Source organism: Wyeomyia smithii, chromosome 3 (genome assembly GCF_029784165.1).
Source record: "Wyeomyia smithii strain HCP4-BCI-WySm-NY-G18 chromosome 3, ASM2978416v1, whole genome shotgun sequence".
In the NCBI taxonomy this organism is placed as follows: Eukaryota; Metazoa; Arthropoda; class Insecta; order Diptera; family Culicidae; genus Wyeomyia; species Wyeomyia smithii.
In genome coordinates, this window is record NC_073696.1 from 115,130,808 (window position 1) to 115,250,645 (window position 119,838).

The 119,838-nt window shown below is 39.4% G+C and overlaps 11 protein-coding genes and 1 pseudogene across 12 annotated transcripts; 8 read left to right on the forward strand and 4 right to left on the reverse strand.

Annotated features, from left to right (window-relative positions):
* The first annotated feature begins 1,731 nt into the window (after positions 1-1,731).
* On the forward strand, positions 1,732-2,176 carry LOC129728494 (cuticle protein 8-like). Its single transcript, XM_055686941.1, has 2 exons — positions 1,732-1,743; positions 1,814-2,176. The coding sequence occupies exons 1-2, from the start codon at positions 1,732-1,734 to the stop codon at positions 2,174-2,176; spliced, it is 375 nt and encodes a 124-aa protein (XP_055542916.1).
* Positions 2,177-3,177: 1,001 nt separating this feature from the next.
* LOC129733034 (probable serine/threonine-protein kinase fhkB) lies at positions 3,178-4,184 on the forward strand. Its single transcript, XM_055694579.1, has 2 exons — positions 3,178-3,304; positions 3,358-4,184. Exons 1-2 carry the CDS (start codon positions 3,293-3,295, stop codon positions 4,063-4,065), a joined length of 720 nt encoding a protein of 239 aa, XP_055550554.1. The 5' UTR covers positions 3,178-3,292; the 3' UTR covers positions 4,066-4,184.
* A 1,474-nt stretch (positions 4,185-5,658) lies between these two features.
* LOC129733040 (cuticle protein 7-like) lies at positions 5,659-6,473 on the forward strand. The gene is made up of 2 exons (XM_055694585.1): positions 5,659-5,763; positions 5,831-6,473. Exons 1-2 carry the CDS (start codon positions 5,752-5,754, stop codon positions 6,383-6,385), a joined length of 567 nt encoding a protein of 188 aa, XP_055550560.1. The 5' UTR covers positions 5,659-5,751; the 3' UTR covers positions 6,386-6,473.
* A 2,809-nt stretch (positions 6,474-9,282) lies between these two features.
* Positions 9,283-51,231, reverse strand: LOC129733030 (uncharacterized). Of its 2 annotated transcripts, XM_055694575.1 has the most exons (8): positions 50,690-51,231; positions 38,936-39,485; positions 37,807-38,141; positions 37,185-37,356; positions 36,003-37,120; positions 35,696-35,944; positions 28,394-28,503; positions 28,166-28,328 (listed from the first exon to the last, which is right to left on the reverse strand). In XM_055694575.1, exons 2-8 carry the CDS (start codon positions 39,089-39,091, stop codon positions 28,252-28,254), a joined length of 2,217 nt encoding a protein of 738 aa, XP_055550550.1. In that variant the 5' UTR covers positions 39,092-39,485; positions 50,690-51,231; the 3' UTR covers positions 28,166-28,251. The 2 variants fall into 2 exon arrangements, with proteins under 2 accessions (XP_055550551.1, XP_055550550.1); XM_055694576.1 differs by lacking the exons at positions 28,166-28,328; positions 28,394-28,503 and adding an exon at positions 9,283-9,357.
* Positions 9,542-10,306, forward strand: LOC129733041 (cuticle protein 7-like). The gene is made up of 2 exons (XM_055694586.1): positions 9,542-9,635; positions 9,687-10,306. The coding sequence occupies exons 1-2, from the start codon at positions 9,624-9,626 to the stop codon at positions 10,197-10,199; spliced, it is 525 nt and encodes a 174-aa protein (XP_055550561.1). The 5' UTR covers positions 9,542-9,623; the 3' UTR covers positions 10,200-10,306.
* LOC129733039 (larval cuticle protein A2B-like) lies at positions 25,637-26,473 on the reverse strand. Its single transcript, XM_055694584.1, has 2 exons — positions 26,360-26,473; positions 25,637-26,304 (listed from the first exon to the last, which is right to left on the reverse strand). Exons 1-2 carry the CDS (start codon positions 26,369-26,371, stop codon positions 25,732-25,734), a joined length of 585 nt encoding a protein of 194 aa, XP_055550559.1. The 5' UTR covers positions 26,372-26,473; the 3' UTR covers positions 25,637-25,731.
* A 1,775-nt stretch (positions 51,232-53,006) lies between the features above and the next one.
* Positions 53,007-55,649, forward strand: LOC129733031 (dynein regulatory complex subunit 3-like). Its single transcript, XM_055694577.1, has 7 exons — positions 53,007-53,286; positions 53,342-53,804; positions 53,866-54,075; positions 54,132-54,272; positions 54,339-54,765; positions 54,825-54,964; positions 55,028-55,649. Exons 1-7 carry the CDS (start codon positions 53,016-53,018, stop codon positions 55,203-55,205), a joined length of 1,830 nt encoding a protein of 609 aa, XP_055550552.1. The 5' UTR covers positions 53,007-53,015; the 3' UTR covers positions 55,206-55,649.
* A 21,975-nt stretch (positions 55,650-77,624) lies between these two features.
* Positions 77,625-78,572, reverse strand: LOC129728495 (uncharacterized). Its single transcript, XM_055686942.1, has one exon. The coding sequence runs from the start codon at positions 78,570-78,572 to the stop codon at positions 77,625-77,627; it is 948 nt and encodes a 315-aa protein (XP_055542917.1).
* Positions 78,573-79,282: 710 nt separating this feature from the next.
* On the forward strand, positions 79,283-90,217 carry LOC129728496 (cuticle protein 8-like). Its single transcript, XM_055686943.1, has 3 exons — positions 79,283-79,290; positions 89,313-89,351; positions 89,459-90,217. Exons 1-3 carry the CDS (start codon positions 79,283-79,285, stop codon positions 90,096-90,098), a joined length of 687 nt encoding a protein of 228 aa, XP_055542918.1. The 3' UTR covers positions 90,099-90,217.
* Positions 90,218-90,710: 493 nt separating this feature from the next.
* On the reverse strand, positions 90,711-92,310 carry LOC129733032 (enoyl-CoA delta isomerase 1, mitochondrial-like; annotated as a pseudogene).
* On the forward strand, positions 91,985-97,626 carry LOC129728497 (cuticle protein 8-like). The gene is made up of 3 exons (XM_055686944.1): positions 91,985-92,034; positions 96,722-96,760; positions 96,868-97,626. The coding sequence occupies exons 1-3, from the start codon at positions 91,985-91,987 to the stop codon at positions 97,505-97,507; spliced, it is 729 nt and encodes a 242-aa protein (XP_055542919.1). The 3' UTR covers positions 97,508-97,626.
* Positions 97,627-104,645: 7,019 nt separating this feature from the next.
* Positions 104,646-105,609, forward strand: LOC129733038 (cuticle protein 8-like). Its single transcript, XM_055694582.1, has 2 exons — positions 104,646-104,807; positions 104,866-105,609. The coding sequence occupies exons 1-2, from the start codon at positions 104,796-104,798 to the stop codon at positions 105,493-105,495; spliced, it is 642 nt and encodes a 213-aa protein (XP_055550557.1). The 5' UTR covers positions 104,646-104,795; the 3' UTR covers positions 105,496-105,609.
* Positions 105,610-119,838: the final 14,229 nt, after the last annotated feature.

A 119,838-nucleotide genomic window follows, 5' to 3' on the forward strand; every position in this document is an offset into this window, starting at 1 on the left:
TGCTTCTCGTGACACTGCCTCCTGTGCTTCTGCTTTTCGTCCTTCACTTGAATCTGCTATTTGCCTTCCATAATTCTGCCTTATGATATATTCAGCCTTTCGCGATTCTGCCGTTTTGATTTCCGTCTTTCGAAGGAGGTTAATTTCCAGAAAGTTATTTTATTATGGTTGGATTAAAGGCTATATGGCTTGTAACTAATGTTTAATATATATTGTTATTTCTTCAGTTATCACCGTGAAGTTTGATCGGGAATAGACCCCTTTAATTATTTTTGAAGATACGATGCAAGCTAATTCAAAAGAAACTGAACATCTGCAAATGCTGATGCGGATGCGTATGATTAACTTCTAATACGTATGTTAATTGTTATGCGGATACTCCCGATGCGAGTATGGACATCCGTAACATCTCTGGTGTTTAATTTCGCTTATTTCGCCTGACATGTCACACCCCAGTACAAAATGCAATTGAAGCGAGCAGCAAATACAACAAGGAAACATTTATATACCCTGCAATAAACAAGTTTTTTACATTTAAATATTTTCATTCATTTTCTTTATATATACATTTTGCTATCTAAATTTGGCTAGTCCAGTACAGGTGGAGAAGAATAGCACTAATGGTGATAAGCGTGTAGTACCGGTACAGCTTACACCTTATGAACCGGTTTCGGAGCTGGCTGGTGTCCCTTGATTGGTTCTCGATGCACCTGAGCGATGAATCCGCTCTTGCCATCAACCTGGTAGGTGACCGTTCGCTTGTAACCATCAGCATCAATCAGGTAGTACTCTCCCTGGGTATGGTCATCCTTACGAGCCTCCTTGCGGCCATGTACATCGCCGGTATGGTCATCATGAAACTCGTAGTACACAGGACCATGTTTCTCCTCTGCATGTTAATAAGCTAGTGGTTGATAGTAACTTTGAGCTGCTATGGCACTGACGAAAGCCAATAGTAGAATGCAGATCTGAGATGAAGATCAAAATTTAAAAAAGGGATAGAGTTGAGAACTGACATATTATTAGACCTACTTTGGAATACATTTTGTTGAATCTGTTCTGGTTGAACTTATGGTTGATGTTCGACTGATAACTTTTTCACGATCTGTGTCGTTTATATAACAAAACCTTCTACTGGCCATGTTGACTTGGTAGAATAATTTTCGATTTTTGTAGTTGTCGAGAGAATGGTATAGTAATAGGCGGGGTTGATTTTCAATTCGACTTGGCTTGAACTACGAATCGATTATAATTCAAATGCATACCAGAATAAAAGTATATGTGTATGACATAGTAAAGAAAACCTTCAAAATCAATGCGATTTTCCTAATACACGTAAAATCTATTATGTCCTCGTTCTAGTTTATCACTGTAAATGTACATGACAAAGTTGTTCATTTTGCACTACTAATCTGGAGCAACTTTTGGCGGTCAATGCCTTTCTATTTTGTTGTTCCTTTGCATTATCTTTGCTATGAATATTATCGTCACCAAATATAAGTTTGCTGGCATGTAAAACACGCTGCAGAGCAAATTAATACCGGTTTCTTTTCTTTTCGTTAACTATTACTTACTAAGGGAAATCAACTCAATGTGTTACTATACATTTCTTTCGACAACTGCAAAAAACGAAAATGCTTCTACAAACCAAAACATGGCCAGAAAAAGGTTCCATTATAAAAACGACACAGATTCGTGAAAGAGATATCAGTCAAACAACAGCCGCACAAAATGTTTTCCAAAGTAAGTGTGTCTGGAAGTCTTGTTCAGTTTTTAAAGCTATTCCTTTCTTAAATTTGGATTTCCATCCCAGATCTGCATTCTTCTATTGGCTTTTGTCAGTGCCATAGCTGCTCAAAGTTATTACCAACCACTAGCTTATCAACATGCAGAGGAGAAACATGCCCCTATAAGCTATGAGTTTCACTACGATATCCATGATGACCATACCGGTGATGTGCATGGCCGCAAGGAGGCTCGTAAGGATGACCATACCCAGGGAGAGTACTACCTGATTGATGCTGATGGTTACAAACGAACGGTCACCTACCAGGTTGATGGCAAGAGCGGATTCATCGCTCTGGTGCATCGAGAACCAATCAAGGGACACCAGCCAGCCCCGAAACCAGTTCATAAGGTGTTAGCTGTTCCGGTATTGCACGCTTACCATCATTAATACCAGCCTTCTGTACCTGTATTGGACTAGCCAAATTTAGATAGAAAAATGTATACTAAATAAAACTAAATGAAATTATTCAAGTGCCAAGAATCTTATTTTTACTCGGTATAAAAAAATTTTGAGTCTTAAGCTAGGTCATCACAATCGAAAGTCTATGGTTTAACACGAAAAACTCGACTTCGATCATATTTTTATGTTTGAATTATGGCATTATCAATCCACAGCACTGGTACCTACCATAGACTCACGTCAGTTTCGGAAAAATATTTCTGCAAGTTTTGGTATTTTATCTAGACCATTGTCTCAAATTTATCTAGCTATTTAAAATAGAAATGCATTTCATAGACGTTCTTTTACAAAATAATTCAGATAATACTATGTAAATAAAATTGCATGCATTTACGAGTGCCAAGCTAAACTTCATTGTGACAAAAAATTCGTTGCAATATATGCATCAACAGTTCAAGAACTTGACAATTTGTAGTTAATGTTAGAGTTCGGTAATAGAATATTGTATTGGGTGGTATCAAAACACCTGATTTAAGTTTTTGCATCTTGTTGTTGCATTCTGCTGGTTCAGATGAATTGAATATAAGTTAATAATTTTTCAATTATAGAAAATAATTTCTATTTGCCAATTATAGAATAACATTTTTGTATTAAACCAAAACTAAATGCAATTAACTTTCAAATTTCTCCGTTACGTTCGCTACATTCTAATGTGCCTACGATCGTTGAAATGTCAATGTCCACACTGTAATCGATAGGATACCTCCGTGGGAAGGAGAAATATTCTAGCAGCATTGAACTTCAATTAGCAGGTGTCAGATACTACCGCAATTGTATCAAATGTAATACGCTATGTTTCCCCGTAGAGCACACCAGCTAACAGAGCGGATGGCAACTCTGCGTCCTCCATGGTTCAGGTGATACACACTAGACCTGTACGATCGTCGGTGTCATCTTTCTTCCGTCGAGGCGACAAACAGGAAAATACCTCTTTAAACACATTACTATAAAAGACGAATGATCTTTCTATTACAGCATCATTACGGAACAGTCTTAACTTAGTCAAAGTTCTGCACTTTGAACAAAAGGACTGTTGACAGCGTTATGGCGATTAAGGTGAGTATCACAGCATTAAACACGAACATAAATTAATTAACGTTTTTTGACAGTTTTTGTTGTTATTAGTGGTCACCGTTGGCGCCGCCAACATTTCGGATTTACCTCAGCAAACACAACAGCAGAGTCAACCGGAAAACTCACAAAATCGAGACCAGTCACAATTGCAACAACCGAGCGACCGACAGCAGCAACAGCAACAAACGCAAACGAGATATGCTTCCGATAGTGATGACCAAAGAAACGAGGAACTGGTTGGTTATGATTTCTCCTACTCCGTTCAGGACCCAATCACCGGCGATTACAAAAGTCAGGAAGAATCACGACGAAATGGAAATGTGAGAGGACAATACTCCTGGATTGATGCCAATGGGATTAGACAAATCGTGGAATACCGAGCGGACGACCGAAATGGATTCAACTCGGAACATCGGCGTGAGCCGGCTGCCCGACCTAAATTGAGCCGAGTACTGAAGGTCATTCCAGCACCTCTATATACTGTAGATACTGTAATAGCACCCGTTTACACGTCTGCTTCTCGCACGGATCATTTACGGACCCGCAGTCAGGATAGCCGTGATAACCGCGTGGAGGAACGTGATCATGATGGGCATGATAATCGAGACAATCGAGATGAACGCGATCGTTCGGATCGACGTGATGAACGGCTCGATGGGCTCGATCGGAGCCATGACAGCCGACGGGCGCAATCAGAAGTGAGATTTCAAGATCCAACCGTCACTTACCAGTACACGTACTGAACAAAAAAAACAGATAGACTGCCCTTGGAATGGAAACTCATAGCCAATTGCTCTGTTCAACACTTTAGTCAATGTATTTGCAAAATGAAATAAAAGTCCACTGAACACGAAACCAAAAACCTTGCTCATTTTAGTTGCAATTGTGAAAACCGAATTTTTTTTCAGCCTTATGCATGAGACCTAAAACGAAGCCAAAAAATGAAAGTCCCCACACCTACTAGAAAGCAATGCAAGCGCACTGGTACTTTTGCCTTGGATGTTCCATCAGCACAACGCAGCGCTGGTAATAACACTAATGGGTAGCATGAGTAGTCTTATCGTTTCTTCAATATTGACATTAACCCACACGATGCATTTAAGTTAGACTCATGTTACCAGTCGATCGCATACCTGTTATAGCATTACTTTACAACCCTGTGCAATGGTAAGAAATTTATGTCTTGACTCGTAAGAAGGACATATTTTATTTTTAGCCAGTGTTAGGAATAATTTAACATGCTTTTCAGTGTTTTCGAAAGATTTTGGAGCTACATTTGGATAAGTTCTTCGCCTTGCACAAACACAATAGTGTCGCAAGGCCGTTAGGTATCACATCGTGAATCGTGTTCTGAAACTGAAACTCTGAAGAAACACCAGCTTTAAGTAGGGTATTGAACTACTTCTTCGACAGGTTTTCTACAGTGAAAAAACCCATACAAAATGATTCAAAAATACGCAATCCACCTTTTTTTAATGGAACTTTCCACACGAATTTGGCTTAGTAAAATGAGTTTCTTAACGGGTATGTTGTATAAAAAAGTTAGGATTGATGCCTTACAAAAAATAAACACGGAATTTTGCATTAAAAAAGAGTTGAATTGTTTTTGCAGTTTGTTTTAAATTTTTATAAAAAAAGTATTTATAACAAAACTTATGGTAAGAAGTCCCTAATGTAAACCACATAATTTTCTAAGGCTAAATTTCGAATAGCAAAGTTTGCAGCAGCAAAATCTCTTTCTAATAAACAGAAGGTCATGTTACGACTGTAGAATGTAGCATCTAGTCTTTACTGTGCTTCACAATGGTACGACAAATATGCATCATACAAATTTTGCAACCTGAAAAAATTTCTCATGAAACGATTTTTAAACTTAGAAATGACTTCTGTCAGACTCCAAAACTGTAGAATCGGTTTTTCAAGTATTTTCTAGAAACAAAAAAAAACTCTTATGCTCTGAACGGCAGTACCCCGCTCAAAAACCGGTATGGGGTAGAAAATCAACGTCAAGCAATGCCTCCGGGCGAATTATGCTGCGCGCGACATTGCGTCACATCTGAACTTGTATCTTGAAATGCGGCTGTCGCCGCGGTCGTATAACAATACCTACAAACTAGGCGCGAAAGTATATCCAAGTGAAACCGGTAAACCTGTTTTACACAAGCCGGCTTGTTAGTGACCCTTGCTGGTCCCACTGTGGTTGGTAGCGTTGAAAAAACGAATAAAAGAAAAAGAACCATTTTTTCTGTGTGCAAAATAAAGGCAGCGCAAAAATTGCTTTCCATTTTGAGGATATTCATCAATAATGATGCTACCTAGTGCTCTACGACTCCCATCCGGAGGTTTTGCTGTACATATATAAACCAGCTGGATGCTCCGAAAACCATCAGTGACTTTCAACCAAGGGATCGTGAACGGAGGCTTCAAACATGACTTACAGAGTAAGTGACGTGTCCTAAAACTCGAACCAGAATTTTTGTGATTTATTAACAATAGTGCCGTTTGTAGTTTCTCGCCCTATTCGCAGTTTTGAGCATTGCCACCGCTGGGATTGTTCCGGTGCAGGAGGTGCACACTTCATACCATGAACCGCTTACTTCTTACCACCATCCCCAACCGGCAATAGTTAAAACCATCGCCCATCAGCCTACACTCGTAAAAACCATCGCCCAACCAACATTAGTTAAACAAGTCGAATATCACGATGACCACAATGTACAGTACGACTTTTCCTACGGGGTTCACGATGAGCACACCGGCGACATCAAGGAACAACATGAGTCTCGCCAAGGAGATCAAGTCCATGGCCAATACAGTCTGATCGATTCCGACGGTCACAAGCGAACCGTTCAGTATACAGCCGATGACCATAACGGTTTCAACGCCGTGGTGCACCGTGAGCCATCCGATATTCGGATCCCACAACCGGTGCATAAGGTAGCCATTGCTCAGCCAATTACTAAAGTGATTGCCGCCCAACCGACATACATTGCCTCAGCTGGTTCCTACCATGCCGCTGCTCCCTCTACTGTGATTAAAACTACTGGACTGTCGCACTACTGAGTGGGGTAATATTTGCCTCCATGTTAAGTTAATATTACGAACTTGATCATCGTTAGTAATAAGTTAATTAATAAACCTTCAAATGACACATTTTTTCTTTAGTTTTATTATGCATAATGAGTTCTCAACTGAGATCTCAACCTGAACAATTAAAATAGGAGATACGATTGTATAAAAATGTTCAGTTCGTAGGTCTTTTGAAAAACTGAATAACTGTTCAAGTTTAATATCTAATCACAACCAATTTGAACTAACGTCGTTTTGCTGAAAAAAATCTATTGAAGTTTTATTTTACTCGTATGGAAAACAACAAACTAGAGTGTTGGAGTTCAATTCAAGCTTTACCCTACAAACGGGTATTTTTTCATTCAAAAAATGCTTATTGCGTATTTTCGTGTAAAAATCAATTACATTTTTATGTTTCGAACGCACTTAAAATGAACACAGTCATACCTCAATATAAGGCAACTTTATATTTATTTTCGTTACGTTATATCGAGTTACATTATATCGAAGCTAAAAAAAAATTTTTTTTTTTTCAATTTATGCAAGAATGTTAATGGTTACACAAAGATGCGCGAAAACCAATTTTCCATCACCTATCAGTATTTTCAAACCTTTCTTATGCCCATTAAGATCGCATTGGTTTCATTGGTTTCAAAACTTACTACAGACATTTTTTGAAGCAATTTATAGCCCAAAAACAGTTGCTGTATCATTTATTTTCAATTTCAATACATTTTAAAAAATGACGTTATATCGAGGTTGCCTTATATCGAGGTATGACTGTATGATGAGAGCCAAGCACCTAAATCGTTATTACTTATTACCATTAGCACCTACTCAGGTGATATGCTACTCATTAAAACAAATGAACATTTGTACGTTGAATTTTCGCATACGAGGAATTTTATTTTATTAAAAATTTTGTAAAACCATATTCAATCCTAGTGGCATGTTTACCACCAGGTTTTTCACGAGCAGAATCTGGACTAGCATTTCACGCTGCCTGTACGACGTCCCATAAGTCTGTTTTATTCTTTGGATGATGCTTTGCAACCTAGACTTTCCCAATTTTCCATAGAATTTCTAAAGAATTTAAATTAGGAGACTGCACTGGCCAAACTAATAATTTTATATTTTCATTCGAAAATCATCTTCTTGTTTTCAATACTGTATGTTTAGGATCTTTATACTGCTAAAGGTCCAGCAAAGTGGCATGTTTTCTTCGGCTTACGGAAGCAAAATCGACGACCTAGGTGCACAGGAAACCTTACTCTACTTCAAAAGCGACACATTTTGGCAAGAACTGAATTTTCAAAAAAAATGTTAGACTAAGGTGCAACTAAATAGCACATCGTGTTCTGGTCGGATGAGTCGAAATTTAACTTTTTAGGTCCAAACGGTTAGCAGCTGGTGAGAAGACTTCTCGCACAATCAACCAAGAGGTAGTAAAATTTGGGAGTGATCACAAAACGGTGTGGCGCTGTTTTCTGATGCTGGTGTGGAACCCATTCATTTTATAATATAGACTATGAATACTAACGACTATGTAGAAATTTTAGGTAGCGTAATGCTTCCGTATGCCAAAGAAAACATGTTTCTTCGTTGGAGGGTAACGATCCTAAACATACGGCATTGAAAACTTGAAGATGATTTTCAGAGGAAAATATAAAATTGTTGGATTGGCCAGACTATCTCCTAACTTAAGCCGTATCAAAAATCTATGGAAGATTGTTAAGTCATACGTTGCAAAGCATCATCTAAGGAATGAAACAAACTTATGGAACGTCGTACAGGCAGCGTGAAATGCTAGTCCAGCTTCTACTCGTGAAAACCTGGTGGTAAACATACCACGAAGATGAACATGGTTTTACAAAACAAAGGACAAGCCACGAATTACTGAAAATGAGTTTTGTAACGTAAAAGGTCACTTTGCTAACGATATGTAGAGAAATAAAGCTAATTTGGATTGTTTTGTATATATATTTCAATAGTGTATCTATTTTATTCGCCACTCAAAAACACTTACTCACGCAAAAAAGTTTCGGAATCACTGACAAAGAAATTTCTCCAGTTCATTTTCCGTTCCTCTTCCAAAAAGAGCGTCTGCAGATCATAATGACGTAACATAACATCATACAACATATAAAATCACTGCGCAAATACGAAAAATTATCCAACACTGCAAGTGTATTTATTATTTTCTCCATGACTGTATATGTTGTATTTTTATAAATATGCTTCATTAGAGCAAATGTACTTTTCTCATTAGCATAATAATATAGCAACCGTAGCAAAATATTCTCGAAATTTATGATTATATTATTGTTTTAATACAAAATAATAAATTTGTACTAGATGTTTATATTAGTTTACACAACCTTCCCTCATAAAAATAAGAAAAAATAAGACATAAGGTAATAAAGTGGCTTTGTTTGGCAGCTTTCTTGCATGAGAATGCTGCAACACATAAACCGAAGAAAGCCACTTCCGACGTTCGATACCCTATGTAATTTAAAATATTTGTTTCTATTTTTATTACCATAACAGGAAATGATTTTGACTTCCAGTTAGTTGTTTAGAAATAAAACAGAGCTAAACTTAATTAAAAAGGGATTTTTTTTGCACTATTTTACTATTACATTTCATAACTCCACATTACGAGTACCTGTATTGTAAACTGAGTTAACAACAAAAAACTTGGTTCCGCTCCTTTCGGATCCGACACCGGCTGCAAACTGATTTCGTTTTCGTCAGAGCATGCTTCCTTCACACATGATCGTACAGCAGAAAATGTGCCCTACTTCCATGTCCACAAGACAAAAAGAGAGCAAAAACGGGTCAATTCGTTCGTTAACCTTCAATCCTACCTTGCTCGCGGATAGAGTTTCACTTCCGAAATGATTGATCTTGGTACCGAATGCTGCTTTTGAGTAGTTTTTGCTCGGCTGTTTTACTCGATGTCGGAGCTGGAAGTAAAATGAAAAAGGATATTGTGGAAGGGCAGTTGAGCTGGTATAGGTGGTTTTGCCGATTTCGATTCTTGGTACTACATGTATACACTACGATTTTCGACCCAGTGAACTATATTCAATAAACCGTGTAAAATATTCTGTTCTCAAGGAAAACTGATCGGTTTATTTTTTGGTATATAAACTCGGGTGGGATGTCAAGCGATAACATTCGATCAAAGTTCAACTAGTGACACACCTTCTCTACAGGCAAACTATCCAGAATGGCATTCAAAGTAAGTTCTATAATATTTGGCTAGAATTGGTTCTGAATAGAATCTTTCCAGTTTGTTGCTCTATTCGCTCTGGTGGCTGTGGCCAGCGCTGGTCTTCTACCAGCCCAGCCAATTGCTTACCATACTGCCTCACCGATCTACCACCAGCAACCGTTGGTGAAAGCTATTGCTCAGCCTGCCTATGTCAAGACCATTGCCCAGCCAGCCTATGTTCAGCCGACATACGTCAAAGCCATCGCTCAGCCAACCTATGTCAAACAAGTGGAGGAATATGCTCCAGCTAACTACGAGTTCTCCTACTCCGTTCACGATGCTCACACCGGAGATATCAAGAGCCAACACGAAACCCGCCACGGAGATCAAGTTCAAGGCCAGTACAGCCTTTTGGACTCCGACGGCCACCAGCGCATCGTTGATTACACCGCCGACGAGCACAATGGGTTCAACGCCGTTGTCCGCCGGGAACCAGCTGCCGTCAAGATTGCCCAACCCGTTACCAAAGTTATCGCTCAACCCGTCGCCAAGGTTATCGCTCAGCCAGCGTATTATCAACATCATTACTAGAGAAGGGAAAATCGACACTGTGCCATTCATCATCTGATCGTTACATCTTAGACCATAGGTAGTTGAATTTTGAAAAAATAAAAACTGCGATTGTAATGTAAAAAACAGTTCTCGGTTGTGTGTTATTTGACTATGCTAACAAAAAATTGTCTGCACTTTATTTGGTGTTAATTCTCAAATATTTTTATACTCTAAAATTTTTACTTTTTTGCCCATCATTACTTCTGGCGAGGGGTCTTAGAGTCCAATAAGAGTTTGTGTGTCATCAAAACATAAGAATTCCACCTTAACGTTCTGCAAAGCATTACGTGCTACCTTTCGATTTGGAATTTGACCTTCTGTTTGTTCGACACAGACTTTACAGTAGCCTGTCCCAAAAAAAATCGATGTTGAAAAAGTCAAGGTGCTCAGCCCTAAATTGAAAGATAATGTTATTTATAGCATTTTTGTAGAACATTTCGACTTTCTAGAAAATCGATTTCAGGTTTCCCAAACGTGATTTATGAAAAAATGGCTTTTTCAAGCTACAAAACCACTCTTCTGCATTCTTTTCAAATCTGTTCGATTCCTAAGTTTTTCCATATATTTTTTTATTTTTGTGAGATTATTTTTGAATATTTTGCATGGTTTGGTTCAGCATCACAAACATTTTTTTTTTTATTTGTGTTTTGAAGGGTTTTATCTAAAAATTATTAGAAAAAATATATTTTTTATGATGTTTAATGGGCTTTGGGAGTCAAAAAACTGAATGCAATGCTGAACTGAACCATGCAAAATACTCAAAAACAACCCCACAAAAATAAAAAAATATATGGAAAAATTTAGGAATCGAACAGAATTGAAAAAAGTGCAAAAGAGTGAGTTTGTAGCTTAAAAAAGTCATTTTTTCATAAATCACGTTTGGGCAACCTGAAAACAAATTTTTAGAAAGTCGAAATGTTCTACAAAAATGCTATAAATAACATTATCTTTCAATTTAGGGCTGAGCACCTTGACTTTTTCAACATCGATTTTTTTGGGACACCCTACTACAGCCAACAGTTAGGCTACTGACATACTGAGGCGTCAAATGAAGCGAAGCGTTGAGCGTTTGAGAAGCGGAATAAACAGAAGTGTTGGGTGAAGCTTCCTATAACATACTGGATCGAGCGTCGCAAATGCGTTGTGTTGTCATATTCCTAGATTCCAGTAGCGGTTTTGTTTGAAGGAAATATGAATTCGTCGAATGAAAATTTTTTTGCTTCTTAAAGCACGTTAAATTACGGTTTTTGTAAACATAAAGATTTTTTTATGAAATAAAATAATATTACTGAAGTGAGTTGCGCTACAGACGTAGTAAAAAATATAAGAAATGATTCTAAATTTTAAACCCGTTGACCCCGAGCAACGTTCAACTAGTTTATAATATCTGTTAGCATTTGAATAACCCATGTGAGCACAGCTAGTTACTCAGCGGCTTGCGTTTTCGCGACCAAAGAAGTTCAGCATATTAGATTTCTGGCCATTCAAATCAAAACTCAACAATATCAATCAATAATATCAGTGCTATTTTCTCGACGACCTGAAAATTTTCCCCGATAGTATTTTCTATCCTAATTTTTTTCTTTTTTAAGATTTAAGACCAAAATAAAGCAAATATTAAGTACCTGGCGATATCAGGTTTAGTCTGAACATGGATTTACTGCACAACCCTCTTCTAAACATTTTAACATTTTCTAAACGAAAATGTATTTAATTTGCTTTTTTCAATTACCAAACCAAAACAAAGCAAATATAAAGCACCTGGCGATAAAAGATTTAGTCTGAATATGGTATTACCACGTACATATACGCGCGTCAAACCACTTCTCGTTCTGTTTCGCCGCCTCTATCGACGCATCTTTGCCGCTCCAGTATGACCGGTTTGAGCGTTTCATATAGACGTTCGAAGAAGTAGCTCTGACGCTTTTGCGACGCTTTTTGCTTCGCTTCATTTGACGCCTCAGTATGTCATTAGCCTTAGTGTACAGTTCGTTACGACCCCATTGAAACGCCAGAGTCAAATGTTTTGAAGAAAGTTGTCGATAGTAGGTAATTGATTCCTTTCGAAGAAAATATATACCTATCGTAGAAGGAAAAAAAAATTAAACAATATGAGTTAAAAATCTCAAAAGGTACTTTTCAACAAAAATCTTATTATTTCAATAATAACTGCAAAACATTAACTAAAAACTGAAAATTGATGATTAATTTAAAGTTATTTTTACAGCGTATTATATTTTGGATTACTACACTGCCGTGATACAACATTATGACGTGCATCCATTTGATCAATTTTTCAATACGGCCCAAAAACGAACGGGTTACTTGTCAGTTCTGTATCGAAATGGTGCATACGTCATTTTGTTTTCTTGATTTTATGCAAGGAACGAATAAGAAACAACCAAAACAAAGATACCAAAAGATGGATCTTCGAACAACGAACGAATTGGCATAAGAACCCCATATTTGACAAAATGGCGCTTACGTCAGTCTGCGAGATTACGGCAGTACATATCTATAATTTTGCCGAATACAGACATTCCTCGATATAAGGCAACTTTTTTTTAGTTTCATTATCTCGAAGCACGAAAAAAAAATTTTTTTTTCATTGATGCAAAATTCTTGATGATTACTCGAAGGTGCGCTAAAACGAATTTTCCTTCACCTAACAGTATATATATAAACCTGTTTTATTCCCTTTTAAGGCAATTCTCAAACTTACTAAAAACAAAACTTACTAAAAACATCTATTCGGAACATTATACACTCCAACAATAGTTGTTGTAGGTACTTTAATTATAAGTTATTTAAAAAGTTACATTATATCGAGGTAAAAGTTACGTTATATAGAGTGACTTTATATCGAGGTTGCCTTATATCGAGGTATGACAGTATATCGAAACCATGTGGGCTTTATATGTATTTTTTATCATCAATAGATACTCGGCTAGTTCAGCACGAATCATTTACATTATAACTGATCTATAGTTTATGAAAATCGCGAGAACTACCGGGTCATGGGTCAGAAATTGGCATTTCACTTTATTTCATTGTATTTAAGTTGCGATCGGTAAGATTTGTTGAATTAGCTGTTGAAGTGTAAAATGACATATATCGAGTGCAAGCGTTTCAGAAGGACGTAATTGTCGACATGGTGAATTTTTTTCAAAAAACTGTTGAAGAATGTTGAAATGCCAAGCTATTTAAATTATGCTTTGAAAAGTCAAGTTTTTCAAACCCCTTTCTTCCTAGAACAAACAACTGCCTAAATGTACATAATCCTGATGATGAAATGCGATAGATCGTTTCTACTGTGGGTGCACCAACGAAAAAATTGGCAAAATATATTTTACATAAAAAAATATATTGAATAACCGTCAAGGAATTTCAAACAACCCCTGAAATTCTCGGGGGTATTAATAATGATAACTAGATAATGTATTCTTTTAATGTCACAGCATTCTTCCCGAGTGTCCCAGTGAAAGAAGCTATAAATCTTTTGGAAGGTTGGCTCCTCTCTCAACGATATCACAACTCTTGGAAAATAAAAGTAAATAGTTACTTGAAGTTAACTCGGCTTTACGTGGAAGACAATTATTTTTCATTTCATAAGAAATTTTACCAACTAACAAGAGGGGCACCGATGGGGTATCCTCATTCACTTTCCTATATGAACTTTTAATGACACATTTTGAAAATAAACTTAAGGAAAAAACTCATTACCAAATCGTTGGTGGAGGTATTTTTTTTTGCATTTTAAAACAGGGGGTGATTGAGCTCGAAATACTCTACCGGTACGAAGGATTTACTTCTCCGCGATCGCGGCTGGCAGAAGGGCCAGTGAGCCAACTTATTGGAAACTTAAGCAAACAAAACGATTACTTCAGTATAAATTTATTGCGCTCGCCTTGGGTGATCAAACTTAACTGATGAACTAGTTGCATGTTGGCTTAAGTATATTTTCGATTGCCAAGATTTGCTTATTGGTGATCGTGTAATCCTCTCTAATCTCTTGTTTTTTTCTGCTATCTTTTTGTATATATTTTTAGTACAATTTGTATTTGTAGTAATTGGCGTGAGTTTAGATATTTGAAATTAGACTAAGCGAAATTAATTCTAGTAAACTTATAATTAGACTTTAGTTGATTAAGTTATGATGCTTGTTTAAGCATAAATTTATAATTTAAAGGTGAATCATGATTTGATTGTATACGTTCCGGCCCCTTTGAAATATTTAGGATATTTCAACTATCCCTTTCAGGTGGCCTATCTCTTTTTAGTAACTTCTAAACTTTGTTTATTTTATTTTACTAATTTGTAAGCACTTTCTTATTTTTCCTTCGAACTTTGACCGGTCGAGAATATCGTTCCACTGGTGTAGGTGTGCTTTCGGTTGATTCGCCGTGTTGTTATAGTAGCGTGCGGTAGCGTCTCGTAATTGCACAAGCACGCTGATATTACTCCAGTGAAAATAAGTTCAACAACATACTAGTTGCGTGATGATGCGACGATCCTCGTCATTCAGCCGGCAAATAAAAAAGACCAGGTAGATCATACGGGTGGAAGTAATTAATTGGAATGCTAATTACCTGTTTTAAATCCAAATGCGCATCGAGCAAGTATTAGACTGCTCTAAGGGTTTGTTGAGTTTAACGAAACATCTTCATTCGGCATCGGCAGTAAGGCGATTCTGGTTACAGGTCGTACGACGTTATCTGCAGTGGATATTTTCAATGTAACGACTCGGACGATTCCATCCTTCCCAGGATGTACTGCGGTAATTTTCGCAAGCGGCCACTGGGTTGGTGGTAAATTATCCTCTCGAACAACAACGATTCTTCCGGGTTCAATTTTAACAGGTGGACTGCAGCTGTTTGATGCCCTTGACTGGAGTTGTTGAAGGTACTCGGGATACCAGCGAGCCCAGATGCGTTGAAAATGTTGCTGAGTTTGCTGCCAATGGTTAAGCCGATTTTCTGGTACGTTGGTTACAGACGGTTCGATGACAGCTTGTCGATTGGAGCCCACCAGGAAGTGTTCCGGTGTCAAGGCTTCTAGATCTGTTGATTCTGATGGTATTGGTGTGAGTGGTCGGGAATTGAGGCACATTTCCACTTGTGCAAGCAGAGTTAGCAGGTCCTCGTATCTGATAGCGGTGTTTCGCAACTCCTTTAGAAGGTGAAATTTGGCAGATTTCACTGCGGCCTCCCATAGGCCTCCAAAGTGTGGCGCACGTGGCGGAATAAATTTCCACCTTATTTCGTTGTTTGCACACCAACTGAAAATTTCATTGCGGTCGTCTTCTTCTAATTTCAACATTCGATACACTTTATTAAGTGCGTGAACGGCCCCCTTAAACGCAGTGGCATTATCAGAATGATGCTCGGAAATCCTTCCGCGACGAGCAACTAGGCGTTTGAGGGCAGCCAGAAAGGCAGCAGTGGACAAATCACTTACGAGCTCTATATAAACAGCCCGTGTGGAAAAGCATATGAAAATTGCCACATAAACTTTCGTTGGTCCGCGCTTCCGAACAGCTGACTTCACATAAAAAGGCCCACAATAATCGATCCCACACACGGAAAATGGTCGACTAGGGGTGACACGTGAAGCTGGCAAATCAGCTGTTGTTTGTTTGATTAACACTGGTTTGTAACGGAAGCAGGTGTGACATTTGTGGTAAATTTGGCGTACAAGATTTCTTCCTCCTAGAATCCAATATTTCTGGCGAAGAGTGGCCAGCATTAGTTGAGGACCAGCATGAAGAAGAATTTTGTGAATGTGGTTGGCTATGATGACGCTCAAGGGGTGACTCGCTTTCAAAACTATCGGGTGTTTGGATGATTCGGGTAGATCGAGGTTGATCAAGCGACCGCCTACTCGAATGATGCCTGCTGAGTCCATGTAGGGTTTAAGCCATTTCAAGGTGTTGGGCTTGGCCAATTGAAGTCCGTTTACGAGATTATTGTGTTCTTCCCAAAAACTGTCTCGTTGCGCCATACGGCACAGTACCATATCGGCTGAGATTAATTCGTCAGTATTAACTGCATGGGATGGTTTAATTTTTATGCGACGAGGAATGAGCTTAATGTACTTTTGTGGATGGTCGCGACGAATTAAGGTGCGTTTACGTAATTGTTGGAGAAATTTGAGGCAGTAAGCCGTGGTTCTTCGCAATTTAGAATAATCCGAGTACCGTGCAAACAAATAATCGCTGAAGCTGCATTGCGTAGCAGACACAGCGACTAACGGAACGTTTCTGCCCTCGGTTTTGGTTTCCGGTTATTCATCGGCCGGTAGCGCTCCGGTGGGCCAGCATTCTGAAGGTAGGGAGAGCCAAGATGGTCCGGACCACCACCTGGCATAGTTTACGATTTCTGTAGGACTCAATCCTCGAGAGATATCATCTGCCGGGTTTTCTATACCGGCGATGTGTTTCCAGCTGTCAATGGAGGTGTGTTGCTGGATGTAGGTCACGCGGTTGGCTACGAACGTCTTTCAACGGCCTGGTGGTGAACGCAGCCATTGTAAAACCGTGGTGGAGTCTGACCAAAAATGGATTCCAGTGGGTGAGATTTTTATAGCCGCGATAACTTTCTTATAAAACTGGGTGGTTAAGCAGGTGGCACAAAGCTCTAGCTTTGCGATTGTGTGATGGGTTGAAAGCGGCGTTACCTTGCATTGTGACGCCATAAGCTGAACAGAAATTCGGTTTGCTGTTTAAGTGCGGACGTAACAGCACGTTCCGTAAGCCGTTTCGGAAGCATCAGCGAAAAAATGTAATTCAAAGCTGGTTGCGCGAGGCAAAGACACGAATCGAGGAATTTTGATCTGACGCAGAACATCTATTTTGGTATGGTATTCTTTCCACGCATCTTGGAGCTTCAGTGGCAATGGTTGATCCCATTCAAAGCGTTGGCCATCGGCAGATCTTAGCGCCCACAAACGCTGCATGAACAATTTAGCCTTCATGATAGTTGGACCTACCAAACCTAGCGGATCAAAAATTTGAGCGATGTAGGACATCACGTTTCGTTTAGTCAAAACAGCCGCTGGCAAAGGTAATTCCACTTTAAAGCGAAACGTATCAGTTTTGGGTTCCCATATCAATCCAAGGGTGCTGATGGATTGCGCATCCTGAATGTCGAAGAATGGTTGAATGGCCCGGTCATCAGGTGGGATACCTTCCAACACCTCCACTGAGTTCAAAGCCCATTTCTTTAGAGGGAAACCGGCAGTCTTAAGCATTTGGGAAACTTCATGTTGAATTACACGGGCAGTTTGAGCATCCGCGGCATCAGACAGAAAATCGTCGACATAAAAATCTTCGGCTACTGGTTCAGCAGCATTAGGAAACTGATGTTTTTCGTCAATGGATAACTGTTTAAGTGTCTTCGTGGCAAGGTACGATGCAGAAGCTGTACCGTATGTAACGGTCTGTAGTTCATATGTTGCGATATGTTCGTTGGGGTTTGAACGCCATAATATTCTTTGTAGGGGCTGATCGTTAGAATGTACCAGTACCTGTCGGTACATTTTTTCCACATCGGCCACCAACGCAACTGCGTGGGTGCGGAAACGCATAATCAATGAGAGTAAATCTTGTTGTACAACGGGGCCTACTAGCAAACTATCATTCAGCGAGTATCCGGACGCTGTTTTGCATGACGCGTCGAATACCACCCTCGTCTTTGTCGTCGTACTGGAAGATTTAAATACAGGGTGGTGTGGGAGGTAGCAGTGCTCGATAGAATCATCAACAGGATCACTAAGTCGTTTCATGTGTCCCAATGTTTCATACTCGAGCATGAATTTATGATAAGCGGATTTAACGTTGGCGTCACGATCTAACCGTCGTTCGAGACTGCGAAATCTTCGTTCGGCAGTAATTCTAGAATTTCCTAGTACAATTTCCGATTTTCCTACCTTGGGAAGACGAAACACGTATCTACCAGAGGAATCACGGGCTGTGGTAGCAGCATAAATATCCTCACATGCCCTTTCGGGTGGAGAATGAATATTTTGTTCGATGATTGTCTCCATTTCCCAAAAACGCTGCACTGCATCTTCAAGCCTACTATCAGCAGTGGAAACAAAACATTTTGTGGTTGCGGATGAGCAATCTTGTAGTGTTGCCCCTGAAACAGTCCAACCAAAAGGAGTTTCGATGATTTAAGGCTGGTTTGGACCCATGGAAATCTTTTTCCCTGTGTGTAGTTCCCAGTATGTTTCACCACCTATGACAATGTCTATTGGACTGGAAGTGTAAAATTGCGAATCGGCTAGCGTAACATTTGGCAGATTCCAGGAACTTATTTGCACGGATACAGTGGGTAAATCGTTCGTAGGAGTGTCGATGACCAAAAACTCAAGCTTCGTGGAAAATGGACAAGCTTTAGATTTGACGGTCGCGGTGACCGTGCGTTTTAACCTTTCACTGACTGATCAATTCCTGCAACACAAACGTTGGTTTTGGTTTGACGATTGCAAAGCAGGGTTGCTAACTTCTTTGAAATGAAGTTCGACATCGAAGCGGAATCTAGCAGCGCTCTAGCTTCAAAAACGTTTCCATAATCATCGACTATGTGGAGAGCGACTGTTTCCAACAAAACTGTGCTGGGATGGGACTGAACCGGTAAACTAACTTGAACATTAGATGGTCCTGGCTTTACTGGAAGCGCCGACAAAGGCGGATTTTGCTGCTGCCCGGATGTGGACACTGTCACTGCTGGAGTTGACGAGTTTTTGTTGGATGGAGAGGAATCATGCAGTAACGTATGATGACGGTCACGGCATACACGACACGAGAATTTGGATTCACAATTCTTTGCTTGATGACCGGTACGAAAACAATTCCAGCATAACCTTCGCTGGGAAATCAGCTCGCGTCGCTGCGCGACTGACATTTTCTCGAAAGCTGTACACTGAAACAGAAAGTGGCTCTGGGGACAGGCAAGACACGATAGTGGCGACGGCTTACTGTGGGAAGCGACAGCATTAGTAACTGTCCTGTGCAAAAAATTCTTTTTTGGGGGGTGGTTGAGTACCGGACAACCTTACTGAATTAGGTTGGGACCGTTGTAGTAGATCTGACGAAACGGACTTCAGAATACGCACTCGTTGGTACAGAAACTCAATCAGGCCATCGTAACTTACGTCTCCATTTTGGCTGGTTCGTTCCTTCCAGGCGCACAACGTTGCTGGGTCGAGCTTGTAACATAACATATTAACCAGTGGAGTATCCCAATACTGAATTGGTTCTTCCAACTTGGCTAACGCCTTCACATGACGTTGGAATTCATCGATAAGCTCGTGAAATTCCTGAGCAGATTCTCTTTTTATTGGGGGGAGATCGTAAATTGTCCGAAAAAGTTGCTTTTTCAGGAACCGACGATTGTCATAACGTTTCAATAAAGCGTCCCACACTGACGCGTAGCTGTCTGCTTCAACATCAACGCTTTCAAATGGTTTTCTTGCTTCACCTTGAAGGGATTGTAATAAGTACTGCAATTTAGTAACTATCGGTATATCAGCATTTGAGTGCACCATAGAGCTGAAAGTATCGCGAAACGATAGCCACCTCGAAAAATCTCCATTGAATTTCGGGAGATCTATTTTCGGCAATCTCAAATGGAAATTATGTGGGGGAGTGTGTGGCGCGGGCAGAAAGGACGAATTAAACACTGTTTGGTTTGGTTCTGGTGCTCTTCTCGATAGCAAAAAACCCTTTGCTTCACAATAGCCAGTTTCTAGATCCGATCGTTCGGTAAGGTGAGTCTCTAAAACATCGACACCGTCAATTTTCTCGATTTCAGCCTGAATTTCGTGGAATTCTTGATACATTTTATCCAACGATTCCAGGCGAACGAATATTTGGCAAGCATCACGTTCTTCATTGTAATGTGCCACAAATTTTTCTACTGAATCACGAACCACATATAGTGCCTTTCTAAACACTATCAGCTCAACTAATCTTCTCTCGGTTTTTCTGTCTGTGGACATTTTTAGTGTATTAAACAATCGCGAAACGAAATCGGGGTTTTCCTTCCCGACGCGGATGATAACGATCAAATCCTTCCCAACGCGGACGGTAACGTAAATCTCCTTCCCGACGCGGACGAATTCGTATCAATCCTTCCCGACGCGGACGAGAAATGCCAAATGCACCACAAGCAAGTTCGTTGGTAAGCCGTTTGGTTTGTGCCAAAAGCACCTTCAATCACCACAAATCGAGAAACATACAGTCTTTTCAGATCAAAAATCTTCTATAAGCCTTCACTTGGCTTAATCGGCGTACCCAAGCGACGCTATCAGGGTAACGCGGGAAAAAATGCCGCCACTATGGCACAATTGTTTCACACGGCTTGGGTGCTCACTCACACACCACTGTCACTGGCACAATCGGAATTTCATGGATCTATTGTCCAACGATATCGCACTGGCACACGTCTATATGACTCAAGCCGTTTAGAGGCACGTTTATTCGGACTTATCACACTCACGACACCTTCCGCGGGAACGGCCTTCGATCCGGTTCGAAGGACCAATGATTGAGCTCGAAATGCTCTACCGGTACGAAGGATTTACTTCTCCGCGATCGCGGCCGGCAAAAGGGCCAGTGAGCCAACTTATTGGGAACTTAAGCAAACAAAACGATTACTTCAGTATAAATTTATTGCGCTCGCCTTAGGTGATCAAACTTAACTGATGAACTAGTTGCATGTTGGCTTAAATATACTTTCGATTGCCAAGATTTGCTTATTGGTGATAGTGTAATCCTCTCTAATCTCTCGTTTTTTTTTCTGTTATCTTGTGTATATATTTTTAGTACAATTTGTATTTGTAGTAACTGGCGTGAGTTTAGATATTTGAAATTAGACTAAGCGAAATTAATTCTAGTAAACTTATAATTAGACTATAGTTGATTAAGTTATGATGCTTGTTTAAGCATAAATTTATAATTTAAAGGTGAATCAAGATTTGATTGTATACAGGGGGACTTAGAAAGTTTTTTTGAAATGTGGCTTTTTCTACATCCACCATATGGAATCTATACCTCTCAGTGATGAAGTAAAGAAATTGAAATATTCTACACATATAAACATGGAGTTCTGTCTGCCTGTCTGTCTGTCTGTCTGTCTGTCTGTCTGTCTGTCTGTCTGTCTGTCTGTCTGTCTGTCTGTCTGTCTGTCTGTCTGTCTGTCTGTCTGTCTGTCTGTCTGTCTGTCTGTCTGTCTGTCTGTCTGTCTGTCTGTCTGTCTGTCTGTCTGTCTGTCTGTCTGTCTGTCTGTCTGTCTGTCTGTCTGTCTGTCTGTCTGTCTGTCTGTCTGTCTGTCTGTCTGTCTGTCTGTCTGTCTGTCTGTCTGTCTGTCTGTCTGTCTGTCTGTCTGTCTGTCTGTCTGTCTGTCTGTCTGTCTGTCTGTCTGTCTGTCTGTCTGTCTGTCTGTCTGTCTGTCTGTCTGTCTGTCTGTCTGTCTGTCTGTCTGTCTGTCTGTCTGTCTGTCTGTCTGTCTGTCTGTCTGTCTGTCTGTCTGTCTGTCTGTCTGTCTGTCTGTCTGTCTGTCTGTCTGTCTGTCTGTCTGTCTGTCTGTCTGTCTGTCTGTCTGTCTGTCTGTCTGTCTGTCTGTCTGTCTGTCTGTCTGTCTGTCTGTCTGTCTGTCTGTCTGTCTGTCTGTCTGTCTGTCTGTCTGTCTGTCTGTCTGTCTGTCTGTCTGTCTGTCTGTCTGTCTGTCTGTCTGTCTGTCTGTCTGTCTGTCTGTCTGTCTGTCTGTCTGTCTGTCTGTCTGTCTGTCTGTCTGTCTGTCTGTCTGTCTGTCTGTCTGTCTGTCTGTCTGTCTGTCTGTCTGTCTGTCTGTCTGTCTGTCTGTCTGTCTGTCTGTCTGTCTGTCTGTCTGTCTGTCTGTCTGTCTGTCTGTCTGTCTGTCTGTCTGTCTGTCTGTCTGTCTGTCTGTCTGTCTGTCTGTCTGTCTGTCTGTCTGTCTGTCTGTCTGTCTGTCTGTCTGTCTGTCTGTCTGTCTGTCTGTCTGTCTGTCTGTCTGTCTGTCTGTCTGTCTGTCTGTCTGTCTGTCTGTCTGTCTGTCTGTCTGTCTGTCTGTCTGTCTGTCTGTCTGTCTGTCTGTCTGTCTGTCTGTCTGTCTGTCTGTCTGTCTGTCTGTCTGTCTGTCTGTCTGTCTGTCTGTCTGTCTGTCTGTCTGTCTGTCTGTCTGTCTGTCTGTCTGTCTGTCTGTCTGTCTGTCTGTCTGTCTGTCTGTCTGTCTGTCTGTCTGTCTGTCTGTCTGTCTGTCTGTCTGTCTGTCTGTCTGTCTGTCTGTCTGTCTGTCTGTCTGTCTGTCTGTCTGTCTGTCTGTCTGTCTGTCTGTCTGTCTGTCTGTCTGTCTGTCTGTCTGTCTGTCTGTCTGTCTGTCTGTCTGTCTGTCTGTCTGTCTGTCTGTCTGTCTGTCTGTCTGTCTGTCTGTCTGTCTGTCTGTCTGTCTGTCTGTCTGTCTGTCTGTCTGTCTGTCTGTCTGTCTGTCTGTCTGTCTGTCTGTCTGTCTGTCTGTCTGTCTGTCTGTCTGTCTGTCTGTCTGTCTGTCTGTCTGTCTGTCTGTCTGTCTGTCTGTCTGTCTGTCTGTCTGTCTGTCTGTCTGTCTGTCTGTCTGTCTGTCTGTCTGTCTGTCTGTCTGTCTGTCCGCTGTCTGTCTGTCTGTTTGTCTGTCTGTCTGTCTGTCTGTCTGTCTGTCTGTCTGTCTGTCTGTCTGTCTGTCTGTCTGTCTGTCCGCTGTCTGTCTGTCTGTTTGTCTGTCTGTCTGTCTGTCTGTCTGTCTGTCTGTCTGTCTGTCTGTCTGTCTGTCTGTCTGTCTACTAACTACATAACTACTGGCAAAAGGAGAATTCTGAGGGCAAAAAATAATAAGGCCTCCCATACAAATTTAACAGATATTTCAACCAATTTTTCCGGAAAACAATGAAATGCATAGAAGCAATAATAATTCGACCCCAGACACCATTTTGAATTCTAAGATGGCCACTGCCAGTTTCTGGAAAACAGCCAGGGATGACCGAATACCAATCGAAATGTGTATTTTCTAAATCGGAATGTTGTTCAGAGTTCTAGAATCGACCCCTGGCACTATTTTTAATTTTGAGATGGCGGCTTTCGGTGACTGGAAAATAGCTGAAGGTTGTTCAATACCATCCAAAATTCTTATATATTTCCATAATCGGGATGATGCATAGTAACCAAAAATCGACTCTGGACACCATTTCGAAATCCAAGATGACGACTTGCCGTTTCTGGGAAACAGCGGAAAACTACCGATTACGACCCAATATGGGTATTTCCAAAATCGTGGTGATGTATAGTAGCCGAAAGGCGAGGATGTTCTCATTACGATAAAACCTATCATTTGTCTTTTGATTTTGAACGTTTCTAATATCCGATCCGTCATGTATTTGCAGAATATAAACAAATCGCAAGGCAATCTTTGGATGTATGGGGAATGAATTGAATATGTTTGAAACTATTTAAATAAAGGAAATAATGAGCAGGACGAAGTTTACCAAGTCAGCTAGTGGAATATATTGGGAATTGGGATTGATGGATAGATAGATAAACAACCCTCATACCACTAAAAAGAGATCGGGAATAGGTTTGTTGTTAAACACAATGTTAATTTTTTACATCAACTTCGTAAAAAAATAGGAAATTAAGTATGGATACCTACAGAAGTAGGAAAAACCAAACTAAAACAAGAATGGGCTCTACTAAAGATACAATTGACAAATTACATAGAGCAGAGGTTTATAAAGTTGTATGTCCACGTTGTGATAAGATTTATATTGGCCAAACCAAAAAAAAAATAGGCATCCGGTTTAAGAAACATACTTCAGAATTCATAACGGCTAAAAAAGACTCTGAAAAAGGGATAACTTACCATTTCAGATCCAAAATGTCCGAAAATATTTTTCGCGAAGATCACGGTATGACTACCGACAATATTACATAGTCTAGTTCGATCTGTAACATCCCTTGGAAACAATATGTCGCAGAAAGTTTAGAAATTTCCTTAATAGAGATCAAGGTAATCACTCCTCTTCGTTTTTCAATGGCTTCCTAAAATTTTCCGACAATGCATGGATCACCAGGCCGCACGTTTCCCTACCTAACTCAAGTTTTTTTACGTTATCTGACTTAAAAATTTGCCCCATTCGTTCACCTACTTAGATAAAAAAGTGTAGGGGTTTCACTATTTTCACCACAGTCTATGTAGGCACTGATGAAGACGCTAAGTAAGTGTCGAAATACGTGTTTGCATATCTTAGAGTGATAAGTGAATTAAGTAATAGTAATAATAATTACGTAATTTAAAAGTGTAAATGAAAGTTTACAGCGATTCTATCAATAGCTCGAACGGAAGCTAAAAAATTTTTAAAATTTGAAATCAATGCTGAAAAAAAAACAATTCAATTTTTTAAATGCAAAAATTACACATATCGCTTAAAACTTATATTTCTTTTGAATTCCTTGGCTTGTTTGCTTTAAAATTCAATCTTAAGAATGCCCATTGATGTAGAATAACCGAAGATATAATGAACTGGAAAAAGAATATTGCTTATAACTAGAGAAAATTTGCGTTGCATTTGTCGTGTAAAATTTTCTTAGAAACACGATGAAATTTTAATAGACTAATTTGTATACGGGAGAACGCAATTAAATTGTTCAAACAATACAATATCCAGCAACACCGCCAGACAAAGATATTATATTTTTAGATTTCTTGACTATTTTTTTTTTTTTCAGAAATCATGTAGGCATCAATTTATTTCTAGATCTTATGGGTTTGCAGTTTTCAATCTAAAAATGGCCCTTTTCAACAGAGGAGGATGAATAATTCCCCAATAAATATAGCAAATCTAGGGAGGTCGTTTCACCTTTGGTTTATTTTTTGTACACTGAAGATGGAATTACCCACGTGTATTTCTCTTTACTTTTTCTTCAGGTATCATGAGAGATGAGTGATTGTATAGTAATAATTTTTACATCTGAAAAAATGGATTGAATAAAATTTCCAATGATAGGATATATCATCAATGAATGATGAAAATAGTGGTAGGCCAAAAACAGAACAAACGATTGGGCTGCAACCTCATAAATAGGATAAATTACGCCGAATAGAACGCAAATATGAAAATGAGTTCGCTTTTTGTAACACCAAGCATGCTTCCTGTTAGAAATATTAACATATGTTATAGTTTTCTTTGGCCGTGATTGTGTTAAACATGTTTGTTTGGATTTGCATCCCGAATACTTGAGCGTTTATGTCTCTTGGGTCTGATGAATCTCTATTATTCTTCCAAGTTCTATTTTCCACTTTCCTTTCGGCATTTCGACTGTTCAATTTCGTTGCTAATTTACATTTCCGATGAAAACACTATTTTTTGTAAGCGAATTTATTCTTCCAGTACATAGGTAATTCATTCACAGAAACAAAAGTCTTGGCACATCCGACAAATGACTAGGAGACACAACTGTTCAGTAATGATGTATGCTGCTGTAGCTTGTGGCCTGGTGTCCCTGGCTGTGATAAGCAATTGGTGCAATGTTGTGATGGCTGTGAATCAGTGGTGCAGCTGAATAACTTGCATGCGCCAAAGGAGCCACATGAATTGGCTGCGCTATGAGTTTTTGAACTGGTTGGATAACTTTCACTCCGGTAGGCTCCCGGCGAACAACTGCATTGAATCCATTGTGATGATCAGCGTGATAGTCTACAATACGTTTGTGTCCATCGGCATCCAGCAGGCTGTACTGTCCATGAACCTCATCTCCGTGTCGAGACTCGTGCTGGCTCTTTATGTCCCCAGTATGGCCGTCATGCACCGAGTAAGAAAATTCGTAGTTAGCTGGGGCGTGAGTCTCAACCTGTTTCAGAATGGTATGATGAACTGGTGCAGCGTGAATGGCAGAAACGTGTTGGATCGGGGCAATATGATGATAAGCTGGAGCGGTGTGCTGAATGTTGGATATTAGATGCGACGTTGCGTAGCCATGCTGAGGCAAACTTCTAACGCCAACGAATGCCAGGCAGGTTACCGCAAGAAGAAACTGTAAGATTATTTAATTAATACGAGCTTATTGAACTAAAAATTAACAGAACTACTTTAAAGACCATTGCTGTAACCAGAAATTTATTTCTGTAAGCAAAACTAAAGCACCTTCCTTCGTTTGTGTATTTTCTCTCCCTGAAAGCTACAGCTAAACTTAATTCAATTAAAAGAACTCTCAGTTTATATACTAATCTCGTCAATTAAACGTAGATCAACTTTTCCTTCGCCGGACAGACGAATGCAATCCCAAACCTAGTTACCTTTTCGGGGGGCGTGACGAGTTTTCACATTCCATATCGCCGGTTCTTCATGAGCAGCTAGCCTAGCGGTGTAGAAATTTTCGTTCAAAATCTCACGAACAAGTTCTACCACTGGACAATCCATACGCGTAAGTTGTTGCAAGAACAACCTCATTGACACCAATAATCAGTGCAATAAACCGACAAATCAAAAAGACGTTAATATCCTCGCAGCAAACGCATTCGATTCCGTACGCTTTGCGAGCTAGTTTCACGCAATTTCGCAGTCGTAGTAAAAATAACGAGCCTAACTTTGACGCCAGATCATTTAAAGCAAGTGTGCAAGGGAGTGAAAAATAGAGCTGGTTTCGGAATTGGCCACTTTTTCAAATCAAGAACCGACGGAATGCATTCGTGCGGTAGCTTTTTATCTGTTGCCGAACCAGCACCAAGATATTTTGCGAATTTATCGCAATGATACGAACTTGATCAATTAGCCAATACCGTGTTGAATTTTTCGAAAAGGTTATTTGAATTAAAAGCAATTTCAGTTCGCGTTCCTGGGGAACTTGAGAAACAAACCACAGTAAAAAGCAGAATTTTTCAACATCACCTTCATCGTCAATCTCAGAAACTGTACCCAACACTTGGAGTATCGTAAAACAAACCAACAGCAGATGACATTGAAATATCCCCGCAATTCGATACAGATTTTGGGACAGAGAGTGTTGTACTTGCATCTGGCAAAACAGGTTACACCCCAAGGCAACCTTGAGTGATATGGCACCGAGTGAAAAGGATTATTTCATAGTAGGTATAGAGCGTTTCCATGCAAGTGGCATGAGTTTGAATGAAACTTTGTGCCAGTATTTTACAATAGTCAAAATAGTTTATATAAAGTTAGTGCAACAAAAAGTTATGGTATAAAAGTTGTTGCGCTTTTTACCAAGTTAAATAAATATTTGTGAAAAAATAACTCCATAATGCGAATGCTAGATGAAGTATATTTGAGTTCAATTTGTCACATGTCCTAAGTCGAACCTGCGTTCGTACACTTGTGCACAGAACATCCCATTTTTTTTTGATTTAATTACTTTTTTTGTTTTTTTATTGTCTGCATCCTATTTTTTTTAAAACAAAGATTGATTTTCCTTTACACTTTTATTTGCATTATGGTTCCGATAAAAATAAAAACCGCGATAAATCGTTATTCACTTTTGGGATCAATTACTGCAAAACCAACATCTCGTCATAATCCTTCATCAGGTCATCTTCCGCACCAGAATCGGAAGTATGTTTTTAGGCTGTCAATAATGTTCAAAGTTTTTTATTCTGGCATATATTAAATGATTAAGCTTTGCCGATGATGATTGATTCCAGCAAAGCCTTTGTGAACTAACTTCTCGGTTTTGAAAGACCAACACAAATGCATTCTTTCCTTGACATCAAAAACAGTTCAAAATTTATGCTGTGTATTCCCAGGTCATTTCGGCTGGAAACGCTCAATGGTAAATGGAGCAAAATGAAAAACTGGAAAAAACTTGCTGAACACGTTTATTATTCTGCTTGCTCAAACTAACTTAATCAAAAATTAGTCAAGCAATTTTGCTAATCCACATATTCTGAACTACGATTTGCAGAAATGTACGCAACTATATCACAGATTGTTTCTCCTGTCTAATCTAGTGGTGCAAATGCTTAAGCGATCATTTGCCTAAATATTTTGCTGCCCAGTCTGGCCGTCCCTTGCCATCTCCACTAGGTCCAACGTAGGTTAATATTCCTTATATTTGAAAAAGATACCAATCAGAAGAATTGTTATGATTTTTGTTTTGTGTATCTGCTTACCACTATCCGGAATCCATTGTTTCTTTTCCGGAACATTGCGTGGAACATCTTCCCATGGGAAAAGTTTGAACGATGCGTTCACATTACTTAATTCCTTGTTCGGAGCAATACTGAAAATGAAAAATGATTATAACTTTATTAATTTGGTTTTATCTATCTGAACTTATTGGTCTCCATGAAAGTTAGTAGACGGGTAAAAGCCTGTTTGAGGTCATACTCAAAATTCCATCATCTTCTTCGAGAATATGCACTAAATTTTCTATTATTTATCAGGAATAAAACTACAATCATTACAACTAACATTGAATTCAAAAAGTATTACATTGGGTTGACCAAAGTCAGTATATCTTCTTCTATCTTCTATCTACTATCTTCTATCTTCTTCTTCTCTTCTATCTATTAATTTATCTATATAAATAATAAGACGCTGTTAGTATGTTACGATTTATGTTGGTTGGAGACCCCTCCCTCCTCTAAAAGAAAGGGTTCCCGTACAAGTTAAACACATATCTCAGCATAACTCGAGAACTATTCAAGTGAATCGAACCAAATTTGGCATGCGGTGGTTCTTAGGAGCAACAAACACTCCAATGATGGTTTAATAGCCTTCCTTTTCCTGAAAGGGAGAACTCTCGTACAAACACGTACAAACACTTCTGCATACCTCGAGAACTAATCAAGCAAACTGAACCAAATTTGGCACGTGTTACCGAACATTTTCTTTAATTGAAAGGTACCTCATATGAGACGTTCTGGTAAGGGTTGTGTAAAGTTAAATGATGATGTGTAGTTCTAGTTTGTAGGTTAGGTCAAGTAAAATAATTTTCTTGTTTTCCTGGCTCTTTTCTGTTAATTGTTGTTAGTTTATTTTTGTTTGTAAGAAAAGTTACAATTTTATTTATCATAACACAAGTGTACTAACCCGTAAAATTTTCAACCAATAATTAGGCTTCGAAAAATTGCGTAAAATATGTAAATGTAAATGTTACCGTTTGAGGAAGAAAGAGGGCACTGTCAAAATGTAAACTGAGGGATCCTACGAAAGACCTTTGGCGTCCACCCCGGAACATCCAGACCAGGTGTTGGAGCTTAGCATGGAGGCACTAAAAGGCCCAGGCAAGAGACAGCCTCAACCCTTGAACGGGAATAACCCCAAAAACCGCAAAAATGAAAGACGGCAAACAGTTCGCACTAAACTACCCACCCCAAAAAACGTACAGCTGAATCTCTTGTACAACTGCACGAAATATTGGCTTACGGTATGAAGATAGGTGAGTGAGGGAGAGGACAAGAGAGAGAAAGAGAGAGAGAAAGCATGAATGAGAGAGAGATGGTGAGAAAGGAAAGACAGAAAGAGAAAGTGAAAGAGAGAGAGAGAGAGAGAGAGAGGAAGAGAGAGATAGAGAGAGAACGAGAGATACAGAGAGAAAGAGAGAAAGAGAGAGAGAAAGAGAGAAAGAGAATGAAAGAGAGAGAAAGAGAAAGAAAGAGAAAGAAAGAGAGAGAGAAAGAGAGATAGAGAAGAAGAGAGAGATAGAGAGAGAACGAGAGATACAGAGAGAACGAGAGATACAGAGAGAACGAGAGATACAGAGAGAATGAGAGATACAGAGAGAACGAGAGATACAGAGAGAAAGAGACAGAGAACGAGAGATAGAGAGAAAGAGAGAGAGAGAGAAAGAGAGAGAGAAAGAGAGAGAGAAAGAGAGAGAGAGGAAGAGAGAGAGAAAGAGAGAGAAATCAGGAAGATGAACCCATCCGCGCTTAGACCAAAGCGCCGACAAACACGTGGGCGTTTTTGGATGCGATCAACTGGGCCCTGACTCCGCTGCAGCGGATCTTCTGTATAAGCCGTGTGCTACTTCTGGCATCTCGTGTAAGCTGTGTGATACTTCTGAACATTCAACGCCGACCAACACGCGTGTCATCAAGGTACGCCCCTCTCCTCTTCTACTGCACATCGTTTATCAATGGTCCCGAATATTTGTCCAGCGCTGTCGAATGGTTTATAGCTTGTCCACCAAACAAATTGGTACATATAACTCCAACTCTGTTAAGTAAACCCTTATTTGGTATAAAATGATCATATAAGATGCATGAAATACGCCTATGTATACAAATCTGGATGCCATATACATACATCGTAAGCAAACATTGGTTACGATTTTGTATAATTTCGCAGGCTATATTAAATGGCCTCCTTTGAAATTTTAAATTGTATTTTATACGGCTTCGAGGAATGGCGCATTTTACTATTTTATATGACACGTTTAATTGCTTCATATGTAATTTAATTTGCGTTTTATAAAATTTAAATTTTATACGATATAAACAAATTTGATGTTGCAGCTTGTGTAATTTCATCTTGATATGTACATTGGAGCGACTTAGAATTAACATCCTTATACGACTTCTGATTAGCTGGGTGCGTTTCCCTTCTTTTTATAAAGAGCCAGTAACCTTTCACTTATCGTCTCTAAGTCGTTCCGCTCCACTAACGGTGAGTCGTCGAGTTGCCTGAGTCCCCCAAAAGTTGGTTACCAACCCTGAAAAAGCACCGCAAACACAATTTTTGTACAACTCTAGAACTAATCAAACAAATGTAACCAAAGTTGACATAAGGAGATTTTTGGAGACAAGACATGTTTTTATAGTGGTTTGATAACCCTCCCTTATTTCACAGAGAGAGCTCCCATACAAATAAAACACAAATTTTTTCACACATGACATGAGGCAAATTGAACGAAATTTGGAAATGAAGATTTCAAAGTACAAGAAATGTTGTCATGACGGTTTGACACCCCGTCCTATTCTTCATTAAAATTGGAATTTCTCGAGAGTGACCGTTGCGGAGCACGAAAATTCAAAAAAGAAAGGATCCTCGTTGAATAAATTCCACCATTCAATAACTTGGCCACACATACGGCTTGCTGGATTTCACTCGGGATACGGAGGAAATAATGAGACCAAATAAACCACGCGTGTTCCAATAATGGTCTTACAAGTGAACAGTATAAAGCCTTTAAACACTATGGGTCCTTAAATTTACGTACGTCCCAGTTGTCGTGTGGCCTTAGAAATGATGCGGTTAAGATTAGAATTGAGCTTAGCGTTAAGCAAAACACCGAGGTCATATAAATGATCCACTCTTTTGATTACATGGCCATCAATCTTATAGTCGAACAATTTCTGCGGCACCAACTTGTAACAATATCCCGCAATCTCTGTAAATCACGACGATCATCAACGGACAACCAAATACAGTTTCAGGTCATCAGCATACATAAACTTACATCCAGCATCTAATCTGATTGGGCAAAAACAAAAGGGTGTTACCCAGTGTTTTTAGTCTCACTCGTGAACAGCATGCAACACCTCATAGGAGCTTTTCGTTACTGCTTCTATTACACACTGGAGAAATCTCCATTCAAGCTATTTCTCGTTCTTTTTCGGTTTCTTTCTTGCTCGCAGTCGCTCTCGATATCATATGCACACACTCCCGTCAACTCTCCTCATGCGTACTCCTGTGTACCTACTCCCTACTCACGAAAACAACCAGCCGAAGACAATTGTTTCAAGATGCTTTGCGATGGTTGCAGAGGAACAATATTGGTATCGGACTATTCCGGTAGCGGTTTGTTTCGGCTAGTTTTGCATAAGACTGCTGTAAAAATCTTACCAAAGCAGTCCTATGCGCTACACGTGCCAGTATGCGAAACTTCGCCCCACTGTCGGCTGTCGGTGCATGAAGCAAAACCGGGTAGATGAAGAAAGCATTTTCGTTTTCGAGCACAGTTTTTAAAGCACACCTCCTAGTCGAGCAATTTTAGTCGAGTACTCCTACTCGCTAACAGGAACTCGCGTATCTTTTACAGTCGCTGAATAGCAATACAAAAGAGTATTTGCATGTCGGTGCGTTCTGCTACTCAGGGGAATGCGTGAAGTATAAAGAGTATCTCGAAAGCGAGTGTGCAAAAGACTTGAGAAGCGTAGCATATGTCTCGTTCTCAGGCAAAAAGCAGGAAAAAGGTTTTGCTTCTCGCTCGTTTTGTAACGCTGGTGTTAACACCGTGATGATTACTCATCAATAAGTTTTAAACAAAAACTGGCATTTTATATGATTAGAAATTCATGCATCAATTTAACGTAAGAATAAGATTATCTTATAAGTGCTAAATGTATTACGCTGCTCCAAACCACTACACATATAAAGTATCAACTGGTGTTCAGCAAGCTGGTATCGTTGAAGCGGTGCAGCCAGCAACCTTCATGAATCCGGTCAATTGAAAACATTTTACATTTAACCGTGACTCTGGATTGATTCATACGCATTTGGTTCTACGTTACTGGCACCAGCGTCAGTTAATTCTGAGGCAAAAGACATCGCTCATAACTGTTAAGGATGGCCCATCGTTCATATATACCGGCTTACAAAAATGAACCACGGTTTTTTGAACGCCCTAAACTGAATTTCAAACAATCAAGACAACTCGTAAAGACTGGTAATAATTCTTTATGTTTCTCGGGATTGGGTCGGGTCCGGTTTCCACAATTTCAGGTACGGATCGGGTTCGGGGCGGGCTTGATTTGAAATATATCAAACCCGGCCATCTCTACTTTCAAGATTAGACTTAATTATGACTGCAAATACAATGTCTAGCAGGCGTGGTATTCTCGTCAATATATGAGAAGATAAGAATGAATATTTATCGTTTACTTCTTGTTCAGCATGAGCGCTGCCTGTAGCAATTTTTTATACTAAGTACTATCTTTTTCTTTTTTGTGTTATGTTTCTGCTGCTCGGCAGAAAAACTAACACACTAGCTGCGCACACCACAGCTGAGCGAAACAAGAACAACACTGCTAAGATAAATTCGATGGCATGCGAAGAGCATGACGGAAAGCTGGATTTAATTTTTTCAGTGCCGAGATGCAAAGCAAACAATGCAATTTACTTTTCTACCAAGACGATCTCCTTATTTGATATATGCTTAAAAGACACACAGTAAAATCACTGCAGTAAAGTCTGTTGTGTAGTTATTGAACGTAATATCCTTTCGTGTGAGAAACCTCACACCAGTTTACCTATTATCTCTCTGGAGAGATATTTTAGATTCTACCACGGTGTTTTTTTTCATGCTCCTCAGATACACACGTTTCGTTGCTTCAAGGAAGTGTGTCGCTTTGCCCACCAGTGTGAGAGCAGTTGTTTTCGCAATGAAAGATAATCACCTACACGGTAGTGTTTCTCGGAGGAGAAAAGACAAGTGTGAGGCGGGGGCCTAGCGTAGTTGGTAACATCTCCACCAACAACGCTGGTAGCCTTCGAATCTCTACGCCGCCGTGGCGATGGTTATGGGGTGGCGTGATCCATTCACAACCAACCCAACTGGTCTAGATTTAACTCTAGTCGACACCGGGAGATTTTCTGAGACGAAAAATCTCTAGGGTCACGCCTTCCATCGCATGATGCAGTGAAGCCGTTTACGCCGGGCCGTGGAGTCGCCTCCCAGGACGTCGGTGACTGGCACAACAACAGTGACGGAACTAGACCGACGAAAAATAAGCGGAAATCAAAAAAGACAGTCATGATGCCTAGAAATAAACTGATACATTATTTTGATGAAAATTAGTAAAGGAATCCAACAAATATTAACTCTAAACAGCAGGGTTGCCAGATATCAATTTTTGCATTCAAAAAATTAAATTACATTTTCAGTTAATGAGTAATTTTCGATTTTATCGTGTTTCTTGAAACAAAATTACACGAAGAGCATTTATAACCCCAAGGAACTATGAGTACAACTCGAATTACAACATTTTAAAGAAATAAAATCAAATTTTCATTAGTTTTTAGCAATTTTCTTTTCTATGTTTTCTTATATCGTCCCCTTAATGCTAGAACTAGATAACTCGAAAATTAACGTTTCGAGAAAAACGAGTTTGAAAATTTGACCTATTCTGGTAATGATGATTCAAATGCAATTATTAAAGGTTCAGATTTTATGAAACGCATCCATATCGTTTCAGGCCCGTTATAGCAACTAAAAAATCAACAAAAAACCGAGTTATTTAGCTTTATTACAAAATACGCTTGTTTTTCGTTGAGATATCTAGTTTTTTAATTGATGAATAACTTTTTTTCTTGTAATCGTTTTCCAACGAGTTTTGGATATGTTATAGAGCTCGACGCGATAAATATAATGGCATACTTAACTCAAAATCGACAAATTTCGAGTTATCTAGTTCTAGCATTAAGGGTACGATATGTCCAGATATGTTATATCAATGGAGATTCTAGAAATTGCATTTTTATGAAAAATTAGTCAAGAAATCCAAAAAACGATCAATTTTGAGCAGCAGTATTGTCAGATATGTTATTTATGCGTTTGAATTCTATGATTTTATGATTCCAAGTTGGACAATTTCATCGTGTCTCTGAGATAATTCTCAAATGAAAAGCAGTTTTGTGAGCAAAACTCGAATTAATGGTTTTTGAGAAATGAAGTTAAAATTACTCCGATTTGCTTATACTTTGTATTCCTTTTGGGCTATTATCGCTATTTAGATTATGGCTATTCTTGATGACGCAATTTAAGAGAAATTAACAAAAAAAAATCAGAAAATATATATATTTTGACCGGAAGCTTCAAGATTCAAAATAAATAGAAGAAAGAGTTTTTATGGATATTAAAGCAACTGTCAACACTTCCTGTCAAAATTCACCCAAATTTTCCACTCAAATCGCATCATCCGGAATGTCTAATTAAAACAAAAAAAGAAGAGAAAATAATACCTCTGAGTGGTCATTGTTTTTCGTGTAAAATTGTTTTAGAAACATGGTAAAATTTTCAAATTTGAAATCAGAGTACACTCATTTGCCGAAAAATTTTTTTCATCAAAATGCAATTTCTTGAATGTCAATTGATAGATGTAAAACAAACATAAAAAGAAGATTGCCTGAAACCAGAAAAAATTGACTTTATTTCTTTGAAATAATTTAACTCGAGTTTTGCTGGTAATACCTTGGAGCGAGAGGGATTTTACGGGTACAATTTTTCAGGAACACAATGAAATTATCAGAGGTGGTTCAATCGACACCATAGTTGAGATTTTTGTATAGTGATCACATATGAACAATTCCCTGAAGTTTCAACTAAATCCTGAGAAGGTCGTTAACCTAAGGTGTGCACACTTGATATAAAATGATCCATTTGCTTTCTTCTTTACTCAAATAAAATCTTTATATATATTTTCTTATACGTGATAAGTGAATAATCATATATCTGAAAACAGTATTACCTGTGGTTGGAAACGAACACCTGCTGGTTTTTCCTCCTAGGTACGATATTCGCACTAGAATGCATTGGTTTTGTATCGGAATTGTCGAAAATATCGGAAAAGGCATTGCCATTCTTCATGACACCCTTGGCAAATGGTACCGTGTTAGGATACTTGGATGTGGTTGAATCCTTGGCGAACGAAACGGTGCCAAATATATCCTCTACCTTGAATTCCGTGATTGATTTTTTGCTTGATTTGATTTTGCTCCTGGAATTGCAAATCTCAGTTAAAAATAAGAATAAGATTAGGTAATTAAGCAACATACCCCAAGATGTCTTCCAAATCATCTTCGAAGCTACTACCATGAACAGGTTCCCAACTTTTACTGAAATGGCTTTGTAATCCCTTGTTAATTAAGGGATTTCTAGATTTATTCATCTTGATATCATCATCTGTTTTCCTAGTGAGTAGCACCGGTTGTTTTGAGAAAGCATTGTAAACTTTTGAATCATTCAGAAAACTCTCGTTGAAAGCATTATTTGCGTATTCCCTTTTCGGATTCCCGTTCTGTTTGTGCAGAAAAAATCCATTGTTGAAATAGCTAGAATTATCACTATCGAGCACTCGGCTGACGTTGTCTAGGTTTCTTGTAACAAAAATATCGTTCACTTTTTCTTGCTGCTCCACAAATATTGGTTTTTCTTCTGATTTCACCACTACAGGTTTAATGATCGCGTAACTTACTACCGAACTGCCATTGTCGTTAACACCACTGTCACTGTGCTCTGCAATTGATTTCGTAATGCTGTTTTTCCGGTCCAGGCGACCTTTAGGGTTATTACTGTTATTGAGCACTCCGTTCAAGCCTAGATTATAGCTGTTCAACATTTCATTTAAAACACTGTAATTGATACCACTTTGGAATTTCCCGTTGCTTTTAGCACTATCATTTATTTTTTCGTTTTCAATTGAAGTGCGCTTATCCATGGATACATTCTGAGAAAGTCGCGACATACTCAACAGCGAATTTATGTCATTCAAATCACTGTTACTGAGCGATTTATAAACACCACCATTACCTTCTTCACCAGGGTTTCTAGTAAACCTACTATTAACTCCACTATTTTCCAACTGAGACGCATCCACTATGGAAATTCTAGCATTGGGTACACTATTATTGTTTTGTACAAGCTGTGGTAACTGCGGGTTTCCGTTTTGTGTCAGATTAGCGGAATTCTTCTGTTTAACTGTACTAAAATATGAATACTTCAACGATTGCTGGGCAGTAGGTCTCTTGTCTGGATCCCACTGTAGAAAATCCTCCAACAACTGGATAGCCGCCGAACCAGCACGAGTTACCAGAGATTCAAGTGCTATTTTCGGACATTCCGGAAACCGGAATTGGATCGTAGAAGCAAGCTTATGGCCGTCAGGCCAATCGTTCTAAAAAAGATTAGAAAACATACTTAACAATTTGTTCAGCCACACAATCAAAGTTTTTAAATACCTTTTCTGGAGTTCCTAATACGGAACATATCTTGAATAACTGATCTACTTCGCTGGAACCCGGAAATAAGGGTCGGAATGTATATAATTCTGCTGCAATGCAGCCTACGGCCCACAGGTCAATTGCACTTCCGTACCGTGTTGAATGTAGTAAAACTTCTGGTGCACGATACCTAAATGAAAGTAATCATATGAGACACAGCAAATTGATAGCAATGAAATAAGTTGCATCACTGCGCCGAAAGGTTATTAACAGTTGCAGAACAAGGACAAACAGAGGCCAATTACTCGAGCGAATTATAGGATTTTATTTCGTGCAGTTAATCGTTTGTTTACAGTGCAATGATCGTCAATCCGTAGCTTGTCTCGTATGCCTTGTATGAATGTTTACGTTGTATTGAGGGTCGTTCAAATAGAATCTCATAATTATAAATTGTACTAATCTTTTACTACAATTGTTTTATTGACTACTACTGTTTTATATCTACTACTGTAATAAACAAAGGTGTATATAACTATGTAATCAATGGCAAATAAGAAGCACAATCTAAACTTATAAAACATTCTATTACCGTAGCTATCAACTCAATAAGTGCAGCAGAGTAAAAACCAAAATAACTTACCATCTTGTCGAAACGTAATCGGTATAAGGCGGTCGAGATCTTATTTCTCGCGCCAAACCAAAGTCCGCTATTTTCACCAACTCCGGCCCACAGCACAGAACGTTCTCTGGCTTCAAATCCCGATGGAAGAATCCATGGCGGTGCATGAAAGCCAGTCCCGTTAGAATCTGTTGCAATATCAGTCTTATCGTTGCTTCCGGGAAGTGGTTCTCACGATCCTTTATCAGCTGATACAGGTTCTCCTGCATGTACTCGAAAACGAAGTAAAGCACATCATTTTCGCGGATCACTTCCTTCAGCTTGACCACGTTGGCGTGGGAAAGTTTTTTCAATGACTAGAAAAAAAGTAAAAGGTTGTTTCAGAGACACGACCGCGTAATTGACGAAGGACTGCACAATCTTTCGTAAATGGTCAAAAAGCGAACTGTTATGAATTCTAGTTTATTGGTAACATATAAAGCTGAATAAATCAAGATATGAGACAAAGTTCCGCGCTTTGCGGTGTTCGTTGGTCAGGTCTACTTTGCAAACAATATTAGGAAACTGAAAACTTTACCAGTAAAATGAATTGTGTTACATCAACGTTGATCCAGTTTTCGTAAAGTTATGGCCATTTTAAAATTGACAGACTTTTGCCTGTCTCGATAAATTTGTGTATCCCCTGTCCTAGTAAATTAACTTAAAAACTCAGAAAATAGCGCGTACTACTTTGGCGGTCTACTTTGCAAACAATATCAGAAAACTGAAAACTTTTCAAGTAAAATGAATTGTGTTACATCAACATTGATCCAGTTTTCGTAAAGTTATGGCCATTTTAAAATTGACAAACTTTTGCCTGTCTCGATGAATTTGTGTATCCCCTGTCCTAGTAAATTAACTTAAAAACTCAGAAAATAGCGCGTATGAGAAAAGTATTAGAATTCACACGATGAAGGAACACTGCATTGAAAAGTCAAAGGGCTTCGTTTGAATCGACCAAGAGTGCAAAAGGAATCTTACAACTAAAGTATCTCTTTATTTCAATTTCGGGCAAAAAACACCATCGAACCAATCACATTGCACCAAACCTGTACCCACGATAACTATTTCAGTCACGATGCAATCGGAAGAGATTTTGCATACCAATTACCTTAACCTCTCGGAGATTCATTGCTTCCTCCCAGGAGTAGTACTTCCGCTTCATTCGTTTGATAGCGACCTTCTCGCCGGTGTCTTTGCGTTGACCAAGGACGACCGTACCGTAAGTGCCATCACCCAATTGGCTCAATGTTAGATATCGATTCATGACTGCCTAATGCTGTCGGTTCTGCCTTGTCTAGCAACAAATTTAACTTTTACACTGCACTAGCACCGAAGGCGAAGAGTACACACTTTCTTTTCCCATGCCACTCATTCGATGAAAAGTTTTTGTTCAACTTCGAGACAATATTTGCACTGAACAGTTTCGCGAAGCACTTGGTTTCATGTCAACAGGCAATAATGTTTTGCATTGTTTGTCACCGCCTCAGCCCAAGGGCTATCCTGGATGCAATACGCCATCGAGTGTCCTTTGCTTCCGCTTAGCTCAACCGAAAGTTCAATATATAATATCTTCTGCCGTTCTAGAGTGCTCATTAAAATTCATCAGTGTGCGCGGTTGTACCCTATTATGGAGGTTTTGGGATCCACAATCGTCATTACTGTAAAAGAAAGAAAAAAGAGAACGACGGAGAACATTAAAAAAACTATTCCATAATTCACGGGTGCATGCAGTGGACGGGTGACCTCAAATGAGGTTAGACGTTCTGTTTCCGTTTTGCAACTCGCGTTTGTTATGTTTCATTCTTACGAAAAGCTGCCAAACTCGGGAACCAATGACGACAACGAACTAGAAAGGCCAGATGTCAAACAAAAGGAACTTGTATGTAGTTCGTCGCAATATAAAAGTGTTTATTGCGACACAGGCCCAAACTATATGAAACGCATGTTGTGCTAGTTTATACGCACAGTTTATTTGTAATTCACCAAAATGTGACGAAGCACCATCTGTATACCACTCTGTCGAAAACCAATTAGAAAATTCCCTAGTCAAACAAGTTTTTCCGAACATATGGCATGCTCGTATACTCATAATTAGGCATCTATCAAAACTTTGTATAGTAAAGGTTTAACAAAGGAAACTTTATGTAGGTCACGCTTTATGCGAAATAAATAGCGAAAAAAATGACTACAAGCATTCGACCATGAAATCGTATCCGTAGTATTAAGCGGTACCTACGTAAAAGTTAGATCCATCACAAATGTTTTATATCGATTGGTGTTCATCATTAGAAACAGTGTGCCGCGTGTCCTTTTACCATCATTGTCACTAATTTGAAATGTATAATCGAAAACGCTGTAATAGGAAGATATCACGCGATTACGCACACATTAAGCAAACAAACTAGAAGAAACTGATCAATCAATAGAATGTAACACGAGGAAAAATCTAATACAGTAACTGTTCACTAACTGGGCAAAGAGCACTTCCCGGATATCCAAATCGAATCGTTAACTGGGATTTCTTTTCAAACGTTCACAAATGTCAAGGCGATAAATGACGGGTTAACTCTGCTCGTGACAAGTTCGTAAAACATTTCCATTCCCAAGTTAACCACCAGACAGAAATTTCGATTCGTGTTCGTTACTGTTTATTTCTTTTATTTTTAGGTTACCGCGAGGAAGAAAGAATGGTACGTTCAGTTCTGCAATGGTTTTTCCGGCTGGACCATAACAGAAACGGAAAAAAACGTCGCTTTTTTTGACGGAAGAGGTGTGCAAATCATCGAAACATTAAAACGGAGCGCAGAAATCATTGGCGACAGAAAGTGCTGTGTTGAAACGACTTCTGTATCCCCGTTCATACGTGAAGTACACACGGGTCAGAGTAGAAAGCTATGGAGAACAATGTGCAAAAAAACCGCAAAACTATCACGGAGCAGATTTTTCTTTCAATGGTAAAATCTATTTATTCATGGATCCTCCAGCAGCGTGAAAACAACATTATTGTCACATCAGAAATATTCGATTAAAAACTTTAATTGTTTGAGCCTTGTTCACCCAGTTTGAAAGAAGCCCAGCGAAAGCGGGGACGTAATTAGCGATCAGTAACTGTAATAAATATTTATAAGTTTATTGAATTTAAAAACTAATCTAGCTATCGTAAATATTTTGAACAAATCATATTATTATATAATTCGCTGGAGTATCGGCTCTTTCATCGTCAGGTTTATCTAATTATCGTCCGGGGGGTTAATGAGGTCATAGAGAACAAATCTTTTGCACGAAGATGTTCTGCATTATGAAGAATTATTAAGCAAAAAATAACACTCTAGGACATCATTTACATTTAATAAGTAAAACCTGACGATAATAGAGCCGATACCCTATTTGATTTGAAAAGACACAACAAATATTCCAAGATTCCCTCTCTGCGCGAAGGATGCGAGCAGCGTAATAAGGGGGCATATTAAAACGACGTAGCATTTATTTCATGAGTTTTACAAACACTTTTCGAGGTGGCATGCAAGGATTCAACAAATATTTCATCCCAGATTTTCTATTCCAAATTGGAGGTCTTGTAATCAGACCAAACCAAGAATTTTCCATCCAAGTGATGCTTCCGAACAAATGAAATCAGTATTTTCTACAAACACTCTTTCTGGTACATTCCCTAGTTAATGGCCAAACAAAACCTTCGATTCAAACTTGTGCTTGAGCTTGTGCATTACTTTTCGAGGAGTGGTGGATTCGTGTTTCGTTTATAATCAGTCGTTTCCGGGCGTTTGAAACTTCGATAGATTTCACCATCTAGAATGAAAGACTCCCCACCGTACATTCGAGTCATCCACCGGCACTGGGATCTCGCGGTTTGGATTTGATCGTCAGTATGATCTGATTTTTTTTCTACACACTTATTCCTCTTTCTTTCTAGTCTTGCAAATGTACGACTTCGAACAACGGAACTTTCTGGCTTCTTCCAGCTGGCTTACCGAATCCTTGTTGTTGGACACGTTGAGTAGGAAGCGGAGCGTTTTCTTAGTCATTTTCGTTTTCGAACTACCAGGATATTCCGGTATTTTGTTCGAACTACCTGTAACCTGTGCATATGACAAACGATTCTGTAAAGGATTACAAAAGTTGGGCATAACAACTGGTACAATGGAAGAATCAGCAATATGTTTTGATTTGGGAATAGAATTTTGTTCACCTTGCCTTAACAATAGCTAAACGGACTTGGCATTGGTAATAATTTGACATATGGCACAGCGATAATTTCTACTCTCTTTTACAGGACACATGTTCATTTTGTGAGACGAGTTTCCACAAATGAAGCATTTCTGGTCCATATTACAAAATTTGGATTCATGGCCATATCGTTGGCAAATTCGGCATTGAGTGATATACTTTCACCTCAGCTAAACTCCAAGAACTCCAACTTCACCCGCACATTCTAGAAAACATGAGCTTATCAAAAAAAAAATGGTCACCTCGGTGCGGTTAAAATAAATCAATTAGGGGTTATATACCTTTTTTGTTTTCAAAAGTCGATTTTTTTTTTTTCATTGCAGTATCTTTAAATACAACTTCTTGAGAACATTTTCACAAATTTTCATAAACATCTGAGCAACAGGGAGAAAGTAAGAGCCATTTGAAGCGCGCCTCGTCACGGCCGCATAAGCTAAACTTGAAACTTTATACAATTTTATCTCGGAATGGGGTTTCTCAAAAAATTACTTCCGTGTTTACGATTGCGGTTAACCTACTGAACCAATTTTCTTCACCTTTTTTTAAATATTAGATATTAAATTCCGCGGTCGTTTAACGATCGTTTTAGGATACACGAAGTTTGACTTTGCCGAAAAAAAATTTAATGCAATTTTTAGCGCTCAAAACATGTGTTTTTTTTTTGGGGAGAAAAGTTCCCATTTGCGCTTATAACAAAATACTTATGAATATGATCGTTGAAATACCCGGCACATTTCTAAACTAACGAAATAATATGAGTTTATTGATTTCAATTGATCTAACGTTTGCGGTAAAAAAATTGACAAAAATTGCCGATTTTTCATGGGTTTACTTTCAATCGCACTGACGAAACTACTCAATCAATCATAGTAACCCATGATTTAGCAAAAAAAAAATTGACAGCTCTATCAGTCAAACTCTAACTGTGATGGAGAAAAAATTGAAGCTACTCCGTTCAGAAGTGTGCGCGTTCAAAGAACGTTACCCCACCGCGTCAAAAACGGACATCGTGCGGCACTTTGTGGACGCCGGGCATGTTCCGGCATCTACAACATCTTGACACTATTGGACAACGATCAGAGCATCGAAAGAAAACCCGGTTTTGGACGGCCAACGACCCTGAGCGACAAGAAGCTTCAAAGGATGCTGAAGGGGAAGACCGATGAAAAAGTGGCTAAATCGCTGCGTGCACTTGGCCGGGAGGCTAGTGCATGTGGTAAAACAGTGAAAAAGTGTCTGGAGAACATGGACATACATGTCAAGAAGCGGCAGTTGAATAAGATAGTCAAGTTGATTTTCCTGGCAAATCACGACGTGGCGGTGGTGATGGACGACGAGACCTGTCTCACCCTGGATGGCAACGACTAGCAGGGCACTTCGTATTTTACCTCCCCCACGAAGAAAGTGAGCACCGAGGAGAAGTTTATTCCACAAACCAAGTTCCCCAAGAAGGAGCTGCTTTGGCTGACAAATAGCGTGAAGGGGACGTCAAAGCTGCTCTTTTTTCGCTCAGGACTGACCGTGAACGAAGAAATGTATAGTACAAAGTGCCTGCCGGAAGTTGCGTCGCTCATCAAGAAATATCAAAAGGCCGAAGCTTAGATCTATTGTGATATTGCCCAAGTGTTTTATTGGCAGTATCACTATTGAAGTAAGTGATACGCTTATCTGTCATATCCGTGCTTGTGTGTAAATTTTACCTTTCCGTTTCAAGCTTACTGCTCTACTATACCTCTGTCCATCCTAACAATATCGCCTAATTACAATTCCCTGTAGAGAACTTTTCATACGTTACTTACACCAGTTTCATTATAATTATAATATAATACTGTAGAATTCAGATTGAAGGAAGGGTACGTGGTTGGGAGCATGAGAATAAACCCATGCTAAAGTCCTTTGACAACCAAATGGCCTGATTCTACTATGATTCGAACCCACGACCACCTGCTTACCAGACGGACTCTGTAATCTTGCGGCTACGGAGCTCCCTTCCAATACATTGAACATTCGCTAGAGCACCAAATGCGTTATGAACAACACATATTCGTTGTACTGGTTCCGAAACAGTACCAAAGACGCTCTAGAAAGGCGCAATATTGATGTGGTTACGCACAGTCCAACTTTTGCGTGTGGGCCTCAATCGTAAACACCGCAAACCTCTGCAAAAAAACAGCGTTTCGGAGAAACGGCCATCACTCCACAAATAATTGGTATTTATTATAAGCAAACATGTTTTTTTGTTGTTGTTGATTAACAGAACTTTCAGAAAGTTACTAGTTTTATGCAATAAAAAAGGTTCTACACGCCTAAAAACAATTTGAAACTTTGCTCTTTTTTCTCGAGCCCTCAATCAACAACGGAAAGTTTGGTTCTCTGACTGTTTTCGTCTCGTGATTTTTGTTTCATTAGAATTACTTAGGTAAGAGCTATGCCAAGTTGTTCTGTTAAAGTACGTTTGATCTCATCACCGGCTTGATTGTTAGTTGGACCTTGAACGGCTTGGCGTTCTTAGTGCCGTATGTAAAAAATGGATACATCTTTTCAGTTTTAAATCTTTTCAGATTTTAAATGGTTTTTTCTTCAAGCATTTCAATTTCGCTGGCTTCTTGCTCAGGCAGAATATCAAATAGATTCTCACTGCATACACTATAGGTAGTCAAAGACCAATCCACGAGCAATCCAAAAAGGCATCTGACCTGTCGGACAGCTCAAAACGCTCTCTCCGAACATGTTAAGCATTGCTATGCAGTGCTGCGATCCGCCGGTTGGTCCGTGTGGAACGCTGCTATCGAATGAATCACTTGCTCAGCAAAGATGCCAGAATTATTTTGTGTAAATCCGTAGGCTCTACGGAATTGTCTGCCTACTGTCCATCCGTAGAGGCAAAATTAAATCGTAGATCAACGGAGAACTTCGTAAATCTGGCAAACCTGCTGCTCAGCCTTGCTGTGCTAAAATTAGCTGCTGCTCTGCCGGTTCAACAAGCCTCTGCACTTTCAATAGTACAAAAGTTAGCATCACAAAATCTGAACTTTCCACTTTTTATTGGACGCACAGCTAGTTTTCCAATCGGTTGCTGTCAGAGTGAAGGAAATCCGTTGGAAACTGACTGAGTTTCAAGCATTCGAAAGTGAACAATCTTCGTGAGGCTCTCAATGTTCTTCATTTTTTTCCTGTAGGAGCCTATGACCACTGCTACCATTAGTTAGATATATTGTGGTATAAGTTGTTCTTCAATTTGTATCCCATGTATGTTGCCGTAAGACGTAATTCTACATCTAAAAATTTTCAAAAAAATCAGTTTTTGAGACTTTTTTAAGATAACACCAGATCTTGACGTTTCATGCATTTCTAAGAAATCTGACATAAGAAAAAAAAATCGATATCCTTATATGTACTTTGTAATAAGTTCATTGCTTAAATGTTTATATTACAATATAAAGGAACAAAAACGAATGCTTGTATGGCACAACTTCACCCCGGCCGCTGTATTTGAGAGGTGTCAAGAAGCAAAGGAATTATGACATCCAATTCTACGGAAACTAGAAAAACGTTGCCCTGCATTGCTTAACCGTTTAACGACTCTTATTTTTTTATTTTTATATTGAATATACTTAAAGTTAGTTTTTATTTTAATTATTAAAACCAATAATATAAATTCTGGTAAAGTCAGACTTTTAAGCTGGTTTTAATTTCTTTATTATAACAAAGATACCTAAATAAATGGTGCTCTGAGCATTCATCATGGTTATTCCTCCAAACGTAAAAGCACACTACGATACAGCAGCTGGTGACGTACAGCGTACTGTAAACCGCTTGTATCGTAGAGTATGCATTAATTATAACTTGCACCAATTTCCGAGTTCATATACGTTTTCAAGAACAGAATAATAGATTTCAATGTCAAGCTAACCTGCTTAAATAGTTTTCTATGGTTTGAATCTCAATGTACTCGAATAAAATTAGTGTTACGTTAAAATTAAAACATCTATTTACTGTTGAAACTAAAGCGATTTCTATTTCATATATGAAAATGAAATGGTAATACCCTTTAATTGCTGTTTTGAAACTTTTTTGGCGTGCAACAAATTTGTCTGAGTGCACTATTGAATTCAAAACAATGAACCACATTTTGTTGAAATTCAAAACAATGAACCACATTTTTGTTGTTTGCATTCTCGTTATTCTATACTATTGATAGCATAGTATTGTTTTGCAACTTAACTTCAATTGCAGATTTCATTAGGATGTTATTTTTTTTATTACTTTATTAGGGTGGCTTTCAGCCACAGGCTGGTTCGCCACCAATGTCACATAATGTTGCATCGTGTTGTTGAAAAAACAAACAACTTTTGTTATCCCTTAAACTTCTTGATCATTGCGTATCAATTTTATCCTTTCGCCTCACCTTATTCACTAACGATAATTACGAACAAGCTTTCAAGGTGTTGCAGTTTTATGTAAATGCGTTTTTCAATCGTTCTCCAGGTCAACATGCTGAGTCAGAACCACAAAGTTTCCACCCAACGTAAAACACCAGGACAGCAATTTCACCCTCTACTTTCACTCTATTACCTTGCATAAAAATTGACGACGACTGGCACTTTATGTTCCTGCTACCCTTCGATTGTAAATTTCCACTATTTAGCACACATACATACCGACAAGCCGCTAGCAAACAAGAGCACGGCGCACCTGAAAGCAAAACGTTTTGAAGTAGAATACTTCTCTCAGGAAGTTCGGCTACATAGGGATGTGAAATGAAAATCTAAAACCGAAAAAAGTGAAAAATATGTCCAATTTCAAATGCTAATAAATCGGTTAGTATTCGATGGATTTCCTTCGTTTTTACAGCAATAGATTGGAAAATCTTCTAAGATTCTTCCCAAAATAAGATAATTGTAATTTTATTATTCACACTATTGTACTATTGAAAATAGTCAAGCCTTGTCAAAACGAAAAATTCGACCTCTGATTGGTCGTTATATGCTTGCTTCCCAAGCACGGTCGACAGAATCATATACCTTGCAATTGAAAACATGCTATTTGGCCTATATAAGAGCCTGTTTCAGCCGGAGCCGCTCATAATAGTTCTAGACAGCGACAACAACAGTCGTCCTTCCTTAGCAGCAGCACTAGCCCTGTGGTTGGTCACCACGTCTCAGGAGCAGCGCGGTTTTTCTCAGCGTGTGTCGCCAGACAGCCATTATTCCCCCCGTGTTGGGGCAGCATGAAGATTGCCATCAGGAAATCCAATTTTGGAAATCAAAATGCCTTTTTGAAGGCAAATAAACAAGTCATTGAAAGTTAATAATTTTTGTCAAGGCAAGCAAGTATTTTGTGTTGCATCCTAGCAATTTAAATTTGTCGCACCCGTCTAATTTACTGAATGTGAAATAGCTTCCACAGTGCATGTTGTCCGTGTATCTTAATTCCCCCAATGTTAGGGCAGCTCAAAGGTTGTAATTAGCAACCGATTTTGAACAGCAAAATGCTTTTTTTAAGGCAAATAAAAAAATAATTGAAGGTTAATAGTTTTCAGCAATCAACACAAGCAGACATTCTGTGCGGGATGCAATCAAATTCTGTTGTAGTTGTCTAATTTTTACTTTATTTAGTAAACTCCCCACTGTAGGGGCAGCGCAAACGCTGCGATCAGCATAACCGACATTGAATAATAAACTGCCCTGTTAGAACGCATTCACAAAAGCAGTTAGTTCGACTATGCAGAGCTAATATGAAGACGATTCAATCAATCGGCGTAAACAGAATTTCGTCGTCTCCCAGCTGCCAAGTTGTCACATGATGCAACACGCAACAGCGAGCAAACGAAATCGCTTGATGTTACAAACCGCAATAAAATACGGGTTAAAACCGTTGCGTGTGTGAGAGCACCATCGGTGTTTATTCGCTGGATACACTATCTACTGTCTACTGAACGCAATAATCTGCTTACATGCGACACGGGGACGGGAACATTTTCTTCAACGAAGCTGCGCAACACGACACAAAACATGTTATTTTGTTGCTTCAATAAGAGTGCTATCGGTCCGGTTCGACAAGAAATCATTTTTGTGCATCCGTGCTACGAAACTGAGGAAAAACTTTAGAAACTGAAAAAAGAGGTGGAGCTTAGCAAATGATCGCTCTGAACCAGAATGAAGTCACACATATGTTTCAAGTTATATCATTCCACCTCGTACGTAAAATAATTCATTCCTATTTTCATCCCTATATAAGAGCCTGTTTTAGTCGAAGCCGCTCATAGTAGTTCTGAACAGCGACGACAGCAGTCCTCCCTTAGATAGCGGATGGCGGCCACAACTGTGGCATGGCTGTGGATAAGCGTGGCAGTTTCAGCGGATCTCACCATCGATAGCAACAGGGCCAGCAGATTCAGGTACAGCGGATACCAATGGCGGCCACAACTATGGCATGGCTACGGATAGCGTTGCAGTTGCTCAGCAGTTAGGCCAGCGTATAGCGGCCACAACTGTGGCATGGCTATGCATAGCGTAGCTGTTGCAGCGGGTATATCAGCATCGATAGTAGCAGGGTCAGCTGATGCAACGACACTCCCTTCACTAAAATGCTGTTTCAGTGTGGTAGCGGGAAGCATCAGCAGCAGGCTTGCATGAAGTGAATACATCAGCCAGCAACTTTCTCGAAGGCCTCTGCCGTAGTAGACGCGAAAAGCGGCGCGAACCGATTCGCTCGGCCGTAGGTTGATGTACAGCTCTACTGATGGCTGTACATTAACCTACAGCTGAGCGAATCGGTTCGCGTCACTTTTCGCATCTGTTATGGCAGAGGCCTAATGGGAAAGTTGTATCAGTTTGTTCAGAAGAATATTATTTTCGGTAATATTACAGAGATGCGATTGCGTAAATCCGATTTTGAATTGAACAATTGTTATTTTGAGAACAAATAACACACTTATTTGAAGAGTTAGTAGCTTTTAGTACCAATAGCAGTACAGTGACAGCCTCAGCGGTAGATGCAGATGCAGCCGGTACTTCCCTGAGGCCGATGTAAAGGTAAATAGGAGCAGCACGGCGAAACAGTTCGGGTTATGCTTAGACGCGCGTCATTTTTCGTTGTTGATATTCCCCACATGAAACGACGCGCTTTCGTATGATAGCGGTGGTATTAGCGGTAGATGCATTTGCCAACACTTCCTCCAGTAAAGCCGTGTCTAGTTTTCAATGTGAAAACACCTTTCTCATTATGTTGACCGTGCGCCTTAGTCCTCACTATCAATGATAAATTGAACAATTGTCCTTAAGAGGACAACAAATGAATTAATGAAGATTTAATTTTGAATTAGAATACTTCTCTCAGAAAGTTCGGCTACATAGGGATGTAAAATGAAAATCTAAAATTGAAAAAAGTGAGAAAAATTTCAAATGCCAATAAATCGGTTAGTTTTCGATGGATTTCCTTCGTTTTTGCAGCAATCGATTAGAAAATCATGAAATTGCAATTTTATCATTCGAACTATTGTACTATTGAAAACTCTTAAGCCTTGTCAAAACACAAAATTCGACCTCTGATTAGTCGTTATACCGCGCTTTCCCAAGCACGGTCGGCAGAGTTATGTACCTAGTAAATTGGGAATGCATCATTTGGCCTATATAAGAGCTTCATCAGATAATAAACAAACATTTCATCGGATATTAAATTGAACAACTGAAATTTGAAGAACACAAATGATTATTTGAAGAGTTAATATTTTCTCGTTTTGCGCTATAATCCAAAGTTAATTATCTTCATCTACATGCATACTCTGACTATTATTACGTGTTTGCGTCGCTTAGTGTTTGGCTACGGTCATGCAGAACGCAAATAACGGCGCGATGCGATTCGGCAAGACGAAATGTGTTGAAATGTATAGCTCTACTTCGCCTTAAAAAGAGCTGTGCATTTCACCACGGTAAGGCGAATCGCATCGCGCCGGCATTCGTGTTCTGCATAACCGTAGCCTTTGTTCCGTTCCCGTTTAATGATGTCGTATTAAATGTGCATATTACAATTCGGCAGCACTTCAACTTCTCATTTGCACAAAATTTAAAAATATCCAATGAACTTCATTCAAAATATCAGACAAAAAGAAATTACAATACTGCCAATGAACGGTCAACGTTTATTTACTAGAAAAAATGACTGACACGCAAGCAGCCAGGTTATCTTTCTTGTAAAAGTATTCTACTTCAACCTTGCGGTCGTGGCTTTGCATACAACCTTCTTGTGATTTTTTTGACCTCGTTTTCGCATGTTTTTTTCCTTCTATCTACACTGTTCTATGAAATTTATGTTGTGGGTGTCCTGAGAATGTTTTTGTCACAAATGAAATTACATGTAGCACGGTTTTGATACAAAAGGCTAAGGTTTATGAGACATAGTCGAACGTGTTATACAAAAGTTCTCGATCAAATTCAAGAGTAAATGAGGTTCGTATTACCTATTGATGGAATCGTAGTTTGCTACGTAATTGCACCTAGTGTATCAGAAATAACAATCTAGATTCTCTACTGTGATCACCAACCAAAAATCAACCTTTTTGACAGTGTGTTATTTGAATATATGATTGATCTAAACTGATAAATGATATATTTACCTGATTAACTAACCGCTTCATACAGTTTCGACACAGTTTGTGTGCTCTCATCAAAAAATTGCTTTCTAACACGTTGTTGAACTACGATATTTATAGAACAATCTTGGTGATAATGATGATTATGGTTCAAATTAAAGAACGAAATACACACATGCCTCATGATTTTTAAACATTATCAACACATGATAGCATTTCTTATAATCCGCACTGGTAAACTAGCAAACATGAAAGTTAAACAAATGTCTCCTAAAAACGTTGAATTTATTCCGTAAATCCGTCCAGGACATGTGGAACCAATCGCACAATCCTCACCAATAGACGAATGAAAAACAGAATCGCCGCCAGCGTTCCTGTTTTGTTTACCGGTTGCCCCGGTAACGTGCTGTAATTCCGTTGTTTTATAACACCGCTTCGTTCATGCAGGAGTCCTTTAGGACTAGCACTGGATATTTCTTGCTCCGAAAATTAAAAGCAACAATAACAACGAGTTTGTGTGGGGCATTTTCTTAAACTCAAGGATAAATTTAAACAATAAACACAGCACCTAAGGCTACTGTCATACTGAGGCGTCAAATGAAGCGAAGCGTTGAGCGTTTGAGAAGCGGAATAAACAGAAGCGTTGGGTGAAGCTTCCTATGACATACTGGAGCGAGCGTCGCAAATGCGTTATGTTGTCATATTCCTAGATTCCAGTAGCGGTCTTGTTTGAAGGAAATATGAATTCGTCCAATGAAGATTTTTTTGCTTCTTCAAGCACGGGAAATTACGTTTTAGTAAACATAGAGATTTTTTCATGAAATAAAATAATATTACTGAAGTGAGTTGCGCTACAGACGTAGTAAAAAATATAAGAAATTATTCTGAATTTTAAACCCGTTGACCCCGAGCAACGTTCAACTAGTTTATAATATCTGTTAGGATTTCAATAACCCATGTGAGCACAGCTAGTTACTCAGCGGCTTGCATTTTCGCGACCAAAGAAGTTCAGCATGCTAAATTTCTGGCCATTCGAATCAAAACTCAACAATATCAATCAATAATATCAGTGCTATTTTCCCGACGACCTGAAAATTTTTCCCGATAGTATTTTCTATCCTACTTTTTTTCTTTTTTAAGATTTAAGACCAAAATAAAGCAAATATTAAGTACCTGGCGATATCAGGTTTAGTCTGAACATGGATTTACTGCACAACCCTCTTCTAAACATTTTAACATTTTCTAAACGAAAATGTATTTTATTTGCTTTTTTAAATTACCAAACCAAAACAAAGCAAATATAAAGCACCTGGCGATAAAAGATTTAGTCTGAATATGGTATTACCGCGTACATATACGCGCGTCAAAACACTACTCGTTCTGTTTCGCCGCCTCTATCGACGCGTCTTTGCCGCTCCAGTATGACCGGTTTAAGCGTTTCATATAGACGTTTGAAGAAGTAGCTCGGACGTTTTTGCGACGCTTCTTGCTTCGCTTCATTTGACGCCTCAGTATGTCAGTAGCCTAACACTTCAAAAACATTACGGCACTTCGACCGATCATGACGAAAGTTCAGCAACGATTGAACATCATAAGAAAGGCAATTTTATCTCGACATGCGTGCCATGGAACTTATTGTTGTTCTAATAACTCTTGTTCTAAAGAATATATAGAGCTGTGACATGCTAGACAGCTCAGACGTTTTTTGATCGACCGTTGTTTTATTCATATCTGTTTTATAATAAAGTACCTAACTCAATTTCGACTATTCCACATGGGTACTGAGAAGCAATCGAAACTCATTATTTTCGCGCAGAGATTAAATATTCTTAATTTTTTAATCTAATTATGTCGATATACTGATGAGAGTTACTCGTACAAATATTCGTTTTATCCGCGCATCATTGAAAAAGATAAGATCAACTCGAATGATTGGATTTCGAATTGGAAAAAAAAACTTATTAAAACTTATATTTGTATGTACTGGCAAAGTTAAAAGTGAGGTGGTTTTCTGGGCAAAAAAATTGTTTAGAATTTGTTTTAGAACCCGAAACATACGAAACATCAACATACCTAATTAATGTGAGGCGATATTAGAACTGGTAAACATTTTGTTACTTGTGTGATTTTCGTTGATCAAAACACGAAAAAGCAAGATTATATATCATTACAGAGATTATATATCATTACAGAGACACATTCGTTTATTCAAATTTGAAACTTATTCAAAAGTTGCGCTAATTCCCAACTTTTGTGTTTAGAAATGCTGGGCTACCCGGGCTACCATTGCAATATCGTAGGTACCTGAATGATTCGTTGATACCGGAACGGTTACCACCGGTAACCACGAATGCGTGTTGTTTATTTATTAATCATTTACCACTGCTTGGTGAAGGTTGCATTTGGTTATATTTTTAAAATCATTTCAAAACAGTGTAAAATGTCCAAAAGTCTTTCCGCCGAAGAATCGATTCACAAAGACCAGGAACCCGGCGTTATAAGCAATGGTATGCTCACAAAAGCAATTGTAGAGCAAGGTCACAAAGGGGAAGCAGGGCGTTTGGCTCGGCTAGACCAAGTAGATCTGTGGTGTATCACGGTGATTCGACTTGAATTTCAAAGTACGTAAAAGTAAACGCCTCAATAAACAAATTATTATATTCACACTGTTTACAGATATTCTCAAGATTGACCATCTTTGGGTACTGAAGAACCTGGAAGTACTTTCATTGGCATTCAATAAAATTGATAAAATTGAAAACCTACACCAGCTAACTAAACTGAAAGAATTAAACCTGTCGTTCAATTTTATCGAAAAGATTGAAAATCTTGACCAACTGACAGAAATCCGGACGTTGTCGTTCTACGGTAATCGTATATCGAAGTTAGAAAATCTTGACCATTTGGAAAAGTTGGTTATATTAAGTGCCGGGAAAAATATTATCAATACACTGAATGGCATAGAACGATTGCGGTTTCTCAAAGATCTGCGCTCATTAAATCTAGCCGATAATCCGATAGCAAATGACATGACCAAACCGTTGAGACTGTACGTGGCTATATTATTGCCACAGCTGAAGTACTATCAGTATATTTTACTAAAACCCGAGGAACGAGAAGCAGGAAAAGAGCAATTTACGTAAACATATATTTTAATTTGAAAATCGCGCGATTTTTATAATATTGTTTACTATCTGCAGGCGAGAATTACAAGATATTCTGGAACAGGAGAAATTCGAAATAATTGAACGAAGCCGTCTAGCCAAAGAAAAAGCTGATGAAATATATCTTTCGAAAAGCTTTGTTGAGCATATGAATGGTCATCAGCTGTTCGAATCACTATTCGTTGGCGATCCAGACGGAGAAGCTCTGCTAGCCATCGGTGACGACGCAATTGAGTTGAAAACGGAGTATAATATTAGCTTCACCCGGAACCCGAGTGTTTACATATATTCTTCATTTACAGATATAACGCCGAAGCTTACAATCTCACTCAGCAAATCTATAAAATCGGCTTGGAGCAATACGAACGACGTCAGAAAGAAATCAAACTATACAATAGCTGCATTGATGCTGAACGAAAGAAAGCTCAGAAACTTGGTCAAGAGTAAGCACATGCACTCAAGTACGTTTACCTTAAGCGAACTTATCTAATTCCATTTGCACCGGGCAGCATCATCAACCACTTTTTAGATGTGTACAACCGTTTGTGTCCTAAGGTGAAGGAGATCGTGACCAACCTGGACCAGGATGCCCATAAACGGCCCGATATGCATTTGCTACCCCACGAATTCCACCCGCTGATCGACGAGCTCGAGGTTGCCAAAGACGAGTTCAACACGGTCTTCGAGGACTCTTGGCATACGCTAATGAACATCGAAATGCAGTTGTTCGAACGTACAGAGGAGGGAAATTCAAACTTTGAAAACACAATCAAAGAAATGACGAATGAGTTCATAGAAAAAGCTCAAGCTCAATTTGTGCTGCTACGTGAAGCCGAAATAAACTTTGGTGATGGACTTGTGGAGGCTGTACAGCAGTTTGTGACCTTCCAGGCTGCATCCGGTCATGCTGCAGCGATTCCATCGGCTTTGAAAGAGGTAAACAAATGGCAATTACCTCGCCTCGAAACTACCTTTGTCTGCTACTTTCATTTCAGGCACTGGAAGATAAAGACGTGATACCCAATTTAGCGGCTGGAATGCGAGACCAGCATATGCAGCTGATCGATGCTCGAGAAGATAAACTAATAAGTCGAAGTCGTAATTGGGCCCGGGATCTTTGTGATGAAATTCAAAAGTAAGTGTTTGCCACATCTGGCACAAATAGTCGTACAGGTATGAGAACATGTTTTTACCGTAGCTCGGAAACAAAACGAAACCGTGCGAAAGTACTGGAAATAACGTACTTTCTAGATCATCACCGCCAAGCATTCTACGCGTTGATTGAAGACTTTATTCCCACCCAAGAAGATAAGAAACGAATATTATCGAAAGTACAGTTCTCAATCGATGCCTCTTCAGCGAATGAAAAAGACTGAATTTTTCACGAAACTTACGTCAAATCGACCACTATCAACTGGTAAATAATTTTACAAAATGAGTCATAAGTAAATATATTTTGATCACTCTAAAGGAATACATGTAACAGGAGCTATGAGTGCCTTCTGTAATAGAATAGAGAAATTTTTATTGCGTATAATTGTTTATTAGTTTGATTAATATTCGCTTGATTAAATACTGGACTCATGATGGTCGGACGATGTATTATCGAATGCTCCTTACTGGTGTCCTTTTTTCATATCATAGGAAATGTTATACATTAAGACTAAACTTCGTAACAAATTTTACGTCTATGTTTGTCAAGACTTAGTAATTTTTTTGAACGAATTCATCATTTATACCCATTACGGTCAAAACACCGAGTACATTTATCACCAAAACAGATTTAGAAAAAAAAAACAAAAATACTTTCTTGTTTAATCAGTACGAATAAAGATACATTTGTTACTCAACAATGCAAAAGAAAATTACTTTCGAATACTTGTTATGATAGTATAATAGTATCATACAAAACATAAGATTAAAAATTTAAAAATTAAACACATGAACTAAAATTTTACCTGCTTCTTGGAAACTTTATATAAATGTGTCCATAGCTACAACTTTAATATTGTTTTATTAAAATATTATATACGTATTTGTATAGTGAAGACAACTGTATGTAAAATGTCACAAAACGTTATTCATACGTCACAGCTTTATAAAAGTTGAAAAAAACTGAGCAAATTTTGCCTGTATTATGATAACATAAAACTATTCTCATAAAATGTTCAATTACGATTGAAAGAGCTAAATCGGGGTACACCAATTTACGGCAGCTTTCACTTTGGTGTGATCAAACTTCAAATTTGATTATTTCGAGCTCTTTTTTTTAATAATTATTTACTAATAATTTAATATAATTCAATAATTATTTACTAATTGGATTTATTCAGCATTTTTATTGTGTGTTCTTCCACAAAGGGTGACATATCAACACTATTACATATATTTTAGGCATTATTTCATTAAAAGATTGTAATTGCTTCCGCTGATAAGTGAATATAATTGTAGGAAAATTGTAAAGCTACTTGTCAAGAAAAAAATTAAAGGAATTTAAAATTAAACCTTAATCTAATCTTACACCTATCTTACTGACTATTAAGTGAGCTTATCGTCGTAATTAAGAATTGCAACGATTTTTGTCGGAACTTATTGATAATGTGGTTTGACATATTTTCTAATGATTCCACATTAGTAAGCCTGTGTAGTTCATTCGTGCTAAACCAGCGAGGACGCTTCAATATCATTTTCAGAAGTTTGTTCTGAATCCTTTGAAGAATCTTCTTTCTGGTTGTACAACTACTTGTCCAGATGGGGACTGCATATAACATTACTGGTCTAAATATTTGTTTGTAAATTAACAGTTTATTCTTGGGACAAAGTCTAGAATTTCTGTTGATAAGAGGATACAAACATTTTATATATTTATTGCACTTTGTTTGGATATCCTCAGTGTGCTCCTTGAAGGTAAGATATTTATCATAAATTAGCCCTAAATATTTAACTTGATCAGACCAACTTAAGATTGCACCGTTCATCTTAACGGAATCATGTCATTGGTGGGTTTGAAAAAAGAAGCTTTTGGTTCATGAGGAAAAATAATTAATTGCGTTTTTGATGCATTAGGAGAAATCTACCATTTCTGCAAATATGAGAAAAATATATCTAGACTTTTTTGCAGCCAACTGCATATGATATGAAGGCTTTTTCCTTTTACGGAAATGCTTGTATCGTCACAAAACAGAGATTTCTCACATCCTGGTGGTAAATCAGGAAGATCAGAAAAGAAAATTATATAAGACTGGGCCCAAGATACTTCCATGAGGTACCCCAGCTCTAACAGGCAATCTATCAGATTTACTATTTAAATAGTTAACCTGAAAAGCGCGGTCTGTCAAGTAACTTTATATCATTTTTGTGATATAAAAAGGAAAACGGAAATTTGACATTTTAGCTATCGAACCTTTATGCCAAACACTGTCGAATGCTTTTTCTATGTCTAAAAGAGTTGCTCCAGTGGAATAACCTTCAGTTTTATTAGTATGAATCATATTAGTTACTCTAAGTAACTGATGAGTAGTAGAGTGGCCAAATTTAAAATGGCCGTTTTTGAAACTATCGATCTTAATGAGCTCCGGGCTGAAAAAGTTTCCTTTTGACCACTATAAAAAGCCACGAAAATTTGAAGTTGATCGGAGTTTATTTAATAGACCCACAAAGCGTTCATATTTTAGAAATTTAGATTTACATAAAAATTGTACGGTTTTTTTAATTTCTCCAACATATATCTTTCGCTAAAGGTATTTAAATATGCTTATATTTTTATAAAATAATAATTTTATTATTCTAATTTAAGTTAAAAAATTTTCTATAACTTTTGATATTTGTTGATAAGTGAGAATTTTGAATGAGATGGATATTTTTTCGGAATGAATCAACAACATGCAATATAAACTTAAGTTCGTCTCCATTATGTATTAAAACAATGGTATAATCTTTCATAATTTACATCGAGTAATTTTTTGACAGAAGTTTGCTCATTATTTTTCTCTTAGCTGGGTTATGGTCTAAAAAATCAATATTAAGTTCAAAACTCGGAAAAAAGCATCGGTTTTGTATGAAACGAGAAGGGACCACATACTGGTAACTGTTCAGGATTTTAATGCTTGAGATACTCGACAATAACTACAATAGGATCCCTGGCTTTCAATCGCCTGATCATTTTTCGTTTGATTTCAAGCGGGACATCTGGGTCTAAAAGAGCCAATCCAACTTATCCTGGGATAAAATACCACAAGTGATTCTTCATCATTTCAGTTACAGCGTCTGAAACTACTTTATTGATCTCGGCACATGCGAAAGAATCATGTAGAAAATTCTCGATTAGTACATTGAATAGGCTTCGTACATCGGAAATGTACCTGGATGTAAAGTTTGACTATAAAAACAGAAATGTTCCGAATGCAATTTAATTCTTCTGTGGTCAATGATCGGAGCAAATTTATTTTCAGGCAATACACGTTTGTTGCCATGAATCTTACGTGGGATGAGTGAAAAAGGGTCGCTTCACAACCAAGAAATATGAATGCCAACTCCAAGAGCTCTTTAAGGGAGCTACGTGGCCGCAATTTTACAGAGTCCGATTAACAAAGCGGATGGTCGTAGGTTCGAATCCTAGTAGAATCTGGCCATTCGTTGTCACAAAGATCTTAAGGTTAGGTTCATTTTATTATAATACCTTGGTGTGCTTTCTCTGAACAAAATAAGTCCTTCTCATAATAAACTGACCAGAAGGGAGCCAACGAAACTTCTCCAGGGAATTACAATTGGTGATATTTGGCAGAAGGAACGAGGCTTGGTATAGTATAGCAAGTCAGTGTGTAAAAGGAAGGGTAAAATCTTAACACATAAACAGGGATAAAATGATAATAAGCATGCCACTTTCTAAATAGCGGTATAGCTAATAACAGAAGTGCAGGATACAGCAGACACCCGGGCATATCTCCCAATAGGTCAACTATTCTGGTCGCATTGAGGGGGTCCATACAGGAAAAAAAACTCTTTATAATAGCCGCGAACTTGATTGCGTTTGAGCCGGTTTAAGCGAACTATTGGGGCGTGCGACGCCACCATGCCTAGGACTCGCCAACCTAAGAATGGGAAGCCACCGGTTTACTGGTGGACGGACGTGATAGCTGACCTTCGCAGTGCGTGCCTTCGTGCAAGACGGAGGATGCAGCGTACGCGAAACGAAGAAGAGAGGACAGAGCGCCGCGCAGCATTCAGTTCGGCAAGATCGATGCTAAAGAGTGCGATAAAGGCCAGCAAGAGGGCCTGCTTCGATAGGCTATGTGCAAATGCCAATACAAATCCGTGGGGTGACGCCCACAGGATCGTAATGGCCAAGACTAAAGGCGCGCTGGCGCCTGCAGAGCGATCACCAGCGATGCTGGAGCGTATCATCGAGGGACTCTTTCCGCGCCACGAGCCAAGTCCTTGGCCTACGGCGCTCGAGTCTCACGTCCGACGTTCCAGTATCTCAGACATAGACCAGGGATGGTCGGCCAACCTGCCGAGCATCCAATCCGTGAGCGACGACAGCCGTGTCGAGGCAGGGGAGGAGGCAAGGGTTACGAATGAGGAACTCATCGTGATCGCCAAATCCCTAAAGGTGAGCAATGCACCGGGACCGGATGGTATCCCTAACCTGGCGATCAGGCTGGCGATAAAAACGGCCCCCGGGCTGTTCAGGGCAGTCATAGGCCTATCTGCCTGCTGGACACCGCGGGCAAGGTGCTTGAGAGGATCATCCTCAACAGACTGGTGAGGTACACGGAGGGTGTACACGGTCTGGCAAGTAACCAGTTCGGCTTCCGGAAGGGCAGGTCCACGCAGGATGCAATCTCTTCCATCATCAAGACGGCGGAGGTTGCAATCCAGCGCAAGAGAAGGGGAATACGCTACTGCGCAATCGTTACGCTCGACGTGAAAAATGCGCACAATAGTGCCAGTTGGGACTCCATAGCGCTCGCGCTCAGGAGCATCCATATACCAGTGTCGCTCTACAAGATTCTGGAAAATTATTTCCAGAATCGAATACTTGTTTACGACACGGAGGAAGGTCAGAAGTGCGTCCCAATTACCGCAGGAGTTCCGCAAGGTTCTATCCTGGGTCCGGTGTTGTGGAATGTCATGTATGACGGAGTGTTGAAACTCAAGTTCCCTGTCAGGGTTGTGATCGTCGGCTTTGCAGACGACATAACGCTGGAGGTTTACGGCGAGTCTATCGAGGAGGTCGAGTTGACGGCCGCGCACTGTATACGCAAGGTCGAGGACTGGATGCGCTCTAGGAAACTGGAGCTCGCGCATCATAAGACGGAGGTCACGGTTGTGAACAACCGTAAATCGGAGCGACAGGCGGTGGTCATAGCCGGAGACTGCACCATCACCTCGAAGCGATCCCTGAAGCTCTTAGGGGTTATGGTGGACGACAAGCTCACGTTCGGGAGTCACGTCGACTATGCCTGTCAGAGGGCCTCATCGGCTATTGCAGCATTATCTCGTACGATGTCCAATAGCTCAGCGGTTTATGGCAGCAAGCGAAGACTTCTTGCCAGCTTGCTTTCGTCCATACTTAGGTATGGTGGGCCAGTGTGGTCCAGAGCGCTAGGTACTAACAGTTACCGTGGTAAACTGGAAAGTACCTACAGGCTCATGTGCCTGAGAGTTGCGAGTGCGTATCGTACGGTGTCATACGATGCAATCTGTGTCTTGTCCGGCATGATGCCTATCAGAATCGCCATCAAGGAGGACAGAGAGTGTTTCGACCAACGTGACACAAGGGGCATACGAGGTACCAGAAGGTCATTCTCGATGCTCCGCTGGCAGCGGGAATGGTCCAACTCCACAAAGGGCAGATGGACGCACCGACTCATACCGGAGATATCCGGCTGGGTCGGGAGACGACATTGTGAAGTGAACTTCTATCTGACACAAATCCTGTCAGGCCATGGTTGTTTCAGGCAAGATCTACACAGGTTCGGACACGCGGGGTCCCCCATGTGTCCCGAGTGCGTGGAGGATAAGAAGACTGCTGAGCATGTCTTTTTCGTATGCCCCCGTTTCGTAAGAGCGAGGAACGACATGATGGCTGTGAGCGGGTTCGGCACTACTCCGGACAATCTAGTCCGGAGGATGTGCGACGACCCGGACATCTGGAACGCGGTCTGTGCGGCTGCCTCTCAGATTGTCCTGGAGCTGCAACGTGTGTGGCGGGTCAACCACCAACACGCCAGTGGTAGCTAATTACCAGTCTCCAGGTAGTTAGCTAGGAGGTTATAAGAGTAAAGAGGGTGCATCACGCACAAAAGCCACTCCCCGACGTAATACACCGTCGTTCCGAGAAGACCAGGGCTGGAGACTGGAGGGGTTTTAGTGGGTCGGGACAGGGATCAGTAGGTGCCTTTTTTTTTTTTTTTTTTTTTTAAAGGTGGCGGGGAAATCTGCAAACAGACACCTGAGAAGAGAACTCAGGGTGTGGGGATGAGACTAGGGGAGAGATGCTGGGGTAGTTACACTCCCCCAGACACCTACTTATCCCTGTCCCGACCCACTAAAACCCCTCCAGTCTCCAGCCCTGGTCTTCCCGGAACGACGGTTAAGTATTACGTCGGGAAGTGGCTTTTGTGCGTGATGCACCCTCTTTACTCTTATAACCTCCTAGCTAACTACCTGGAGACTGGTAATTAGCTACCACTTGCGTGTTGGTGGTTGACCCGTCACACACGTTGCAGCTCCAGAACAATCTGAGAGGCGGCCGCACAGACCGCGTTCCAGATGTCCGGGTCGTCGCACATCCTCCGGACTAGATTGTCCGGAGTAGTGCCAGGCCCGCTCACAGCCATCATGTTGCTCCTCGCTCTTACGAAACGGGGGCATACGAAGAAGACGTGCTCAGCAGTCTCCTCCTCCTCCACGCACTCGGGACACATGGGGGACACCGCGTGTCCGAACCTGTGCAGATATTGCTTGAAACAACCATGGCCTGACAGGATTTGTGTCAGGTGGAAGTTCACTTCGCCATGTCGTCTCCCGACCCAGCCGGATATCTCCGGTATGAGTCGGTGCGTCCATCTGCCCTTTGTGGAGTTAGACCATTCCCTCTGCCAACGGAGCATCGAGAATGACCTTCTGGTACCTCGTATGCCCCTTGTGTCACGTTGGTCGAAACAATCTCTGTCCTCCTTGATGGCGATGCTGATAGGCATCATGCCGGACAAGACACAGATTGCATCGTATGACACCGTACGATACGCACTCGCAACTCTCAGGCACATGAGCCTGTAGGTACTTTCCAGTTTGCCACGGTAACTGTTAGTACCTAGCGCTCTGGACCACACTGGCCCACCATACCTAAGTATGGACGAAACCACGCTGGCAAGAAGTCTTCGCTTGCTGCCATAAACCGCTGAGCTATTGGACATCATACGAGATAGTGCTGCAATAGCCGATGAGGCCCTCTTACAGGCATAGTCGACGTGACTCCCGAACGTGAGCTTGTCGTCCACCATAACCCCCAAGAGCTTCAGGGATCGCTTCGAGGTGATGGTGCAGTCTCCGACTCTGACCACCGCCTGTTGCTCCGATTTACGGTTGTTCACAACCATGACCTCCGTCTTATGATGCGCGAGCTCCAGTTTCCTGGAGCGCATCCAGTCCTCGACCTTGCGTATACAGTGCGCGGCCGTCAACTCGACCTCCTCGATAGACTCGCCGTAAACCTCCAGCGTTATGTCGTCTGCAAAGCCGACGATCACAACCCCTACAGGGAACTTGAGTTTTAACACTCCGTCATACATGACATTCCACAACACCGGGCCCAGGATAGAACCTTGCGGAACTCCTGCGGTAATTGGGACGCACTTCTGACCCTCCTCTGTGTCGTAAACAAGTACTCGATTCTGGAAATAATTTTCCAGAATCTTGTACAGCGACACCGGTACATGGATGCTCCTGAGCGCGAGCGCTATGGAGTCCCAACTGGCACTATTGAACGCATTCTTCACGTCGAGCGTGACGATTGCGCAGTAGCGTATTCCCCTTCTCTTGCGCTGGATTGCTACCTCCGCCGTCTTGATGACGGAAGAGATTGCGTCCAGCGTGGACCTGCCCTTCCGGAAGCCGAACTGGTTACTTGCCAGACCGTGTACACCCTCCGTGTACCTCACCAGTCTGTTGAGGATGATCCTCTCAAGCACCTTGCCCGCGGTGTCCAGCAGGCAGATTGGCCTATATGCCGATGGGTCCCCTGGCGGTTTGCCAGCCTTCGGCAATAAGACCAGTCTCTGCCGCTTCCATCTGTCCGGAAAGAGACAGTCATCCAGGCACCTCTGCATGACTGCCCTGAACAGCCCGGGGGCCGTTTTTATCGCCAGCCTGATCGCCAGGTTAGGGATACCATCCGGTCCCGGTGCCTTGCTCACCTTTAGGGATTTGGCGATCACGATGAGTTCCTCGTTCGTAACCCTTGCCTCCTCCCCTGCCTCGACACGGCTGTCGTCGCTCACGGATTGGATGCTCGGCAGGTTGGCCGACCATCTCTGGTCTATGTCTGAGATACTGGAACGTCGGACGTGAGACTCGACCGCCGGAGGCCAAGGACTTGGCTCGTGGCGTGGAAAGAGTCCCTCGATGATACGCTCCAGCATCGCTGGTGATCGCTCTGCAGGCGCCAGCGCGCCTTTAGTCTTGGCCATTACGATCCTGTAGGCGTCACCCCACGGATTTGTATTGGCACTCGCACATAGCCTATCGAAGCAGGCCCTCTTGCTGGCCTTTATCGCACTCTTTAGCATCGATCTTGCCGAACTGAATGCTGCGCGGCGCTCTGTCCTCTCTTCTTCGTTTCGCGCACGCTGCATCCTCCGTCTTGCACGGAGGCACGCACTGCGAAGGTCGGCTATCGCGTCCGTCCACCAGTAAACCGGTGGCTTTCCATTCCTAGGTTGGCGAGTCCTAGGCATGGTGGCGTCGCACGCCCGCGATAGCATAGCAACTAGTTGGTCAGCAGTCGGGCGAAGCCAACTGCCCCCCTCGCGCTCCCTTCTCATTGCCTCTTCGAATACCTCGGCATCAAAGTGCGATGTCTTCCACCCGCGAACGGTCGGAGTGTTGGCTCTACCCGTCGCTTGCCCCCTCTCGTTGTTGTCTACACTAAAACAGACCGCCTGGTGGTCGCTATTAGTGTAGCCATCGTCTACCCTCCAGTTCTTGATCAGTCCTGGGCTGGAGAACGTCACGTCGATGATCGACTCCGCACCATTTCTGCTAAATGTACTTTTGTTCCCAACGTTGGCCAGATCTAGGTTGAGCTTTGCAAAAGCCTCCAACAGGATCTGGCCCCTCTGGTTCGTGAAGCAACTTCCCCACTCAACAGCCCAAGCGTTGAAGTCGCCCGCCACCACCAACGGCGTTAGGCCCGTTAGCTCCATGGATAGGAGGTCGACCATCTGGATGAACCTTTCGGTAGACCAACGTGGCGGAGCATAGCAACTGCAGTAGAACACTCCGTTCACCTTAGCAACTACGTACCCTTCTTCTGAGGTTGAGACAACCTCCTGAACCGGGAACTTGCTCGTCGTACATATGGCCGCCAATCTGGACTTATCCGCAACCCAGTTACCGTTTCCGGGAGGGATGCGGTAGGGGTCCGATATGACGGCGATGTCCGACAACGACTCAGTGGCTGCTTGGTGTAGCAGCTGCTGAGCCGCGAAGCAATGGTTCAGGTTCAGTTGCGTCACCCTTACGCCCGTGGTTTCGCAGCCGGCTTACCGGCTGGGCACCTGGGGCCTCCCATAAAGTGTTTGGCGTCCCGTTTCCCGGAACATACCATGCACTTGGGAGACTCCCCACAGTCCTTTGCTTTATGGCCTGCACCTCCACATCGCCTGCACAGCTGGCTCCTATCGGGCCCCTTGCAGGTCCAGGACTTATGTCCGCCCTCGAAGCACCGGAAGCAAATGTCTGGTTGCTGTAGTATGCCCAGAGGACATACCGACCAGCCGACCTTCAACTTGCCCTCTTTCAGGGCCAGGTTAGCGTCCGCCGACGGTAGTCGGAAGGTAGCTACCTGGGTCCCCGCCGGACCTTTGCGGAGGCGGATTGACTCCTTAGCCACCTCCACCCCGCACTTCGCTTTAAGGGCTTGTGCAATGTCGCACCCCTCAGTGATTTCGTCCAGGTTTTTAAGCTGGAGAGTCACTTCTGAGGTGAGTGCCCGCACTTGCACCTCCTTCCCTAGGACCTTTTCGGCTACCGTTTTGTAGGTAGCCCCCTTGTTCTTGGCGTCCTTCCGGAGCTCAAGTATCATCTCGCCAGTGCGAGATCGGCGGATACTCCGCACATCCGCCCCCAGATCCTTGAGCTGGGTTTCCCCCCTCATCTTCTTCAAGACTTCTGAGTACTTCGACCCATCCGTCTTGAGTATGAGGGCATCACCCCTACTCCGCGCATCAGTAGGTGCCTGGGGTAGTGTAACTACCCCAGCATCTCTCCCCTAGTCTCATCCCCACACCCTAAGTTCTCTTCTCAGGTGTCTGTTTGCAGATTTCCCCGCCACCTTTAAAAAAAAGCGAACTATTGGATCATTGATTGGCTATGAATGAATTGGTTTCGTTTGATGCTATTGTAAAACAGTTGAAGACAAGTGATTAAGGGTTGCTGCTTTTGCCATATATTGTATTATTGCATGAAGGTTCATAGATATGAAGAATCCCGAAGTCTTTTGAGGAGGATATTTGCAAAGCTTTTAAATATAACGTCTAAATATAACTGGCTTTTACAATTTTATCTCTATCTGTCAACCTATGTCAACGCCTACCTAAGTTAACTTACATTTACTACAATATTGAAAATCCCATTAAACACAGACCTAGTGAAATTTAAAACAGTTTCACGGGATATGGAACAAGTTATACTGCCTATAATCGCATACCAGTCCCATATGGATTTTCATCGTTTTTGAGTTAAAAATCAGATTCTATCTATTTCTTGCTCTACTATCGATCAAGGAAACAAAAAAGTATGTTTTATTTGAAAAAGTCACAAAAAAATGTGAGGTCAAATTGTCCCATCTTAAGAATAATCGCATATCAGTCCCACCAATTGTTTTTCCTGAGTATGGCCATTTTTTTTTTTTCAACCCATATAATACATACTTGGTGGTGTTTTTCAAGCTTTTCACTGTTAAAAAATCATCAAATAATTAATAAATGCAAGGTCATTTTAAATAAATTCCACACAAAAGTTAATTTTAAGTAGACACTGAAACTGCAACTTTTTTGAAAGTTCGTTCCCGAAGGATACTGGTTTCGTCAACCAGAGGAATAATAGCCTTGAGCAAAGCTGCTTTCTGTAAGGGTAATTTCCTGTGGATTGTTAGAACTCAGAAGAAATCGTTTTTAGTTGCTCAGCTAAAGACAGTTGAGATGAAATTGGAAACTTCCCTTTATCAATACCACTTTTCCAATATGCTAAGGGCACGGGCTAATGCGGAGTAAGTTTATTAGCACGTATTGCGAAACACTGAAGACGTAAGAAAGGAAACTATTCAGTAGCATATCCAAGACTTCAACCTTATTTTTTGATTTTTAAACGACGACCTTAAGGTCGGGGTAAGTGATAGGTGGACGTCTCCGACATTCTCCATGCAGCATATTTAGAAGCTGTCTGCGGCCATAAACATCTGCCTATATTTAAAATACTTGAAAAAAATATGACTACTCCTACACCGAGCGGTTGAAAGTGAGACTGGTATGCAATTATTTTGCTACTCCATCGCCTAAATAATCGCATTTCAGTCTCTTCCTTATTTTTCATTGTAATTTTCATGAAGGGGGCAATTCTTTAATGTAGAAGGTATGATTGAGGTCTATTTCATTACATTATGACAAAAAAATTGGAATAACCCACCCCAAACAGGTGAAATACACAAAACTAGAAAATTATCTTCAAGCGCTGTTATCTCAACTCGATGATTTTCCAAATGGGACTGATATAGCACTAGCACTAGCATATGAAATGCCTGGTGGTGCCTGAGCAGGATTAATTGTTTTCAATTTGTTGTTTTCTAAATTTGAATTATTACCTACAGACACACTAGCTACAAGAAATGCTGGTGATGCCTGAACAGTATTGAAAGTCTTTTGATTACCCACGTTAAAATTAATGACAACAGGTTGTTTTGAATACCTACCTTTTCTTGAGGAAATAATTTTCGACCTAACAGGACTATCAAAGAAATTTGATTTGTGTTTACCCCCACAATTTACACATTTAAAATTATTAGTGGTCTCTTTCACAGGACAAATATCTTTTGTGTGGGAAGAGTCACCACAAATCATGCATTTTGTTGTCATATGGCAGTTACGAGTTCCATGACCATAAGCTTGACAATTACATTGTTTCGAGCTCATATTTCAAATACGTACTATTATAGTTTTCACATACACTCAAAAACCGTTTGATCGATTGATATGAAAGCTTGAGATGTTATTCCTAACAGCATTACCTAATATGGCTTTATATTCGCACCTAACGGCAGAGAGCTAGACTTGTACCTGTTAGGTAAAGGGAGGAATTTCAGGCAACATCAAGAAAATCTAGCAGCAGTGATTGAAATGAGACAAATATGACGCAATCGCAGTTTTATTGTGGACTGCAAAGGTGAATTCCGAGCAGAAAAGTCTTCGAAGAGAAGAAAATTTCTTCTCTTCGAAGAAATGTGTGCTCGAAATTCAGCCACTGGTCTGCACAACTTCTGATGTGTAACAGATTGCGCCTAAATCTGAATCCTCTCAAACCATTATGAAATGATGATTTCATGCATTGATTTCTGGGAGAAAACAGACATATGATCAGACTAACGGGTGACAACTATAAATTTGGATTTTTTTGAAGCTCTCTTACTCCACAACAAACACGCTCAGAGAGAAATGAGAGTATGTACCCATTTTGCCAGTATTTTTTGTTTTGTTTATGCATGCCCAAGTCTTTTCAAAATGGTGTCGAAACAAGGAGCATTTCGTAAGGGCATTGCACAGCTCGCTATGAACAGCACAACAATTCAGACAAAAAGTTCATGGTAAACCATAGTGAAAGCAAAAATCTTCCCGTTTCGACTGTGTTCCTGCATACCTCAACAACAATCCGCCAGGATGGTAGCAGAAGACCGACCAGAGTAGTGAACAGCAAAGGACTTTTTCCTTGTTGTCAAAATCATGGTTCAAGCCTAGTCAAAAAAATCTTCACATATTAAATTTGGTTCGTTCGCTTGATTAATTCTGGAGTCATACAAAAATTTGTGTTTGATTTGTAAAAAGCCCTCCTTTCCAGAAGAGAAGGGGTGTCGAATCGCCATTGAAAAACTTCGTACCCGCAAAAACCACTACATACCAAATTTGGTTCCATTTACTTGATTACTTTATGAGTTATGCAGAAATTTGTGTTTCATTTGTATGGGCTTAGCCGCGTAAAATAACGCGACCTTAGTGAACTTCTTGCTCTTGTGAGCCACGACACGCCAAATTTGGTTCAACTTGCTTCATTAAATCTCAAGTTATAGAGATATTTGTATTTCGTTTGCATGGGAGCCACCCTTCCGGAGCAGGAAACGGTGTCAAACTACAATAGAAATATTTTCCGCTTCTTAATAAATCACCGTGCCAAGTTTGATTTTGCTTCTCGATTTGCTTCTCGAGTTATGCATAAAATTGTGTTTCATTTGTATTAGGGTCTCACACTATCAGGAGAACCTTCCCCGGCACCAAAAACCAGAGACAAAACTGCATTTTTTATATGTATAGAAGATTTCAAGTTCCTTTGGTGCAAAAACAATTGGAGATCAACGAACTGCAAACAGTTGACTGGTAGAATCCAGAGATGCTTTCGAAAAGTCGTGTAAAGGCCGTACAACGCTATCGTTTCGGCATCATGAGAAAGCTTCGTCGGATAGCCGGTAACGGACCTATCTCAAATGGTCAATTTTTTTCGTTCGTAATGAATATTCCTTCATGAGAAATAAATTTGTTTTTCTTTAAGTTCGTTCACCTTTCTTGACAGCAGTAGAAAAAAATTCAAATTTCTGGTTGTTATCCGTTACATCAGCTCTTAGATTCGATTCATTCGTTGTGTTTGTCTCTCTAATCGTTAGGAGAAGAAAGGATAGCAACAGCCCAGTCAGAATTTCGTCAATCAATATGTGGAAGTGTCGGAATGTGTGGAAGGGTTTTTTCTCTCTGAATTCACACAAAATGAACAAAAGCCCGAACTACACAAGCTATGTAGAGTGCCTTTATATAACTAGAGTGGCACCGTGTCATCCAAAGTAACACTGGTAACACTGAACATCCTTTCTCATTTCCCCACACGTGTTTAATAGGTTGTTTGCTCAATTGGAATGACACTGACAGATAATTTTTATTCCAATTTTGACAGTTTCGCCACTCTATATATTTACAGGCACTCTAAAGCTATGATAGTGGTGTGCGTCACGAATGCCGCTTTTTATCTATTCGCTTGTGCGCACCCAATACAGTTAAACCTGCTTTTGTGCGACGTTTTTTGTGCCAAATTTATTTTGTGCGACTTTTTATATGCGTTTTTTTTATTTGTGCAGCTGTTTTTGTGCGAATTTTTTCTGTGCGATTAATGAAAAAGGACCATATCCGACAAGATTTTCAACCATTTTCTTTTACCGATCCTTGAAATGAATTTTAACGCATTACGTAAGTATTGCGTCAGCCAATTATTATTCGAGCTAGTTTTACGCAAGGAGAACTCACGTATTCCTACAAAGGATAGCTGTTGGAAAGATTAGTATGCTAAAAAAGGTTACGGTAATCAATCAGATGTTCAAAAATGTTCTCATAGGTATTTTCTTAATCAGAATCATCGAGTTTCGAGTTATTTTGAAATAAGAATTTTTTGATGCCCGCATAAAAAAAGATTTTTAATAATGTTGTTGCAACATTGTTTTATAGCTACACGTGAAATTTCAAATGATCTATTAAGCGATTTATTTTGTGCGGTCCCTATTCCTCTCACAAGAACAGGTTTGACTGTACACTCGTAAGTAACAATTCTGCCCAAGCGATGGAGAATGAATTGGCAGTAGTATGCGTACGAAAACGACAGTTTTTCTCAACAGGAACAGGCTACACGCAACTCGAACTCAACTCAGTCGTCAAAGTTCCATACATTTCAACGTTTGTGTTATGTTTCCCGCGAAAGTTTTTGTTCTCAGCGAGAAATGTAAGTTTTAATTAATTGAAACAGATCGACCAAAAGAAAACAAAACTGCCTGTTGCTGTTTTAAGAATATTGTTTTACACCGAAAAGCTTTGATGGAGCAAATTGTACAGGAGGTTAGGAATTAATATAATATAATATTCATTCCGTCCCGAACGCTCGACGAAAACGGACGCATTAAGTGATTGTCTCGCTGTAAAGTCGCTACTGTGTGAAGAAGAAAAGAAACATTGCTTACTCGGTCGTGTTTTAAAGAGTGCGAAGTGCGGTGTAAAGACAAACTGATAATCCGACGCCTAGGTTCGTATCCCACCGCCGACATAGGTGTCGATGGTTGTGAGGTGGCGTGATCCACTCACAACCAACCCAACTGGTCTAGATTAAATCCTAGCCGACACCGGGAGATTTTCTGAGGCGAAAAATCTCTGGGATCACGCCTTCCATCGCATGAGGAAGTAAAGCCGTTGGCGCCGGTCCGTTAATAAAACGGGTCGTGAGTTAGGGTCCTGGGTGTGGAGTCGCCTCCCTGGGCGTCGGTGATTGGCCACAACAGTGGCGGAACTAGACCGACGGAAAATAAGCGAGAAAAAAAAAATCCGAAGGTCATCCTGCTTTGTGCTATAGCTGTGTCGCTGCGAAGCTGCCCGTTCCAGCACCGAAAGACTCGGTGATTGTGCTATTGAAGACAACAAAAAAGAGGTACGTGATTCTTTGCCACTGTACTGTTGCGCTAGTTTGAGCGCAATGGATGTGGATCCCTTAGCCCCCGATCCCCCGTCTCCAAACCCACCCGACCCTGTCCCTCCTGTTCACCCCCCTCTGTCCCTGCTTTAGTCAATCCTCGTCCCAGGCTCTACCCAGACGGATCAACGGGTCCACTGGTTCTCTACATGAGGCCCAAACCAGGAGGAAAATCACTGAACACGTTACAAATCGCGAAAGATCTGACGTCACGATACAAGGCCGTGACCGAAATCGCAAAAGTCAGACCAAACAAGCTCCGTGTCGTGGTCAATGATCTGGATCAGGCCAACGATATAGCTCGCTCTGGGCTCTTTACACGCGAGTATCGCGTGTATGTACCTGCACGAGACGTGGAGATTGACGGTGTAATAACCGATTCGAGTCTGACTGTTGAGTGTATTCTGGGAAGCGGCGTCGGCTGCTTCAAAAAATCTACTACCGAGGCGAAAGTATTGGATGCTAAGCAATTACGGTCCATGTCGCTCGTCTCCGGTAAAAAAGTATACACTCCGTCAGACTCGTTTTGCGTTACGTTTGCCGGATCTGCGCTCCCTAGCCACGTTTCTATCAACCAGGTTCGTCTGCCTGTGCGTTTGTATGTGCCCCGTGTTATGAATTGCACCAATTGCAAGCAGTTAGGCCATACAGCTGCCTACTGCTGCAATAAGGCACGGTGTGGCAAATGTGGGGAGACTTATGCGGAAGATTCTTGCAGTGTAAACGCTGAAAAGTGTATTCACTGCGGGAAAAAATCTGCATGAGCTTTCCGCATGCCCGGTGTACATGCAACGCAGAGATAAAATTAAACGGTCTCCTAAGGAGCGCTCAAAGCGTTCTTACGCTGAGATTCTTAAGAAGACCGTGACCACTTCTACCATAACATCGAACCCCTTTGATCTGTTGACTTCAGATGAAACCGACTCTGACGAACCACTAGAGGGAACTTCTTTTGCCTGTCTTGGGGAGACTAGAAAGAGGAAAAATCTTTCCTCTCCTAAGCTTCCCAGGAAAGGACCTAAGGTTTCTCGAGATGGAATGAATATTACGAACAAATCTAAAAGTGCTGCGGAAAAGCCGAAGCAAACCTGGAACATCTAAAACCCCAGTTGTTCCTTTTGCACACCCAGATAATCAAATAAACTCTGGATTGGTGAATTTTTCTAACATCGTGGACTGGATTTTTGAAAACTTCAATATACCTGATCCAATTAAAAATTTCCTCACAGTACTTCTCCCAACAGTTAGATCATTTTTGAAGCAGTTGACTGCCCAATGGCCCCTCCTTGCAGCGATTGTATCCTTCGATGCCTAATTCATCTGCGTATATGAAGGATCCTTTCTCTGTCTTACAGTGGAATTGTAGAAGTATTTTACCAAAAATTGATTCGTTTAAAGTTTTGATAAATAAAAACAAATGCGATGCATTTTCCCTTTGTGAAACTTGGCTTACTTCAAATATTGATCTTAACTTCCATGATTTTAATATTATTCGCCTTGATCGAGACACCCCATATGGTGGAGTACTTTTAGGGATTAAAAAGTGCTATTCTTTCTATCGTATTAACCTCCCCTCGATTCCAGGCATCGAAGTTGTCGCATGTCAAATGACAATACATGGTAAAGAGCTTTGTATTGCCTCAATATATATTCCTCCCAGAGCACAGGTTGGGCAACGGCTGCTTTTTGATTTAATAGAACTTCTTCCCTCGCCACGTTTGATTTTGGGAGACTTCAACTCTCATGGTGTGGCTTGGGGTTCCCCTTACAATGATAACCGCTCCTCTTTGATCTATAACCTTTGCGATGACTTCGACATGACTATTTTGAACAACGGTGAAATGACACGTATCCCGAAACCTCCAGCGCGCCCAAGCGCTTTGGATCTCTCTTTATGTTCGACGTCGCTACGGTTGGATTGCACATGGAAGGTAATCCTCGATCCTCACGGTAGCGACCATTTGCCTATTCTTATTTCAATTACTAACGGTTCAACTCGCATGCGACTAATTGACATTCCGTATGACCTCACACGGAATGTTGATTGGAAGTTATACGAGGAAATGATTTCAAATACGGTCGATTCGATTCAACATCATCCACCGCTTGAAGAATACAACCTACTCGCGGGCTTGATTCTCGACGTCGCGTTGCAAGCCCAAACGAAGAAATACCCTGGCGTAACGATCAAAGAACCGCCTCCCACTCCGTGGTGGGACAAAGAGTGCTCCGATGCCTACACGCAAAGATCCGACGCGTATCTAACCTTCCGGGATACAGACGATGCCGACGACTTCAAACGTTATTCGGAGCTTGATACCAAGTTTAAAAGCTTGACTAAGGCAAAGAAACGCGGATATTGGCGTCGGTTCGTAAACGAGACGTCGAGGGAGACATCAATGAGCACTCTTTGGAACACAGCCCGAAGAATGCGGAATCGCGTAACGGTCAACGAAAGCGAGGAGTCTTCAAGTAGGTGGATATTTGATTTTGCCAGGAAAGTATGTCCGGACTCTGTTCCTGAGCAAAACATTGTTCGCGATACGTCTCCGGGCCACGACGCGATAGAATCACCTTTTACGATGGCAGAATTTTCAGTTGCCCTCCTGTCCTGTAACAATAACGCGCCTGGGTTAGATAGAATCAAATTCAGCTTGTTGAAGAATCTACCCGGCAATGCCAAGAGGCGCTTGTTGAACTTGTTCAATAAGTTCCTGGTGCAAAACATTGTACCGCAGGACTGGAGGCAAGTGAAGGTGATCGCCATCCAAAAACCAGGGAAACCAGCTTCTGATCACAACTCTTATAGGCCGATTGCAATGCTATCCTGTATCCGGAAATTGATGGAAAAAATGATACTCCGTCGCTCAGACCACTGGGTCGAATCAAATGGTCTGCTATCAGATCAGGCTTCCGCCGTGCCAAAGGGACGAATGATTGTCTTGCGTTGCTCTCAACAGATATTCAGCTGGCGTATGCTCGCAAAGAACAAATGGCGTCTGCGTTCTTGGACATTAAGGGGGCTTTTGATTCCGTTTCTATTGACATTCTTTCGGGTAAACTTCACCGACAAGGATTTTCTCCAATTTAAACAATTTTTTGCACAATTTGTTGTCCGAAAAGCACATGCATTTTACGCATGGTGATTTGGCAACTTTTCGAATTAGCTACATGGGTCTTCCCCAGGGCTCATGTTTAAGCCCCCTTCTTTACAATGTTTATGTAAATGACATCGACGAATGTCTGGCAAATTCATGCACGATAAGACAACTTGCCGACGACAGCGTGGTCTCTGTTTCAGGAGCCAAAGCTGCCGATTTGCAAGGACCATTGCAAGATACCTTGGACAATTTGTCTGCTTGGGCTCTACAGCTAGGTATCGAATTCTCTCCGGAGAAGACTGAGATAATAGTTTTATCTAGGAAGCATGAACCTGCTCAGCTCCAAGCACAATTAATGGGTAAAACGATCTCTCAGGTTTTGGGGCATAAGTATCTTGGTGTCTGGTTCGACTCTAAGGGCACCTGGGGTTGCCATGTTAGGTATCTGATGAAGAAAAGTCAGCAAAGAGTAAATTTTCTTCGTACAATAACCGGATCATGGTGGGGAACCCACCCAGGAGACCTTATAAGGCTTTACCAAACAACGACATTGTCTGTAATTGAGTACGGGTGTTTCTGCTTCCGCTCCGCAGCAAACACACATTTGATCGAACTGGAGCGAATACAATATCGTTGTTTGCGTATCGCCTTAGGTTGCATGCAATCGACCCATACGATGAGTTTGGAGGCCTTAGCCGGAGTTCTACCGTTGAAAAACCGCTTCTGGAGCCTGTCTTCTCGTATTCTTATCAAATGTGAGGTCTTGAACCGTCCTGTGATTGAAAATTTCGAAAGATTAATCGAACTTTATTCTCAAACCCGTTTTATGACATTGTATTTCAATCACATGTCCCATAATATTAACCCTTCTTAGAATATTCCAAATCGTGTCGACTTATCAAATACTTCTGATTCTACTGTGTTTTTCGATACATCCATGATAGAAGAAACTCGTGGAATCCCGGATCATTTACGCGTGCAGCAGATCCCCAAAAAATTTTCCAATAAATATCGAAACATCTACTGCAACAATATGTTCTACACTGACGAATCACTTCTCGATGGGTCCACTGGCTTCGGTGTCTTCAATAATAATTTAACCGTCTCCCATAAGCTCGATAATCCTGCTTCTGTTTACGTCGCAGAATTAGCTGCTATTCAGTACACCCTAGGGATTATCGAAAAAATGCCCACGGACCATTATTTCATCTTTACGGACAGTCTCAGTTCTATTGAGGCTCTTCGATCGATGAAAGATGTTAAGCACTCTCCGTATTTCCTGGGGAAAATACGGGAACATCTGAGTGCTTTATCCGAAAAATCGTTTCAGATTACCTTAGCGTGGGTCCCTTCTCACTGCTCGATACCGGGCAATGAGAAAGCGGACTCTTTGGCTAAGGTGGGCGCATCAAACGGTGAAATTTATGAAAGACCAATTGCTTTTAATGAATTTTTCGCATTTGTACGTCAGAATACGATCATCAGTTGGCAAAACTCTTGGACCAGAGAGGAACTGGGAAGGTGGTTACATTCCATTATACCCAAGGTATCGACGAATCCGTGGTTCAAAGGGTTGGATGTAGGTCGAGATTTCATTTGCGTGATGTCTCGGCTTATGTCCAATCACTATAGATTTGATGCGCATCTCCGTCGTATTGGGCTCGGGGAAAGTGGTATCTGTGCCTGTGGTGAAGGTTATCACGACATAGAGCACGTTGTTTGGTCATGCCCTGTACACCGTGACGCCAGGTCTAAATTAATAACTTCCCTCCGGGCCGAGGGTAGAGAACCAGCTGTCCCTGTTCGTGATGTCTTGGCGAGTCGCGACCTACCCTACATGTCCATTATATACATTTTCCTGAAATCCATCCATGCCCAAGTCTAGTCCCATTCCTTTCCACCCACATTCAACAAAACGGCAAGAACACGTCGTAGACCTCGATTTTGGAACCAGCAATTGAACCCCATACGAACTCGCCAGGAAAACCCGAGGCCTTTCTTTATATCTTGGCTCAGCGGCACACACCATATGGCAACTTGAACACCAGCGAACAACAACAACGAACCAAAACCAGCAACTAGACCCCGCACAATACCCTCAGAACCCGAGGATTACAAGCCTCTGTCCCAGCTCATGACATCGTGGCTTAGCAGAACAAATCCATACATGCTGCATATTCATTCGATGATCATCAGACGACCATTCTACTACAAAACACTGATTGAATGCTAGTTTTAAGATAGACTTAATTTCAGCTCGTAGTCGGCAGCGAGGATGAAAAATTTGCTTATAGATCTTAAGTCATCCGTTATAATTGGCGCCGTTAAACATTGAATTGTATTTGTGCCGTGTCAAATAAATGATTTGTGAAGAAAAAAAAATAATATAATATAATTAATATAAGGAATATATTACAAAAGTTCACATCAATTGACAACGTAATTCTGATTCCCTAACAAAAAAAAGGAATTAAATGGTTTGCGATTTTTGTTTTAGATTTTAGTTAGTTCCGCCGATTAAACGAGAAGTGTCAATAATTTTAATTCAGCAGTAATCCATCTCATTGGAGTTTAAGGTAGGTTATTTATTCGTATATTGATTCACGTCGAACTCGCAAAAGAAGATTCTGCTGCGTTTTTCATCTTGGCATCAATTTGGCGAGTTGGGTCGAAAGTTAGTATTACACCGAATTATTAAATCATTACCCAATTTTAGCGTCATCTTTTATTGCTCAGGATCGCACTCTTATCACCATAAGTGCTGTCAAACAGGAGCAAATGAACACAACCCGGTTAATGTTGATCGACAGTACATATCCGAATACAGAAAGAGACAGTAAAACATGGGTAGTAGATAATAATTTTTTTTTTATAAAAATATTTATTTTTGAACATTAGGACAACACGTTGACTGACCCATAATTGTAGAGGCTATAGCTATCTAGTATAATAAATAGGAAACGAACTGCTATTTGTGGATAAAAAATGGACGCTTTTGCTTATAGTCAAGCTAGTATGAAAAGCATACTGGAACATTTGAACAAGGAAATTTGAAATTGTAAAGAACTTTTGCTAAGGGGTCAAACATAAAAACATTTTCCCGTTTCTGGGAATGACAACCTCTCAAAAATGGAATAATGCTGGGGAACGAATTTGAAAGCACGTCTAATAAATTGGCATACGATTTACTAAGATGTGCTATACAAAAACCTTTTTGCAACACGAATTGATATACGTACAGTTGCAAATCTGCATTCAATGCAAAACAACCATTATCACCTCTCGCTGCCAATCAACTACGAGTAACACAAATATTGCTAGTTTCATTTTAATACATGAATATTGTGGCGTAAAATCATAAGGTGTCTGGAAAACTTCAACCAGAATACACTTTAATATCTCTGCGGGTTATATGAGTCAAAATTGAATATATATCCAACACGTTCATCATTTAATGTAAATTTCAATTATTTAACATTACGTTAGGATTTTATGCAAAAAGAGTGGATAGAAAGGCAGCCACGACGGAATTTGTTAAAGCGTTGAGCAACTTTAACGAGGGTACTACCGTAAGAAATAAGAGAAAAAAAAGACTAAAAATCCATTTGTTATGTCATTGCTTTTAACTTTATTGCAAGCATCTAGGTGAATAATCAACTATCACATTTTAAACTACGACTACAAGTAATATTTACAATAATATACTTAACTAGTATACAATACAACAATAAATCCAAAAATGTTATCGAAATTTATACATAAAACTTTGGATACGCTATTGGAATTAAACAACACAATATCTGATTCTAGAGTTAGGCTGCCGGAACAGAATAGTCCAACCGACTTTGATGGTAAGGGATCCATGTATAACGATAAGAGATGCGTCACTTTTTTACACTTGAGTTCAAAATCATGATTGTTTTTAGTAATATTCTGGACTTGATAAACATTATTATTCGCAAAAATAAAATTATCATTAGGATGATCAGAAATTGTACAGTTTTTTTCATTAGTGATAACGCTATAGTGATCTCCACGTTGTTTACAAACCTTTTTTTTACTGCTTGTTTCGAAATTCAAATGTTCTTCAAGACGGGTTTTGAACTGTTGAAGAGGATTTGGAGCTTTCTTTATATAATGCAACATAATTTGTGAATAATTTTCAAAGGGAAAGGCAGAGAAAGCATCTAAATTTCCATGTGATAAAGAATTGTCCGCCAAATGTGCTGAGCATATATGAAAATTATATCCGAAAAACTGTTCTCCATAATATAATTGAAATTTTTCTCCAAACAGTTTTAACAATGTCTTAGCAGTATTGTTTTGTGTAACATACCAAGTAGGATGACATAAAATTCGAATAGCTGAAGCGAGAAGTAAAAAATGTTCATAATATGGTTCTTTAACTACAGTATGGAATAGAAAAGGTCCCAAATAAAGAAGCATCAAGCGCAACTCGGTTGCCTTGTAAAATTCCAACTTTTCTAATGGCCTCGGAGACCCTTCAAATTCGCTACATATCTGTCGTTTCACACTATGAATTCTTCTGTCTATTTCCTGCTTAGCGGCCGTTGGCAACGAATAAGGTTTATTTGAGGTTTCAGTCCAAAACTTCAAAAGAGTTCTAAATATACCCAGCAAAACATTGTGCATATAATCTATAGGCACGGTTGTAACGCACCCTAGATTTATAGCTGCAAACGGCGGTAATCTATCCGGATGTAAATGGTGGCCGTCTGCTAGATTCAAAAACGATTCATCAGTTCTAGTTTCGGCGATGCTGCTTGTGAAAACTGTACGATTATTGATACTTCGTCCTTTTACCGTACACTTAGGACAACCATCAAGTGCGTTAGCTGCCTGTTGGAGAAGAAGATAAAACGAAACATAAGTTGCGTGATAGAATAAAATGTAGTCAAAATAAATACCTTAATATCCATAACAAATGCTTTTGTTTGTGCATTCATAATAAACGCAGACACACTGAAAGTTATCCGCTTGTTTTTAAAGTCGAAACCATCCCGTAGTAGAATCTCCAGTTCATAAACAAAATCATATAGAAATTCATGAAGGTCTTTCGGTTTCCCGCTTCCATGGTAAACCGCAACTGGTAGAACGTCGGAGTACGATGTAATCTTCACAAGAATCGGCCAGAATGTGCTATGCGAGCTTTTCGTTAACGGAATCCCGTCGATCCCAAACTGTAGCTTATAATGTTTTAAGGCCCCTCCTTCTGTGTCTTCTGGGTGGTGCTTCAAAATATATACCAGCATATTTTTTATTCCGAAATAGCAATATTCACCGTCACCCATTTTTTTTGTTGTTACGTCACGAAGTTTAGCAGTAACTCCAAGAGATTTAATATGCCGTGGTAATTGCGGAAAGTGGTGGTCTTTGAACCATCCAAGTAAATCATCAGTTGCCGTTTCCGAAATCTTGTACTTCTCATGCCATTTTAAAATTTGATGGCCCACATCGGCAACATCATCGATGTTACAAACTGGATCCACTTCTTCATCACTGTAGTCACGCACAACTCTATCACTTTCCAATTGCTCAAAAATTTCCTTCATATTGTCCAAACTTTCTTGATTGTCACAAGGCTGCTTGACGCTTCTACTGCCCAGGCATCTTCTTGCCGTTCTTGCATGTTCGCAGATGCTGTAGCAGCAGAGGTTAATGGAGATCTATCACGATATACTCCGTGCAATCGGTAAACTCGTTCCACTTCCCTGTGATCGCGACGATTTTCCGTTGATCTGGACATTTTGAAGAATGGCGTTTTACGTAGCTATGGTTTTAGTTCTGTTCGTCGTAATGTACAAAAATACAGTGATTTTTCTTTGTACGATTATAGCTTTTATGTAACCACATCAAGTAGGTACACAATAAGTGCAAACCACTGAATTGTGCACCTAATGGGTACTACGAGAAACGAGGTGTTTAGCAGAGAAAATGTATAGGTAATAGTTTGCAAGATACCTACCGATGCCGCAGTTATCGAGATTGTCCTATTTTTGACGTGGGAATGCGTCTTTGTTTTCTATACTGGGATGCATTCTGTAAAATTGGGAATGAAACTGGCAAATGTTTCTGGCAAACGATAATAACAGCATAACCACATGATGGATAACAATAACCAATATGTTGTTGGGTATTACTTCATTGTCAAGTGGTAAAAAATGATACAAAGTTCCAAGGAAAAACTTACGCAAACAATGAACCAATCACATGCAAGCATTCCCAGCACAGGCGACATGAATAGACGCAAGCGATATTCTCTGTATCAATATGAAAAACAAAATTAACAGAGTCTTCCCGTCCCAACGGGTCAATTTCTGCTTGCTTCCATGAACTTAGACTAATTTGATGTCCCGAAGGTAAAGGTTTTAGGTTTTAAAATACTGCTGCTGATGGTGGTTAAAAGTTTGTCTCATTCAACAAGAATTAAACATTTTTATAACGCTTATACCTTTTGACTCAAACTTCGAACACTTGGAATAAAAATCACATTTTTATAGCTAGAGTAATCAAAAGTATGATAACTGTATACCATTTCGTTCCTCGGAATGTGCTTTACCCAGTGATGTATGCCTCTTTACTGTAGAACCACTTCCAAAGAACCAGCAGGCGTTGAAAAAAGTGAAAAAGTTAGTGATTACATTGAAGTGTTCGGAGTTTGAATCAAAGCCGAGTTCTGAATTCTCGGTAATTTCATAAACAAAACATGTTTAAATCTAATATTAATAATATAAATAGCACTTAATTGCAACAAAAACAAAATAACCAACATTTTAAACTCTTATTATTGACGAGAAAATTCATTTTTCGTTGATTTTTTAGTGCAAGAAGTTACATCATGGCTCAAGTGTTCGAAATTTGATGCAGTACGTTAAGTTATTTTTATTTTATTTCATTTTCGATATTCATTAAATAATCGTAACCGTTATAATAGAACTATTTAATTTATAGAAGAGTTAAGAGTTAATTATTTAATTTATATAAGAACAAGAGCCGGTGAATGCTTGTGAATTTTTTATCCATTTACTAAGATTTTTTTCAAAATCCTTTTTGCACTTTTCAACATTGTTAAATGAAATTTTATTATGTTTTAAGGCGTCGTACACAAATCACGTAATTACGCATGAATGGGGGGAGGGGGGTTGAGTTTGCGTTACTTATTGTGACATATGGGTGAGGGGGGGGGGGGGTAGTTGAAACAGTTACGTTACTATGATTTTTCTTCGAAACCGCAAATTTTTGTAGGTCAAGCGTTACGTAATTTTAGGGGGGGAGTCATGTTGAACGTTACTTATCGTTACATAGGGGGTCTAAAATCCAGGTTTTCAGCGTTACGTAATTTGTGTACGACGCCTAACTTAACGAATAATATACCTATGTATATTAACTGTCTTCGTAATACAGTGAATGTAATTGTTGGCAAATGAAAAAAACTTGTCGAGCAAAATACAAAAATGAATCTTTTTTAACTTTAACTTTGTTGTATTTGTTGATTGTTAAAATTTTTTGCTGGCATTTTATGATAATTTTGTTTAACATATGTTATCCTATTAGGTCTCCTTATGTTTTCCTATTAGAGAAACAATGTAACGGCTTCGAAATTATTTCAGAGTAAGATTCATGTTATATATTTGATTTGATCATACATAGTTAAATAATACAAAACCACTCATTATGATAACTGCTGGATTTGGTTTTTGAAGAAATAGAGTGAATTCTGATTCAGACGCATTACGAGAAACTGTTTTTTTTTTCACAACATTTATTTGACACGGCACAATACAAATTAATGTTTTACGGAGCCAATTTGATCTAATGCCTTATGGTCTAAAATATCTTATAAGCTAAAGGCAAATTTTTTATCCGCGCTGCCGACTACGAGCTGGTACTAAATCTAATACTTTACCAGTGGTGGGCACCATTCCGCTAATCGCTAATTAGCGACGCTAATATTCAGTTAGCGGATTAGCGATTTCGCTAATTTTGAGCTAGTTAGCGAAACTGTTAGCGTCGCTAAAATTTTGGCCTTCGAAACGCTAATCGCTAATTCGCTAATTTTTGTAGAGAAGCGACGATATAACTATTTAGAAAAACTGTGAATTGCTGATGGCGTACGTAAAATGCTTCGAAAGATGAACATACTTTACTGCGAAAGTGACTTTTGAAACGAATATTTCGTTCAAACAACGTTCAATTGTCTTAATTGTCTAGAGTTCCTTTCTTTACGACACAAGTGCAAGTCAGTCTTTTTACCCTAGCATGGAGTTCCAGTCATCGTACAAGCCACAGGAGCATTTTTTAGAGCAAGCTCAAGGTCTAGCTAGAATTTTCGGCAACCAAGAACTTTTGTATTTCGGCTTGAAATTATGACAACTTTGGTTTGACCTTTTCGATTCAGATAATAATTGATTTTTTATGAAAATATACCAAGGCATTTATTTTTTATGCAAGCTGAATAACTTTTGTTTCTCCTTGTTTTTCAAAATCAAGTATGAACACTGTATTGTGAACCTCTTATTGTAAATAGCTCTTAAAAGTATTTCTTTTCGTTTGTTTTACCATAAAAGATCAAAGTGGTCCAAATCTTACAAAACACGAGCAATAAATATAGCGATATGACTATTTACATATTAATAAGTTAGCGATTAGCGATTAGCGGAAATTCCGCTAATGTGGGTTCAGCGGTTAGCGTTTAGCGATTATCGAGCTAAACTTTCCGGTTAGCGACTCAGCGATTAGCGTCGCTAAATTCTCGGTTAGCGGTGCCCACCACTGTACTTTACATTGTTTCAATAATCCCTAAGGTATTCTAAATTGCAGCCAATTCTGTGACGTAAACAAAAGCAGGATTATCGAGCTTGTAGGAGGCGGTAGAATTATTGTTGAAGATACCAAAGCCAGTGGACCCGTTGAGAAGTGATTCATCAGTATAAAACGCATTGTCGCAGTTGATGTTTTTAAATTTGTTATAAAATATTTTAGAGATCTGCTGCACGCGTAAAAGATCCGGGATTCCACGAGAACGTCCGCCAAAACTTCCAAACTCATCGTATGGGTCGAATGCATGCAACCTAAGGCAATACGCAAACAACGATACTGCAATCGTTCCAGCTTGATTAAATGGGTGTTTGCAGCGGAGCGGAAGCAGAAACACCCGTACTCAAGCACCGACAATATCGTTGTTTGGTAAAGCCTTATAAGGTCTCCTGGGTGGGCGCCCCACCATGATCCAGTAATTGTCCGGAGAAAATTTACTCGCTGTTGACATTTTTTCATCAAATACCGAACGTGACATCCCCAGCTGCCTCTCGAATCGAACCAGACACCAAGATATTTAGATAGCAAAACCTGAGAAATCGTTTCACCCATTAACTGTAAGTGAGCTGAGCAGGCTCGCGCTTCCTAGAAAAAACTACTATCTCAGTCTTGTCCGGAGAGAATTCGATACCTAGCTGTAAAGCCCAAGCAGACAAATTGTCCAAGGTATCTTGCAATGGTCCTTGCAAATCGGCAGCTTTGGCTCCTGTAACAGAAACCACGCTGTCGTCTGCAAGTTGTCTTATCGTGCATGAATTTGCCAGACATGCGTCAATGTCATTCACATAAAAATTGTAAAGAAGGCCTGGGGAAGACCCATGTAGCTAATACGAAAAGTTGCCGATTCGTCATGCGCAAAATGCATATGCTTTTCGGATAACAAATTATGCAAAAAATTGTTTAAAATCGGTGAAAATCCTTGTCGGTGAAGTTTGCCCGAAAGAATGTCAATAGAAACGGAATCAAAAGCCCCCTTAATGTCCAAGAACGCAGACGCCATTTGTTCTTTGCGAGCATACGCCAACTGAATATCTGTTGAAAGCAACGCAAAACAATCATTCGTTTCTTTAGCACGGCGGAAGCCAAATTGAGTATCTAATAGTAGACCATTTGATTCGACCCAATGGTCTGAACGACGAAGTATCATTTTTTCCATCAATTTCCGGATACAGGATAGCATTGCAATCGGCCTATAAGAGTTATGATCAGGAGCTGGTTTTCCCGGTTTTTGGATGGCGATCACCTTCACTTGCCTCCAATCCTGCGGTACAATGTTTTGCTCCAGGAACTTATTGAACAAGTTCAACAAGAACCTCTTCGCAGTGCCGGGTAGATTCTTCAACAAGTTTAATTTGATTCTATCTAACCCAGGTGGGTTATTGTTACAGGACAGGAGGGCAACTGAAAATTCTGCCATCGTAGAGGTGATTCTATCGCGTCGTGGCCCGGAGACGTATCGCGAGTCGTAAAGTTTTGCACAGGAATAGAGTCCGGACATACTTTCCTGGCAAAATCAAATATCCACCGACTTGAAGACTCCTCGCTTTCGTTGACCGTTATACGATTTCGCATTCTTCGGGCTGTGTTTCAAAGAGTGCTCATCGATGTCTCCCTCGACGTTTCGTTTACGAACTGACGCCAATAATCACGTTTCTTTGCTCGGACCAAGCTTTTAAACTTGGCCTCAAGCTCCAAATACCGCTTAAAGTCTTCGGGTATACCTTTCACTCAAAAGAAGGCCTTAAATGCGTCGGATTTTTCCGTGTAGACATCGGAGCACTCTTGTCCCACCACGGAGTGGGAGGTCGTTCTTTGATCGTCACGCAGGGATATTTCTTCGTTTGGGCTTGCAACGCGGCGTCGAGAATCAAGCGCGCGAGGAGGTTGTATTCTTCGAGTGGTGGGTGATATTGAATCGACTCGACAGCTTCTGAAATCATTTCCTCGTATAACTTCCAATCGATATTCCGTGTGAGATCATATTGAATATCAACTGATCGCGTGCGAGTTGAACCATTATCAATTGAAATCTGAATAGGCAAATGATCGCTACCGTGGGGAACAAGGACTACCTTCCATATGCAATCCAACCGTAGCGATGTTGAACATAAAGATAAATGTCCCCGTTGTTTAATATTGTCATATCGAAGTCGTCGCAGAGGTTATAGATCAAAGAGGAACGGTTATCATTAGAAGGGGAACCCCAAGCCACGCCGTGAAAGTTAAAATCTCCCAAAATCAAACGTGGCGAGGGAAGAAACTCTATTAAATCAAAGAGCAGCCGTTGCCCAACCTGTGCTCTGGGAGGAATATATATTGAGACAATACAAAGCTCTTTACCTTGTATTGTCATTTGACATGCGACAGCTTCGACGCCTGGGGCCGTGGGGAGGTTAATACGATAGAAAGAATAGCACTTCTTAATCCCTAGAAGTACTCCTCCGTAAGGGGTGTCTCGGTCGAGGCGAAACATATTAAAACCATGGAAGCTAAGATCTACATTTGAAAAGAGCCAAGTTTCACAGAGGGAAAATGCATCGTATTAATGCTTATTAATCAAAACTTTAAATGAATCAATTTTGGGGATAATACTTCTACAATTCCACTGTAAAATAGAGATAGAATCCTTCATCTCAGCCGATGAATTAGCCATCGAAGGATACGATCGCTGCAAGGAGGGGCCATTTAGCAGTCAACTGCTTCAAAAACGTTTTAACTGTTGGTAGAAATGCCAGCAGAAGACTTTTAAGAGGATCAGTTATGTTAAAATTTTCGAAAATCCAGTCCACAATATCTGAAAACTTCAGCAGTCCAGATTCTGGCTGAATCTTGGACGAAAAAGAAGGAACAGTTGGGTTTTTTGATGTTCCTGGAAGTTCCGGAAACTCCTTACTTGAATTCAATTTTGCCAATCCCGGAGGAGTTTGCTTCGGATTTTCTACAGCACTTTTTTGTTTCTTAGTATCAGTCACTTCAGATGGAGACCTTCTCTGTCCTTTCCTAGGAAGTCTAGGGGAAGAAAGGTTTTTCCTCTTCCTAGACTTTCCAGGTTCAACAAAAGAAGGTTCCCCAACTAAATAGTCATAATCAGACTCATCGGATGACAAGACCTCAAAAAGATTCGGGGAAACCAGTTTGGTGGCAGCGGCTTCTTTGAGCATTTCTGCGAAAGTACGCTTAGAGCGCTCTTTCAGAGACCGCTTGATCTTTTCTTGGCGCTGTCTGTACGCGGGACATGCAGACAGCTCATGCGGAGTCTGCCCACAATAAAGGCACTTTTCAACACCCTTATTACAGGTGTCATCCGCTTGTTGCTCTCCGCACTTGCCACAACGTGCTTTATTGCCACAGTGGGAGGCCGTATGGCGCAACTGTTTGCACTTGAGGCAATTCATTACCCGCGGTACAAACAAGCGCACGGGTAGACGCACCTTATCCACGAGCACATAGCTCGGCAGAACAGACCCGGCGAAAGTCACGCGAAAAGAGTCTGATGGGGTGTAAGTTTTTACACCCTTGTCGAGCGATACTGAATGTAATTGCTTACATTCAAGAATCTTGGCAGGTTCAAGGCTATAATCCTTGAAAAGGCCTTTTCCAGCCTTCAACAGGTCCTCGACAGTCAGACTCGATTCGCTGACCACACCGTCAATCTCAACTACGCGAGCTGGAATGTACACGTGGTACTCCCGCGTGAAGAGCTCACAAGCAGCAATCTCGTTTGCTTGCTTGAGGTCGGACACCAAAACACGCAGTTTATTCGGGCGTACTTTGGTTATTTCAGTCACGGCTGTAAACCGTGCCAGATCTCTACAGATTTGCATTGTGTTCAATGCTTTCACTTTCGGCCGGAAAAATACAGCCCCAATACCAGCTTTGCCCTCCGGATACTGCTTAAGCCGATGGGTAGCTTCCTGTGGGGCTCCATTTTAAACCCTTGGAACTTTGTATCCGGGAGGGCTAGGCGGTAGAACGAGCGGGTTTTCATCCCCGCGTTCGTCGTCCATGTTGGACGCGTAAGCCACACACGCAAAATGCCAATCAACAAATAATATTGTAGAAAAAAACCAAAAAAAAAAACTACTTAGCTTCTGCAGCCGCTCTCCACCGCAATCATCGCACGGGCGATGCCAATCTCCAGTCCTTCACACAAGAGTCCGGTAGCAAAAGCTGCAGCCGTTCCAGCCACACAGCAGCACCAATACAGCCGAACAGCAGTACGCCGAGTACTGGATCTCTCGCAGTAGCGACACAACGCACAGTCTGTGGCGTACGGTGGCAAAAGGCGATGATGCGTTCTTTTGTCTTCAAAAGACGACGGCAACGAGCAGCAGCACACGCAATACAATGCACGGTGACCTTGAAGGCGAATTACTGGTCGGCACTATCGAGATCGAAATAAAATTGCGACCGAACACGACGAGAGCACAACTCGGAATGATTTTTAAAGTGTTGTTAAATGGTGAAGAAAATAGAGCCGTCGAGACAAACAGAAGAGAGCTAGAGGAGGATGAATAAACTGTGGATCCTTCAAGCTCGAACGAGATCAGCGAAGCTTGTAAAGAGCTAAAAGACCACAAAGCAGCTGGAAAAGATAGCTTCTCAGTCGAACTTTTCATAGCCAAAAGTAAGCAGCTGTTACGTGCAATCCATCGGTTCATCCTAAAAGTTTGGGCCGAACACAAACTACCAGTGGGCTGTTTGGACGGAGTCATTTGCCCAGTCTATAAAAAGGACTGCCGACTAGATTGCAGTACGGCATATCACTCCTCAATTCTGCTTTCAGATTCTTTTCCACATTATGTATCGTAGACTGAGGCCGTTGCTGGAAGCCTTTGTCAAAGAGTACCTGTGTGGTTTCCGGGAAGCGCGATCTACATCGGACTAAATGTTCATTTTGCTTCAAATCCTTGACAAGTTCAGAGAAGCAAACTTGCAGACTCATCATCTGCTTATAAACTACAAGGCCACGCACGATCCAGTTAAGTGCAACAAGCTATGGCAGATTATGACGGTTTCTCAACTAAACTGATTGAGCTGATTCGTGCCACTCTGGACGATTTAATATTTTTTTATTTATTTATTTAGATTTAGAATTGGATTAATCATCAACTCTAGCAAAAGAAAGCACATGGCAGAGAGCCCGACAGAGGTCAGTGACAGCGTGATAGACCCAATACTCGATGAATGTGCAGTATAGATGAGGACGCCAATTAGCGGGTGTCAGGGGCGATTAGGGAAAATTAGCCCAAGATCGAACGACATGGAGACGTGTTTTGGATTCGGCAACGCGATTTTCAACGACCATTCGCCATAAAAAGGAAATAAAGTAAGAATCACTCAGCAAATGGTTATCATGAATGTAAATGTATAATACATGATTATTGTTCGGAATATTTTTTTTTCCTTATGTTTCCGTTTAACAGAACACTGCCATTAAATATGAGGGTCTAAACTGTCTTTTTCCAAAAACGTTTTCTATAATTTGGCAAGTTTGATTCGAATAATAATATTCTCAAACTATCTACAAGATGCGCATAAATGAATTCTAAGTATAAACGGGTATATTAATATATCATATCAGTGTAAGTAGAAGAAAAATTCATTTAATTACTAAGCGACACTAACATTGGTTGCTGAATTTCAAGGTTAACCCTCTAGTGCCCAAGTTAATTTCTAGACGGGCTTCGGTAAAATCATTATGAATCATTATAAACACTTTTTAAGTATTTATTGAGCTTTTTAGAGGTTCGACTGAAGCCCGCCAAATGGCGGCATTGGGCACTAGAGGGTGTAGAGGTGCGAACAATGCAATACATCACAAACTAATTGAGATTCACTGTTTTTGGTGTATTTTTCTATAATAACCGTCAAAAGAACACCGCGGCATGCAGATAAATGTCGTCTTAAATCCCAATTTACTATATAGATTTATTCATTGAATTATGCACCATATTTCTCATAGGACAAGGAATGCTTTATCAATTAGGTAATAAAAAATCCAGTTCCATACGTTGAGAACTTTAGAAATAAAGGAGATATCAAAAATGAAAAAAACGTCAAAATAAAGAAAAATTTCAAAAATGTCATAAACATAGATATCACAAAAAAGTCAGAAATATCGAAAATGCCAAACATCTCGTTAAAACCAATCAGCTTAATGATTGAGTTAACATAGTAATTGAATTATTGGTATTATCACGGATTACAGGCTAAGAAACCTCACAAATTTGCCACACTTACTACCCATGTGAATAATGAATGACCAATACACAGAAAAGACAGAACAACTTTTGCTTCATTTACCTACAAAAACAAGTTTAAGATCAACAATCATGTAGTCGAAAAAGAAATAAGACAATTACAGTAATCACGTCCCTAAATATTTTAAAGTAACGGAGCTCAGAAAGGGGTTAACTTATTTTTGTTCATTCTGATACCTAAAAGAAAGTCGAACACACCCACAAGGTCGTATAGATACACAGTCACAAACAGTTGAAATTGATACAGTATAAAAACTGATGTCCAACCGTTCCGAAACCATTCTCGACTCAGGAGTGGAAAGATCAAAACAGCGCAGCAATGGCTTTCAAAGTAAATTTATTCTTAAGCTGACAGGTTACGAATTGCTAACAAAGTTAACATTTTTTATTCTATTCTTCTTTTATTCTTCTTCTCGCTACCGTGTTGGCTACTGTCAGCGCAGGAGTGATCTCAGAGCACGGATATGCCACATCCCATCAGAGCATTCAGCATCATGCTCCAGTCCACCAACATTCAACCCCGATTCACGCAGTTCACGCCGCTCCAGTGCACCACGTAGCTGCCATTCACGCTGCTCCAGTCCATCATGCCATTGTGAAGGAAGTCGAGCATCATGCCCCCGCCAATTATGAATTTTCTTACTCTGTTCATGATGAATACACCGGAGACATCAAGAGCCAACAGGAAACCCGCCACGGAGACGAAGTGCACGGACAATACAGTTTGTTGGATTCCGATGGCCATCATCGTATTGTTGAAAACCATGCCGATCATCATTCCGGATTCAACGCCGTAGTCCGTCGCGAACCGTCTCACGTTAAAATTGCCCAACCAGTGCACAAAGTTATCGCTCAGCCAGTGCACAAAATTATTGCCCAGCCAGTTCATGTTATCCATGCTCCGGTGTCCCATGCAACAATCTCCCATCATGCTGCACCAGTTGCACATGTTGCACTCCATGCTGCTCCAATCGTCCACAGTACCCACCACGCTGCCCCAGTGTCGCATGCCATCTCGCATGTTGCCCCAATCGCCTACCACAACTCGGCTCCCAGCCATTACAGCCATCATTTCTAAATAGTAAACAGTAGCACAAATGTCATGTTCGTCATCGAAGAACCTTTGTATGTAATGTAGATTAATTTTAAAAACAATTATTGCAAAGTACAAACAATAAAAAATGTAAAACTGAGGAATCTGTTCAACTTTCTTCCACCAGATACTTCCGAAATTGTCAGCAAAACAATTTAAGTGCTTTTTGAATTATCTCATACCATAGTTAGATTGTTGAGAACGAATTTTAAATTCCATTGATGTTTTCCCTTTTCATTTGAATATCTTATTTTATTCCATTTCTGGGATTCATAGAAATTCGATCTGAATTCTGAAACTAAACCGAAGGTAAAAAAAAATGTCTGCTCTAGCTGTGCCAATAGCCAGTCTTTTCAACTTGCAGAACTTATTTCAGTTGAAGAGGAAATAACTATCGAATTTGAAGTATAATTGTGTTCTACATGAAAGTGTATTCTTCTGCCCCCTTAAGTGGAGCTCCACCATAAGCTCGCCAAAAACCGAATCAGGCTAACATTGAGCAAAAATCATTGAGTGTTTATGTAAAAATATATGGAAATATATAGAAATATAAAAAATATATAGAAATATGAAATAAAATAATGTGCTTAGAACAGGTTGAAGAAACGTTTATCTTTATGCATTTAATTTTTACGTCTCTTCTTAACTTTCTCATGGCTAAGCTTTCAGAGATTTTAAATATTTGCTTAATTCTATTTGAAATTCTTCTCTTATGGTATTGGCTATAAATATCTCCAAATCCTAAAATAAAAAGCACGGTATGAAAGAAAACATATAGACCCAAGTGCTTCGAAAAGTTTACCTCTTTTCTGTAATGCTTGAAATCATTTATGTCATCCTGTCTCATCCTTTGTTTGGTAATTGATCTTGCTATTGTCGAACTGCTGTTACATTTGTCCAGGTAAAGCATAGCGTTACGAACTGCTTCTGCATTATCAGTTACGAGTTCGTCTACCAATCCAATCTGTAAACATTTATCTGCACTTAAAACTTTTTTTAACAATTCTACCAGCTGAACTCTACCTCTAAAGCTTCTGCTGAGGTGAAAATCTTTCCCGTAACACAAGCCAGTTCGGATAGTCGTGATCCAATGGTATTTCGCATAGTAACCTGTAACCACCGAGGAACAATAATTCCCAGCGCCGTCTCGTTTAGTCCGATCGTGAAGCTAGGACACATTACACGATACTCGCAGGCTATCGCGAGAAAACAGCCACCGGCTGGTGCATGACCCTAGCAAGTAGACATAGTATGTAGCTTTACAAACCGATTGACACATAGGTACATACATTTATGCATGCAACGGAAGGAATGGTAGATCCGTATAGTTTCAGCCACTACTCCTGTAACGCGGTCCAAAAATCTCGCAATCGATCAGGCTGAGGGTTGATCATTTCCTCTATGTCCAATCCAGCACAAAATACTTTATTGGAAAACTGAAACATCATATGTACAGCGGTTTGAGTGCTCTAATGTGCTTAGACTAAATAACCAACCGACGTCAAGAGTATGCCCTTAACTTTGTCTCGTTCCAACGCATCAACAGTACTGGTGATCTCCGAAATCAACTCTAAATTTAGAGCGTTCACAGGAGCTCGATTCAGTGTTATCTTTGCGTATCCAGTTTTGCTATCCAATTCTGTTAAGAGAAGTGCATTTTGTCCCGAATATTGCCGCACAAAATTACACCAACACATCGTGTTATAGATAGGACGTAGCATTTCTGAAATCGTAAATCGAAAATTACAGTAAATGTACTAGGGTATCAGCTTTATTATCGTCAGGTTTGTCCAATTATCGTCCGGGGGGTTAATGCAGCCATAGAGAACTAATCTTTTGCAGGAAGATGCTCTACATTGTGGAGAACCATCATGCAAGAAATTAATGCTCTAGGACATCATTCACCCCCGGATCATAATAGGTAAAACCTGACGATAATAGAACCTACACAATGACTAGTAAATACCTGTTTTGTATTTCCTCACAAATTAATACAGTAATAGTTTTTTAACGCGTCTAAAGAGAATCAACACCGGTCCCGAACAAGTTTAGTTTTGCTCTGAGGTTCATTGGTATGTAAACATTAATAAGTACGAAGTTGTGGCTTATCACGAGTACACCGAAAAATTGGGAGAAAATAATCGGCACTCGTGAAAGATAACACTGTCTAGCGGTAGGATTGTCAATGCTGGACTGCTCAACATGCTTACGACTAATGAATGCGTGCTTGTCGTTAAGCACAGACGAACGGCAAACACAAACTTAGCCAACATTCTTGTTTGTGTTCCGGCATCGCGAATCTACTTAGTAGTGGTCGAATGAACCAGCCTCCGAACCGAGGATGTATGTTAGTGTATAACTTCCTCGATGCTGTGATTGGTGAGCTGCCTTCGGTGTGCGCCTTTTTTCGCAGACGCAGCAGCGGATCAAACGACAAAGATATTAAACGCTTATAAGATTGATACTGCAACAACTGCGAAAATCACTCTCGAGCTTAGTTTAATTCCTCACCGTTATTTTTTTGAGGAAATAATCGATCAAAAAATTTAAATAAAATATCTAAACCGGCGCATTTTTCATAAAAAAAATATTCTTTAATAAAAACTGCAAAATGATAACTAAATAATGCTGGTTGTTCAAACATAATGAAATGAGAAGTAGAATAAGTTCAAATTTTCTGAAAATAGAATAAATTCAGAACCAGAACGGTTTGTATAGTTGGTATGATGTCTTCCGCAATGTCAATGATACATAATAGTTTTGTCCTTCTAAAAAATAGACCCGTTGGAAAAGTTTTTTTTAAGAAATAACATTAAACATATCAAATCAAATATCTTAAAACAAATATCATATAAAATTAAAGTCTGAATGTCTGTGTTCGAATTGTCTAAAACAAAAATACTTTTGAAAATATCAGAAAAGTCAAAGATACTAAAATATCAGAAAAGTCATATAATGTTGAAGTCATTTTTGAGTAGGTTTTCTATAAATTTTTCGCTCTACTATTCGTTTGCATTACTTCCAAATCAAACCATAACGCATCTTACTAAACTGAAACCCGCACACAGAATATTCTGTCATGAGGTCATAGTGATTATAAAAATCTAGATAACAATAAACAGAATAAAAATTAGCAGATCAATGTACACAAGCTTTATAAACCCTTTCCTCATGCATATGGTATTTTGGATCATGATTCCTGATTTATGCTATGTTCAACATCATAGGCATTATTTATTCGTTTACTCAATTATTATGAATAGTTGCGCTTAAGGATGACAGAACAACATTTTGAAAATGGGCGGGACACAACCGATACAAACGCCATCTTCTTTTAAATTAATTAATAATTTAATTATCCCTACAAAGGTTTGAGATAGACGATTTATCTATAAAATATTTATAATAAATCGACTAAATCAGATAAGGAAACAAAACGAACTGGTTTTTATCACAGATATAAATTTCTTCACAACTGATCAAATGCTTTGCCGCTTTTAAAATAAAAAAATATTCGTCAAAAAATCAAGAAAGTCATTGACAAAGCAGCTGCGATCCTACTGACACTAACAGAGACAGGTTGCCAAAGGCAACTTCTCATAAGAAGTAGTATCGCTGTACCTACCGCTGATGCTTCTACCACTATCACTGCTACTACCCGCTGCTACTTACAGAAGCAGGCTCTTGTATAGCCCAAAGAGTACAATCAAGGATATAAATTATCACTCACGCTCATTTTGACGTGGGACTACGTCTTTCTTCACTATACTAAGGTACATTCTGTGAAAACTGGATTGAACATGTAACGTTTTTGGTTGGCGGAATGGAAGATTTTAGATACTAATAGCGCTCAAACAACTGTTCCAATTTCAATAGTTAATATACCGTTGGAAAGCTAAAATATACAAGATTTGTATAACATGATAATTTTAGTTTTCTTCATTTTCTTAATTCTCCGTGAAAATTGCGGAAAAGTTTGAAGGTCGAATATCCACATACATTTTTCATACGATTGGTATATTTCCCTAACGCAGACTTCAAAAACATAGACGAAATGATTTCACGCATTCAGTCATTGGTTAACAATGCCAGCCAATTGGCATCGCATTCATCACCCAACGTAAGCGACGAAAAAAGAAAGCAGAGATGCTTCCACGTGATTGGTTCTTCACCCAATCACCCAAGTTCCCCACACTGAGTGACGCTATAGAAGGACATTCCGTGTTGAGAGAAGACCATTCCCTGGTCGACCGTCAAGGCGAACAGTTCGGCTTCCCTTCGATCTGAGTTGGACCCCACCAGTGGTAATCTAATTCAGATATCGTTGCTGGAATACAGCCCGAAATTGGAAGTGAACGGCACTGGGGACCATTGGAAGCCGTTGGAAGGGATCATTGGAAGACTTGGAAGCCGTTTGGGTGCTGCCGATAGTGTAGGTATAGTAATGTAAATGGCGTGTGTGTATGTGTGAGTGGCGAGTGTGTATATGTGTGAGTGGCGTGTGTGTGTGTGCGTGTGTGTGTGTGTGTTTGTGTGTGTATAGCGTGTGTGTGTATTACGTGTATGTGTGTATAACATGTGTGTGCAAAAATGCATTTATCCGATTACTTATGACAGAATACTTGTATAGGCAACAAGTTAATTCTTTTCCCTATTAGAACTTCAATTGGTATTTCTATGATAGTGACCATAATTTTATGCTAGTTATTTCCAGCACTGAGCTTGTTTTGCGTTTATTTGTAACATGGGACTGACCAAAATTCATATTTTTCCAATCAATTTAGCAACAAAAAGCTTTTTCTTGCAATTTTTTGAGAACACCGGGTATGTGAAGAAGTTTTTGAGGTTTAAGTAAAAGTTATGAGAAATTACAGAGAAATTACTGCATTTATGGGCAGTTCATGTGGGTATTGGTATTTGTATACTGTGGTTTATGACAGGTGTATGTGGTTTTTTGTGAAATGTTTATGGATTATTGTGTATGGTATTTGTACGTTTGGTGTGTGTTATATACTATGGCTATAGCAGAATTGAATCTTTACACCAACCATAGTCCCACGGCAAACCTACTTTTGTGCACTCACGCACATTCCCTTTAACTTTTTTTCGCAAGCCGGTAGCTCATTTGATAAGCACATTTTTGAACAACTTTGTATGACGAACTTAAAGTCCTCAAGTAGTACTATAATTTTGTCGAAGAGAGCATTACCCGCACTCAAACACCGGAGCCGTGAGAGCAGATTTAAGAAAATTATCGCGATTATTATCGCGATCGTGATAATTATTGCGTTAATTTGCCAGGATGTCCTTTCACAGCTCCGGTGTTTGAGTACGAGCAATACTCTCTTCGACAAAGTTGTAATACTACTTGAGGACTTCAAGTTCGTCTTACAAAGTTATTGAGAATTGTGCTTATTAAATTAGCTATCGGCTTGCGAAAAAAATGAACCCAAGTGATAATTTTCATCCTTGAGTACAATCCCAGCTAACTAGCTAGAATATTTTGTCAACATTTTGAATGATATTAACTCTTCAATAAGGTATTTGAATAATTGTTGTTTGATTTAGTACCGGATGTTACTCTGATCGCACCTCTTTGCTATCCCCGAAAGTGGGAATAATTTGTAGATTAGTTGGACCATCTAGTAGCAAAATGATTGGTTTAAGCAGAGACAGGTTTCCATGTAGCCCAAAGTGCAAGCCCGGTTTACTAGCTATATAATTCTGTCGACCCACATAGGAGTAAATACGTTTGAAACTTGATCAAAAGTAAAAATTCAAAGTAAATCAACTTTGTATTGTAGTGTTTCATTTTGAAGTGTGATGTATGCTTGATCACCTAAATTCAAGTATTTGGATGAAATTTGACCCGACTATGACTGAATTTAAATTTCATTATAAGAAATGTCATCAATCACTTCAAAGTGGATTACTTAATGCAAAAAAAATATCCAAATCCAATCATTAGTCTTTATTATCACAATACGATACGTTATCAGTGCAGAAAATTTTTTTTAAATAATTATGATCAGGTTTGATGTTCTGAGTGTTCCACTGTGCGACCGTCAGAAGTTAAAATCTGCGTTTCAACAATGTCACAATTTTCCAAAGTACGAATAATCAAATTGAAATTTTCTTCAATAGGGTGGATGCCTAGATGATTCTCCAATCGATTGCCACAAGAACGAAGGAAATCCATTGAAAACTAACCGACTTGTTAGCATTTAGAATCTGACATATTTTTCTCTTTTTACATCTTTAGATTTTCATTATACACCTCTGTGTAGTCGAGCTTCCTGAAAGTGCTCTGTAGCAGAGTGCAGAGATATTACGACGTTGGGTGGTTGAATTTTCAACGCCAAACACCGACCATGTACAGAACTAGTTTACTTGACAAGAAATAACCGAAAAGGTAATCTGTATAATCGCGTCCCAAAATATTTTTAAATAACGGAGCTCAGAGGGGGTTGATTGCTTTCTGTTCATTTTTCCATATGATTCTGATACCTGAAAGAAAGTCGAACACACCCCGAAGGTCGCACAATCAGTTGAAATTGATACAGTATAAAAACTGATGTCCAACCGTTCCGAAACCATTCTCGACTCAGGAGTGGAAAGATCAAAATAACGCAGCAATGGCTTTCAAAGTAAATTTATTCTTAAGCTGACAGGTTACGAATTGCTAACAAAGTTAACATTTTTTATTCTATTCTTCTTTTATTCTTCTTCTCGCTACCGTGTTGGCTACTGTCAGCGCAGGAGTGATCTCAGAGCACGGATATGCCACATCCCATCAGAGCATTCAGCATCATGCTCCAGTCCACCAACATTCAACCCCGATTCACGCAGTTCACGCCGCTCCAGTGCACCACGTAGCTGCCATTCACGCTGCTCCAGTCCATCATGCCATTGTGAAGGAAGTCGAGCATCATGCCCCCGCCAATTATGAATTTTCTTACTCTGTTCATGATGAACACACCGGAGACATCAAGAGCCAACAGGAAACCCGCCACGGAGACGAAGTGCACGGACAATACAGTTTGTTGGATTCCGATGGCCATCATCGTATTGTTGACTACCATGCCGATCATCATTCCGGATTCAACGCCGTAGTCTGTCGCGAACCGTCTCACGTTAAAATTGCCCAACCAGTGCACAAAGTTATCGCTCAGCCAGTGCACAAAGTTATTGCCCAGCCAGCTCATGCTATCCATGCCCCGGTGTCCCATGCAACAATCTCCCATCATGCTGCACCAGTTGCACATGTTGCACACCATACTGCTCCAATCGTCCACAGTACCCACCACGCTGCCCCAGTGTCGCATGCCATCTCGCATGTTGCCCCAATCGCCTACCACAATTTAGCTCCCAGCCATTACAGCCATCATTACTAAATAGTAAACGGTGGCACATATAATGTCATGCTAACAAATGACGAACTTGTTCATGAATCGTAGTTTAATTTAAAAACTAATTATTGTAAAGTACAGACAATAAAAAATGTGAAACTGAATCGAGCACATTGTTTAAAAAATACTCGCTCCCTGCACTATAATTTCAACGCTTTTTATTTTTATTTTATTTTATTTATCCCTTTCATAGTAAGATCGTTTAGAATGTATTTTCGATCACTTTGAAACTTCTAAATCCTTTGAAGCACTTTCTTCCTTGTTAAACAACAGTTTGACCAGATCGGTACAGCATAAAGTATTGAAATACGGGTGAAAAAACTAGTATTTATGATCAAATTGAAATTGTACAAAAGCTTGTTCAATTTATTGTTTGGTCGCACATTGGGACATATCTTCGTCGAAAAAAACAGGTAGAAAAAATCGTTATATATCATTTTGCAGCAAATTTGAAGGAAGAATACAGAGAAAAATATTCATCTGAGTTTCGGTTGAACTCACGCACTTTTCATTTTATATCGCCCAACATCTTCTGCACAGTGGAACTGTCAACTCAATCCACCATTTTCTTCCACCCTCTTTGTAAATCAGCTGTTTTTATTGTTTGGCCACTTTTCTTCAATTTTCTCTTGATTATCGCTCAGTATTTTTCAACTGGACGAAAATCTGGGTAATTTGGTGGGTTAAAATTTTTTCAATTCTATTTTTCTTGTACCAATCCATGACTTCCCGGCTGTAGTGCCGGCTGGCCAAGTCAGTTCAGAACTTCACAGAACCGTCATGTAATTAGATGAACGGTCAAACCCGCATCTGGAGGCACTATTCCTTGCACACCATTCATGGTTAATCCGGTGATGGAAACCTTGATTTTTTTGTCACAGCTACAGATCCCCTGCCACACCATCAGCTTCCAACCAGACCGATGTCATGGCAACTGTTTCCTGAAGCCGCCGCCGATGATGATGACGCTAGTGTTGAAAATATGATCATAAGCTCCGTTCATTGTGCCGCATGTGTTACTGTACAGATTTTTTTCGTGCTTCTAACTATATTGAATTTAGGGCTATCCAGAACGTGTTGAAACATGTTTGAACATCACCATTTGTGTCCCGCACAAAATCCATAGAACGTTCAAAGCAAAACAGTCGTTCTTCGCTTTTTGCATTCCTACACACCACTTGCAGCAACAGTTGATCTCGCATGGACGGAGCTTATTCGGCTGTTTCGCAAGCACTGACAGCCTTTTGACGGATAATCGAGCCAGAGAGCCAGAGAAAAACGGCTTCATGCAAAATGTATGGGGATGACGTTCGTGACAGGGATGTGCTTCCAACCGAACTTGTTAGCAAACACGAATTTAAATCGCTTGGCGACATCACTCTTGCACTTGACCATATAGAATTTTTGCCCTGGAAGCTTCACGAAATCCATTTTCACATATGTAGAGCAACATGTCAAAAGGATCTATCTACTTTCATCGATTTTCTTGATTGACTTTTCATTTGGTTAATAGTTCAGCTAAAGTAACTATTTCCAACGTGGTTTTAATTTAAAAAGCTAAATTAGATTCTCCGCTATCAAATGGTGTAAAGGACATATTATGAAACGTGTTTAATAAGCCGTGGCGGTTGAATGAAACCGATCGATCAAGAAATCGATCAAAGCAGATAGATTCTTTTGACATGTTGCTCTACATATGTGTCATCGTCCATTAAAAGGTAGCCGACGAATTTGGTCAAAACTTTCTCATATAGCATCCTAACGCTGCGTTTTGCAACGAGATTTTGCTTGAAAGTCCTGATGGGGTGCTTGCTGGCGTGAACTTAGCCAAATCGCGCAGGGTGATCCCAGGGTTCGTCCGAACTGCTCTGCAGACTTGTCAATCTTTCCATCTCTGCTGTTGCTTGGATCAGCGCGATCCAGTGTTAGAGTTTCATTGAATCGTTCCAGTACGCTGTTTACGGTTGTAATGGGAAATTGGAGGCACTTCGCAATTTTTGCACGTCGGATTTGCAACGTGAGTGTGCAAAATTTTCTCTGACTCGAATCTGATGAAACCACATATCTTCCTCATCACTGCACTGTTATTGGTTACTCGTAACCGCCACTAGAGGCGCCATGGTAAATAGAAAGCTGCAACCAAACATTAAGCGAATCTAACTTTAAGTAGCAAATAGAGTTGTTTATACGTCAAACTCTATGCGAAAGAAAATTATTATATGATTGTAAAAAATGGAATAAAAAGTTATATATATCTTTAACTGCGTGAACCATTTTAGCACGTATATCGCCCCACAATGTACTTATAAGCTCATATAGAAAGTTATATAAAACTTTATCATATTGACAAAGGTATATCTCAACATCAATTGAAATATACGGACCAAATCTTTGCCTGGGTATATTCTATAACATGCATTTTAGAAAATTGGATGACCACAAAGACAAACTATGGCATTTTCGCCAAAGTATTTAAATCAAGCCGCTATGAATGGGAATCAGGAGGGTCGAGTCTGCGTCCAGGTTACTAGAACCGGGGTGTTCGGCCTTGGAATTAGTAGAGCTATACCAATAGGACGAGGTCCAAAGGGTTTTCAAGCAGAAATTCATGCCATTATTGAATACGTGAATATTTGTTCAACAAGGCAATGAAGATTTGCAAAAATCTGCATGTTTTCTGACAGTGAAGCGGCTTTGAATGCACTCAAAGTTTTTACATGTAAATCAAGGCTAGTGTGGGAATGCATTCTTTCTCTGAGACAATTGGCCAGTGGGAACGAAGTCACTCTATATTGAGTGCCACGTGCTCGGCCATTGTGGCATTGAAGGAAATGAAAAAGCAAAGATAACTAGAACAAGATACCTAACTTCCATATTTTTCATACAGTTTGAACACGACCGATTTCCGACGGTTAGAGCTGCCATCTGATGACTTAAATTCTCATAAGGTTGTCACTATGAGCAAAACCGATTTATCGTGCATATTCCGTCATCGATCGTTGAGCTGATCAAGATTGTATATGAAAAAGGTATAGCAGTTTGGTCAGCTCGACGCTTAAGATAACCTGCAGATTAATGATATTGTCATTTTTTGCACTTAATGCTATTGTCATTTTTTGCACTTAATGATATTGCCATATTTTTTGCACATTCAAAGAACGAAAAAAAATTGTGAAATTGACTGTCAGAGTGGGGGTTTATATTTGGGGTTATATTTATTTTCAGATCCCATTCCACCAAAACTTGAAGTTTGATATGTCGCAAGCCAGGTTTCAGAACCATTGTGCATATGGTCAGGTTCACCGGGGCACCCGATTTTTGCTTTATTAACCTCGGCAAGAGTGGAAAACTTTGCTGTAGAGCGTGCTCATAGTGGTTATCAGGAAGCTCTGATGATACGATGATATTTTAAATGATGCGCCGATAATTCTTGATTCTTTCGGAAAGTTTCATGTTTGAGAACTAAACATTCGTACACATTATTAAATATCATTTCTCGGATGACAGCATGATACAGTCGTCCACATGAATACTGAAAAACCTAAATTAATCCACCTAGCGGTCAGACTCAGCCTTTCGCATTCAAACTTATTATTTGTAAAAATAGATTTACATGAATGCTTATATCCAGGTTCATTAAGCAGACAGTATGTGAAGTAAAGAGAGCGAAAAACAAGCGAACTGCAAATATGATACAGATTTGGAAAAATATACCGCATCCCGACGGGACTTGAACCCGCAATATCCCTGTCTCCGGCATGGTGTTTTGACCAATTAAACTACGGGGGACGGTGGTACTGTTCCACAATAAAATATGAAATTTGACGTAATGTTAGTGCTTAAGAAATAGCGAAATAAAAAAAATTACTCTTAATTCCGAACAATTCAATCACGAGCGATACCGGGAACGTTCAAATAGTACGATACCACATTTAAATCATGTTGAGGCCATATATATTGATCAAAGCAGGTATAGTTTTGAATTGTCTTTGAATTTCTTTTCGTTCCAAAACTTTTGAACCCCATATCAAATTGTTATGAAGTTTGTTATTTGTAAGTTTGAGAGATGACTCGTTTGTATGACACTATTTATGTTCAAATAAGTCGTGTAATCTTTGAGAAAATAGACTTTCGTTGTTTTAACAATTTATTACATAACGGTTGCTTAAGTTCAATTATAATCAAATGAAAAAAGAACATATAGGGCAGCCAACATTTGAAACTACGTGTTCAAGCCTAATTCATCAGTTAACCCTTAACATGATAAGATAATGAAGTTTCGTGATTTTCACATTTCGATATATTACAGACGAAGTTACAGTCCGATTACAGCAAAATGCAATGGGGTGTTATGAGGCAGCTAGACCTTTCATTTGACATTAATTTTGTGGAAATCGGTTCAACCATCTCTGAGAAAAGTAAGTGAGTTTATGTAGTCTTTGGAATATGTTTCTTTTCATACCTGGATTTCACATTTTTAAACATAACAGGCAAAGTAATAGTCCGATTACAAAAAAAATCAATAAAGTCTTATGGGGCAGCAAGACCTTCCATATGACACTGATTTTATGAAAATCGGTCCAGCCATCTCTGAGAAACATGAGTGAGATTAAATAGTCTCCAGAACACGTTTATTTCCATAAATTCTGAACCACAGGTTCAATCTTCATAAAATTCAAAGTTAAGGGTTTTTTAGGTAGCCCGTTCTTTTGAATTATTTTGTTCAAATCGGTTGTGCAGTTTCTCAGATATTGATGTTTCGTGATTTTCACATTTTGATACATAACCTCGAAACTAAAAATCCGATTACAATAAGATTCAATAGCGTATTATGGGGCAACTAGACTTTTCATTTGCAATTAATTTCATTGAAATCGGTCCAGCCATCTCTGAGAAAATCGAGTGAGATTGGGAAAGCGTTACATACACACACACATACAGAAAATGCTCAGCTCGTCGAACTGAGTCGAGTGATATACGACATCCGGCCCTTTTGAGCACTTTTATACCTTTAGTTTTTGCAGTGATTGCTATACTGCCGGTACCCGCATAACTGTCCCATACTGATTTTGGACACTTTTGAGTTATCATCGGGAATCGACTTAATTATTTATCATATTTTCTGGAAAAAAATTAAAATTGATACTTTTGTATGGAAAAACATGGAAAAAATACCAAGTTGTTTTTGTCCCATATTGAAAGTACCCGCATTACAGTCCCACTGCATAGTGGTACAAACTACAAACATATAATTTAGCTCCAGATTAGTGTATATCGGATTATTTTAGGCATATAGAAGTATGTCATTTAATTACCTAGACTAATGTTGTTTTTCTGTAGTACAATCTACGTTGCTAATGATACTGCCGGTTGCTGGTTGAATTTATATGTGATGGGACAAAATATGCGAGTACTTTTGAAATGTACCCGCATAGTTTGTCCTATTTTGTCTTTTTTTAAGTTATATAACGTAAAACCAATTCCATCCATGGTTTTGTGTTCTCAACGATAAACTTGTGGTGCCATGAAACTGTTATGGTCATTGGTTCTGGATGTTATCGCTGGAAATCCGAAAATTCACGGATAATAATAAATCGCCGTTTTCTCAACATGTTGTTTTTCATTATGGGACAGTTATCCGGGTACCGGCAGTATACCATTCTACGAGAAAGGCAAAAATTGTTTCACCTTTCAGCAGTCATGTCTTGGCGTTGTCGTCAGTTGATTTTGACGTTAAGTATACATCATATCAACAGTGTATAAATTAGTTCGACTTTTGCTCACGCGCAGCGACAATCATGTCCGATGAATTCTGCAAAGAGTCAGGTATCTTGTTTTAGTCATCTTTGGAAAAAGCCGACAGCCTTGCATGAGAAGGTTCAGCATCAAATTTTATTGGTTCGGAACCATTTTGTGGGGTCCCTGAAAAGTGCTCTGATATTCTCAGGCAAGCCAAAATATTTATCAAACCGAGTACAGGAAAAGCTAGGATCCTATTTAATCTCAACACAAAAAATTTCGAATAATAACGAGTCAGTTGACCGGTCACTGCCTGAGTACGTATCATCTAAATAAAATTGAAAGAACTCACTCAACACAATGTCGTTTTTGCCAATTTGAGCCTGAAACTGCTGATACCGCCAAACTGCATACGTATATTTCTGTAACTGCGGAGCATTGTACAATCGAAGGAAATCAATATTACTAGAGATACTAGAGCCCCTCGAAATTTTAAAGTGTGATCCTGGTAAGGTATAGGCTTTCATAAAAGGAGTTGCTCCTTACTGGGATCGGGTACTATGTCAACCAATGTCCATCTCATTTTAATGGTGACAGGATATTTGACTAATACCAAAACAAATATGGTTCATACAACAATAGTCCTTATTAATGGACGCAGTTATCTTTTGGCTCTACAGCAGGAAAAAATAACATGCCTTTCGTTTACTAGATACCAAATACTTCGGCGAAACACCCGATATTCATTATTATTATGAGACCAGGACAAAATGTATTCAATGTTGTGATCATATCTAGTATTATATTGAAATTTAGATAACAGCGAACGTAATCAAATTAAGCTGACATTATGTTAATACATAAACGTTATCGAACCATTCCTCATGCGTATGGTATCATAAATCATGATTCTCGACTCATAATTATTGCCTTAATCAAATGAAACTATTATTAGCAGACACAACCTACACTATTATCAGCACAGTAATTATGCTGAACGCCATATTCACCATCATAGATGACAGTTAATTTGACACGGCACGGGCCATAGGTGAAAACCTATATAAATGTGCCGTACATACATAAAGACCAATATAGTCTGGAATAAGTGTTACCGAAACAGGTTTGAAAACCTGATAAGCGTAAAGCCTGGTCAATTTAATTCGTTGGCTTGCTAAATTGTTTCGTGTCGCCGCTCAAGAATGGCAGAGCAACTTTTGCCAATTTACAAATAAAAAACTAGTTTAAGGTCAACCATCATGTAGTCGATGAGAGTTCTCTGACCAGACAGTTAATCGCGTCCAAACTGAAAAAATGGTAAGGTAACGGAGTTTAGAGAGAAGGCGGGGGCATTGACTCCTTCGGATTTATTTTGTTGTATGATTTTGATACCTGAAAGAAAGTCGAACACACCCCCAAGGTCGCCTTGGTGCACAATCACAATCAGTTAAAATTGATACAGTATAAAAACAGATGTTAAACCGTTCCGAAACCATTCTCGACTCAGGAGAGGAACGGACAGAATAACGTAGCAATGGCTTTCAAAGTAAATTTATTTCTGAGTTGATAGGGTATAAATTGCTAACAATTATTATTTTCAACAGTTCATTATTCTCGCAACCGTGTTAGCTGCAGTCAGCGCTGGAGTGATCCCAGATCATGGATATGCTTCATCCCACCAAAGTATCACGCATCATGCTGCCCCGATCCACGCAATCCACGCCGCTCCAGTGCACCACGTGGCTGCCATCCACGCTGCTCCAGTCCATCATGCCATTGTGAAGGAAGTTGAGCATCATGCCCCAGCCCACTACGAATTTTCCTACTCTGTTCATGATGAACACACCGGAGATATCAAGAGCCAACACGAAACCCGCCAAGGAGACGAAGTGCACGGACAATACAGTTTGTTGGATTCCGATGGCCATCATCGTGTTGTTGACTACCATGCCGATCACCATTCCGGATTCAACGCCGTAGTCCGTCGCGAACCGTCTCACGTTAAAATTGCCCAGCCTGTGCACAAAGTGATCGCTCAGCCGGTGCACAAAATCATTGCTCAACCCGTTCAGGCTATCCATGCTCCGGTGTCCCATGCAACCATCTCTCATCATGCTGAACCAATCGCGCACAGTACCCACCATGTTGCCCCAGTGTCGCATGCCACCATCTCGCATGTTGCCCCAATCGCCTACCACAGCGAGGCTCCCAGCCATTACAGTCATCATTACTAAATAGTAATCGGTAGCAAAAATGTCTTACTAATCAACGAAGGTCCTGTGTTTGTGAAGTATAATAATTTTATGAAAAGTGTCTTTTAAATGTGTAAATAAATTAAATAAATTAAATTGTCGTTCGGCTTCCACGGTCTCGGTAGGTATCCGGGTAGTCCCTGAACTTGATCAAATATACGATTGCCTCACGGAGCGGAACTTGGCCTGTGAATGTGCTTATTTGATAATAAGTAACTTGTCACCAAGGATTAGTTATCTCGAGGATCAAGGATTAGCAGCTCTTTTGGTGTACTGCATGAAGGCACACTGTGCCTTGGCATTAACCGAATTTCTTCATAGTGATAGAAATTTCCCGAATGTCAACTTACGTTAAATTTTCCACTAAATTACATTGCCATTTTTTCTGGTTTTTTTTTTTTGGAAGTGGCTAGCGAAGAAATAATCCACTGCTCGCATCAACTTTGGTTTCCCTTAATCTGCTAACTGCTGACAAAATATTTTTCTATCAGTGTTTTGTTAGTAAGCTGTTAACCAAATTTTTTTACTAACTGGGCAGACAGCACTCCCGAGAAAGGTCACAGAGCAAAAGATCATGGATCTTATATCGCCGGGTCTTGCTCCTGGGTGATAGGATGAGTTATGAGCAAGAAAGTGTGCGACAACTGTTGGGTTCCTATATAGATGGTTTCGTTTCACTATCAAACTATAAAAGTCGGTTAATTTAATTTCTAAAGGATTTCAATTGCTTATCTAGGATGTGTGTGGGTGTGGTTGGTGTGGGCGATGGCGGGTCAATTTTCTGCTCACGGTACGTGCCAGCTGTTTAGATAGAGCAATAAACTCGATTGCTGCTCTGGCTATTCCTAGCACGCTGACATATCGAGTTTCCAATGCAATGGCGGCAACGTGGTGTGCCGGGGTAGCGGATCCTCCTTCGCTTTTAGGGCCAGTTGTCCAAGGATTCGGCGGGCTCGTGGCTACCCGAAACTCTTTTACAGTAAGGCGTAGTCTGAATTCACTACATAAGTCGACACGTGTTAAGCGAAGGAACGAAGATTAATCGAATAAACTGATCGATCTTTGAACGTAAATTCCAAAAAAAGGTATTAATCGCACATAATCTATTAGCGAGTGTAAATCGGTCAGTGATATTTTTAACCTAAGTGAGCGTCACTTTGCTTCTACATAAAATTGATTCACATTGCTAATTTGAGTTCTCAACGTGTTCCAGAGGTTACTTCTGATGGAAATCTGACTGACGCCGGTACACTGGCAGTGTTGGCAGAAAAAATGATTTGCAACATAAATTTCAACATACACAACTTTGAACAGCTCTAGTATTTTTTTGGGACACCCTAGCTCTTTAGTGTCTTCGGCCAAGTTGTTGGGCATCAGAAAACCTTCGATTTTCGTCTTATGGTTCGAGCCATTTGAGCTCTTAAGAATGGAAAATGCAAAAAAGTTGATTTTTTCCATACAAATCTCCCTATGCATTTGAAATGCAATGCGCCAAGTGGAAACAAAACCAGTCGACTTCCGATGAATTTAGGATTATTTGGGCTCCAAAAAGAACAAAAAAAAACTTGGTTCTGGCTTTCTGCTATAAAGTTTCGTTTTTTGCCTTTCTCCTAGAAAGGTATAGCAATCACTGGCAAAACCAAAGGTATAAAAGTGGTCCCAATAGCGGAATGTCACATATCACTCGACTCAGTTCGATGAACTGAGCATTTTCTGTATGTATGTATGTATGTGTGTATGTGTGTATGTGTGTGTATATGCAACTTTTTTTTCTCACTCACTTTTCTCAGAGATGGCTGGACCGATTTTCATGAAATTAATTGCAAATGAAAGGTCTAGTTGTCCCATAAGACCCCATCATGGTAGCTTGTGTACCACTAGTGTCTATATAAAAACGCTTTTTTTGTGTGAAATCAAGTGCTTTAGGTGATCTAGTGCTAGTGATCCGACGGCCAAATTGGAAATATAAACGGATAAGTAGAAGTGTATTTGCATGCTTTCGATTTATTCGTTTTTTTTTTTATTGATTTAATTTGTGTCAGCGCCGATCATCGCGTCTATATCACATAGACGCTACGGCTTCTGGTTGAAACATTCATTGTTATATTATTGCATTGTTCGTTGCCTTTAGCCTTTGTCGTTGCTGCTGGACGAGTCCGGCCGGAGGTTGTTTGTTTGTTTAGTATGGACTGTGCAAAGTGTGGTAATTTAGTTCGTGTTAGCGACGATCCCGTAGTTTGTGTGGGCAAGTGCAAATCTCGGTTTCATCGAGTTTGTACGCCGCTCACTAAAATAGCGGCGAAAGTCGTTAACGATAATGAAAATATTGTATTCAAATGTGCTTCATGTTTATCGGCCCAAGAAGACGGCGGGAAAGATGATGCTATGAGTAGTGAGCTGACGGAGATCAAGAGTGTATTGTTATCTTTGTCTCAGTCGCTCACAGATACTCAAAGCGGAATCAAAACCGAGATAAACAGCGCGATTGCTAATGGAATTGAAAATATTTTAAAATCGATCAGCAACTTTCTTCGTGAGAGTATGGCAAACATTGAAGCCAATGTTGCCAATAAGCTGGATGATTTTGAAATGAATTTAATTGGTAATAATAATGATCGGGATAAACATGCTGCAATGAGCAGAAAAAGGTCTAGAACTGAGAGAACGATTCACTCTGAGTCGGACTCTATTCCCAACAAGAATAAGCGTGACGAACCAATAGATGATGCGGTTAAGCAAAATGACGAGGTTTTTATTTCTGAAAATGCTTTGACATACGCCAACGTTTTGGCGGGGTCGAGTGGGAATGCAAATAAATTAAAGCGTGTGGAAAATCGTAAGACTCGGCCGGTTATTGTGATTAAACCAGTCGAGTCTTCTCAATCTAGTGAAGATACTAGAATTTTTTTGAAAAACAATTTAGATCCGAAAATACACAAAATTAGAAACTTTAGAAACGGCAAAGCAGGTTCGATAATTGCTGAGTGTGCAATAGAGGATAACATTGAGATCGTGAAAAAGGATATTGAAAGCAATTTAGGTGAAAAATATAATGCTGTTATTCCTACAAACGCGAAGCCTAAGTTGAAAATTGTGGGAATGAGTGATCAATATTCCCCCGAAGTCTTTATTGACTTGTTAAAAAGTCAAAATAATGACCTCGGTATTAATGATGTCAAAGTTATTGCGCAACTTGTAAATTCAAGCTTCAAATATAATAAGTATAACACAATTATTGAAGTTGATAAGGACACTTTTAACCACTTGATGACTGCTGGTAAAGTAAACATTGGGTGGGATAGGTGTTCGGTTCAAAGCCCGTTAATGTTCTACGTTGCTTCAAATGTGGAGAATTTGGACACAAAAGCACAGAATGTGTTAATACTGAAACGTGCTCTAAGTGTAGCGGACAACATAAAACATCGGAATGCTCTTCGACTGATTTTAATTGCGTAAATTGTTTGAAATCTAATAAAGAATTTAATTTGAACTTGGACGTAAAACATCCAGCATTTAGTACAAAGTGTCCGGTATATCGGAGACTGTTTGAAAAAAGAAGAAGCAACATGTTGTTAAGTAAATAGCAACTGAAGAAAATGCAATGTGAGAGGAAGTAAGAGATAGTTTACCTAAATATTGCTGGTTTATCTACAAATTATGCCGCTTTGCGGCATCTTGTAGAAACAACACGTCCGATGTTAGTGTTGCTAGCTGATACTCATATAGTTGAAGCTGATGCTTTTGATCAATTTAACATTCCGGGTTATAAAGTTGCTTTTTGCCTGTCACACTCCAGACATACAGGAGGGGTTGCTATTTACGCCAAGGAATCTATTAAATTCAACACTCGGTTGAACGAATGTGTTTAAAACAATTGGTTCCTGGGTATATCAGTTGAAAAAGGCATGACGATGGGAAATTTTGGAATTGTATACCATTCCCCCAGTTCAAGTGACCAGCGGTTTTTGGAAATTTTAGATAACTGGTGGGAGATTTTGTAGATTTGAATAAATTAAATGTTATTGCTGGTGATTTTAATATTAATTGGCTTAATGAACCAAATTCGAATCAATTGAAGCAATTAGCAAATTTTTTCAATTTGAGACAAACGGTTTGTCAATATACAAGAATTTCCAGACGTTCTCGTACATTAATAGATCACGTGTTTTCAAATTTTGATAATGTTCATTCTTTTACAGAGGCCGATTACAAAATTACAGAGCATGAGACAATTTGGGTTTTTATTGAGAATGACCAAAACCGTGATGATAAAGTAAAGATAAAGTGCTGGAATAGATATTTGAAGCAAGCAGTGTCTCAACTTGTTTCGAGAAGCTTGGATTTTCAACCAATAGCTGGTGATTTGGACAATAAAGCAGCTGTTCTTACCAACACGCTGAAAGAATATACCAATAGTTTAGTTTTTGAAAAACATGGTAATTTGCATAATGCAAACAGCTGGTACTCTTTAGATCTTCTGCGTTTAAAATGAAAAAGAGATAGGAAGTACAAGTTGTTTTACAGAAGTAACAGTACTGATGATTGGAATAGATACACCGCGGCGCGTAACATGTATTCACGGTCCTTGAAAAAGGCACGGTGTGAATAAAGACTGTTCCGAAAATTATAAATACATCTTCTTTCTTGAATAAAACCAAAAATACAGGATTTTTCGGGTCACTTTATTCTGAAATATAGATAATAAGTGTTTTCTTTCCAGTTTCAATTCAAGTTGGGATTATTTTTCGTAGGATACGCGAGTTCTCTAACTTTTCTCTTAACACTAATCATAAGCTTTTGCACAGTGTGTTCTCCGACCATTTTGACCACTTTAAGCCAATCTTTTTGAATTTTTTCAACATTGTCCGCTGGTTTGACATATTTCCTCAGCTTTACCTTGGTCAAAGCCCAAAAATTTTCAATTGGGCGAATTTCAGGACAGTTTGGAGGATTCATCTCCTTTGGGACACATGTGACATTATTTGTTTTATACCACCCCAGTGCATCCTTAGAGTGATGGCAGGAAGCAAGATCGGGCCAAAAGATTGGAGGATTGTTATGCTGCTTAACCATGGGTAACAACCTTTTCTGCAAACACTCTTTCACGTAAATTTTACCATTCATTGTGTCATTCGTAATGAATAGACGAGATATTTTCCCACATTCACAAATGGCCTGTCAAACCATTACCTTCTTGCCGAATTTTTCGGTGTAAATGGCTTTCACTGGTCCAGGGACATCCTTTCCCTTCGGTGATGTATAAAATTGCGGTCCTGGCAGAGTCTTATAGTCCAGTTTTATGTAGGTTTCGTCATCCATGATAACACACCCCATTTTTTGGTCAGAAGTTTGTCATAAAGCTTCCGAGCTCTCGGTTTCACAGATTCAGCTTGTATTGGATTTCGTTTTGGCTGCTTCTGCTTCCAACGGGTCTACAGACCCATTCTTCCCTTGGCACGCATAACGTTACTCGCCGAGGTTCCAAGCTTTCTCGCCACATCTCGTACTGATACTGAAGGATGCCGCTTGTTGTATTCCTTAACCTTTTTGTCCATTGTGGGATCAACAGGCCCGGGTTTTCTACCTCGTCTTAGGGCATCAGTAAATGTGCACTCTTCACAATACTTCCGCAATGCGGTTTGAACTGCTCCGACACTTATACCTTCTTCTCTGGCTAATTTTTTTATAGAAAGACCACTCACGGTGCCCCATTTGTGCACAATTCGCTTTCTTTGCTCGGGAGAAAGGCCACGTATTTTCAAAATTTCGCACTAAATGTCAGAAAAAATGGCAGCATCTGTTTCTTTTGGATGTAAACAACAGGACGCTGCCAACGTTTGGTTGAATACTGCACGTTATTTGAAATGACGGTTGATCGTAAGTGTATTTATAATTATCGGAACGGTCTATATATACAGCGGAAGATTGATCAACATCAAAATAACAGCAAACAGTTATGGAAAATTTTAAAAAAACTAATGAAAAGTAAAGATTGTTGCCCGCAATCCATAACTTTTAGTGGCTTAGAAGAACAATCGGCGCGAGTAATTGCAAATTAATTTAACAGTTATTTTGTTAACAGTGTTCAATCGATCAATCAAAGTATTGATTTGGTCAATGAGCCTGACGAAATAATACAGCCGATCCATAATAACTGTAGCTTTGATGGTTTTCATCCAATTACTTTTGCAGAGTTGAAAGATATTTGTTTTTCTTTGGAGAGATCGGCTGGTATCGACAATGTCAACGCAAAAGTAATACAAGATTGCTTTCATATCATTGGACACGATCTGCTGGACCTTATTAATGAATCGTTGCGAACGGGGCACGTGCCTGAAGTTTGGAAGGAATCGCTTGTGGTTCCTATCCCCAAGATTAATGGGACGGATAAAGCCGAAGAGTTCCGACCCATTAATATGTTGCACACATTAGAGAATATTTTAGAACTAGTTATAAAAGGCCAGCTGATGGATTATTTAAATAGTAATGATTTGCTAATCCCAGAGCAATCAGGTTATCGAGAGGGGCACTCTTGTAAGTCTGCATTAAATCTGGTGTTAGCAAAATGGAAAGAAAAAATCGAAGCTAAAGAAACTATTCTTGCCGTATTTTTGGATCTAAAACGCGCTTTTGAAACAATTTCTAGGCCCTTATTGTTACAAACTTTGGAGCGCTTTGGTATCGTAGGGACAGCATACAAATGGTTTGGAAGCTATTTGTGTGCTAGAACTCAGAAGACTCGTTTTAATGATTTTGAATCGGATTCCATGGCTAATACACTTGGTGTACCGCAAGGAAGTGTTTTAGGGCCCATTTTGTTCATAATTTATATTAATGACATGAAGCGAGTTTTACGGTTTTGCGATATAAATTTATTTGCCGATGACACTGTTCTGTTCATTGCAGCAAAAAAACCCAAACGATATTGTAGCACTTTTGAATCAAGATTTACATTATCTGGCGAATTGGTTAAAATTTAAACAGCTTAAATTAAATATTAGTAAAACACAGTACTTGATTATTTCTTCTGGCAACTCCAGACCAGACGTTAACATTGTAATTGATGGTGAGACGATTGATCGTGTGAATGAAATAAAGTATCTTGGAGTTATTATTGATGACAAGTTAACTTTTAAGTCTCACATAGATAATGTCATCAAGAAAATGGCGAAAAATACGGTATCTTGTGCCGTTTGAAAAATGAATTGACTGTTAGTAGTAAAATAAGTCTTTATAAGTCAATCATTTCACCACATATAGATTTTTGTTCATCCATACTATTTCTTGCAAATAATACACAAATGTTGAGACTGCAGCGCTTACAAAATAAAGTAGTGCGATTAATATTGAGATGTAATAGATACACTTCCTCGAGTTTTATGCTGGGCACATTGCAATGGCTTTCTGTGAAGCAAAGAGTTTATTTTTTGACAATGGTGTTTCTATACAAAATTTTAAATAACATGCTGCCTCGCTATTTGTGTGATCGAATTGATAGAGGAAGTGATTTTCATAGGTACAACACTAGAAACGCGATTGACGCTAGAACACCACATTTTTTAATCGGAAGATCACAGAACTCTCTGTTGTACAAAGGAATTAACATTTTCAATTCGATGCCAAGACAGGTTAAACGTTCAGCAACAATGGCGGAGTTTAAAAGGCTTTGTATTTCACACAAAAAGTCTGTTTTGTAGACAGATTATATTGATTTTTTTGTAAATTAATGACGAAGATTGTAAAATTTAAATATTTTTTTTTCCTATTTATTGGGTAGATTGAGTTATTATGTTTACTGATGATGATGGATTTTCGTTTGAATATAGTTATAAGGTATTAAATAGTAGAGTTAAAAAAAAAGAGTCGGCTACACATGTTTGAGCCACGCGCGCGAAGACTGACATAGGCAATCTGGATATTGAATACATCAGGTTTCAATCCCTGAAATTGAAAAAAAAAGCATGTCGGGTTGATAAGTTGCTTTTTGGTTTGTAATAGTATATATGCTGCTATTTTCATTTTCTACATTTATCTGTTTTTACGATTTAGTACAAAGGGTTGGGAGAAAAAACTGAAAAGGCTTGGGTTTGCCTGTGGACTGTAGAGCTCGTTATCGAGAATTATAGAAACATAGGATCTCTCTCGTAGTTCTGGATCGTTATCCAGAACCAATTCTGATTAGTTAACGCTCCCAAATGTTAGGTTCAATTCCTAACCAAGTCCAGATAACTTTCGGGTTGGAAACGTTCTGGAGAGCCTTGGATCAATGATGTTATTGGAAAATCTTTTTTTTTTTTTAATTTATTTTCAAATTATTGGTATTCTATTGAAGGGTTACTATGTCTGTATTAATAACCAGTCCGTTATTTATTTGTCAACTGGTTACATTGTATGACTCTATATAATATCTTACTTAGATAAATCGACCAGCTCAAACCGATGTAGGGGTATGAGGTGGGACCATCATCATCATCATCAAGTTTCATTGTAATCGGATTTTTAGTTTAGAGGTTATGTATCAAAATGTTAAAATCACGAAATACCAATATATCAGAAACCACACAACAAATTTCAATAAAACTGATGTCAAATGAACGTGCTGTCTCCAAAACTCTTAACATAAATTTCGTAATGATTGAACATATGGTTCGAAAGTTATTCAAAATTAGTATTGTATGGAACCTTCCAGTAGCCCCATAATACCCCATTGAATTTTATTGCAATCGGACTGTAAATTTGTCCGTTATTTATGAAAATGTAAAATCTCATATTACAAAGCCTGCTGAACTAACTCAGCTTTTTCAGGGATGGTCAAATGAAAGGTCCAACTACCCCATAATACACAATTTAATCAACCTGTAATCAGATTGTAATTTTGTCCATTATGTACCAAAATGTGAGAATCACAAAACTTCACTGCTTCAGAAACTACTACCGATCTGAACAAAGTTGCAATCAAATTAACGCGTTACCTCCAAAACCCTCAACCAATGAATTTCATAATGATTGGATATGTGGTTCAAAAATTATGGAAAATGACGTACCGTCTGCCGGGGTGAGATTGTGCCAAAAATGCACACATTTAGGCAATGAGTTTGCTCCAAATCACGTTAATGCACACTTGAATGCTTAGTTAACGACTGCCGCAAATATGGTCAAGTTACAATAAACTAAAATTTTGCTAAAATTAAATGAACTTTGGCCTAATCTCACCCCTTCTATGGGGTGAGATTGTGCCAAAAACAAAAATTTAAATTTGATACCTGTTAAATGAACAGTAGTGTATCTACAAATAATTCCGTGAATAACATGATAAAACAGTAAGTATAGGGACGATCATAAACAACGTGAACTATTAAGGGGATGTAGGGGTTTGACCAGAAACTACGTTTTATATAAATTATAGAAAAAAGTATGACTGGATCAAATCGATATCTGTAGTAACCAGTTATGAGAACGTGGCTCATGGACAGTCTCTAAACACATAGTGACGTCTCCAGGTAGCTTAGAAAGGGAAAACGTTAGGACATAAAGCCTGAGAAGACTTTTCGTTTCAATTATTATATGTTATTGACCACTGTATATTCGATTGGAGATCTCAAAACCGCTGAAAATATACCCACAACCCTCCTTCCTTGCTTTAAAAGTCATTAGTTTATATAGAATAGGTGTGCAAAATTTTGTTACATTCCATAAGTAATTTCAATCTTTGTAAATTTCTATCCAACAGTTGTTAGCTTACTGTGTCCAAGCATTTAGTCATTTTTTCAATCAATACCATAGCTAGACAACATACCCTATGTAAACAATGCAAGTGTTTTGGTATAAACTGATATAATATGTCGTTAGTGTGAGTTCCGCGCGCACTGTACCATTCATTATAGCTTGGCACAATCTCACCCCAAAAGGGGTCGAAAAGTGTACAGTTTGGAAAAACATTATTTTCTGAGTCAATACAGGTTCAATGCATAATCTTTCCTCAACACGTTGGAGACGACATCCTAACGTACCATCTGAGCAGTAAGTTGATGTAATTTCTTGATCGGGTTGGTTTGCCTGGGACATTTTTGGATAACGTTATTTGCGCATGTTTTTCACCTGTACTTTAAAACATTATTTAGTTCACAGTTCACTGATATTATCTATATTCTATTTCAAGTTGTGAATAAACATGTCATGTTTCATACAGTATTGAGTTTAAGGCATTAGGTTCTAAAAATCTCAAGTAATTTAACATACAAACATTTCCCGTTTGGCTCAATCTCACCCCCGTGGCTTAATCTCACCCCGGCAGACGGTACTCCGAAGACTATCAAAGATTACATAACTTATTCGAACAAAACAGCTGTCATACGAACGGGCTGTCTCTAACAAGCAATTTATTTCATATTAATTTATTATGTGGTTCAAAATATTTGGAAAGAAACGTAATTCAAAGACTGTTTAAAACCCACTACTTAGAACGAAATATGTGGCCTCAACAACATTTTTAATGTTCTCGGCGTTGCTCAGAATTAAATTGTTCAAAATTAGGAATCATTTCTTCCATTTTACTTCCTCTTTATCACAAGTCATTTCAAAATTACGTTGAATTTCATACATTATACATTTATCAACATGAAATTCATTCACTTGAAATACAACATCGCTTTTCTTGGAACGCAAAGAGTGGAAATACCTTTAATCAATAGTATTTGGCAATTCTAGGATGTATTCCAAAAGATGGAAGCCGCAATTTCAGATGTCAAAATGAAATCTGTAGTTGATTCCCAGCCTCTACCTGGAAACCCCACAGTGACAATCATAAAAAAATTTCGCCTAATAGGGTATCAAACGTCTTCGTCAGTGGTTTTCTTCGGCCCCCTTTTGCATAAGATTACTGCAGAAAAACTGCCGAAGAAAACCACTGACGAAGGAGCAGAATCATTTCAAATCGCCTGGAAATACACGAAAATTTAATCGACCAGTTTTGATTTGAATGAAACTTTGCACACGTATTTGGCTTAGCAAACTGAGCATTTTTCACAGGTGCAGAGATTTTCTACACCCATGAGTTACATTCTAAAAGGGCGTATGCCTTTTGGCATAGGTTTTATTCGAAGCATTGTAGCCCAGAAACCGTTGGTTGTATAGATAAACTGTCTGAGAATGAGTTGTAGGGAATTAAAAATGCACCATAAAAAAATATACACTGTACAAAAAAAAATTTATTTGACCAAAAAAAATTAAAAATAAACTTTAAATTTCAATTACAAAAAAAAGAGTTGAATTTTTTTCTTATTTTTTTTAAAGGAACTTGACGTTAATACGCAACTTTTAAAAAAAAGTCCAGGATGGAGAAATGAAAAATAATTTTTTTATGGTAGATTAACTTTTTTATGAAAATTCTTATTTAAACATTTTTCAAAATATTTGTATTCTGATGATTCTAAAAGATGCAGAGAGTCATTTTAAATTAAAAAGCTCTTGGTAGTTAACATTCTAAAAGCATTGGTTTTCGAGTTATTTCTAATTTAAGCTCGAAATATTATAATTATTTGGGAAAATACACGTTTTTCTTAATTTGTCCATGGTTCTCCAGCAAAAACCATACGTTTATTGGAATGCTTGATCAAAAATATACAATTCATTCTTTGACAACAGAACGATTGGGCGAACGGTTCTCAAGAAAAGAGTTAAATGTTTTAAGTGATATAAATATATATAAGAATCAAATATTTATTTTCGAGTTTTATTATCTTAAGAACATATTTTTTCATGACATAGATACTTTACAGAACTAGTTTCACCTTATATTTCATATACATCATAAGTAAATGATTCGTCATCTTTTGAAAACAGCTTCGTTTGTATCTTATTTTCTGAAATCGAAACACAAGAGTAATACTTTTGTGTGGCAGCTATTATTATAGATTTTTTGAAAATATTGCTCCATTCTGTTACTCCTTGTTCATATTCTTCATATTATACCCAACTAAATGACATTTTTGATGAATTTGTAATGGGATGTTCATGTTCTTTAGCTAAACTTGCATCTCCTACCATTCGTTTTAATATGCCACCAATTGCATCGCATGGGCCTTTACCATGAGAAGTCGCAAAAAATGCCACTCTGCATCGACGTTATATTTTGTTTCGAACTTGCTAAGACTTGCAAAGTTTTTTCTATTTTTATATTGTGAGGCAGCTCCATCAGACATTAATATCGCTTTTTTCAACTCTATTGTTGTTTTCAAAAAACTCATTAATTTGGCAATGAACACCTGAACCGCAACAGTATCATGATGGAGTACTTCCGATATTATGATGAAGCTGGGATTCTTCAGTGTTCCAGATTCTGAATAGTAAACAACGAAGGGATGAATGGTGGCTTGACTATCATTCAAATAACTAAACGAATCACAAATTGATAAAGACGTATTAAAATGAGCTTGACTGTTCAATGTTTTTAATTTTGCAATAACGTTTTCGTTTAATTTGCGTAAGCTTGATGAGCACCGATGACCAGGAAAGGGTTTACATTTGGGCTTGGTGTATTCCATTTTCACTTTATTCATCTTCACAAAATGCAAACTGTTACTAACACATCTGGAGTAGTGCAATCGTATTTATATACAAAAACAGATATTATAAGTAACCCAGTAGTTATTGGTTGCGTACTTCAAAAACAGTTAGCATTAGTAAACAAGTAGGTAGTGTTGCACGACAAACATATTTTTTTATAAAACATTCGGCAAGGGGGAACGTGTAGGTAGGCTAAGTTTTAGCGCTTGAGTTATTTATCCAATCGTTTTGTTGTCAAAAAATGAATTGTATATTTTTAATCAAGCATTCCAATGAACGTATGGTTTTTGCTGGAGAACCATGGACAAATTAAGAAAAACGTGTATTTTCCGAAATATAATTAATTTATCGAGCTTAAATTAGAAATAACTCGAAAACCAATGCGTTTAGAATGTTTACTACCAAGAGCTTTTTGATTCAAAATGACTTTCTACATCTTTTAAAATCATCAGAATACAAATATTTTTAAAAATGTTTGAATTAGAATTTTCATAAAAAAATTAATCTACCATAAAAAAATTATTTTTCATTTCTCCGTCCTGGACTTTTTTTAAAGTTGCGTATTAACGTCAAGTTTCTTTAAAAAAATAGGAAAAAATTCAACTCTTTTTTTTAATGTTTAATGTTTAATAATTTAATGTTTATTTTTAATTTTTTTTTAGTAAAAATATTTTTTTTTGTACAGTGTATATAATTTTTTATGGTGCATTTTTAATTCCCTACAACTCATTCTCAGACAGTTTTTCTATACAACCAACGGTTTCTGGGCTACAATGCTTCGAATAAAACCTATGCCAAAAGGCATACGCCCTTTTAGAATGTAACTCATGGACGTAAAAAATCGCTCCATCTGTGGAAAATGCTCAGTTTGTTGAGCCAAATACGTGTGCAAAGTTTCATTCAAATCAAAAATGGTCGATATTCGACCATCGGTGATTTGGCGCGATCTTGCTCGAAGACGTTCGATACCCTATATTCGAAACTTATTTCTTCAAATGTAATTCGTATGTGTGTTCTGTTTGTGAAAGTGTGAATGTATGTTCGTATGCGTGTGAATTTTTTAGTTTAAAATATTCAGTATAATTGTGCTGTGGGCTACCCAATTTTATTGTTTAAAGTAAACTATGAATCCAATAGAAATTATCGAGATGTATGTTTTTTTATTCGAAAATTTGAAGTTTTTGGCAAATTGGTTTCAACAAATAATAAAGTTCGAATGAGAAAGGCTGGGTCTCACCGCTAGGTGGATTAATTCGAGTTTTCCATATAACGATTCCCCACCCTAATGCCCAACCTCTCAGGGTTGTATTTCGTTTCTCGTACAACAGTTTTTTTAACTCGATTCCGCTTGGCCCATTTCAGTGTAACAATTTCTTGTGTAACCTGCTAACCTAACTATTAATAAACATTTATTTTCTATTTTTATTTAATCCTCCTAGAATTAAAATAGTTATAATATACCTACATGAAGCACATTTTAAAATTTACCAAGGACGATTACAATTTCCACTGAATGCAACTGTTTGATTAGGTTGCAATTTTTCACTATCATTCAAGACTCAAATCTGCTCAGGTTAATTTTGTTTGATACGATATTTTATGCCTTTCACTCTATCAGTGCTGGTAAACGCTGTTAAGAAGATAAACAGCAGTAATTTTTCACTGAAAAAATTTATAAGTGCACAATTTTGGTAAAATCACTCCAACGAATACATTTCTGCAAATATTGTAACACATGTTTCTCCTAAATTCAACTGAAAA

Bases quoted from the DNA above. Each gene is read 5' to 3' on its own strand.
- LOC129733030 (XM_055694575.1), bottom strand. From the start codon at position 39,091: ATGAATCGATATCTAACATTGAGCCAATTGGGTGATGGCACTTACGGT. The intron at 38,142-38,935 runs GTAATTGGTATG...CTTTTTTTCTAG, and splicing joins TGAATCTCCGAGAGGTTAAG to TCATTGAAAAAACTTTCCCA. The intron at 35,945-36,002 runs GTATGTTGCTTA...TTGCAATTCCAG, and splicing joins GATTTGGAAGACATCTTGGG to GAGCAAAATCAAATCAAGCA.
- LOC129733031 (XM_055694577.1), top strand. From the start codon at position 53,016: ATGCGTGTTGTTTATTTATTAATCATTTACCACTGCTTGGTGAAGGTT. The intron at 53,287-53,341 runs GTACGTAAAAGT...CACTGTTTACAG, and splicing joins GATTCGACTTGAATTTCAAA to ATATTCTCAAGATTGACCAT. The intron at 54,766-54,824 runs GTAAACAAATGG...CTTTCATTTCAG, and splicing joins TTCCATCGGCTTTGAAAGAG to GCACTGGAAGATAAAGACGT.
- LOC129728495 (XM_055686942.1), bottom strand. From the start codon at position 78,572: ATGCACAATGTTTTGCTGGGTATATTTAGAACTCTTTTGAAGTTTTGG.
- LOC129728496 (XM_055686943.1), top strand. The intron at 89,352-89,458 runs GTAAATTTATTC...GGCTACTGTCAG, and splicing joins GCGCAGCAATGGCTTTCAAA to CGCAGGAGTGATCTCAGAGC.
- LOC129728497 (XM_055686944.1), top strand. From the start codon at position 91,985: ATGCAAGAAATTAATGCTCTAGGACATCATTCACCCCCGGATCATAAT. The intron at 92,035-96,721 runs GTAAAACCTGAC...TTCTCGACTCAG, and splicing joins TCACCCCCGGATCATAATAG to GAGTGGAAAGATCAAAATAA. The intron at 96,761-96,867 runs GTAAATTTATTC...GGCTACTGTCAG, and splicing joins ACGCAGCAATGGCTTTCAAA to CGCAGGAGTGATCTCAGAGC.